The sequence below is a fragment of the Muntiacus reevesi genome, chromosome 1, assembly GCF_963930625.1.
Source record: "Muntiacus reevesi chromosome 1, mMunRee1.1, whole genome shotgun sequence".
NCBI lineage: Eukaryota > Metazoa > Chordata > Mammalia > Artiodactyla > Cervidae > Muntiacus > Muntiacus reevesi.
In genome coordinates this window covers 208,648,115-208,792,293 of record NC_089249.1, presented here as the reverse complement: position 1 = coordinate 208,792,293, position 144,179 = coordinate 208,648,115, and the positions used below count along the sequence as shown (strand labels likewise).

At 37.2% G+C, this 144,179-nt stretch overlaps 1 protein-coding gene across 3 annotated transcripts; it reads right to left on the bottom strand.

Annotated features, from left to right (window-relative positions):
• Positions 1 to 46,743: 46,743 nt before the first annotated feature.
• Positions 46,744 to 128,429, bottom strand: CEP120 (centrosomal protein 120). Of its 3 annotated transcripts, none has more exons than XM_065918208.1 (21): positions 128,323 to 128,429; positions 127,991 to 128,069; positions 120,476 to 120,632; positions 118,774 to 118,888; positions 113,732 to 113,873; positions 92,463 to 92,611; positions 86,028 to 86,225; positions 84,053 to 84,280; positions 82,868 to 83,084; positions 81,191 to 81,365; positions 78,008 to 78,157; positions 77,076 to 77,258; positions 75,233 to 75,329; positions 74,963 to 75,115; positions 74,109 to 74,198; positions 69,843 to 69,935; positions 68,427 to 68,588; positions 64,714 to 64,836; positions 60,342 to 60,440; positions 51,390 to 51,535; positions 46,744 to 48,492 (listed from the first exon to the last, which is right to left on the bottom strand). In XM_065918208.1, exons 2-21 carry the CDS (start codon positions 128,037 to 128,039, stop codon positions 48,258 to 48,260), a joined length of 2,961 nt encoding a protein of 986 aa, XP_065774280.1. In that variant the 5' UTR covers positions 128,040 to 128,069; positions 128,323 to 128,429; the 3' UTR covers positions 46,744 to 48,257. The 3 variants fall into 3 exon arrangements, with proteins under 3 accessions (XP_065774280.1, XP_065774282.1, XP_065774281.1); XM_065918210.1 differs by having other exon boundaries at positions 127,991 to 128,072; positions 128,323 to 128,366; XM_065918209.1 differs by having other exon boundaries at positions 127,991 to 128,408.
• Between the last annotated feature and the right edge of the window lie 15,750 nt (positions 128,430 to 144,179).

Sequence of the window (144,179 nt, the reverse complement as noted above, 5' to 3'; positions counted from 1 at the left end):
ATATTTCATGCAAAGATGGGCACAATAAAGGACAGAAATGGTATGGACCTAACAGAAGCAGAAGATGTTAAGAAGAGGTGGCAAGAATGCACAGAACTATACAAAAAAGATCTTCATGACCCAGATAATCACAGTGGTATGATCACTCACCTAGAGTCAGACATCCTGGAATGCAAAGTCAAGTGGGCCTTAGGAAGCATCACTACGAACAAAGCTAGTGGAGGTGATGGTATTCCAGTTGAGCTATTTCAAATCCTAAAAGATGAAGCTGTGAAATTGCTGCACTCAATATGCCAGAAAATTTGAAAAAGTCAGCAGTGGTCACAGGACTGGAAAAAGTCAATTTTCATTCTAATCTCAAGGAAAGGCAATGCCAAAGAATTCTCAAACTACCACACAATTGCATTCATCTCACAGGCTAGTAAAGTCATGCTCAAAATTCTCCAAGTCAGGCTTCAGCAGTATGTGAACCATGAACTTCCAGATGTTCAAGCTGGATTTAGAAAAGGCAGAGGAACTGGAGATCAAATTGCCAACATCTGTTGGATCATTGTAAAAGCAAGAGAGTTCCAAAAATATATATATATATATCTACTTCTGCTTTACTGACTATGCCAAAGCCTTTGACTGTGTGGATCATGACAAACTGTGGAAAATTCTTAAAGTAATGGGAATACCAGACCACCTGACCTGCCTCCTGAGAAATATGTATGCAGGTCAAGAAGCAACAGTTAGAACTGGACATGGAACAATAGACTGGTTCCAAATCAGGAAAGGAGTACGTCAAGGCTGTGTATTGTCACCCTGCTTATTTAACTTATACACAGGGTACATCATGAGAAATGCTGGGCTGGATGAAGCACAACCTGGAATCAAGATTGCTGGGAGAAATATCAATAACCTCAGATATGCAGATGACACCACCCTTATGGCAGAAAGTGAAGAACTAAAGAGCCTCTTGAAAATGAAAGAGGCGAGTGAAAAAGTTGACTTAAAACTCAACATTCAGAAAACTAACATCATGGCATCTGGTCCCATCATTTCGTGACAAATAGATGGGGAAACAGTGGCTGGCTTTATTTTTCTGGGCTCCAAATTCACCACAGATGGTGACTTCAGCCATGAAATTAAGACGCTTGCTCCTTGGAAGAAAAGTTATGACCAACCTAGAGAGCATATTAAAAAGCAGAGACATTACTTTGCCAACAAAGGTCCATCTAGTCAAGGCTATGGTTTTTCCAGTAGTCATGTACAGATGTGAAAGTTGGACTATAAAGAAAGCCAAGTGCCAAAGAATTGATGCTTTTGAACTGTGGTGTTGGAGAAGACTTTTGAGAGTCCCTTGGACTGCAAGGAGATCCAACCAGTTAGTCCTAAAGGAGGTCAGCCCTGGGTGTTCATTGGAAGGACTGATGCTGAAGCTGAAACTCCAATACTTTGGCCACCTGATGCCAAGTACTGACTAATTGGAAAAGACCCTGATGCTGGGAAAGATTGGAGGTGAGAGAAGAAGGGGATAACAGAGAATGAGATGGTTGGATAGCATCACCGACTCGATGGACATATATTTGAGTAAACTCTGGGAGTTGATGATGGACAGGGAAGCTTGGCATGCTGCATTCCATGGTGTTGCAAAGAGTCGGACACCACTGAGTGACTGAACTGACTTGGTAAATTAAGTATTCAGTATTATGTCTCTTAAGCCAAATTGGCCTGCAGTGTTGTTCAAGTCATTTATTTACCTATTGATCTTTTGTTCCAATGTTCTATTATTAAGATGGTGTATTGAAGTCTCCTACTCTTATTGTATTACTGTTATTGCGTTAACATTCTTCCCTTTGATTCTGTCAGTTTGCTTTGTGTTTTTAGGATCTCTAGGATTCCATGTATAAATATTTCTAATTGTTATATCTTCTTGAATTAATCTTTTTGTGATTCTATAAATCTTTGTCTCTCATAACAGTTCTTGACAAACTATCTTGTCTGATATTATTATAAGCATTCTTACTCTACTTTGATTACTGTTTGCATGGAGTATCTTTTTCTATTATTTCATTTTCAATCTGCATGTCCTTAGATCTAAATTGCATCTCCTGTAGACAACACATAGTTGTTCCTTTCAATTTAATTCATTTTGCTAATCTACAATGGCTCAATGGTAAAGAATCTGCCTGCAATGCAGGAGATGCAGGTTTGATCCTTGGGTCAGGAAGATTCCCAGAGGAGGAATAGCATCCTACTCCAGTATTCTTGCCTGGGAATCCCATGGACAGAGGAGTCTAGCAGGCCACAGTCCTAAGGGTCGCAAAGAGTTGGACATAACTGAGCAACTGAGCGTGCACACATGTACTGCTTACATTTAAAATAATTACTGAATTATTTGAAAGGCTTTATTATTACCATTTCTTTGTTTTCTGTTTGTCCTATAGGTCTTTTTGTTCCTTATTTCCTTCTATACTCTCATGTGTTCTGAGAGTATAAATGTTTAAAAATTTATATTACAGTATAGTTCACTTACAGTGCTGTGTTAGTTTCGGATGTGCAGAAAAATGAATCAGTTACACATATCATATATCAAGCTAAGTGAAGCAAATCAGACAGTGTTTTGTTGATTTTTGTAATGATGGATCTTGATACACTTTTCATTTCCTTTCTGTGTACATACTATAGTTTTTTTATGGTTATAATAAGGATGACAAATAACATCGTAAAGTGATAGTAATATATTTTAAACTGATAACAGCTTATGTTCAATTGCTTACAAAAACTTTCTTTCTTTATTGGTCAACTATATATCAGTAAAGCTGGAGGGGAAAAGCCTACTGCTTTACAGCTACCCTCGCCCAGCTTTATGCTGTTGATCACAAATTACACCTTTTTATGCTATTACCCAACATAGACATAAAATTTTTATTTTTTATCTTTTAAATTCTGTTTTAAAATATTGGTTTTATCTTTGTTCATACATTAGCCTTTACTGGAAAACTTTATATTTTCATTATGTCCTCAAGGTATTGTCTGGTATCCTTTCATTTCAAGGTGAAAAACTCCCTTTTATATTTCCTATAGTACAGGCCTAGTGGTAATGAACTCCCTAGCTTTGGTTTATTTCAGAATGTCATAATTTCTCCTTGACTTTTGGAAGATGTTTTTACTGTGTATAAGAGTCTAAGTAGACTGTTTTCTGTCTTTTTTTGCACTTTAAATTTATCATCCTGATGCCTTCTAGCCTGCAAGGTTTCTGTCAAGAAATCTGCTTAGGCTCTTAGAGAAGACCTCTTGTATATGATGAGTCACTTTTCTCTTGTATCTTGTTCAGAATATTTTTCTTTATTGTTGATTTTCAACAGATTGTAATAGGTTTTTTTGTCTTTTTTCCTAATTAGAGGTCTTTTATCTTCTTTTATTTGTATCTCCATGTATTTCCTCAAGTCTGAAGGTTTTCAGCTATTACTTTTTCAAATTAAATCTTTTCCCATTCTTTCTTTTATTCCACTAGACTCCTATAGTGTGCATATTGATCTGTTTGATTGTATCCCATAAGCTCCTTAGGTTCTGTTTATTTTCCTAACTTTTTTTTTCCTCCTCAGAATTGATCATTTCAAATGATGTGTCTTAAAATTTGATGATTCTTTCTTTTGCATGTTTGGGTAAATAGTTATACCTTTCTGATATATTTTTCAATTCACTTATTATATTTTTCTGGCCAGAGCTGTTTTGTTTCTTTTTAATTATTTCTCTATCTTTGTTAATATTTTTATTATATTGATTATCATTTTCTGATTTCATCTAGTCCCTGGTTCATGTTCTTCTTTACCTTCTTAAGCATATATAATTAAAGGGTTTTTACAGTTAATGTTTTCTCCTTTTCCTCAGTTTTATAGATATATAATTGACATAAAATGCTGTTTAATGTATACAGCATACATAATGGTTTGACTTACATATATTACATATGTTTAGTTATTAACCATCCTCTCACAGATACAAAAAGAAAATAAGAAAAAAGTGGGTTTTTTTGCTTGTAATCAGAACCCTTAGAATAGACTCTCTTAATGAATTTCATATATACTATACAGTGTTAGCAATGATAGTAATGTAAATTATGTCCCTGGTACTGATTTATCTTATAACTGGATGTTTGTCCCTTTTGACTACCTTACTCCAATTTCTTCTCCCCCAACACTCAACCTCTGGTAACCATAAACGTGATCTCTTTTCTATGATTTTGGTGGGTTTTTCATTTGTTTTTTAAATTCTTCATAAAGTGAGATCATACAATATTTGTTTTCCTTTTCTGACTTATTACACTAAGCATAATGCCTTCAAGGTACATTCATGTTTCCAAAAAGACAGTAATTTCTTCTTTTTATGGCTGAATAATATCCAGTGTGAATATATAGCATAATTTCTTTATGCATTCATTTAACAATTAACACTTAGACTGTTTCTGTGTCTTGGCTATTGTAAATGATACTGCTATGAAAATGGAGTACAGATATCTTTTTAATATAGTATTTTTATTTTCTTTACATATATTCTCAGAGTTGAAATTACCGAATCACATGGTAATTTTTAAAAATTTATTGAGGAACCCCCATTCTGTTCCCCATGGTGGCTGCACCATTCCACCAATAGTACATGGGGCTCCCTTGTCTTCACATCTTGATAGCATTTGTTATCTTTTGTCTTTCTGGTGATGGTCAGTCTAATAGTTATGAGGTGATTTTGTGGGTTTTGATGGGCATTTTCCTTCTTTTGTACCTGTTATTTTCTCTGGGAAAGTGTCTATTTAGGTCCTTTTCTCATTTTTAAATTGAATTATTTGTGAAGTGGTTATTTTGGAAGGGGGATATTTGTTTGTTTGCTGTTGCGTTGTATAAGTTCATTCTATAATTCAGATATTATTTAAGGGCTTCCCTGATAGCTCAGTTGGTAAAGAATCTGCCTGCCATGCAGGAGACCCCAGTTTGATTCCTGGGTCAGGAAGATCCACTGGAGAAGGGATAGGCTACCCACTCCAGTATTCTTGGGCTTCCCTTGTGGCTCAGCTGGTAAAGAATCCGCCCGCAATGCGGGAGGCCTGGGTTTGATCCCTGGGTTAGGAAGATCTCCTGGAGAAGGGAAAGGCTACCAACTCCGGTATTCTGGCCTGGAGAATTCCATAGACTGTATGGGGTTGCAAAGAGTTGGATATGACTGAACAACTTTCACTTTCACTTCACATCTTATATTTAAGTCTTTAATCCATTTCAAGTTACTAATAATTTGGGAAAGTGGTGTAAGATAGGTGTCCAGTTTCATCCTTTTAAGTGTGAATATCCTAATTTCTCCAGCACCATTTACTGAAGAGATTGTCTTTTCTCCATAGAGTATTCTTGTTGTCAAACTTTATTTGACTGTATATGCATGGGTTTGTTTCTGGACTCTTGATTCTATTCCATTGGTCTGTGTCTTTTTTTTATGTCCATTACCATACTTTTTATTAATAAAGCATTATAATATAGCTTGAAATCAGGACATGAGATGCCTACCACATTTTTCTTTTTAAGGCTTGCTTTGGCTATTTGGGGGTCTTTTGTGATTCCATATAAGTTTTAGGAGTGTTTTTCCTACTTCTGAAAAATTGCCAATGGCATCTTAGTAGAGATTGCGTTGGCTTTTGGTAATACTGACATTTTAACAATATTGATTCTTTCAATCTATGAGTGTAGAATATCTTTCCGTTTATTTGTGTCTTCTTCAATTTTTTCATCAATATCATAGTTTCCCATATAGATATCTTTGTCCTCCTTGATTAGATTTATGCCTAAGTATTTATTGTCTTTGATGCAATTGAAAATGAGATCAACTTCCTTTGTAAAAATTTATTTTACTGAAGTATAGTTGATTTACAATGTTAATTTCTGATGTACAGCAAAATGATCTAGTTATACATTAAATAGTTTGCATCTGCTATTTCCAAATTCCCAGTCTATCCCTCCCCATCCACGTCCTGCTTGGCAACCACTAGGCTGTTCTCTATGCCTGTGAATCTGTTTCTGTTTCATTGATGGGATCAATTTCTTTATTTCTACTCAGATAATTAGTTTCTAGTATACAGAAGCATTTTTATGTTAATATTGTGTCTTGAAACTTTACAGAGTTTTTGGTTAGGTCTTACAGTTTTTAATAAAATCTTGAGGATTTTCTATGTATAAAATGACTTTATCTGTAAATAGAGCAAGATTTAATTCCTGCATCCTAATTCTGATACCTTTTGTGTTTTTTTCATTGCCTAATTGCTCAGGCTATAACTTTGATACTGTGTTAAATAGGAGTGGTGAGAGTTGAGACTTTGTCTTGTTTTGATCTTAGAGGAAAAGCTTTCAACCTTTCATCACTTAATATGATACTAGCTGTAAACTTGTCATACATGGCCTTTATTATGTTGCAATACATTCCTTCTATACCTAATTTGTTAAGTTTTTTGGTCATGAATGGGTATTGAAGTTTTCAAATGCTTTTTCTGTGTCTATTGATGTGATTCTATGATTTTTTTTTCTCTTTATGTGATACATCATGTTTATTAATTTGTGTATATTTAACCATCCTATGTCCTAGGGAAAAATCCCACTTGATCATGATAAATAATCCTTTTAATGTGCTGCTGAATTCAGTTTACTAGAATTATATTGAGAATTTTTGGATCTATATTTATCAGAAATTTTGGCCTGTAGTTTTCCTTTCTTGTAATGTCCTTTTCTGGTTTTGTTATTAGGGTAATGCTGTTGTTTGTGAGTGTTCCTCTTCAATTTTTGTAAGATTTTGATGGATAGGCAGTCTGCTCTAAATATTTGGTAAAATTCACCAGTAAAGCCACTAGTCCTGGGTATTACTTTGTTGGGAGGTTTGTGATTACAGATTCAGTTTCCTTACTAGTAGTTATTCTGTTCTATCAGTCTTGGGAGTTTGCATGTTTCTAAGGGGTTGTCCCTTTCTCTTCAGTTGCCCGGTTTGTTGGCATATGTTTGTTCATAATAGCCTCTTAGGAGCCTTTGTATTTCTCTTATATCAGTTGGTTGAGTTCTCTCTTTTCCCCGTTGGTTCTAGCTAATGTAATGGTGGTTTAGTCACTTAGTCATGTCCACTTTTGCTTATATTTTCACAAAACCAGTTCTTAACTTGGTTATTAATCTTTTATATTGTATTGTTTTCTAATTTATTTATTCTGCTCCAATCTTTATTATTTCCTTCAACTAACTTTGATCTCAGTTTGTTCTTCTTATTCTCATTCCTTGAAGTGTAAAGTTGTTAGGAATTTTTTCCCTTTTTTAAAATTGTAGTTGATTTACATTGCTGTGTTTGTTTTTGGTGTACAGCAAAGTGATTTTATATATATATATATATATATATATACACACACACATATATATATAACAATAACTTTTATGTAATCTGAAAAAAAATATAATTAATGTGAATTGATATTCATATATTTTATAGCCTATTATATGTATTCACTTTCAAATTCTTTTCCATTAAAAGTTATTATAGAATGTTGAATATAGTTTCCTGTACTATAGACTAGATTCTTGTTTTAATCTATTTTATATATGGTGATATGCATATGTTAATCCAAAATTCCTAATTTATCCCTTCCCTTCTTTCCTCTTTGGTAACCATAGTTTGTTTCCTACGTCTGTGAGTCTGTTTCTTTTTTGTAAGTTCATTTATATCCTTTTTTCCATTCTGCATATAATTGATATCATATATCTGCCCTGCATTTTTAAAAATTGTGCTATAGTTAATTTACAATGCCATGTTAGTTTCAAGCGTATACCAAAAGGGTTCAGTTATGCACACACACAAATATATACTTATTTTATTCAGATTCCTCTCCATTATAGGTTATTATAAGATTTTGAGTGTAGTTGCATGTGCCATACAGTACGTCCTTGTTTCATATATAATAGTGTGTATATTTTGCTCTCAAACTCCTAATTTATTCCCCCTCCCAACTCTTCCCTTTGGTATTTGGTAGCTATAAGTTTGTTTTCTATGTCTGTAAGTAGTTCTGTTTTGTAAATAAGTTCCTGTGTATCATTTCTTAAGATTACACAGATAAGTAATATCATGATATTCCTATTTCTTAATGTACACATGTTATTATGAACTTTACTCTTAGAACTGCTTTTGCTGTATCCCATAAGTTTGGGTATGCTATACTTCCATTTTTGTTTGTCTCAGGAAACTTCAGTTCCTTTAATATCTTCTTTGATCATTTTTGGTCGTTCTCAGTTTTTTTCATGTTACTGGTTTCTAGTTTCATATCACTGTGGTCAAAGAAGATGCATGTTTGATATCCTCTTGAGTTTTCTAAGATTTGTTTTGTGGTCCAACATTTCGTCAGTCCTAGAGAGTGTTCTGTTGTGCTTAAGAAGAATGTGTATCTTGCTGGTTATCAGATCGAATGTTCTATATTGTTAGGATCATTTGGTCTGCTATTGTTTAGTCGCTAAGTCACGTCTGACTCTTTTGCAACCACATGGACTGTCAGGATCCCTGCCAGGCTCCTCTGTCCATGAGATTTCCAGGCAAGAATGCTGGAATGGGCTGCCACTTCCTTCTCCATGGGATATTCCCAACCCACGGATCAAACTCATGTCTCCTGCATTGGCAGATGGATTCTTTACTACTGAGCTCACCAGGGAAGCTCATTTGGTCTTGAGTGTTGTTCAAATCCCCTATGTCTTCATTGATTCTATCTGGATGATATATCCATTGTTGAGAATGGGATATTGAAGTTTCCAGATATTGTATTGCTATTTATTTTTCCTTTTAGCTTTGTTAGTTTTTGCTTTATATATTTAGATGCTCAATATAGTTGATCACCTAAATATAATTGTTCTAAAATTTTTGTCTGGCAAATCTGAAACCTATGTTTTTGTAAGGATGGCTTCTGGATATTTGTTTTGTTACTTTGAATGGACCGTGTTTCCTTCCTTCTTTGTATGACTTGAGATCTTTTGTTGAAAACTGAACACAGAAAGAATGAGGAACCTCTCCAAGTCTTTGCAGACTGGCTCTGAGTGGAGAAAGAATTTCACCAATTCACCCAGCCTGAAGGTTTAATTCTTTTTAGAACTTTTCTGGAGTTTTGTCTTCCCTGAGCCTGTGCATGTGCTTTCCCCATAACTCGCCTGGATACATGCTTGTTTTTAAACCTGTTAATTTTCCTGAGTTTTACCTGTGCTTTTTCTCAGGTCTTAAAGGCTTTATTGTATCCTTCAGCCCATAGTATCTTACCCATAGGTCTGCAGACCCTTGCAGTTTTTAATGTGTCATTTTGCCTGCCATTGCTTTCAGTGACCTCCAATCTGATAACCAAATTATGCCACTATTCCTGTCTGAGATTCAGGAGAAATGGAAACTGGTCCCTCAGGGGTTTTCAGATGAATCAAAATGTTGCAGGCAACTTCCACCCTTTTCCTTCTGTCCTAAGGGAAGACCCAGGGATTTGTCTGCTTTCTCCTGACTGCCTTACTATGCACTACTCCACATGAGGGATGGGGATGGGGGTACAAGTGAGCAATTTGTACCATCATTTGTACCAACAATTTCCCATCATTCTGTGGGTGATTTTTTAAAATTTCATTTTTCATTTAACTGCTGCATAACTTTGGTTTCTAGAGCTCCCCAAAAGTTACTCTTGTCAGTCTGTTGTTGTTTACTTGATGTTTCCATAGAGGAATGAGGGCCTGGAGCTTCCTGGTCTACCATCTTGCTTGTGTCACTATAACAAAATTAATATAGGTCCTGTTATTTTCTAGAGATCTTATAATTTGTATTGATTTTGATTTTTCTCTTTGATGCAAATGTTAAAAGAGTGCTTAAGTAATTTTCATAAGCTAGTTTTCTTACTAATTTTTAGTTTTAGCAAGACAGTGCTTTCTGCATTTTTAGGATGTAAAATATTTTATGGCCTAATATACACTCAGTTGTTTTGCATATTTCAAGTGAACCTGTAAAGGTTTATTTACTGTTTGCTGGGTATAAAATACATACATAAAAATTATATCTATCTTATTAATAATATTTAGGTTTTCTACATCCTTATTTTTTTCACCCCTTAGTGTAATAAAGGAAAGAAGCTTCAAGCCCAGAGAAGCAAAGTTAACAACACACAGAGAGAATCCTAATGATATTAGTCTCAGGCTGTTCCCATTTCATTACTATCACATTGTTTTGGTGATCATATCCTCTTTAGTGCCCAGGTAATTTCAAGGTGGATTTTTCTGTCACTTACAGAAAGAAAATTATGACAGTGTCATTTGTCACTAATATTTTATCTGGCATTAGTAGTTGCCGATCTGTGTTTTTCTTTCCTATCAATTCCTTCAAACATTTGTCATTTCCTTTGCATTATATTTAATTTTGAAAACCATCTGAAATTCCTCGTTAAGGGCAGCAAATGTAAACCTGTGCATAATGTCAAACAGCTTTAGAGAGTGCTTTCCCACCCCTGCTGCAGCTGTCATGGTGGTGTTCTGTGGCCTAGAGATTACTTGGTAAGGATGACTGTGATACATTACATAAAGGTTTACCTTTAAAATGGTTAGAAAAAGCACTTTTCAAAGAGATGAATACTAGGCTTCAGTTATCTGGAAAATCCACTTACATGAAAAAGTACAGTTGATTCTTGAACATTGCAGGAATTAGAGGCATGGCCATCCTCACAATGGAACTTCACAGTCAACACCCTGTATCCAATATACTGTGGCTATGGAATCAGCCAGCTGATCACTGTGAGGTACTATAGTACGTATTTATTTTTAAAAATCCACATATAAGTGGATCCATGTAGTTTAAATCCATGTTATTAAAAGTCAGCTGTCTTTGCCCTAATATGGAAAACAGATACATTATCACTGAAGTATTTAGTATGTAAAAAACTGAGTACAATTGAAAAAATAATGCCTTGGAAGCTATTTTAACATTGCTGTTTTAAAGACTTACCAACTTTATTAAGACATAATTGACATAAATAGTAAATATTGAAAGTATACAATTTTAAAAGTTTTTACATAAGTATAAACTTGTGAAATCATCACCTTAATCAAAATAATATATCCATCAACCATAGAGATTTCTTTGCATCACTTTATAATTCTTCCACACTGTTCCGTTCCTTTCCTTCAGTTCAGTTCAGTCACTCAGTCGTGTCTGACTCTTTGCCACCCCATGGACTGCAGCACACCAGGCTTCCCAGTCAATCACCAACTCCTGGAGTTTACTCAAATACATGTCCACTGAATCGGTGATGTCATCCAATCATCTCATCCTCTGTCATCCCCTTTCCTCCAACATTCAATCTTTCCTAGCATCAGGGTTTTTCCCAATGAGTCAGTACTTGGCATCAGGTGGCCAAAGTATTGGAGTTTCAGCTTCAGCATCAGTCCTTCCAATGAACATTCAGGACTGATTTCCTTTAGGATGGACTGGTTGGATGTCCTTGCAGTCCAAGGGACTCTCAAGAGTCTTCTCCAACACCACAGTGCAAAAGCATCGATTTTTAGGCACTCAGCTTTCTTTATAGTCCAACTCTCACATCCATACATGGCTACTGGAAAAGCAATAGCTTTGACTAGACAGACCTTTGTTAGCAAAGTAATGTCTCTGCTTTTTAATATGCTCTCTAGGTTGGTCATAAATTTTCTTCCAAGGAGCAAGTGTCTTTTCATTTCATGGCCGCAGTCACCATCTGTGGTGATTTTGGAGCCCCCAAAAAGGAAGTCTGTCACTGTTTCCATTGTTTCTCCATCTATTTGTCACGAAATGATGGGCCCAGATGCCATGATGTTAGTTTTCTGAATGTTGAGTTTTAAGTCAACTTTTTCACTCTCCTCTTTCACTTTCATCAAGAGGTTCTTTGGTTCTTCTTAACTTTCTGCTATAAGGGTGGTGTCATCTGCATGTCTGAGGTTATTGATATTTCTCCCAGCAATTTTGATTCCAGGTTGTGCTTCATCCAGTCCAGCATTTCTCATGATGAACTCTGCATATAAGTTAAATAAGCAGGGTGACAATATACAGCCTTGACGTACACCTTTCCTGATTTCCCAGTCTGTTGTTCCATGTCCAGTTCTAACTGTTGCTTCTTGACCTGCATACATATTTCTTTTTTTTTTTTTTTTTATTAGTTGGAGGCTAATTACTTCACAACATTTCAGTGGGTTTTGTCATACATTGATATGAATCAGCCATAGAGTTACACGTATTGCCCATCCCGATCCCCCCTCCCACCTCCCTCTCCACCGGATTCCTCTGGGTCTTCCCAGTGCACCAGGCCCGAGCACTTGTCTCAAGCATCAAACCTGGGCTGGTGATCTGTTTCACCATAGATAATATACATGCTGTTCTTTCGAAACATCCCACCCTCACCTTCTCCCACAGAGTTCAAAAGTCTGTTCTGTACTTCTGCGTCTCTTCTTCTGCCCTGCATATAGGGCCATCGTTACCATCTTTCTAAATTCCATATATATGTGTTAGTATACTGTAATGTTCTTTATCTTTCTGGCTTACTTCACTCTGTATAATGGGCTCCAGTTTCATCCATCTCATTAGAACTGATTCAAATGAATTCTTTTTAACAGCTGAGTAATATTCCATGGTGTATATGTACCACAGCTTCCTTATCCATTCATCTACTGATGGACATCTAGGTTGCTTCCATGTCCTGGCTATTATAAACAGTGCTTCGATGAACATTGGGGTGCACGTGTCTCTTTCAGATCTGGTTTCCTCAGTGTGTACGCCCAGGAGTGGGATTGCTGGGTCATATGGCAGTTCTATTTCCAGTTTTTTAAGAAATCTCCACACTGTTCTCCATAGTGGCTATACTAGTTTGCATTCCCACCAGCAGTGTAAGAGGGTTCCCTTTTCTCCACACCCTCTCCAGCATTTATTGCTTGTAGACTTTTGGATAGCAGCCATCCTGACTGGCGTGTAATGGTACCTCATTGTGGTTTTGATTTGCATTTCTCTGATAATGAGTGATGTTGAGCATCTTTTCATGTGTTTGTTAGCCATCTGTATGTCTTCTTTGGAGAAATGTCTGTTTAGTTCTTTGGCCCACTTTTTGATTGGGTCATTTATTTTTCTGGAATTGAGCTTCAGGAATTGCTTGTATATTTTTGAGATTAATCCTTTGTCTGTTGCTTCATTTGCTATTATTTTCTCCCAATCTGAAGGCTGTCTTTTCACCTTGCTTATAGTTTCCTTTGTTGTGCAAAAGCTTTTAAGTTTCATTCGGTCCCATTTGTTTAGTTTTGCTTTTATTTCCAATATTCCGGGAGATGGGTCATAGAGGATCTTGCTCTGATTTATGTCGGAGAGTGTTTTGCCTATGTTTTCCTCTAGGAGTTTTATAGTTTCTGGTCTTACATTTAGATCTTTAATCCATTTTGAGTTTATTTTTGTGTATGGTGTTAGAAAGTGTTCTAGTTTCATTCATTTACAAGTGGTTGACCAGTTTTCCCAGCACCACTTGTTGAAGAGGTTGTCTTTTTTCCATTGTATATCCTTGCCTCCTTTGTCAAAGATAAGGTGTCCATAGGTTCGTGGATTTATCTCTGGGCTTTCTATTCTGTTCCATTGATCTATATTTCTGTCTTTGTGCCAGTACAATACTGTCTTGATGACTGTGGCTTTGTAGTAGAGTCTGAAGTCAGGCAGGTTGATTCCTCCAGTTCCATTCTTCTTTCTCAAGATTACTTTGGCTATTCGAGGTTTTTTGTATTTCCGTACAAATTGTGAAATTATTTGTTCTAGTTCTGTGAAAAATACCGTTGGTAGCTTGATAGGGATTGCATTGAATCTATAGATTGCTTTGGGTAGAATAGCCATTTTGACAATATTGATTCTTCCAATCCATGAACATGGTATGTTTCTCCATCTGTTTGTGTCCTCTTTGATTTCTTTCATTGGTGTTTTATAGTTTTCTATGTATAGGTCTTTTGTTTCTTTAGGTAGATATACTCCTAAGTATTTTATTCTTTTTGTTGAAATGGTGAATGGTATTGTTTCCTTAATTTCTCTTTCTGTTTTTTCATTGTTAGTATATAGGAATGCGAGGGATTTCTGTGTGCTAATTTTATATCCTGCAACTTTACTATATTCATTGATTAGCTCTAGTAATTTTCTGGAAGAGTCTTTAGGGTTTTCTATGTAGAGGATCATGTCATCTGCAAACAGCGAGAGTTTCACTTCTTCTTTTCCTATCTGGATTCCTTTTACTTTTTCTGCTCTGATTGCTGTGGCCAAAACTTCCAACGCTATGTTGAATAGTAGTGGTGAGAGTGGACACCCTTGTCTTGTTCCTGATTTCAGGGGAAATGCTTTCAATTTTTCACCATTGAGGGTGATGCTTGCTGTGGGTTTGTCATATATAGCTTTTATCATGTTGAGGTATGTTCCTTCTATTCCTGCTTTCTGGAGAGTTAATCATAAATGAGTGTTGAATTTTGTCAAAGGCTTTCTCTGCATCTATTGAGATAATCATATGGTTTTTATCTTCCAATTTGTTAATGTGGTGTATTACATTGATTGATTTGTGTATATTAAAGAATCCTTGCATTCCTGGGATAAAGCCCACTTGGTCATGGTGTATGATTTTTTTAATATGTTGTTGGATTCTGTTTGCTAGAATTTTGTTAAGGATTTTTGCATCTATGTTCATCAGTGATATTGGCCTGTAGTTTTCTTTTTTTGTGGCATCTTTGTCTGGTTTTGGAATTAGGGTGATAGTGGCCTCATAGAATGAGTTTGGAAGTTTACCTTCTTCTGCAATTTTCTGGAAGAGTTTGAGTAAGATAGGTGTTAGCGCTTCTCTAAATTTTTGGTAGAATTCAGCTGTGAAGCCATCTGATCCTGGACTTTTGTTTGCTGGAAGATTTTTTATTACAGTTTCAATTTCCTTGCTTTTGATGGGTCTGTTAAGATCTTCTATTTCTTCCTGGTTCAGTTTTGGAAAGTTATACTTTTCTAAGAATTTGTCCATTTCATCCAAGTTGTCCATTTTATTGGCATAGAGCTGCTGGTAGTAGTCTCTTGTGATCCTTTGTATTTCAGTGTTGTCTGTTGTGATCTCTCCATTTTCATTTCTAATTTTGTTAATTTGGTTCTTTTCTCTTTGTTTCTTAATGAGTCTTGCTAATGGTTTGTCAATTTTGTTTATTTTTTCAAAAAACCAGCTTTTAGCTTTGTTGATTTTTCTTATGGTCTCTTTAGTTTCTTTTGCATTTATTTCTGCCCTAATTTTTAAGATTTCTTTCCTTCTGCTGACCCTGGGGTTCTTCATTTCTTCCTTCTCTAATCTGCATACATATTTCTTAGGATGCAGGTCAAGTGGCATGGTATTCCCATCACTTTAAGAATTTTCCACAGTTTGTTGTGATCCACACAGTCAAAGGCTTTGTCATAGTCAATAAAGCAAAAGTGATGTTTTCCTGGAACTCTCAATTTTTCTATGATCCAACAGATGTTGGTAATTTGATCTCTGGTTCCTCTGCCTTTTCTAAACTCAGCTTGAACATCTGGAAGTTCACAGTTCATATACTGTTGAAGCCTGGCTTGGAGAATTTTGTGCATTACTTTGCTAGCATGTGAGATCAGTGCAATTGTGCGGTAGTCTGAGCATTCTTTGGCATTGCCTTTCCTTGGAATTGGAATGAAAACTGACCTTTTCCAGTCCTGTGGCCACTGCTGAGTTTTTCAAATTTTCTGGCATATTGAGTGCAGCACTTTCACAGCTTCATCTTTTAGGATTTGAAATAACTCAACAGAATTCCATCACCTCCACTAGTTTTGATCGTAGTGATGCTTCCTAAGGCCCACTTGACTTTGCATTCCAGGAGGTCTGGCTCTTGGTGAGTGATCATACCATTGTGATTATCTGGGTCATGAAGATCTTTTTTGAATAGGTCTTCTGTGTATTCTTATCACCTCTTCTTAATATATTTTGCTTCTGTTAGATTCATACCATTTCTGTCCTTTATTGTGCCTATCTTTGCATGAAATGTTCCCTTGACATCTCTAATTTTCTTGAAGAGATCTCTAGTCTTTCCCATTTTATTGTTTCCCTGTATTTCTTTGCAGTGATCACTGAGGGAGGAAGGTTTTTCTTATCTCTCCTTGCTATTCTTTGGAACTCTGCATTCAAATGGGTATATCTTTCCTTTTCTCCTTTGCCTTTCACTTCTCTTCTATTCACAGCTATTCGTAAGGCCCCCTCAGACAAGCATTTTGCCTTTTTGCATTTCTTTTCCTCAGGGATGGTCTTGATCACTGCCTCCTGTACAATGTCATGGACCTCCATCCATAGTCCTTCAGGCCCTTTGTCTATCAGATCTAATTCCTTGAATCTATTTCTCACTTCCACTGTATAATCATAAGGGATTTGATTGAGGTCATATCTGAATGGTCTAGTGGTTTTCCCTACTGTCTTCAGTTTAAGTCTGAATTTGGCAATAAGGAGTTCTTGATCTGAGTCGCAGTCTTTTTTTTTAATTTGGCAATAAGGAGTTCTTGATCTGAGTCACGGTCTTGTTTTTGCTAGCTGTATAGAGCTTCTCCATCTTTGGCTGCAAAGAATATAATCAATCTGATTTCAGTATTTACCAGCTGGTGATGTCCATGTATAGAGTCCAGAACAGTTTACCAAAGGCTACTCTTTTTTCACTGAATTGACTTTGCCTTTTGGTTTAAAAAAAAAAAAGTTCTGTCTATATATGTAGCCTTTATTATGTATCTTTATAAAACTTAAATCAGGCAGTGTTCACTGTTTGAGTTTGTTTTTCTTTCTGGTAAGTTCATTTGGCTATTCTGGGTCCTTTGTATTTTAGTGTAAATTTATATCTCACCCTAATAATGGCCATTTATGACAAACTTTAATATTTTGGATATTAACCCATTGTCAGTTGCATCGTTTGCAAATATTTTCTCCCAGCCCATAGGTTGCCTTTTCATTTTATCATGGTTACCTTTGCTGTAAAAAAAAAAAAATACTCTTAACTTTAATTAGGTCCCATTTGCTTATTTTTGCCTTTGTTTCCTTTGTCTTATGACTCAGATAGAAAAAATAAACATTGCTACAATTTTTCTGATAGTGGTCTGCCTATGTTCTATTCTAGGAGTTTTATGGTTTTAGGTTTCACATTTAGGTCGTTAACCCTCTTTGAGCTAATTTCTGTGTATGATGTTAAAAATATTCTAATTTCATTCTTTTACATGTAGCTGTCCAATTTTCCCAGCATCATTCATTGAAGTGTCTTCTCTATTGTACATTCTTGACGCTTTTGCCATAAATTAATTGACCATAGAAGTGTGGACTTATTTCTGAACTCTCTGTTCTGTTTCATTGATCTGTAAGTCTTTTGTACCAGTTGCTAAGTTGTGTCCAGCTCTTTGTGACCTCATGGACTGCAGTGTGCCAGGCTCCTCTGTCCTCCACTATCCCCCAGAGTTTGCTCGAATTTATGTCCACTGAGTCAGGGATGCTATCTAACCATCTCATCCTCTGCTGCCCCCTTCTCCTTTTGCCGTTGATCTTTTCCAGCATCAGGGTCTTTTCCAATGAGTCAGCTCTTTGCATCATGTGGCCAAAGTATTGGAGCATCAGCATCATTTCTTCCAATGAATATTCAGGGTGTGCCAGTACCATACTGTTTTAGTGACTGTAGCTTTATAGTATAGTCTGAACTCAGAGTGCATTAAGCTTCCAACTTTTTTTTCTGTCTAAAGATTACTTTGGCAATTCAGGGTTCTCTATGGTTCCATGTAAATTTTAGGATTATTTGTTCTAGTTCTGAAGAAAATGTCATGGATGTTTTGATGGGGATTTCATTAAACCTGAAGATTGCTTTGGATAGTATTACCATTTTAACAATACTAATTCTGTCAACCCATGAATACAGTTTATATTTTTATTTGTACCATCTTCATTTCCTTAATTAGTGTTTTATACTTTTCAGAGTGTAGTGCTTTCACCTCTTTGGTTAAGTTTATTCCTAAGTATTCTTGATGGGATTTTAAATGAGTTTTTCTTTTTTAACATTCTCTTTCTAGTAGTTCATTTAGTGTGTAGAAAAGCAACAGATTTCTACATATTCATCTCATTTCCTAAATCTTTACTGAATTCATTTATTCTAATAGTTTTCAGATGGATATTTTAGGGTTTTCTATAAATAGTATCATGTCATCAGCAAATAATAACAGCTTAAATTCTTCTCTTTCAGTTGGATGTCTTTTCTGTTTCTTGTCTCATTTCTGGGTCTGGGACTTCAATACTATGTATGTGGTGAGAGTGGGCATCCTTGTCTTGCTCCTTTTTGAAGAAAAAGCTTTCAGCCTTTCACCACTGAGTATGATGTTAGTCGTGGGTTTGTCATAAGTGATCTTTACTTTGTTGAGATGTGATTGCTCATATTCCTGATTTGATGAGAGTTTTCATTGTGAATGATGTTGAATTTTGTCAAATGCTTTCTCTGCATCTATTGAGATGACTGTGATTTTCATCCTTTGTTTGTTAATGTGGTGTAACAGCTGATTTGTCGATGTTGGATCACCTCTGTGTCCCTGAAATAAATCCCATTTGATATACTGTTGAAGTCAGTTTGCTAATATTTTATTGAACTTTTGCATCTATATTTATCATATATTGGCTTGTAATTTTTTTGTTGTTGCATTTTTGTTTGGTTTTGGTATCAGGATAATGGTGGTGTCATAGAATGAGGTTGAAAGTGTTCAGTTCACTTCACCTCAATTTTTTTGGACTACTTTAAGAAGAATAATTATTAGCTTTCTTGTGTGTTTTTGGTAGAATTTCACTGTGAACCTTTCTGGTCCCAGACTTCCTTTCCTGAGAGTTTTTTAATTACAAACTCATTCTCACTACTGCTGGTTGGTCTGTTCAAATTGTCTGTTTCTTCCTGATTCAGTCTTTGAAGACTGTATGTTCCCAGAAGCTTATCCATTTCTTCTGTGTTACCCAATTTGTTGGCATATAACTATTTATAGTAGTCTCTTAAATTTTTTTGTATCTCTGTGATGGCACTTATAACTTTTCCTCTTCCATTTCTTATTTTGTGCATTTGGGCCCCCCCTTTTTTTTTCTTGATGATCCTAGCTAAAGGTTTACAAATTTTTTTGTTTAAAAAAGACAATCTCTTGATTTGTCTCATATTTTCTTTTTTGTTTCTTTTGAGGGGGGTCTCTGTTTTATTTATTTCCTCTCTGATCTTTATTATTTCCTTCCTTATGGTGAATTTTGGTTTTGTTTGCTCTTCCTTTTCTAATTATTTTAGAGAGTGGGTTAGGTTGTTTAATTGGTAATTTTCTTGTTTCTTGAGATAAGCATGTAACACTGTATTTTGCTCTTTGAACAGTTTTTGCTGCATCCCATAGATTTGGGAAAGTTGTGTTATTTTAATTTTTCTTGAAGTATCTTCTGATCTCATTAATTTCTTTATGGACCCACTTTTTTTAGTATATTGTTTGGTCTGTGCATGTTTGTGTTTTTCCCATTTTTCCTCTTTTCTTCTTTATCCAGTCACCTCTGTGGTCAAAAGAAGTGCTTGATATAATTTATATCTTAAATTTATTGAGACATATTTTGTGATCTAGCATGTGATATGTCCTGGAGAATGTTCCATATGTTCTTGAGAACATGTATTATGCTGTTTGGGGCTATAATATTCTATAGACATATATTAAATCTAACTGGCCCTATTGTGTCATTTAGGTCCTCTGTTGCCTTACTGATTATCTATTTGAATGATCTATTCATTTATGTCAGTGGCATGTTAATGTCCCCTACTATTGTATTATTGTCAATTTCTCCCTTTTGTCTGTTAATATTTATTTTATATTTTTAGGTGCATATATATTAACAAGTGTTACATCTTCCTCTTGTGTTGATCCTTTTATCATTATATAATATCCTTCTTTGTCTTTTTTTATTGACTTTGTTTTAAAGTCTATTTTGTCTGGTATGAATTTGCCACCCTAGCTTTCTTATCATTTCTGTTTTCATGAAATATTTATTTGCTCTTATTTTCATTCTGCATGTGTCTTTAGCTCAAAAGTGACTTTCTTGTAAGTAACATATGGATATGTTTTGTGTTTTTGTTTTTTTCCCCAAATCCAGTCATCCCCCGTATGTCATCTGATTGGAACATTTATTAGTTTATTGCATTTAAAATGATTATTGATAGGTTTGTACTTATTGCGACTTTGTTATTTGTTTTGTGGTTTTGGTAGTCCTTTTGTTATTTTCTTCTTTCAGTTTCTACTCTTGTGGTTTGATTATTTTCTTTAGTTGTATATTTATGTTTTCTAGTTTTTGTGTATTTTTGTATGTTTTTTATTTGTCCTGACAATGGGGTTCATATATGTTGACCTATAACTATATCTACTTGTTTTAAGTTAGTAATCATGTAAGTTCAAACACATTTTAAAAGACATACATTTTATATTTTTATGTCATATTTCATATTTTCATGTTTATCCCTTAACTGTTTGTTGCAGTTTTATTTGATTTTATATGTTTTATTTGATTTTATAGTTTCTTTTCTTTATACTAGCTTACTTCAGTGGTTGATCCACAGTCTTTACTATTTATTTGCCTTTACTCATGGGATTTTTCCCTTCCTAAAAAGTTTTACTTTCTATTGTAACCTTTCTTTTTCACTTAGAGAAGACCCTTCACCATTTCTTTTAGGGTCTGTTTAGTATTGATCCACTCTTAGTTTTTGCTTATCCAAGAAGTTCTTTATCTCTCCTTCAATTCTGGAGGATAATCTTGCTGGGTAGAATATCCTAGGTTCTAAGTTTTTCCCTTTCAGCACTTTAAATAGACCATGCCACTACACTCTGGCCTTCAAATTTTCTGTAGAAAAATCGGCTGATAAACTTATGAGGGTTCCCTTGTATGTGACTCTTTGTTTTGCTACTGCTCCCTTTAGAATTCTCTCTGTATTTTTTACCTTTGTCATTTTAACTGTGATATGTTTTGGTTTGGATCTTTTGGGATATCTTGTTTGAGACACTCCCTAGTTCCTGTATATCCTGAATATGTTTCTTTCTTCAGGTTTGGGAGGTTTTCAGACATAATTTCATCAAATACATTTTTGACCCCTTTTCTCTTCTCTTTCTGGGACCTCTATAATGGAAAGTTTGGTATGTTTGTTGTTTTTCCATGGGTCCCTTAAACTGTCCTAGTATTTTAAGTTATTTTCTCTTTGCTGTTCTGATGAGAAAATTTCCAGTATTCTATCTTCTTGATCACTTATGCATTCTTCTCTATCATGTAGTCTGTGTTTAATTCCTTCTAGCGTGTTTTCATTTCAGTTATTGTATACTTTAGCTCTGATCGGTTCTTTTAATTTTCTAGTTCCTTGTTAAAGTCCTCACCATTTCATCTATTCTTTTCCCTAGTTAAGTAAACATTCTTATTACTAATGTTTTGAACTGTGTTATATGGTAAATTATTTATCTGTTTCATGAGTTGTTTGTTTTCAGAGTATTTTTCCTTTCTTACTGAGTAGTGTATTTATTGTAATAATGTAATTTCCTCCTAAATGAAAACATTTTCATTATCAAAATGCAAAAACCTACACATATATGGAAGAGAAAAGTGACATTTGTTCTTTTTGTATTTCTTTTCACCATTAATGATTTGGTATGCTGTATCTTTCCCAGCCTATTTCTGTGCACTTACCAAAATATGCAATTGTGTGCATTTATATTTATATATATTGAACATATATGCACACATATATAGTATACACATTATAAATATCATATTACACATTCTGTTCCATAAGCCAATTTCCCTTTTAATATATCATGCTTGTGTGCATGCTAACTCATTTCAGTGGTATCTGACTCTTTGCAGCCCTATGGACTGTAGCCTCCCAAGCTCCTCTGTCCTTGGGATTCTCCAGGCAAGAATACTAGAGTGGGTTTCCATGCCCTCATCCAGATGATCTTCCCAGTTCAAGGACTAAACTTGCATCTCTTACATCTCTTGCATTGGCATGTGGGTTCTTTACCACTAGTACCACTTGGGAAGCCTCTTAATATATCATAGATATATATTAATGGCCAGTTGCCCTCTCATGATGTATTACCAGTTTACATTACATAATTTTATTTTATATTGGAGTATAGCTGATTTACCATGTTGTATTTGCTTCTGCTGTGCAGTTAAGTGACTTAGTTATACAGATATCAATTCTTTTTCCATATAAGTTATTACAGAGTATTGAGTAGAGTTCCCTGTGCTATACAGTTGATCTTAGTTGATTACCTATTTTATATATAGTAGTATGTATATTTTAATCTCAAACTTTTAATTTTTTAATTACTGTGTAAAAACTTTTTTGGTACTTTCATTTTATTATTTTAAATTTATTTTCTAATTGGAGGAAAATTGCTTTACAATGTTGTGTTCACAACAGCAATGTGAATCAGCCTTAATTATACATACATCCCCTTCCTCTTGAGCCTCCCTCCCCTCCCCTCATTCACCCCTGTAGGTCATAACAAAGCCCCAAGCTAAGTTCCCTGTGTTTTATAGCAACTTCCCACCAGCTTTCTATTTTAAGCATGGTAGTGTATATATGTGCTGATGCTACTTTCTCCATTCATCTCATTTCTCCTTCCCCTGGGTGTGCACAAGTCCATTCTCTACATCTGCATCTCCATTCCTTCTCTGTAAATAGGTTCATCAATACCATTTTTCTAGATTCCATACATATATGCATTAATATATGATATTTATTTTTCTCTTTCTGACTTACTTCACTCTATATAACAGGGTCTGTGCTCATCCACCTCACTAAAAGTGACTCAAATTTGTTTTTTTATGGCTGAGTAATATTCCATTGTGTATATGTACCATATATTCTTTATCCATTCATCTGTCAATAGACTTATAGGTTGCTTCCATATCTTGGATGTTGTAAATAGTGCTGCAATGAATATTGGGTTATATATGTGTTTTAGAATTGTGGTTTTCCCACTAATACACGTATACTCAAACTCCTTTTATTTCCCCCACACGTTACCCCTTTGGTAATCAGAAGTTTATTTCTAAGTTTGTGAGTTTGTTTTTGTTTTCTAAATAAGCTCATTTATATAATTTTTTAGAGTCTACTTATAAGTGATATAATTTGTTTGTCTTTCTCTGAATTACTTCACTTAGCATGAGAATCTCTAGGTTCATCCAGGGTTGCTACAAATGGCATTATTTTGTTCTTTTTTATGGCTGAGTAGTATTCCATTGTATATATATACCATATCTTCTTTATTCAATCTTGTGTTGATGGATTTTAGGTTGCTTTAGTGTCATTGCTATTGTAAATAGTGCAGCAGTGAACACTGGGTTGCATGTATCTTTTTGAAGTATATTTTTTTTTCTGGATATATGCCCAAGACTGGGATTGCTATAGCTCTATTTTTAGTTTTTAAAGAAATCTCCATACTGTTCTCCATAGTGGCTGCACCAATTTACATTCCCATCAACACTGTAGGTGGGTTCTCTTTTGTCGATAACATCTCAATAATTTATTATTTGTAGATGTTGGCTGTACTGACCAGTGTGAGGTGATACCTCATTGTAGTTCTGGTTTGCATTTCTCTAATAATTAGCAATATTGAACACCTTTTCATGTGCTTTTTGGCCATCTGTATGTTGTCTTTGGAAAAGTGTCCGTATAGATCTTCTTACTCCCCTTTTTTTATTGGTTTGTTTGTTCCTTTATATAGAATTGCATGAACTATTTGTATATTTTAGACATGAATCCCTTTTAGATCACATAATTTGCAAATATTTTCTCTCATTCTGTAAATTGTCTTTTTGTTTATGGTTTTGTTTGCCCCGTGCAAAAGCTTTAAAGTTTAGTTAGGTCTCATTTGTTTATTTTTGTTTTTATTTTCATTTCTCTAGGAGGTAGATCCAAAAAGATACTGCTGAGATTTAAATAAGTATGTTTTTTCTGTGATTTCCTCCAACAGTTTTCTAGTATCTGGTCTTATATTTATGTCTTTAATCCATTTTGAATTTATTTTTGTGTATCATATTAGAGACTGTTCTAATTTCTTTTTTCACATGTAGTTGTCCAGTTTGCCCAGCACAACTTATTGAAGAGACTATCTCTTCTCCATTGTATATTCTTGCTGCTTTTGTCATAGATTAATTGACCTTAGGTGCATAGGTTTATTTCTGGACTTTCTGTCCTGTTTCATTGGTCTGTAAGTCTGTCGTTGTGCCAATATCATACTGTTTTGATTACTGAAGTTTTTAATATAGTTTGAGATCAGGGAGCCTGATTCCTTCAGTTCCATTTTTCTTACAAAAGAGTACTTTGACTATTCAGGCCTTTTGTGTTTCCATACAAATTTTAAGTTTTTTAATTCAAGATCTGCAAAAAAAATTAAAAAGGCACTGGTAATTTGATAGGGATTGAACTGAATCTATAGATTGCCTTGGGTAATATGGTCATTTTGACAATATCGATTCTTCCATTCCAAGAACATTTTACATCTTTCCATCTGTGTTATCTCCAGTTTCTTTTATCAGCATCTTACAGTTTTTGAAATACAAGTCTTTTGCCTTCCTAGGTAGGTTTATTCCCAGGTGTTTTATTCTTTTTGATGTGATTCTAAATGAGATTGTTTCTTTCATTTCTCCTTCGGATTTTTTGTTATTAATGTATAGAAATGCAACAGATTTCTGTATTAATTTTGTGCCCTGCAACTTTACCAAACTCATTGATGAGCTCTAATAGTTTTCTGGTAGAATCTTTAAGATTTTCTACGTATAGGATCATTTCATCTGCAAATAGTGACAGTTTTACTTCTTCCTTTTGAATTTGGATTCCTTTTATTTTCTTTTCTTCTCTGATTGCCATGGCTAGGACTTCCAGAGCTATGTTGAATAAGAGGAGTGAGAATGGACATACCTGTCTTGTTCCAGATCTTAGAGGAAATGCTTTCAACATTGAATGTGATGTTAACAGTGGGTTTGTCATATATGGCCTTTATTGTACTGAGACATGTTCTCTCTATGCCCACTTTCTGGAGAGCTTTTATCATAAATAAGTGTTAAATTTTATCAAAACCTTTTTCTGCATCTACTGACATGATCATATAGATATTTTATTTTTAAAAAATTAAAGTATAGTTGATTTACATTGGTGCATTAGTTTCTGCTCTACAGCAAAGTGACTCAGTTATACAAATAAGCACATTCTTTTTCATATTCTTTTCCATTATGGTTTATCACAGGGGATTAGCTATCATTATCCATACTAGACAGTAGAACCTTGTTTATCCATTCTATATATGCTAGTTTGCATCTGCAAATCCCAAACTTCCAGTGCATCCAGTCTATTCTCTATATCCATGATTCTGTTTCTGTTTGACAGGTTCATTGTCATATTTTAGACTCCACATATAAGTGATATCACATAGTATTTATCTTTCCCTTCTGACTTACTTCAGTTAGTATGATAATCTCTAGTTACATCCATGTTGCTGCAAATGGCATTATTTCATTCTTATTTATGGCAAAGTAATATTCCATTGTATATATGTACCACATCTTCTTTATCCACTCAGCTGTTGATGAACGTTTAGATTGCATCCATGTCTTGACTACTGTAAACAGTGCTGCTATGAATGTTGATGTGCATATACTTTCAAAGTGTGGTTTTCTTCAGATATATGCCCAGGAGTGGGATTGTTGGATCATATGGTAGCTCTCTTTTTACTTTTCTGAAAAACCTCTATACTTTCTCTATGGTGGCTGTACCAATTTATTGTAACAACAGTGTAGAAGAGTTCTCTTTTTTTCATACCCTCTCCAGCATTTGTTGTTTGTAATGATGGCCATTCTGACTGTAGTGAGATGGTAACTCATTGTAGTTTTGGTTTGCATTTCTCTAATAATGAGTGATGTTGAGCATCTTTTCATGTGCCTATTGGCCATCTGCATGTCGTCTTTGGAGAAATGTCTATTTGGTCTTTTGTCCATTTTTTGATTTGGTTTTTGCTTCTTGGTTTTTGAGTCATATGAGCTGTTTGTAGATTTTGGAAATTGAGCCCTTGTTTGTCACATCTTCTGCAAATATTTTCTCCTGTCTTGTAGGTTGTCTTTTCTTTTTGTTTATTGTTTCCTTTGCTATGCAAAAGCCTTTAAGTTTGACTAGCTCCTTTTTTTTTTTTTTTTTTTTTAATTTCTATTGCCTTGTGAGACTGACCTAAGAAAACATTGGCACAATTTATACCAGAGAATGTTTGCCTGTGTTCTTTTCTAGGAATTATATGGTGTCATGTCTTGCATTTAAGTCTTCAAGCATTTTGAGTTTATTTCTGTGTATGGTGAGAGGATTTAACTTCATTGATTTGTGTGTGGCTTTTCAACTTTCCCAACACTACTTGCTGAAGGGACTCTCTTTTTTCCCTTGTATATTCTTGCCTTCTTTGTCAAAGATTAATTGATCATAGATGTGTTTATTTCTGGACTCTCTATTCTGTTCCATTGATCCATATATCCATGTGCCAATATCTTGCTGTTTTGTATTTACAGTAGGTTTTTAGTATTGTCTGAAGTCTGCAAGTGTTTTACCTCCTGCTTTGTTCTTTTTCTTCAGGGTTTCTTTGGCAATTCTGGGTCTTTTTATGGTTCTATATGAATTTTAGGATACTTTGTTTTAGTTCCATGAAAAATATCATAGGTAATTTGATAGGGATCATGTTAAATCTGTAAATTGCTTTGGGTAGCATGGTCATTTTAATAGTATTAATTATTCCAATCCAAAAGCATGGGATAGCTTTCCTTTTTTTTGAATTGTCTTCATTTTCCTTTATTAATGTTTTATAGTTCTCAGTGGCTAAGTCTTTTACCTCCTTGGTGAGGTTCATTCCTAACTATTTTATTTTTGGGGTTGTGATTTTAAAAGTTATCATATTTTTACATTCCATTTCTGTTATTTCTTTGTTGATGTAAAGAAATGCAACTGACTTCTATATGTTAATCTTGTAATCTGCTACCTTGCTGAGTTTATCATTTATAGTAGTTTTTGTGTGGAGTATTTAGATTTTTCTATATATAGTATCATCTCATCTGCTTATGACAATTTTACCTCTTTCCTTCAAATTTGGATACATTTTATTTCCTTTTTTCATGTGATTGCTGTGGCTAGGACTTCCAATACTATGTTGAATAGAAGTGGTAAGAGTGGGCATTCTTGTCCTGTTCTGGATTTAGTGGGGAAGCTTTCAGTTTTAACCATTGAGTATTATATTGACTGTGTATTTGTCATAAATAGCTTTTACTATTTTGTGATATGTTCCTTCAGTACCCACTTTGGTAAGAGTTTTTATCACGAATGGATTTTGAATTTTGTCAAATGCTTTTCTGTATCTATCGAGATGATTATGTGTTTTTTGTCTTTTCTTTTTTAGGTGTGGTGAACCACATTGGCTTACATATGTTGAACCATCCTTTTGAACTAGGATGAATCCCACTTGGTTGTGGTATATGATCTTTTTGTGTTGTTAGATTGGTTTGGTGATATTTTGTTGAGAATTTTTGCACCTATATTCAAATATATTGGCCTGTAATTTTCTTTTTTTTAGTGGTGTCTTTGTCTGGCTTTAGTATCAAAGTGAGGGTAGCTTCATAGAATGTCTTTGGGAGTGCTCCCTCCTCTTCAGTTTTTTGGAAGAGTATGAGAAAAGTTAGGATAAATTCTTTGCAAGTTCAGTAGAATTCACCTATGAAGCCATCTGGTCCTGTACTTTTGTATGTAGGGAGTTCTTAAATTACAGCTTCTATATCATTTCTAGTGATTAGTCATTTCAAATTATCTAATTTCTTCTTGATTCAGTTTTGTTGGGCTGTTTCTAGAATATTGTCCATTTCTCCTCACTAGTCAAATTTGGGGGGATACTATAAATTTGGAGGGGATACTACAAATTTGGAGCAATACTATATTGCTCATAGTATTCCCTTATGGTTTTTTGTATTTCTGCAGTATGTTATAGTATGTTGTATATATATATATATATACAACTATATATATATATATATATATGTATACACTATATATATAATATAATATACTATAAATTTGGGGGGATACTACAAATTTGGAGCAATATTATATTGCTCATAGTATTCCCTTATGGTTTTTTGTATTTCTGCAGTATCAATTGTTATGTTTCCCTTTTCATTTCTTATTTTTGTTTATTTGGATTCTTTCTCTTTTCTTCTCTGGGAGCCTGTCCAGAGGTTTGTCAATCTTGCTTATACTTTGAGAGAGCCAGCTCTTGGTTTTATTGATTTTTTTCTATTTTTAAAATCTCTATTTCCTGTCTGATTTTTATTATTTCCTTTTTTTCTTCTGACTTAAATTTTGTTTGTTTATTTGAGATTTTTCTTGTTTTTTGAGGCATACCTATATTGCTATGAATTTTCTCTAAGAATTGCTTTTGCTGTATCCCATAGATTTTGTACAGTTATATTTTCATTGTCATCTATTTTTTTTATTTCCTCTTTATCATAGACCCATTGATTTCTTTGTAGCATTTTTTTTTGTCTCCATGTAATTATTTTTCCTCATTTCTTTTTCTGTGGTTAATTTCTAGTTTCATGTCATTGTGGTTGGAAAAAATGCTTGAAGTGATTTCTATGTTTTAAATTTGTTTACATTGTATTGTGCCCTCATATGTTGTTAGGGGCCTAGAGACCAAGATGAATGTGTATTCTGGGTTGTTTTGGGAGTTTTGGGGGGATATAATATCTTGAAAATCTCAATTAAATCTAACTGTTCTATTGTATCATTCAGTATCTCTGTTGGCTTATTGAGTTCTCTGTCTGGAAGATCTTTCCATTGATGTAAGTGGGATGTTAAAGTCTTCTGTTACTGCATTGCTATCAGTTTCTCCCTTTATATCTGTTAAAAAATGTGAAACATTTGATGAATTTCCATGCCATCCTTGTGCTACCAAAGTGGTCATATGGTTTTTACTCTTCAATTTGTTCAATTTGCTAGTGTTTTGTTTTTTTTTTTAATATTTATTTACTTGACTGTGTTGGGTCTTCATTGTGGCACATGGGCTTAGTTGCCCCACAACATGTGAGATCCCAGTTTTCCAATCAGGGATTGACCCTACATCCCCTGCATTGCAAGGAGAATTCTTAATTACTGGATGACCAGGGAAGTCCTGATTTGCTAGTATTTTGTTGAGGATTTTTGCATCTATGTCTATCAGTGATGTTGGACTATCTTTGTGTGTGTGTGTGTGTGTGTGTGTGTGTGTGTGTGTGGTATCTTTGTCTGGTTTTTGGTTATCAGGATTATAGTGGCTGTGAAGAATGAGTTAAAGAGTGTTCCTTCTTCAGCAATTTTTAAAAATAGTTTCAGCAGGATGTTTTAACTCCTCACTAAATATTTTATAGAATTCACCTTGAGGACATCTGGTCCTGGATTTTTGTTTGCAAGGAGTACTTTAATCACAGTTTCAATATCAGAGCTTGTGATTGGTCTATTCATGCTTTCTATTTTATCCTGATTCAGATTTGGGAGATTGTACCTTTCAAAGAATTTGTTTCTTCTAGGTTTTTTATTGGCATATAGTTGCTTGTAGTAGTCTCATGATTCTCTGTATTTCTGTGGTGTCCATTATAACTTCTCCCTTTTCATCTCTAATTGTGTTGATTTGAACCCTCTCCCTTTGTTTTTTACTGATGAGTTTATCTAAAAGTCTAACAATTTTCTTTATCTTTTCAAACAACCAGCCTTAATTTCATTGATCTTTTCTATTGTTTTCTTAATTTCTATTTCATTTATTGCTGCTCTGAATCTTATGATTTCTTTTCTTCTACTAATTTTGGATTTTGTTTGCTTTCTTTCTCTAGTTGCTTTAGATATAAGGTTAGGTTGTTTGGTATTTTTCTTGTTTCTTGAGGTAAGATTGTATTGCCATAAACTTCCCTCTTATAACTGCTTTTGATGCATCTCATAGTTTTTGGAGTATTTTTTCAAATATATGTTTTGAAATATGTTTTCATTTTCATTTTTCTCTAAGTATTTTTTAATCTCCTGTTTGATTTCTTCTTGTGATTCTTTGGCTGTTTAGTAACATATTGTTTAGCCTCCAGTGTTTGTGGTTTTTATAGTTTTTTTTTTCCTTTTTCTTATAGTTGATCTTATAGTTCTAGCTGATTTCTAATCTCATAGCATTGTGGCCAGAAAAGATGTTTGATATGATTTCAGTTTTTTCAATGCACTGAGATTTGCCTTATGGCACAGCGTGTGTTCTGTCCTGGAGAATGTTAATGTACACTTAATAATGTGTATCCTACTGCTTTTGAATATAATGCTCTATAAATATCAGTTAAGCTTATCTTGTCCAATGTGTCATTTAAGGCTTGTGTTTCCTTATTGATTTTCTGTCTGGATAATCTTGTTTGTTGGCATAAATGGGGTACTAAAATCCCCCAGTTTCATTGTGTTACTGTCAGTTTCCCCTTTTATGGCTATTAACATTTGCCTTGCATATTGAAGTACTTCTGTGTTAGGTGCATATATATTTATAATTGTCCTTCTTTGTCTTTTGTAACAGTCTTTATGTTTAAGTCTATTTTGTCTAATATGAGTATTGCTACTCCAGCTGTCTTTTGATTTCCATTTGCATAGAATACCTTTTTCCATCCCCTCACTTTCAGTCTGTGTGTCCCTAGCTCTGAATGGGTCTCTTTTTGATAGCATATACACGGATATTGTTTTTGTATCCATTAAGCCAATTTGTGGTTTTGGTTGGAGCATTTAATCTGTTTATGTTTAAGGAAATTTCTCTTACTGCCATTTTATTAATTGTTTTGGATTTGTTTTGTAGGTCTTTTTTCTTCTTTTTCTCTTGTGTTCTATTCTTTTTTGATGACTATTTTTAGCGTTGTGTTTGGGTTGCTTTTTCTTTTTTGTGTGTGTATCTATTATGGATTTGTGGATTTATATCTATTGGTTTGTGGTTATCATGAGGTAAATTTTGATATAGTAGTCTGTGTATGTCCAAGATCATCTTAAGTTGCTAGTCTTCATTTCCAATGCATTTCCAGTATCTTGCATATGTACTCTTGCTTGTTTTGATATTGTATTTATGTTTGTTGTTACCAGGGAGCTTTCCCATTCATAATTTTCTTGTTTCTAGTTGTGGCCTTTTCTCTTCTGTCTAGAGAAGCTCCTTTAGGACTTCTTACAAAACTGGTTTGGGTAGTGCTGAATTCTCTTAGCTTTTTCTTGTCTGTAAAGCCTTTGATTTCTGTCAAATCTGTATGAGAGCCTTGCTGACTAGAAAATTCTTGTTTGTAGGTTTTTCCCTTTTATCACTTTAAATATATCATGCCGCTTTTGGCCTGAAGGGTTTCTGATGAAAAATCTGCTGATAACCTCATGGAAACTCCTTTGTATACTGTTTGTTGCTTTAATCTTGTTGCTTATAATATTTTCTCTTTGTCTTTAATTTTTGTCAGTTTGACTACTGTGTGTCTTGGTGTATTCCTCCTTGGATTTATCCTGCCTAGGATTCACTGCATTTCCTGGACTTGGGTGACTATTTCCTTTCCCATATTAGGGAAATTTTCAGCTATTATCTCTTCAAATATTTTCTCATGTCCTTTCTCTCCCTCTGCTCCTCTGGGAACCCTATAATACAAATGTTGATGTGTTTGATATTGTCCCAGAGGTCTCTGAGACTCTTCATTTCTTTTCATTCTTTTTTTTCTTTATTCTGTTCTGTGGCATTGATTTCCACCATTCTTTTTTCCCACTCATCTATTCTACTGCTTCATTTATTCTCCTATTCCTTCAGGTGTATTTTTCATTTTCATTACTCCATTGTTCAACTGATTGTATTTTATATCATCTAGCTCTTTGTTAAGAACTTCTTGTATCTTCTCAGTCTGTGTCTCCATTCTTTTTCTGAGATCTTGGGTCATCTTCACTATCATTACTCTGAATACCTGAAAAGGTCTCTGAATTCCTTTTTAGATAGATTGCTTGTCTCCATTTCACTTGTTATTCTGAGGTTTTATCTCATTCCTTCATCTGGAACATATTCCTCTGCTGTCTCATTTTGTGTAAGATACTGTGTTTGTGGTCCCACAGGCTGCAGGATTTTAGTTCCTTCTGTTTTGGGTGTCTGCCCCCAACTTGTTGTGGCTTCTTCTTTGTCTTTGGAAGTAGAATATCTCTCTTTGTAGGTTCCAGTCTTTTTTTTCTTTTCTTTTTTTTTTTTTTTTTGATGGTTGTGAAGCAAGTAGTTGTGATTTTGATGTTTCCTTGAGAGGAGGTAGACTCAGGTCCTTCTAGTCTGCCTTATTGTCCTCAGACCCTACAAAGCTTTTGTTTTTCTTTGCTCTGTCTAGTTTCACTTGTTCACAGGGTGCTTGGACAGAGTTGAGAGGCCTCTTAACCTGCTGATTCAAGCACAATTCCTGGTGAGAAACAGACGTGTCACCTCGTGATGTATGCAGAGGTTTTTTCCTTGTTCTTGCATCTGAAACAAATTCCTTTGTCTTCTCATTTTCCATGTTTCTCTCTCTCCTGAAGTTGGGTAAAGCAGTTGCCCATCCTGGTCTTGAAGGGTGTCTTTGCGTGGCTGTGTCCACCCACAGTCTGTGTGTGTACCTACTGGCTTTTGGTGGGAGACCATGAGTCATGTCTTCTCCCAGGGTATGCTGGCAGCTGTCACTGAAGTGGGGAGCCGGGATGGCAGAGCTAGAGCCAGAGCCACATGTGAGCTGGGGTTTCTTCTATGTTCAGTGTTTGACACCACCCCAGTGGGGGTGGGTTCACTTCCCAAGATGCTAGAGAAGACAGCTTGAGGTTCAGATCCAACTGGTTCTGTTCTAAGGGTGTGCTCTGTATTGCCCCCAGCATTGAGAGCTTCGCTCTAGATGGAAGCAGAGTTGGAGCAGGAGAGGCCAGATCAGGCACCTAGTTCAGGCCAGGACATGTACTGTGGTGGTCCCATATATCCAGAGTTTTGGACCGCTTCTGATCTGCTGCCTCCAAGAGTGCCAGCAAGGGCTGCCCTTGCCCCATTCAGATGTAGTACCAAGTATAAGCCAGCTCTGGCCCCGTAACAGCACATTTCCCCTGGTGGCAGCAGCCTTCATTCTAGTGGGGTGCTCCGCCACAGAGCAAGAGGGGCCAAAGTGGACCCTCATTATGGGTCAAGGTACATGGTTGGGTGGTCATGGGAAGCTGGCCAGATTCCTGGGCAGTCTCGATCTGCTTACTCAGCCTTGTTTGGGGAACAAGGAAACATGTATGTGAACTTCACGAGTGGAGTCCAAGTTTCTCATAGCGCCCCCCAACCCCACCAGTCCTATTGGTCCTCAAGCCAGCAACAGGATTCATCCTCCTGGTATGGGACCCAAAGTCTGGCATATCCAATATGTGGTTTGAACCACTTACTCCCCAGGAAGTATCTCCAGGCCTGTGTAATATCCCCCTTCTGTGTTCCTTCCCAGGGGTGCAGGTCCTGACATGATCACTTCTCTTTTATTCCTACCTGACACTCTTTGTGGATCTTCCTTTATAGCCTTTATAATTTTTCTGCCAGTCTCCAGTTTGTTTTCAGTGAGAATTTCTCCACATGTAGATATATTTTTGATGTGTTCACTGAGGGAGACAAGCTTAGCATCCTCCTACTCCATCATCTTGATCTCTCCAGTCATTATTTCTTTAAGCTTTCTGTCCCTGTCTCTCTTCACTTTTGGTACTCTCATAGTACAAATATTATTTTTCATAATGTGATCCCATAATTCACATAGGCTTTCTTTGCTTTTCATTCTTTCTTCTCCTCTGACTGGATAATATCAAATGACCTGTTCTCAAGTTCACAAATTCTTTCTTCTGCATGGTTAATTCTGTTGATGTACTTGCATTTTTTTTTTCATCCCATTCATTATAACCTTTAGCTCTAGCCTGTTTGGTTCTATATTACAATTTCTCTCTGTGTTGATCTTCTTGCTTAGCTTATGTATTTTCATAATTTTATTGTCTATATGTAGTCTCTTATAGCTCATTGATCTTCCTTAAACCAATTATTTTGAATTTTCTGTCAACTCATAGTTTTTATTCTTTGGAGTTGATTACTGGAAAATTATTGTTTCTTTGGTCATGTCATTTTACCTTGATTTTTCACCTTTTCTTGTAGTGTTTTGTTGATGTCTCTGCATTTGATGGATCAGTCACCTCTTTCAGACTTTATGGACAGATTTTAGTGGGAAGAGGTTACCAGCAGGTGGTGTAAGCACAGTGGCTGCGTGGGATGTGGTAGTCCTTGGCTCCAGTGAGTCTTTGACAGTGCTGCTCCATGCAGGTCCACCAGCTGAGGTCACTGTTCCCAAAGACTGCTGGGGTCTTCATTGGCCCAGGATTGTGGTTGTCTGAAGCAGTGATGGGGTCTTTGGTGATAAAGGCTTCTGGGGAACTCTGATCTTTTCTCTTCTGCTGGGCATGTCATGGGAGAGGGTATCCCTTATGGATCCATGTCCAGCTCATGAGTACCCTCGTATTTAAGTTGACACTGGTGTCTGATACATAGGTACCATGGAACAGCTGATAGTTGGGTTCTGGAGTGTGAATGATCACAGAGCAACAGTGGATCCAGGGTTTGGGGCACTGGCTGCCACAGTGGTGGTTGCTCTGCTCTCTGAGATGTGCATACAAGGCCAGCAGCCATGGTAGCTGGATCTGGAAAGTAGGTGCATCTGTTGAGACAGGAACTGTGCTGATCTCACAAGGAGTCATTTTTGTTCTTTATTCTCCAGTTTGGTTGCACTGTCTTACTATAGGCTTTTATTGGAATCTTGAGTCCTACCAGGGCTGTTTTCATTCATGAATAACTGCATACTTGCTATATGTTCTTGAGGCTGGGTATCTGCTACTCTATTATCTTGTTGTTTTCTGCCTTATTTCACTGGGTGTACCATACAGTGGTGTTTGGACCTTCCATACTGTATTGAACAGAGATAGTGAGAGGAGATGCTTTTTTGTTCTTGATCTTTTGGGAAAGCACTCATTCGTTTATCATTAAGTGTGTTAGCCCTGGGCTTCCCAGGCGGCTTAGCAGTAAAGAATCCACCTGCAATGCTGGAGCCACAGAAGACGCAGGTTCAACCCCTGGGTCAGGAAGATACCATGGAGGAGGGCACAGTAACCCACTCCAGTATTCTTGCCTGGAGAATCATGTGGAGAGAGGACCTTGGTGGGCTACAGTCCATAGGATCCAAAGAGCTGGACATGACTGAAGCAACTTTGCCTGCATGCATGCATGTTAGCTGTAGGGTTTTATAGATGCCCTTTATCAGGTTGAAGAAGTTCCCTTATGTTCTTAGTTTTCTAGTAGTGTTCATTAGGAATGGATGCTGGATTTTGACAAATGCTTTTTCTCACTTGACCACTACTCTCACTTGTACCCCAAAATGTCTATTGCCACATTCTATGGAAATACTTTGGACCCTAAGGATTTTAAGGCCATCTTGGATTCCAGCTGTGATTGCCTACATATTCACTCCCTTTGCAAGCGAATTTTTGGGAGCACAGGCTTATAAACATATTGCTTTATTTTTTCATTCTCCCCCTATACCTCCCTCTGAAATTTTAATGTGACTAGTAGCTACTTTGATGTAAATTGTTTCTCTGGTTCCAACAAATTTGATGCTCCTTTTAATATCAAATTTAATGTCCAAATACTCATGTGAACTTTGAGGAAAAGTCTTGTGAGATAAAATAATTAACATGCTTGAGGAGAGTTTTTTTTAATAAAGCTGAGATTGGAAACTTCTGTTCACTCTGTGGTAACAGATTCTATCATAGAAATAATAGAACAATGAGTGTGGATAAAGCTTGGGACCGCATGGACTATAGCTCACCAGGCTCCTTTGTCCCTGGGAAATCCCAGGGAAGAATACTAGAGTGGGTTGCTATTTCCTTCAGCAGAGATCTTCCCAACCCAGGGAATGACTTGCATCTTCTGCATTGGCAGGCAGATTCTTTACTGCTGAGCCACCAGAGAAGTGCAGATGAATGATGATGAGAAGGAAAATGCAGAAATGCTATTTTGGTCATTCTTTGCTGGTGATTCCATAAGGGGATTAGAGGCCCACTATCACTGATAGTTTTTACTGATCACCATGAAGAGTATAATATATGTGTTGTAACATAATAGGAAGAACAGTGTTGTTGTTCAGTTAAGTCATGTCCATTGAATCAGTGATGCTATCTAGCCATCTCATTCTTTGCCACCCCCTTCTCCTTTGCCTTCAATCTTTCCCAGAATCAGGATTGTTTCCAATGAGTCGGCCTTGGCATTAAGTGACCGAAGTATTGGAGCTTCAGCATCAGTCTTTCCAATGAATATTCAGGGTTGATCTTCTTGCTGTCCAAGAGACTCTCAGGAGTCTTCTCCAGCACCACAATTTAAAAGCATCAGTTCTTCAGAGCGCAGCCGTTTTTATGGTCCAGCTCTCTCATCTGTACATGACTATTGGAAAAACCAGCTTTGACTATGCAGACCTTTGTCGGCAAAGTAATGTCTCTGCTTTTTAACACGCAGTCTAGGTTTGTCATAGCTTTCCTTCCAAGGAGCAGGTGTCTTAATTTCAGGGCTGCAGTCACCATCTGCAGTGATTTTGGAGCCCAAGAAAATAAAAACGTGTTACTGCTTCCACTTTTTCACCATCTATTTTCCATGAAGTGATGGGACCAGATGTCATGGTCTTCATTTTTTAAATATTGAGTTTTAAGCCAACGTTTTCACTCTCCTCTTTGACCCTTATCAAGAGGCTCTTTAGTTCTTCTTCACTTTCTGTCATTAGAAAGGTATCCTCTGCATATCTGAGGTTGTTGATATTTCTTCTGGCAATCTTGATTCCAGCTTGTGATTCATCCAGCCTGGCATTTCACATGATGTACTCTGCATATAAGTTAAATAAGCAGAGGGCAAAATACCGCCTTGTCACACTCCTTCCCCAATTCTGAACCAATCAGTTGCTCGATGTAAGGTTCTAACTGTTCCTTCTTGACACACATACAGGTTTCTCAGGAGACAGATAAGGTGGGCTGGTACTCCCATCTGTTTAAGAGTTTTCCCCAGTTTGTTGTGCTCCACACAAAGGCTTTAGCATAATCAATGAAGCAGAAGTAGATGTTTGTCTGGAACTCCCCTGTTTTCTACATGATCCAAAGAATGTTGGCAATTTGATCTCTGGTTCCTCTGACTTTTCTAAACCCAGAATGTACATCTGGAAGTTCTTGGTTCACATGCTGCTGGAGCCTAGTTTGAAGGATTTTGAGCATAACCTTACTAGCATGTAAAATGAACACAATTGTATGGTTGTTTGCACATTCCTAGGCATTGCCTTTCTTTGGAATTGGAATGAAAACTGATCTTTTCCAGTCCTGTGGCCACTGCTGAGTTTTCCAAATTTGCTGACATTTTGAGTGCAGTACGTTAAATTTTTTTTTAATATTTATTTTTAATTGATTGTTTTACAATATTGGCTTCATTTCTGTCATGTATCAATTGAATTAACCATGGGTATACAAGTGCCCCCTCCCGCTTGAGACCCCATGCCACCACCTGCCCATTCCCAACCCTCTAGGTTATTACAGAGTCCCAGTTTGAGTTCCCTGAGTCATAGAGCAAATTCCCATAGGCTAGCTATTTATATATGTTGGTGTATATGCATCCATGGTGCTCTCTCCATCCATCTCACCTTCTTCCTCTTTTCCCCGACCCTTGTCCATAAGTCTGTTCTCTATGTCTGAGTCTCTACTGCTGCTCTGAAAACAGGTTCATCAGTACCATCCTTCTAGATTCCAAATATGTGTGTTAATATACAATATTTGTTTTTCTCTTTCTGACTTAATTCGCTCTGTATAATAGGCTCTAGGTTTATCCACCTCATTAAAACGGACTCAAAATGTTCCTTTTTATGGCTGAGTAGTTTCCGTTGTATATATATACCACAGCTTCTTTATCCATTCATCTGACCTCTAGGTTCCTTCCATGTCCTAGCTGTTGTAAATAGTGCTGCAGTGAACATTGGGGTATATGTGTCTTTTTCAATTTTGGTTTCCTCAGAGTATATGCCTAGAAGTGGTATTGCTGGGTCATCAACCTAGACAGCATATTAAAAAGCAGAGACATTATCTTGTCAACAAAGATCTGTCTAGTCAAGGCTATGGTTTTTCCAGTAGTCATGTATGGATGTGAGAGTTGGACTATAAAGAAAGCTGAGTGCCGAAGAATTGATGCTTTTGAACTGTGGTGTTGGAGAAGACTCTTGAGAGTCCCTTGGACTGCAAGGACATCCAACCAGTCCATCCTAAAGGAGATCAGTCCTGAATCTTCACTGGAAGGACTGATGCTGAAGCTGAAACTCCAATACTTTGGCCACCTCATGTGAAGAGTTGACTCATTTGAAAAGACCCTGATGCTGGGAAAGATTGAAGGTGGGAGGAGAAGGGGATGACAGAGGATGAGATGGTTGGATGTCATCACTGACTCAATGGACATGAGTTTGAGTAAACCCTGGGAGTTGGTGATGGACAGGTGTGCTGCAGTCCATGGGGTCGCAAAGAGTTGAACATAACTGAGCAACTGAACTGAACAGAACTGATGGTGGTTTTATTCCTAGTTTTTTAAAGTATCTCCATTCTATCTTCCATAGTGGCTGTATCAATTTACATTCCCACCAGCAGTGTAGGAGGGTTCCCTTTTCTGCATACCCTCTCCAGAATTTGTTCTTTGTGGATATTTTGATTATGGCCATTCTGTCTGGTATCTCACTGTAGTTTTGATTTTCAGTTATGTAATAGAGTGATGTTGAGCATCTCTTCATGTGTTTATTAGCCATTTATATGTCATCTTTGGAGAAATGTCTGTTTAGGTTTTTGCCCACTTTTTGATTGGGTTGTTCTTCTGGTATTGAGTTGTGTGATCATTGAGTGCAGCATTTTAACAGCATCATATTTTAGGATTTTAAATAGCTCAGCTGGAATTCCATCACCTCCACTAACATTATTTACAGAAATGCTAAGGCCCACTCGACCTCACACTCCAGGATGTGTTGCCTATCCTTGCATGAAATGTTTCCTTTATCCCTAATTTTCTTAAAGAGATCTCTAGTCTTACCCATTCTATTGTTTTCCTGTTTCTTAGCACTGTTCATTGAAGAAGGCCATCTTATTTCTCCTTCCTGTTCTCTGGAACTCTGCATTCAATTTCCCTTACTCCCTTGCCTTTTACTTCTTTCCTCAGCTATTTGTAAGGCCTCCGCAGACAACCACTTTGACTTCTTGCATTTCTTTCTTTTGGAGAGGGTTTTGGTCACTATTTCCTGTACAATGTTATGAATCACTGTCCATAGTTCTTCGGGTACTCTGTCTACCAGATTTAATCTCTTAAATTTATTTGTCACCTCCACTAAATAATTGTAAGGCATTTGATTTAGGTCATACCTGAATGGCCTAGTGGTTTTCCCTACTCTATTTAAGCCTACATTTTGCAATAAGCTCAAAATCTGAGCCACAGTCAGTTCCAGGTCTTGTTTTCACTGACTGTATAGAGCTTCTCCATCTTTGACTACAAAGAACACAATCTGATTTTGGTATTGACCATGTGGAGATGTCCATGTATATTGACCATGTGGTGATGTCCATCCAACATCTCTTGCATTGGATATGGTGTTTGCTATGACTGGTGTGTTCTCTTGATAAAACTCTGTTAGCCTTCACCCTGCTTCATTTTGTACTCCAAGACCAAGCTTGCCTGTTACTCCAGGTATCTCTTGACTTCCTGCTTTTGCATTCTAGTCCCCTGTGAGAAGAAGGACATTTCATTGTTGTTAGTTCTAGAAGTCTTGTAGGTCTTCAGGGAACTGGCCAACTCCAGCTTCTTTGGCGTCAGTGGTTGGCATACACTTGGATTCCCATGATGCTGAATGGCTCATTTTTGAGACTGTACCCAGGTTCTGCACTTCAGACTCTTCGTTGACTATGAGGGCTACTCCATTTCTTCTAAGGGATTCTTGCCCATAGTAGTAGATATAATGGTCATCTGAATTAAATTCACCAATTTCCATCCATTTTAGTTCACTGATTCCTAAAATGTCAGTTCACTCTTGCCATCTCCTGCTTGACCATGTCTAATTTACCTAGGTTCATGTACCTGACATTCCAGCTTCCTATGCAATATTGCTGTTTTATAGCAACAGACTACTTTCAGCACCAGACAGATTCATAGCTAAGTGTTGTTCCTGCTTTGGCCCAGCCACTTCCTTCTTACTGGAGATGTTAATAACTGCCCTCCATTCTTCCCCAGTAGCATACTGCACACTTTCTGATCTGGGGGCACCTATCTCTGGTGTCACGTCACACCTTTTTGCGTTTCCATTACTGTCCATGGGGTTCTTTAAGCAAGAATACTGGAGTGGGTGCCATTTCTGTTCCCAGGGGACCATGTTTTGTCAGACCTCTTCACTATGACCCGTTCATCTTGTATGGCTTGCATGGCATGGCTCATAGCTTCATTGAGTCATGCAAGAACAATGGGTATACTTCATATATAACCATAGGTTGACCATTGAACACGGACTTGAACTATATGGGTCCATGTATATAAATATGAACTGTAGAGCTATGTGATCTGTGGTTACATCTGCACATGCAGAACCACAGAGAGGAGAGCCAACTGTAAAGTTACAGGTGGAGTTTTCACTGCCAGTGTTGGCACTCCTAACACATGCATTGTTCAAGGGTCAACTGTTATGTAGAATTGTATATTACATAAAGCACTTGTATATAATATATGTATATATTAAATTATATAACTATAAATATTATATAAATTTTATATAAAATTTATCTTATATATGTATATATATTAAATTATATAATTATAAATATATAAAATTTTATATAATATATATAATCATATATATATTTTATAATTTTTTTTTATTTCAGTGGGACAGGCAGATTATTCTCTCCTTTGGTAGACGGGCATGCCACTGGCAATTGCCAAATAAGTACACACATGGAAGGGAGCATTAAAGGCTATCTCCTATATGTTCCAAATTTTAAGTTTGGATTCATGCCAGAATATACTAGATTGACAGTTGGTTCTCATACGTATGTATACTGCTGGATTCATAAATGCATTCAGATAGATCTGGAAGTAACACTGAGGTTCAAGTGATAAGGGGTAAAGAATAATCGAACCACTGAAACCACCTATTTTATAGAACTTGGATAGAAAAATAAAAGGGAGACCAAAGGAAAATTGAGGTGTGAGCTCTTCTATCCACTCTTTCCTTTTCTTCCTTCCTTTTCTTTTCCAAGGAGTTTTATAAGGAATCTTTTAGAGGCAAATTTTGGGTGTCATTTGTTTTTGATAAACACACATTTATAGGGAGAAAAGAAATAAGTGTGGACTGATAACAGGGAAAGAAGTGATAGGCCAAACATGGGCCAGCTATTTCATCTTTTATTGGTGAAAAAAATCTGTTGGCCTGAATCACTTCTGGATTATAAAACTTCCCTATTTGGTACCTTTATTTTCTTTGTGCAAATGTTACAAATTTTGGTTGGTTACCTAAATAAACTTCTACAAGAAACCAAGAAAAGACCATTACTCTCATCTGCCAACAATGAAGCTAAGTCAGAAATTGAAAATTCTTTCCTTGAGGCAACAACCAGGCCACTAAACTAGTCTGCTTTCCTGTGTAGCCCAGTTGGTAAAGCATCTGCCTGCAATGCAGGAGACCTTGGTTTAATTCCTGGGTCAGGAAGTTCCCCTGGAGAAGGAAATGGCAACCCACTCCAGTATTCTTGCCTGGAGAATTCCATGGACAGAGAAGTCTGGCAGGCTACAGTTCATGGGATTCCAAGAGTTGGACATGACTTAACGCTATCTTTTTCTTTTTTCCTATCTCATCCAATCTAAATAGAATGACTCAAGATACATGCTGAATATTAATGCCTCCAGTTCCTGATCTGACATCCCATCTTCAGGGCATCTTTGCACACAATCTGAACTGAACTCAAGGAACTCAATAATAGCCTTGCTTGAAATTCAGTATTTCTCTCCAGAAAACAGATGGAAATTTTAGTGACCGAATCTTTCTCAGTTTTTTAGACTACAGAAAGAAGTCATAGTCATGAAGCCAGTTCTTTAATGCTTGTAGCCTTGCTCCATCTATTCATTAACATGAGCGTCTGCTAAAAAACTGAGCATACCTACTAGGCACAGACCCTCTCACCATCGGGTTGGCATTCACTAAAATTTACAATAATGTCAGAGTAGGATTCTTGTGGTAATATTTTATTTGTTCTGGCCAAGTTTTAATCTGCAATATTGAGGAAAATTCAGCACTCATCCAATGTGTCTGCAGGCTTTTGACTAGTTAACATGTTAATCGAGAAAAGGGTTATGCTGTCCAACTATTAGATAAGCTATTTGGAAAAGAAAAAATATTTGTCTATGAATTTGTGGATGAAATGTTTCCAAGAAGAAATTATAAATGGGCCCTATTTTAGTTCTCTCCTATTATGAATGACAGGTTTAACATTCCTAGAAACCCTAAGAATATAATGACTACATCTTTAAAAGCCTCTCGGGATTATTGTACATTAACGTATCAGAGTCAGTAAATTATTTATCTATAAATTAATCTTTCTAAACAGATTTCCACCCCCCTTCAATTTGAAAGCTAAACTTCTGAGTCTCTATTTCAGCAACTTTATATCTGAAGAGCCTACATCTGTAAAAACATTCCTAATGAAAACATGAAGACAACCCCCAGAGAAGCAAATAAAATGAGATTTAAGTATATAGCAGCCTTTCTACAGTTACATTCCTAACAATAGTGGATTCTAACTTGATGCCAAATAGAGGTTATATAACAAAATCAGTGACCACTCTAATTCTTTTGGTTTCAGTGAAAAATGTAGGTGCTTAAACAATTCTGTCTATATTTCCACATTTACACCAGAATGGAGGAGTCGCATCCTTGTCTGCCAAGTCACACAAGCAGAGAGCCCACTGGATAGGAAGAGGCATAATGACTATGCTCTAGGGCAGGTGACAAAAGAACTGCAGGCTGAAAAGTCTGGGTTCCCAGGCCTCTGTCCCAGTTGCCAAAACCCAAATGTCGAAGATGGATTTTCATTTTAAAGTTATACCATGTTAAAAATTATCCACCCAGACTTTATTCAGCACTTACTCCCACACAAACCATTTTGTCAGTTAATAAGACAACCAACCAACAATCAAACTACCTCAAACAAAAAGATATTAAGCCCAATTTAAGAAACTAGTAATTCATTGAGAAAAATTACCACTCAAATTTATGTCCATGGTCTGGACTATCTGCTCAATTACATAACCAGTGTTGTCTTGATTTCATCATTTTTCTTTCTTAAAAGGATAATAAGACCTTAATTTTATAATACGTGAAGGCATCATAATTCCAAGTTTCAAGGATGCCCCGATTTTACCTTTAGAAGTTGGGATGAAAAAGTAGCCATTAATTTTCACAAATTTCAGATTTTGCTAACAAAGATACTATAAATATATAATGAAGTATCTGATGCATTCCTGGGAATGAGAAGATAAATGTCTTTAACAATGGCTTACTGGGAGACTCATGTGCACAAAACCTTTTAGCATTTAAACACTGGGTAGGCAGGTTTGAAGTAAACATTTTTTAATTGTAGTAAATATATTAATACATAAAATTTTTAACAGTTTTAAGTGTATAAATCAGTGGTATTGCACAGCAATAATATTCACAATGCCATGCAGTGATTTCTACAATCATCACTCTAAGCAGAAACTCTGTACCTACTCAACATGTAGCTCCCCCATTCCTGCACCCCATCCCTTAGGTAACCTCTGTTCTACCTTTTATCTGTGTAGCTGAAGCATCCTTTTAAAAAGCCCAACAATCCAACAAACAAATCCTTCAGTTTCAGCAGGGGCTGTACCTGTCATCGTTCATTTTTATGTCTATTTTGACTGGCAGACCATAAACGATTTGTTTCTTCATGTGTTTCTTCATGAATGCAGCAACTCCTGAGTGTGCCTGCATGGAGCAGGCAAATGGCAGACAGACAGACCTAACCTCTGTCTTCATGGACCTTATGTTCTAGTTAACCATACTTCTCCTTATTCACACTCTAGAAATCACGTGGGAAAGTGTGCAATTTTTCTTTTGAATTTTTTTATTGGGATATACCCAATTAACAATATTATGACAGTTTCAGACAAACAGCAAAGGGACTCAGCCATACATGCACATGTATCCATTCTCCCCCAAACACCTCTCCCACCCAGGCTGACATGTAACACTGAGCAGAGTTCCATGGACGATACAGGAGGCCCATTCTAAACACAACAGTGTACACATGACCGTCCCAAACCCCCTAAAGACCCCTTCCTCCAGCAACCATAAGCTCACTTTCTGAGTTTCTTTCTGTTTTGTAAGTAAGTTCATTTGTCATTTCTTTTTAGATTCCACGTATGTGGGGTGCCATATGGTATCTCTCCTCCTCTGACTGACTTCACTCAATAGATACTCTCTAGGTCTCCATCCATATTGCTCCAAATGGCATTTCATTCTTTAAAATGGAGGAGAAATAGTCTACTGTATATATGTACCTATGTACTACATCTTCTTCATCCACGCCACTGTCAATGGACCTAATGTTGCTTCCATGCCTTCCTTATTGTAAGAAGTGCTACAATGAACGTATGGGTGCATGTATCCTTTTGGATCATGTTTTTTTCTGGATATATGCCTAGGAGTGGGATTGAAGGGTCATATGGTAGCTCTACCTTCAGAGTTTTAAGGAACCTCCATGTTCTTCTCCACAGTGGCTGTGCTAATTTGGAAAGTGTGCAACTTCGATAGGATATCAGGGCATTTCACATGCCTTGTATTAGTAATGCATTTCCAGCACCACAGGACTGCTCAGAGGTGGCACAGCAGAACGTTCTCTACCTTTCACTATTCCTGGTGACTGCTTTACTAAGGAATGGATAATAGTATAGCTCCGCTGTGCTAACTGATAAATGTTATACCCTTATTTGGGTCTTCTGCATCTCTATTACTTAACAAATATATATATATAAAAATAATACACTGAACAGAGCAACTCTATATATACACAAAGTCCCTCTGCTGCTATATGTACATATATATATAGCATTTTATCAGATGTTAAATAAGGAGATGCAGAGGCCCAACTAAAGTTATTTATGTATGTATGTATGTATGTATAACATCACTGACTCAATGCACATGAGTTTGAGCAAACTCTGGGAGATAGTAAAGGACAGGGAAGCCTGGCGTGCTGTAGTTCATGGGGTCGCAAAGAGTTGGACATGTCTTAGTGACTGAACAACAACAAAAATGCTACATACCACAGAAATTGGGCACACAAAAAATATTTTGGGGTTCCAATTTTATTATCAAATTTAGAATTTCATTTAAATGAAATATCCAGAATAGGCAAATCCAGAGAGACAGAAAGTAGATTAGTGGCTGCCAAGGGCTGGGGGGTGATGTAAAGGGGTAATGATTACTAATGAATATGCTGCTTCTTTGGGGGAAGATGTTAGATAGTAGTGACGACTGTGCAACCAGGTGAATGTACTAAAAACCACTGAAGTGCATCAAAATGGTGAATCCTAGGGTATGTGAATTCTATCGATAAAAATGTCAGGTTAGGTATTCAGTCAAGCCAGACACAAGGGTAGTGAGAGGCCAAATTTTAAAAGCCCAAACATAGCTACCAAAGGAGAAGACTTTTTTTTACAGGCTGCAAGAACCAGGTCAGGTGGTCCATTCTGAGGTGGCTGAGGACAAGCAGTATGTACGGAGGTGATCTGAGGATTCAGGCTGAGAAGGAACTGGACAGAGCAGTATGTGGATGAGAAAGTCATCTGGTCAGACTCACCTGCTGTACTCTCAAGCTGTTCATGCAGTGCCTTTACACATCCTTAAATCCTACCCAAACCTCCTCCGCTGCTGAAAGCAACAGGATCCCAGGTCTGTATAGAAATCACTGAGTTATACCTGTAAAGGGACTCTTCCAACTTATACAGACATGGCACCACACGTACCTGGGAGATGTGATTCACTTCCCCTGCGGTATGGGCTGGCCTTAGGCATGGAAACTGGGCTTTCTTCATGAAAAGGAATCACAAACATTTTAAAGGTAAATTTTGTTTCATATGAAAGTATCTGATGAAAGGTCTGCTGTTACATATGGTACTGAGGAAACTTCTTATTCACTCACCTACTCCTTTTCTCATTCATTTATCTGTCTACTGTGGTCATACTCAAATCCCAGGCACTGATGACAAGCTAGTAGAGCAATCAGTATAAACACAGTAAACGTCACTGACAAATGAAATGTCTGTTGTTGAAGGACCACAAAAAGGTGTTAAAATTTCAGACTCTCCCCAATCAACTTTAGAACATATAAAGGTATCTGCAATGTAAACATTTAAAAACCAAAAATACAAAGTTAGTTACTTGATACAGGAAGTGACAAGCACTAGCCCAATTTATTTAACGAAAAAGTGATAGACTGCTCAGAAACTCAAAGATGTATACAATTATGATTTTTATTTGATAAAATACATAGCCAAAAGATTAGAGAAGGCAAACCACACATCCATTTTAGAACTGTCCCTTTTGTTTCTTCAAATCTAAGGCCCCCTCTAGTGTTTGAAAACATCACATGCAGCACACAAGGCAGCTGAAGGCACAGTCACGATATTTTACCCGAGCCCTTCCCAAACGAAAAGAATACTCTGTTCATGTGGCACAAAAAATCAATGAGAGAAAATGTTCAGCCATAATTAATATTTCACATTCTTCCTATAATTCTCATATTCATTATTCTCTCATTCAGTAATTTCTGTATTTACTGTTGGGTTGTTTTTGGGTTAACACTTGGTAATAAGGGAAAAAAAGAAAATATAAAGCATGGAGGGACTTTAATTTCCCAAACAAGAAATACACCTCCTTGAAAACGACAGAAAATAGCCTATTCTGCTTTTGTGGAAGTTATCAGTAAATAGTATATACTTCCTAAAGTATATACTTAAATTTATTATATTTGGGAATAAGAAATTTTAAACTACATCTATTGTAAAGCTGACCTAATCTGTGAATTTGCTAATTAAACCTTTTCAGTACCTGGTAAAAAGAAATGGAAAGTGTTGCTCTGAGGGCAAGTGTTTGCTCTGAACAATCTTACATAAAGGAATCTTTAAAAATTTATATTGACATGGCACTACATCGATACAATGACTTAGTTTCTTGTACTTTTGTAAAAGATTGATTAAAACTAGGGAAAATCAAAAATAGGTTTCCACTCTACTTTCTTAGCTGAAGCGTTTATGCGTCTGCTTTCATGTTTTATTACAGAGGGTTTACGTTAACAACTAGTATTACTATTACTGGACAATGAAATCTCTTTTCAACAAAAGAAAACAATGCAATCTTGAGCAGGAGACTGACAGAGACTTATTAAGCTATTCATATTCTTAAAAGTTTGAAAATTTAATAGCTATTGAAACAAGTTTAATCTGTATTAACTTTATTTTAAATAAATGACTAATTTGTCACTCAATAGATCACATATGACTTCTCTGCAAATGTTTCAAGCTAAAAAAAGGTAATCTAAAAAGAATTAAATAAAACTAGTTGGATTTTTAAGTGGTATCAACTTTTAAGATATCTCTTCAAATGAACAGCATTTTTAAAGTGCAACATATACTCTTTTGGCTCAACATAAAAAATTATATAACTGGAAATTAGTACAGTCATTTCTCTGAGAACAAATTTAGAGAAAAGCTGTTTTGAAAGTTAGCCATGAAATGATAAACACTGACGTCTTTAAAAAATGAGTATATAAAATGCAATTACAAATAAACCAGGGTGGGAGAGGTAGCACGCAGCAAATAAAACCAAATAAATACTATACAATAACGTACAAAATTCTGCTCATAAAAAATTGAAAATTGCATTTTAGAACAGCCATTTCCCCTTCTTTGGAGGGCTTTATAATTAAAATTTAGACCCGGAGTCTCAGGCAAAGTTTTTCAAAATGTTACTAGTTACTGGCATTGTTTTTTGCCAAAACCTCTCTGATCTGTCGGTCGAGTTCACTTATAATTCGATCCTCGTGATTATACACACCCGTCCTCATCAAAGTATCCCTTTCTTCTATTAGGCGAGTCAAATAATCATCCAAACCTTCTTCCAATGCACTGCCATGGGGGCCATCCATTTTTCCACTTGCAATCTCTCTGGAATCCGGGTACTGTTTTTGTTCTTGTTGCCTTAACCTGAGAAGTCAAGAACACAGGCCACTCGAGCAGACAACACAGACTGTTTTGGTTTTTAGTTAGTACTGCCACTTAACAACAAAATGACTCAATGGTAAAATACATTTTCAGTAATATTTTCAGGAAGAAAACAAAAACCTACTTGGCTAGCCAGAGTTAGCACACTTATAAAAGACAGTTTTAAAAACCAATACTTGCATAAAATACATGAAAATTGTAGAAATTTTCGGAGTATGCAGGAAAAAAATCATCTTAAGCAGAGATAAGCAATCTAAGTAATTTTCTATATCTCTTCTCAATTAAAAAATGCATGCATTTTAAACAGTTATCTAAAAAGCAATTGTATATATGCAATTCTGTACAATTACCAATATATTTTCACTATTATTAATATAATGAATATTTTCCTATATCATTATTGATATTTAGGTTGTTATTAAGCCCTTGTTATTGTTTCCTGAACATAATTTTCTTCTAACTTTATCCCACAAATATTTACTCATACCAAAAGGTGCTAGGTTTGGGGGATACTGTGTCAAATCAAGAAGAAGTTTCTGTTATTATGGAGCTTATATAAATATTTGTAGAAAGTGATATTCTATAGATATGAATGCTTGAATCTAGGGTGTGTACCTTTCAAGAGTTTAAAAGGATATTAAGTTATGGATAACTTCAAGTTACGTTTAATGATGATCTTATCTAAAAGATGAAGAAAGGGGAGCAGGTGCCAGCCTGGGATCTGGGTATTTCCAATGGAATATTATCAATCACATTACCTTGAAAATGGGGAGTATACCTGGCATTACTATCACTTAGTAAGAATACTAAGTTAGTTTGGACATGGAGTAGATTTTGATTTGATTTAGAATCTACAACTAAGATACAACTTTATACTTCTCTAAGTAACAAGCTACAAAAATATTTTAATTTGCAGCTATTCCTGACTTTTGTCTTTATAAAGAAGATAAAAAACAGCTGAATCTAAGTCCCTGCTTCTAGATGGCCTTCACAGTAAGCAAGCCCATGAGAACCAGTTCTGAGATTACATATAGCGTGGGGGAGAGGAAGAGCCAGGAAGAGTTCTGCCAGACCCCAGAAAGGGTGCAGGATCAGTGGTAGTGCGTGGTTTTGTTAGCTCAGGTTTCAAAGAGTCATATGAACAAACTCCTACGATCCCTCACAAAAGAATAAGAAACTGAGGTGTACAATCCAAACAGGACACCAAATACCTCCATCTGTTCTAAGAAAGGAAATAAAAAATAGGGCCCTGTGCTTTGGGACTCGGGAGGAAATCAAGTGATTAACGGGACATGGGTAAAATGGAGCAATACATGGGGATGATTAATAATAAGATTTAATTTCATATGACCTACACATATGACAGGCACATGGCTATCTTCATTTAAACCACCAAAACAGTGCTGAGCAAAGAGTAGTAGCTTAATATGTATTTGCTAAACTGCTATAAACAATAGGAAAAATTTGGAAGCAAGGGGCATGTTAAAATTAATTCATAACATCTTCCAGATCTGTGACACAGTTGACACCAAATAAGTATTTGCTGAATTAAGAGACTAACAGAGTGAACTGAGCCCTGTAGCATGTACTAAAGACCTTGACCTTTTTCCAACTGATATTTATACATTAATATTCTAAATGCATTTGTGTAATTCAGCTCCAAACCCACTGGATACAGTGACTGAGCTTCCCGAGTCTGTGTAAGGATGTATCACGGGGTCGTCTGTCAAATGCATGTCCTATGTCCTGAATTGTGCCTTCCCCACATTCACATGCTGAATGAATATGATGCAACCCCCAGTGCGATGGTGTCTGGTGATGGAGCCTTTGAAAGAGAATTAGGTTCAGATGAGATCATGAGCCAGGGGCCATCATGATGAAATCTGTGCACTTCCTACAGGAGACATGGGAGAGTTTGTGAGGACAAGTGGTCAGGCAGCTGTCTGCAAGCTAGGAAGAGAGTCCTCACCAGAAACTGTGTTGACGCTTTGATCTGGAATTTTTAGCCTCTGGAGCTGTGAGAAAATAGATTTCTGTTGTTTAAGCCCATCTATGGTATTTTGTTATGCTAGCCGAGCTAAGACAGTATGCTTCGCTGCAACAAAATACTAGTCTCCTGATAAACTTTAAAAGTCTTCCCCTACATTCTCCTCCAAAAAGACACTAGTTCTAACATTGCTTCCTAATGATTACTTTTCTAACACGAAATACTTGAGAGTAACTAAGAGTACCATGACACTACAGAGAAGGTTGGTGTTGCAGAGGAGTTACAAATACAACCTCTGGCATCAGATCTGAACTCTGGCCCCCTGACTTACTAGCTGTGTGACCTTGGAAGGGGTACTTAAATCTCTTTAATCCTCAGTTTCCTCATCTCCAAGTGGGATTAATTAGCTTCCTCAAAAAGTTGCTTTGCAGAGTTAAAAATAAACAAAAAAACAGTGGAGATAGGCATATTAGATATTTAAAATAGCTGCTGATACACAGTAAGGGCAATAATTAAGAGCTAATCTATTATTTATATAAATAATATAACAATATTTGAAATTTGTTATACTTTATATAATTAAATTCATTATCATTAATTACCTTGAAATAGTTGCAATAAATCTGAAATAGTCACACAGGAATAAAATTTAAAGTACTAATGCTATGGAAACAAAAAAGCTAAACAGAGCTACATTCATGGCAAAAAAAAATGTGAGAGTAATGGTCTTTGGCAAAGATTTTCTATTATATAACTGCTACATTTTAGAAATGATGTCCCTATTCTTAGACTTGATGTTGTACTCTCCCTGGACCAATGAATAAATAAAAAGTTGTACTATTTAAACTTGAGTTTTTGTATGGAAAAGAAAGTAATTTTTTAGTCATTATACCTGTTCAGTTCATTTCTTATATCCAGCAATTCTTGCCTCTCAGTTTTTACTGTATCTTTTTCCTCAGCGGCCAGGTAACGGAGTCTCATCTGTTCCAATTCTTCCTGCTGTTTTTTGAGACGAGCCATTTGACTTTCTTGCTCTCGCTTGAAAGAAACAAGCCCGATCTCTCATGTTAGGAACACATATACTTATATGACTGTGATTTGTGATTATAACCCTCCTTGACTATACCCGTGATATAGCTATACACAGATTCTGGGGACACATATTGTCTAGAAATGTCTGTGTTCTCTTTACAAACTTTTCCATGACTTCCCTTCCTGTTATAAGCCATAACCACTCATGTTCCAGTGATTGAGGTTAGCTGAATATAAGATAACAGAAGTTAAGGGCAAGAAAGAGTCTCCTGTCAACACAGTAAGTTGCCACAAGAGCAATGGTAAGAGTAGCATCTAAGAAATAGATTAATTATACAAAATTATATAAGAAATTACAATTATAAAGGAATGATAAAGTATACAAAGTAATTATATAAAATACAAATTATACAGAGTTACCAAGAAAAATTCAGTAACTGCTCCGGTACTAGTAATTAATTCCACTTCTATCTCAAGAAATGCCTTTCCACTCTTCAGACTCACAAAAAATCTATGCACATAAAATTTCTTTTATATAAATGTGTAACATTCCACAGAATGGATGTTCCATGATTTAGTCAACCACTCTCTCAGTAACAGACATTTTAGAATGCTGCAGTAAGACATCCTGTCATCTAACATAGTGATCTCATGAACCTTTCTACATTGTTACTATGAATGGGTACTGACTTTCTGCATTTTTGATAAGAGCATTTGATTGCTTCATTTTTTAAGGTGACAGTCAACTTCCCCTTTGTTTAATAAATAAATTTAGTTGTGCTACTTACAAGCTTTATATGTACATGAGATTGACTGATCAGTTAATATTATTATAACATCCTTGTCAGATTTTAGAATGAAGAGAATGGTGGTGTCATTGTTCTTAAGTGAGAATTAATTCTCTCTTCCTAGTTTCTGAAACAGTTTGTGCAATGTAATAGGAACAGCACTGAATCTGCAGCTTGCTTTGGGTAGTATAGTCACTTTCACAATGTTTCTTCCAATCCAAGAACATGGTACATCTTTCCATCTGTTTGTGTCATCTTTGATTTCTTTCATTCTTTTACACTGATGAAAAGTACTTATAGTTTTCAGAGTATGGGTCTTTTGCCTTCTTAACTAGGTTTATTTCTAGGTATTTTATTCTTTCTGATGCAATGGTAAATGGGACTGTTTCCTTAATTTCTTTTTCTTATCTTTCATTGTTAGTGTATAGGAATGCAACAGATTTATGTGTATTAATTTTGTAGCCTGCAACTTGACAAAATTCATTGATGAGTTCTAGTTGTTTGACTATTTTAATTAAAAAAAGAACCTCAGTAGAGTTCCCCAGTAGAAAAATGGCTATTTATAAACTAGGAAGTGGATCCTTTCCAGACAGAGAACCTGACTGTGTGTACACTTTGATCTCAGACGCCAACCTCCAAAAACGTGAGAAACAAACTTCTGATGTTTATAAGCCATCAGCCTGTGCTGTTCTGTCATAGCGGCCCAAACAGACTAAGAGTGGGGGTCTGGGGTTACCTATCCTGTGTCTCACATGTTCTGTGCTGCATTTCCTATCCTTTTTTCTCTTCCAGTTTGGATACTTTTTATTGGTTTATCTTCAGCTCACATACTCTTGGTTCTGCTATTAATTCATCTACTGAATTTACAATTCCATTGTAAAACTTTTCAATTCCAGGATGTCTATGTGACTGAAAAGGCTCCACTTCTCTAATACATTTCTCTATCATATTGCTTATTTTCTGGCAGTTATTTCTAACTTTCTGTCTGGTGATTCCAAAATCTGTTGATTTCTACTGAGCAAAAAAACAAAAAGGCATTCTACAAGCAAGTCTAATAATCAGGGAAATAAACAGGTAAACCACAGAGCGAGACCACTTTACACCCACCAAACTGGAAAAAATGTATACATCTGATAACAGCCACGTGTTCCACATGGTGTGAAGCATAACAATCACACACCCCTCTTGGGAACTGCAGGTTTGTACAACCACTTCAGAAAGTAATTTGGCAACATTTAGTGAAGAAGAAATGAACAAAGCCTACTACCCAGAAGTTCTACTTTTAGACAGAAACAGAAAGAAATGCTCACATGTAAAAAATTTTTCAGTGTTGTCTTACTATATGTTTAAGTTGTGTAAACCAGTAAAAATAAATCGCAAAAACCATTTTAAATCACACTAGGCAGTCACAGAATGATTCAGAGTACTTCCATGTATATAAAGTTTAAAGACATACAAAAGTAAATAGTGTTATTTACCGATATTTTTAGTATCTTTCTAATCTTATTAAAAAAATAGCAAAGGAATAATAAATACCAAAGTCAGCAAAGCAGTAAACTGTGGAGAGGATGCAGGTGAGAACAGGCGCATGCAACACTGATAATGCTCTTTCTTAAACTAGAAGGTGGGGATTGAGGAGCAGAAGAATCTTTGATTCCCTTTTTGGAACATGTAACGTGTTTCATTTCAAAAGTAATTATTAAGAAAATAAAGGAAAAGAAATCCAGACAAAAAACACACTGGATTGTTACATCTGGCTGAAGAGGTGATAAGGTTACTAGTGACTTTCATGTATGTTATGCTGCAGGAAATTTAGACTTTTTTCTTTTACAGTGAGCAGATATAATTGCAAACAAGGGGGGAAAGGTCAATGATTTAATTTTAGGTTCCTTTGTAAAAGTGTAACATTGTAAGACTTGAAACACTTTAATTCTAAACCATAAGAAAAGCCTTGAACGGCCCTGAGTGTTTAATCCAGCGTACAGCATTAATAATAATCACACATGCACACACACAAAAATTAGAGGTTCCAGGACGAACCCCTCTGCTGCCAGGTGCTCTGGGTTAAAGGCTCCTCAATCAAGTGAGTATAATCTTTATTTTGCCTTGGCTGCCTATAAATCCAGAGAGGAGATGTAAACATGCATACACTAGACTAAACAGCGGCTAAAACGTGGCCACTACTTACTCCCCCACTCACACATACCATGTAAGTCTGTGGGAAAAAACTTACAACTAAACTAAGGAACTCAAGTCAAGTTTTCTGAAAATAACCCAGAGCTGACAAGTCAGTAGGAGGGCCTGGATGGTTTCAAGACACAGTTTTTAACCAAGACTTGGACCTCCAACTGTTTTCTTAAACAAAGATTTACATCCCATCCTTGGCTAAATTACTTATAAATTAATCAAATTAATTACTCTGAGTGGATAAGCAGGAGGCTGGACAAGATAGTGCTGATGTCAGCCAGTGAAGTCTGTGTTGTTTTAACTAAATATATCAGCTCAGTTTTAAACAGATCTACTGTGCACAAATATGGTAAGGGGCCCATTCCTCCCCAAGTCTTAGTTCTGTTTCCTGTCCTGCGAACAAACATACCTAGTTTTAATGCATCAGACATGATGAAAATGTTAAATTGCCCAGAACAACAAATTCATATCTCTTAACGATGATTCATTTGTTTTTAAAAAGCAGTGGCTATTATTCTTCCTCCATAACTATATTCTAATGTGTCAAGAAATGTTTTCAAGTAAATATGGCACTTAGGACACAGTAAAGTAACAATCTTAACTTAGAATTGGGGGGGAAGGGAAGAAACTAAATTACCCCTTAAGTGTCTGACAACTAGAACTCTTCAAAGTCAGTGTTATACATCATACCAAAGATAGCAAATCCAGAATGTACAGGCATCATTTCCTTGTCTTCTAAGTTAGAACCCATTTCAAGTTACACTTATTTATATTTTACAGCTGTTGCCTACCCAGTTACCCAAGAACAAAAAAGTTTACAACATGAAAAAACACAGGCTTTTATACTTATGAATCAGAAGAAAAGATTTTTTTCCTAAATAACTGGAAGATTATGATTTTTTAAATTCACCAATTGACTATACGAGGTCACCTTTGAGTAATGGAAATCTCTGTTTAAACATTCTTTTGGCAATAGGCACTGAGCATTAGGTCTTATTTCCAAGCTTTACCAGCTGGGTTTTGTCATTAACATTTATTAACAATCTAAGATACGGCTTTCGCCGTCTAATCCGCACTACACAAATGTTTTGTACTGCCCTCCAGAGGATTTTGCTGTGACAAATTACTGGCAGAGATTATAGCCCCGTGGCTATTCACCAGAGGCAATGTAAAATTAACATGGTACTAATCCAATTTAAACAAGAAGTTGCACAAACAATCCTCTGAACAAAAGCAGATAGAAGATTCCAATTTTATAGTCAAACACAATGTGTTTTTAATAAAAAGTTTTAGGGAAAAAACTGAAGTAATTTTCACACATATAAATTGTGCCTATTCGATGAAGTAATTAATTTTAATCTTCCAAAAACAGCGGCAGAGCACACACAATCCACTATGGCAACCCCAAGGTCTGTCACACTTTTAGGGGGCTGCGTCCCTCAAACGTGGCCTGTGGAACACCAGCAATTCCTAGGGACCCGAAAATTAGTTGACAGAGCTGTTTCTGACGCAGAAAGTCTGCGGGACAAGGGACAGAAGTGGTCTGCAGTGAAGCTCACTGCACTCAAAGGATTTGAGACTATTTTCTGTCATGAAGCAGACGTCTGGGGTTGAATCAGTAATTTCACAAAGTTTTTTCTCCTTAATTCACTTATAGAAACTTAAAAGACGCGTCTGAACTTTTGTGATGTCTTCTGTTATTAGGTACAAATAACTAAAATTACTATGCTAATGGTTTTTAGGCACGAGGGTAGGAAAAAACATAGGAAAAAAGGGTAAATAGAAAACAAGGAATTAAAGGAAAAACCAAGAAGATGGCAAAAGTATATGAGAATGCTTATGTTAGAAGGAGAGGGTGCTTGGATGGAAGCATTTTAAATTGAACTTTTTTTAAAGAGCCAGTTTCAGTTCATGAACTGGGGGGTTTATATTCAAAACATTATTTTTTACATTTTAAAAACTACCTCAAACAATGTGAAAACAATGTCATCCATCACTATACACATATGAACATAAGTTAAAAATCAATTTACTTACTCATTGTTCTTGCATGGGTATTTCTTAGTAAGAAACGTGACAATTATAATGAAATTATGCTCTGATAATTCCTAAGTTCTCCAGAAGAAACACCCTAATCAACAGGTTTCCATCTTTTCACTACTGATTTTGGTAATGCCCTATAAGTATTCACCACTGCATTAGTCTCTCATCCTTCATAAGTTGCATAGACTTCTTCAGAGATAGGCATTGTCTTCCACTTCTTTCCTACCTGCTCTTTATTGTTAAACTTAAAGTGACTTCATATCTATACTGCTATTTTTTGTTCTTACCAATTTCTAACTATTGTTTTTAAAATGATGAGCTCTAGCAGTTTTCTGTAGCACCCTTAGGATTTTCTGTGTCAGATCATGTCAACCGCACATGGTGACAGTTTCACTTCTTCTCCAATTTAGATCCCTTTTTCTAATACTGATATTAGAAACATTGGTTTTGAACCATATTTCTCCTTTAGCTCTGAATGACAAAATAAAACGAGAACCCTACAGTCCTCTTGTTTGTCTAATACTTATTTTCTGTTAGTTTTGCTAACTTCATTTGCATTTCTTACAACCCTGCCATATTCCTGTTAAGTGTCAGCCCTCCCAGCTGCAGTTTCCTGTGGAAGAGAACTGCTATCTCTTCCAGAACAGAGCATCCTCCACTGTTCAAGGCACATAGTAGGCTCCTGATAAGTACGTGCTAAAGAATGAACACATAAAACAACTCTAAATGTTTCTCCAGACTTAACACACTCTCACCTCTTTGCACCTGCTGGCTGACACTACTGCACAATTAGCCCTTATGTAGGTTTTTCTCTCTTTTGTCAGTTTCTACAAAATATCTACCTTACAACTATCATCCAAAGTACTATTCTTACTCAAACTATCCCGAACCCCACTTCCCTACAGCTATTACATATAGCAACATCTTATTTTCTAGACTTAAAATTGTTCAAATTTTTGTTGCTGCCATTATCTTTCAGCTAATCAGTCACAAATCTTTCTAATATTTGTTCTGTTCATCAATATACGAAGCTACCATCTCACTAGGTCCTCACCCGCTGAAACCAAGAACACTACGCATTATGGCTCATGTTCTTTTAACAAGTTACCCTTTACTGAGCATAGACAAAGTACCAAACGCTAATAATGCTTTACAGACCACTCAGTAATTCTCAGACAACCTCGAGGAAAGATTTTTCATTGTACAAATAAAGGGACTAATCGGAGAAATCAAATTCCCCAGGTCGCAGAGTTATTAACAGCCAAGATTCAATTCGGCTCTCTTGACACCAAGACCATGTTCTAAACTACTATGTGTGCTGCCTCTGACAGAAGTTGTTATTCTGTTATTTTTAATAGCCACTCTCATCACATTATCCCCTTGCTCCCAGTTCCATGGGGACTCTTCCCTATGGAACTAAAGGGAACTTCAGTGTCTTGGCATCATGACTTTATATTAGCTTCTTCTCTTTCAAAGTCACTTTAATTTCTCATTTCCAAAGCTGGTCTATCTAACAGTCAATGATGGCATTTTCCTTGCTTATCATAAGTCAAATCATTACCTCTTCTGCTTCAGTCCTCAGGCAGAGATCCCTAATGTCTTCCACGGCTCACTCTGAAATACTTTATGTGGGTTCTATGGAATTAAGCCATTAACACTGGAAAGGGGAAAGAGCGTGAGTGTATGCTCAGTTATATGATTCTATCCTCACTCTTACCACTTAGTATCTGTGTGATCATGTGCAATTTAACTTCTCTGTTTCTTTCATCTATTAAATGGAAATAGTACCTGCTATATAGGGGAAGGGTCTTGTTGTTTACAGTTGTCTCCAACTCTCTTGTGACCCCATGGACTGCAGCCTGCCAGGCTCCTCTTATTCGTGGGATTTCCTACTGGAGTGGGTTGCCATTTCCTTCTCCCGGTGATCTTTCTGATCCAGGGATTGAACCCACATCTCCTTCATTGGCAGGCAGGATTCTTTACCACTGGGCCACCAGGGAAGGCCATATAGGATCTTATTTAGTGGCAAATGAAAAGATATGAAGGGCTTAGCTGAGCCTTATCAGCTTTCCTTCCTCCTCCTTAAATATAAGCATTCTAAGTTCTATCTACATCTTCAGTTATCATCTCGGCAAAGGATTCCTTCATCTATCCTTAAGCTCAAGCATCCTCCACATATCAGTCCGTATTTCTGATTACTGAATTTCTTTCTGTAAAAATTAAAATGTTCAAATCTGCATGTCCTATCTTCTTCCCATGCCTCAATCAGCTTCTTGTCTTAATAACCATAATTCCACTATTGGAAAACTCTCTTTCTGGACACTGAGGCTTGAACACTTGACATCATCTTTGACTTTCCACTCTGCATCTGATTAGGTATAGTGTCCTGTATAGCATCTACCAGAATCACATCTTTTAAAATAACCTCTTTGTCACGTTCTCACTGCTACCACTTAAGTTATGATCCCTACTTCCTGAAATGACCTTTAAAATGGGCCCTCCTCTGTTGTCCATGAAGTCTATGCTTTCTGACTTTATGCCTCTTTACTGTAATCATTCTATTCATTGTATTTACAACACTTCTCCCCCTGCCCAAGAACTTCTCTAAACCACAAGCAATTCTTCAGAGTTCCATCTCAAATTCCTCATCTTCTATGACACCTTTTCTAAGTTCTATTAGATACAAGTACTTCCTGTCTTGAGTACTCTGTACAGTTCTCTTCAGGGCTCTTACTATTAGGCAGTAAATGTCATAGTCTTCTTCCCTACTACCAAATGGCAAGCTCCCTGAGACAAAGACCTATGCTTAACTCGTATCTATAAATCTAGGGCAGTGCCTTGAACACAGGAGGCCCTGATACTATATATGCTCATCCTTAGTCTTGTGAGCATTTATAAAACATATTCACTGTGTGTAATGGTATTTTATGCTTACAATCTCAATTCATCTACAAGCTATGTTAAGGCAAACTGTGCTATTCTCAGGCAGTCTAGTAAATACTCTTCTATGACACTGGTATGCATTTAGAACAATGCCATAAAGATGTTTAATAACATTTGATGGTTTGGGAGACACATTAAAAAAAAAAACACAAATCTAAGAGACCCTATGTACCAAATTTCATTCAGAATTTAAATGGACACATTTAATAAAAGCAAAACTTAGAATAAACTAACCACTAATTTCAAAATGAAAATCTTGTTCATATTTTATTTGATCTTAATAATTTGAAGAAATTATACCCAAAATTAAAATTAATGTCTCATAAAGTTAATAGCATTTGTCACCCAGTACCAGGAAGGGGGAAAAAAAAGTAACAAAGAATTCAGGAAAGTACTATCACTTTTAAATTCTTATAAAATTATGCAGAACTACCCCGTGATTCCTTTTCTTGATGAAGAAATTACTATGTCTTCCTAGGAGGTAACATTTAAAAGTATGTTCTTAAAGTTCTCCCTCCAAAAGGCACTCCCAATAGAAGGAAATTAATACTAGGGAGAAAAGGATGGTAGTTTTATAAGTAGAAGAAATTATTCCCAGTTTTCTGTGGGCCAGAGGATAGTTGCAATTAAGGAGGAAAAAAAAAAGACCTATAAGTTTCAGTTTTTAATTAAGGAAAGGAAGATCTTATATATAATACATTAAAAAAAAAAGCCCTAATCTCAAATATAGAACTGGAGACTCAAATATGGACATCTGAACATAACAGATATTGCCACATATGCAAACTTGTAAAGAATCAAGGGAAAATGGCATATAAAGAATAATCCATCATCAGCTATAAACTACATACCTGTTTAAGTCTGGCAAGTTCTTTTAAAGCTCGTCCCCACTGCTGCTTGTAATGCAGTTTAGACTTGGTTGCGGATTCCAACTTTCTTTCAAGTTCAACCTAACAGTGATTAAAATCATATCAAGTGAAACACTATACCACTGTGTACAATCACTGAAAGATAATATATACAAGGAGTCTGGCTTAAGAAAAGAGTTTATATAGTGTAACATACGACATCATCTAAAACTGTTATATAATTTACTATAAATATTATGGCACGTGAACATTTTCTTGTTTAAAATATAGTCGTATTTTTACTGCCTAACAGCCTATACTAAAAGGAATTGAATCAGTCTTAACCTCCAGACAGTTACTATAAATGTATTTAAAACATATAACAAAGATCATAGAGTAAAAAAACACATTTTTGGGGGTTGTTTTTTTACAAAAAGCAGTTGTTAGCATTCCAATTTAGCTGTCACTCTCGACCCTGAAACCAGATTACTCCTTTTGGAGACCTATCATTATGTGGAATTTTGTCTTACAGTGAAGAGAGCTTGTAGAGATACTTTTATAACTCATTTTGGCAAAAATCACAGAATTCTGAGAACAGTGAACTGTTTTATCAGAAAGCAGTTTAGTAAGACTACAAAGTCAAAAATATTTTAAGAATGTTAAACTCAAGTAAGAAAAATAATGCTCCTAAAAACACTCATCTAACTTTTATTTTCTATTTTCCCTCAAACACATGAAGAGAAACACGAAAGAGATTCAATTTTTAAAATACAGTTATTTATACTTGCAGCAGGCAATCTGTTGTGCATGAACTGAAGCCAACTTGGCTAGCTCTTGGAATGTACTCTCTCAAAGTTTCAAACCAAGTACCAAACAAATTCATGCAGCCAACAGACAGTTTTACTATTGAAGTGATAAGGTGATAATATGGCTGAATTACAGTAACATACTGTTCATCTAAACTGCTGTAGTTTTTGAATATCGATTCTAGTTTTTCCCATACACACAACTCCTACTGTTTTGCAGAAAAATAAAATCAAAGACACTATCCAAATACTCAAACTTCAGAAAACTCAGGAGGAAATAAAATGAAAGGAGAAGTAGATTGCCAAAACCCCTTCACAAAAGACCAGAACGTTCTCTGCAGTAATATATGACCTCATGGAGTCAAGGTTTCTGCTGCTTTACAAATCCCTAGAGCTTGGATTTAAATGTGTTGACATTTCACAAGTAGACTCATACATCTTAAGCTGAATAATATTCTGAGATTATCAAATATGATCTCTTCCACTTATGCCCCCAAAGATTTATTCCTATTACTTAACTGGACATATAACAACTGTCCAGTATAATTATATAACAATTGGTACTTTAACAACTGGACATATGTCAGAGGAAAAGCAAAAATCTGTTCATAACTGTAAGATGCAAGAATAGTACTCAGTTATAGAAGTGATCATATCCCTCCATCTCGGAGAAGGTACAGTGTCCTGGACAAGCCCCAGGATGAGGGTTAGGATAGCTAGAAAGATCGTTTATACCCACTAAACTGACTCCATCAGAAAAAACTGGGTAGGTTACATCTGCTTTGCCATGATTATCAAAATAATTCACATTTGAATTGTTATTCACATTAATTTAAAACACATATATAATCAAAACATATAATTTCTTTATTCTTAACAAACAACAAAAAAGTGATAGCTAACAAAACTGAGATGTAAACATCATTTTTCTAATTCATCCCAAACTATCAAATCAGTGATTCCTAACTTTTTTTAATGATACAAATGCCTCTGTGATTCTAATGTAATATACACACCCAATTCCCAGAAAAATGTACACAACCAAAGTTTTGACACAATTTCAGGACATTCAAAGACCTCGAGTTAAGGGTCCTTTTTGTGGGTAGTAGATATGAGACTTGAGGAAACCTTTTTTGCACTTAAATTATAAGCCAAGTTACAGACTGAAAATAAAATTTGGCTCAGTACCTAGCATCAATTCAGGGCCTAGTGAAGACCAAGCAGACTTCCACTGATTTTAATGTCCCTATTTCTATCCTTGATATATCCACAACTCCTAATTCTCTACTGTTGGCATGGCATTGTCTTTGCCTCTAATCTTCTATTCTCCAGTTCCAATCTGTCATAAGAAACTACAGATTTCTCCCTTGAAATATTTTCCAGTTTTATTCTTTTGTATTCTTACTACCATTTCCTAAGTTCAGGCTCATCTTCTCTTGTCTCCTCAGCCTTAAATATATTCTATCTACAAATCCTGCAAGCCACTATTACATCAATTTACTCTCTACTAAAGCATCTACAATAGCTACTAAATACTTGCCTACTGGCAAGTATTGAACCCAAACTCCTCTGCCTAGGTGTTAAAGCACCAAAACACAATTTCCATCCTACTTGTTCAACTTTCTTGGTGCTCAAAATGAAATACCAACCACCAGTTTTGTCCCCCTCCATCTCCTAGTCCAAGTTAATTCCTGAACCTGTCAATGTTTTTGCTTCATTGCTTGCTTAAAATTTAAGGTTCAGCTCAAATCCTACCTCTACATGGAGATGCCTTAAAACTACTATATTCTGAACATCAAATGATTTCTTCTTTCTGAGTTGCAAAGAGTTTCTATCACATTCCCTGGTATTTAATTATATACAATCATTTAAGCCTCTCTGGGTTATCTCCCCAATTAGGTTACAAACTCTTTAAAAGTGAGGTCCCTTTCAAAAGGATAACATATTTTTCCTCTTATTCTTTTCTTTTCTCTCATTTTCCCCTCTTTCTTAAGTCAGGGGTGGGCACACAATAGGAACTCACCAAATGCTCTTAAATACACCAATTTTAGCTTCTGTAGAACTTATGTCTTCTTTATGCCCTACTAAATTATAATGCTTTCCCTATCTTATTTTTTAAAAGTCCAAATTATTTTTAAGCCATATAAAGTCATTTCCTAGCTTAAAGCAAATCAAACTATTTTTTACTTCTTATAAAGGGAATCAAGAAGTGAATTTAGTAAAACTGTTAATGTTAACTTAAATCTTAATGTTAACATATCTGTAGACCATTTCAGTGAAGAATGGGAATATTTGTGTTACACTGAAGAGATGAGTAAATAGAAAAGAAAAAGCTCTCAATCAGACATAATTAGAAGTTGCAGACTAAATCAGGGACTTCTTCACTTAAGCCTTCCTTTTTGTGCTTTTATGACTTTACTACTTAAGAAATAAGATTCTGCCCTCTTCTGGCTCCAAAAGCACTTACAAAGAATTTTCAAAAGAGCTGAGAAGTGTTGTTTTACTAGGTGTTTAAAAACATTAGATGAATTCATTAGGTCTGATATAAAGGCACTTCAATTACACTTTTTTTTCCCTTAATAAGTTCATGGTACTATTTATACTTGTACTATGTTTTGTGATTTCTATTCTATTGGTAGAAATGCAGTTGGAAGAAGGAATTTTAAAAATCATTTACCATTTATTTCTGTGGTGGATATTACCTAATTTATATTCAGAAAAGATTAATAAGATAAATATTTCTGTTCCAATTTTGAGATATTTGGTCCTGAATTTCCCCAAGGTAAAAATGCAAATATTTTTGATACCTACTTAATAGAGCTTGTGAGAATTTATGAGATATTGTCTGAATGCTTCAAAGACCTCTGGTAGGCCACAGAATTCATAATACAAAAACAGAAGTACTTTAAATACTTGGATTAATCAAAAAGGGTGGGAAATGTCCAGCCTGATTCAAATTCAAGGTCACTGGTAAAGAAATGAGGAGAAGGCTGAGAGTGTCTAGATATGTAAGAAGCAGAACTTTGCAATTAAATAGATATGAGGTAAGAAGAGGAACCAAAGATAGCATGGCATTTGACAAGCTCCAGAAACATTTAATGAATTCAGAAATGCTAGAAGAAATCAGTTAATATCCTTTTTCAACTCCATTTTTTAAACCACATTCTTATTCTTCTCTCCAAATTTTCTATCTATACCCTTTTTGCCTCTTGAATAGTTATATCAAGGACTACATTTTATTTCTATGGTCCAACCATCCTCTCCTTTTTTAAAGCTTCAGTTTCTCCTGGCTGTTATAGCTTTCCTGACAGGTTTGTGAATTCCTTTAGTCCAAGAGTTACTCAGTTCTGCAGTTTTCAACCAATGATTCCAGTATAGGCTATAATTGTTAAAAATAAAGTGATGAAATTCAAGTGACAGCGTCATGTGCATCAAATTCTTTGAGATGTATTATTTGATATCAGAATACTACAGTTAAATGTTATTACATTGAATATGCAAGTATCATTTACTGATTTTATAAAATGATCATCAGGGCTAGTTAAGATGCCATAAACCAACACAGGTACCTTTTCCAAAGTGAGAAGATTTATTTCAGACTGTAGTCGAATTTCTGGTTTGCTGCTTTGCTGATCTTTGAACTGATGGAACTCTTTTTCTAAAGTCTTATACTTATTTTCAGCATCGTTCAGCTGTATTAAAAAAAGATTATAGCCGTTTTAAAACAGAGGTATGCAAAGTGTAGTATTACAGAATTCAACAGTGTCATTTTATCTTTAAGGCATGTTCATATTTAGAAAATTTAGAAAATACATAAACTGTAAGGAGGAAAATTAACTGCTCTAGTAATCTTAAAAAATTCAGTAAGTCAACTGATTAACAATATACAAAAACTTTTTAAGAGTATCAAATTTCTTATTAAACCAGTATCTTGAGAACATTGTTGTTAAATTTTAGGTGACAGAAAAGTAATATTATAAAAATACTGGAAATAATTTTTTAAAATGTGTCATGAATGATTGAACACTATAGGTATACCTGATTATTGATGAAAGTAAGTTTAATTTTAATGCAGTGTTTATTGTTCTTATAATTTGATACTCTATGAATTTCATAATTCCAATATGATTACAACTTAAAGATTTGGCTCAGTCCCTTCATATTTGTAGGTAACAAAACTGAGGGTCAGAGAACTGGATTACTGAGGCAGTGCCATAGAGCCAGTAAGTGGCAGACATGCGAACAGAACTCAGATATTTTCAGCTCCTAGAATGATCCTCTAATGAAAGCAGGCAATACTTCCTTAAATTAAAAAAAAAAGACTGTCTTGACTGAACACTGTAATTTCCCTTAAAACAGTTTCAAAACTATCAAGACAAAAAGATAATAAAAGTGTTGCTTCAAAATCTGGGATTTTTTCTTTAATCAAATGGAAGTAAGCACAGGGATTCCCTGGTGGCCCAGATGGTAGAGAATCCACCTGCAGTGCAGGAGACCCGGGTTCGATCCCTGGGTCAGGAAGATCCCCTGGAGAAGGACATGGCAACCCACTCCAGTATTCTTGTCTGGGAAATCTGACGGACAGAGGAGCCTGGTGGGCTACAGGCCCTGGGGTCACAGAGTCGGACACGACTGAGTGACTAACACTTTCCCTCCACTTTCAAGTGCTATAAAAGAAGCTTTCCCAAAACATACCAATGTGACTAACCATTGTTAGAGAAACCAGTTATTTATTTCTCTAAGACTAAGACTTAACTAAATGTGAAATACTGAGAAAACTGGTAGCAAAAATGGAACTTAAATTACCAATAAATTCTTATTTTATGCTAGTAATTATCAATAATTCTAACCAGGATTTATCTAGCATCTTAAGGTAATGAGTATTCCATACGTGGAAGTTTTCCATATAACTCAAGTTTACCTCTTTGAACACGCAAACTTTTAAAATTGAATAGAAACTTCTCTAAAGAATCTATCACATTTTTATTTAAAACAAAAGCTAATAAACTTAGTGTTTGGCATTTTTTGACAGGCATATTATCAATCTACTATTAGGCATACTGGGTTCTTTTTCCTTTGCTAAGTGGATCACAATTTACATTGGCTTTTTTCACTTCTAAGAACTGCTTTTACGTACTTGAATGCATATACTTCATCACTGTGCACTGATGGTGTATCTGTCCCTTCTACCTGTCTTGTTAGAATTGTGTGTACGTACACGTAACCTGGTTCAGAGTAAGGGCCTGCAAAGTTCTCTAATACAGAAGAGGGGAAATGTTTACAGTCATGGACTTAGTAACTGGGCATCCCCAAAACTTCTGCTTTCTACCACAGTTTTTCCCATAGGTTTTAGCTTATATTTTAGGAGTGCTCTGGGGAATTTTTCCAAAATACTAATTCTTCCCACAAAGATGTAAGCTAATTATACCTCAGGTAGGGTAGGGACAGGGTAGCAATGCCCATGTTTTGGTTTTTTTTTTTCCCCCAAGAGCTCCCCTAGGGATTCTAACATATCTTAGAAGCATTTTTTCTAGATGGCTCAATCTTCCTGATAAATCGTAGAAGAGAAGCAATCCTGGAGAATCCCAGCACAATTGCCCACTTTTACAACTTTATCTTTCATAAATCTACATGAGACTGCCATAATAACAATCGAATTTATCTTTATAACCACCTAAATAATATGGTCTTACCTGACCCTGAACTGCTAGGGAAACTATCCTTCATGCCAGAATTTACTAAAGACTTCAGAGGCATTCATCATATATATCTAATCTACACTGAAATTTTTCAAGATAGATAAGCTTCATTTTTAACAGCTTGAGCCTTTTTTTTTTTTTTCTTTCCAGCAAATATTTTTTAAGCCCATATTATGTGCTGAAGACTGGCCGGGCTCCAGGAATACAGATAGAAACCAAAATAGTTTTATTGACCTAACAATCTGACACTGATCAAATTATCACACTAATGAAAATAAAAACAAACTGCTATAACATATCATAAAGAAAGAGAATAAGAGAAGAATACACCAAGAAAACATATAACAAAAACTTGACCTAGACTTGGACAGCAGGGGTCAGAGAAGATTTCTCTGGGAAAGCGATGCCTCAGCTGCAAACAGAGATTAGTACAGTTCACTGGGCCAAGAAAAAGCAGCGTACAAAGATTCTAAAGGGTGAAGCATGCATGGTGTGCCCGAGGACCTGAAGAGGACCATACAGCAACAGCGAGAGATGAGGTGAGGTAGGTAGGCTGGATGCAAACTATGCAAAGGTTGGTAGGGCAAGACAGTAATTCTGATCTTTATTCTATGAGCATTAAGACAACCCTAAATGGTTTTAGAAGAGAGTGTCATGATTCCCAAACTTCAAAAATATCAGTTAGGCTGCAACAGAAGAACAGGTTACAGGGGTTGCTAACTGAAGTAAAGAACACTTGGAGCAAGGTCAAGTATGGATAGGAGGCTCATGCTGAGTTTTAAATGCCCAAAGACACCCAAGGAGAGATGTCTAAAAGACAATGAGATAAGTGGGTCCAGGGTGCAAAGGTAAGGTCTGGGATACAAATGTGCAAGTCCCAGAGATATAGGCTGTCTCTGAAACTATAGACATGAGTAAGACTGCTTAGCACAGTCTAAGTCTGGGGCTGGGAGGTAGTTCAACATTTAATGGCTAGATAAAGGAAAATAAGCTTTCAGAGAGCCTGAGGCATGGCCAGAAAGTAGAGAAAAACAAGGAGAGTGGCACTGAGAGAAGAGAATATACAAAAGCAAAAACAACAGTGTTGATGCTGGTGATAAGTGTGATTTAGATGAGAAATGAAAAATGCCCATGGAACTTAACGGCTGAGCCACTGGTCGTTTCTCTGACAACTGCCTGGGGCAATGGGGATAGAAACCTGAGGAGAAGCGGTTGAGAGGTGAAAAGTGAGAAGGAGCACAGACAATTCTCTCATGAAATTTGGTTCTTAACTGAACTTGGTCCAGTCATATATGAAAAGTATGCTTGCTAAGAGGAGATTTATCTGAAAAAAAATTCTAGTTTGAGATTTAACTCAAATATAGCACAGACTCAAGCAAATAATTATAAGAGATTATTCCAATATAGTCCTTAGCTTTGACTCAGGAAAAGAAGATTCAACTTACATTTGAATCTCAGTGCAATAAATACGATTAATAGTCCAAATTACTGCGAATTTTTATAACTCTTTAGTGAACCATTTCTATTATCTCTAGAATGCAAATAAACTCTCAGTTTAGAGGTAACACATATTTTAACCCTACTTGCTGCTGAAGTCGGTGTTTATCCTCTTGTAGTTGCTTCATCTTCAACCTTTCCAGTTCTACTTGGTGAACACAATCTTCCTTGGCCCTCCGGATAGAATCCTGAAGTTCTTGCAGGTTCCGTTCACGTTCTGATTTCAGTTCTCTTCTTTCTCTTTGAAGCTTAAAACGGGTACATCTTTAAGAGGGTGATTCACTACTAGTTGCATTATATTGCTCAATATTATCCTTATATATATGGTCAAGTGTTCAGAATACTTTACAAACTGATTTTCATATTTTCAGGTATTAGAGAGTTAATGCTTAGGTATATTAAAATTAAAATTTTTAATCATTTACTGCTAAAATACAAAGTATATCCCCAAATCCATATATGATGCATAAATTCAACTGAAAAAGCCTTAACTATTTAAGACTAAATAACTAAATAACTGATCTAAATAACCCATTTTATTATATAAGCAAATATGCCCAAGTTTCTTTTCTTCTTTAGAAACTTATTTTTTTACCTAATCACATAGAAGATAACAGAGCCTTACTATTAGAAACAAATACATATTATATTATATTTAGGTTTAACTATGTAAATCAATTTAGAAATCCCAGAAAATGTATAAAGATAAGGTTAGAGTTTTTTTTTTTTCCCCATTTATTTTTATTAGTTGGAGGCTAATTACTTTACAATATTGTAGTGGTTTTTGCCATACATTGACATGAATCAGCCATGGATATACATAAGGTTTGAGTTATATACCAAAAAAATTTTAAGAAATATTTGGGCAAGGAATGGGCATATAAATTTCATGTGGAAGAAATTCTAATAATTTGAAGTGACCTTTATAGTAATGCTAAAAAGTATATCAAGTAAAATTCAATAAAACCTAACAAAAATGCTAACTAGGCACAGTATTAGGTTGGTTAAAAAGTTTATTCAAGTTTTCTGCAAGATGTTACAGGAAAACCCAAACAAACTTTTTGGCCAACCAATACTAACTTGTTTATCCTTTCTTGGGATATAATCTTTAATGGGCAAGAAAAAGGGATATTCCCTTCTTACTGAAATCAAAAGTATAATTCTAGGCCCCTGATGCTTTTCTGTAGGTAGTGCAACTATCCATTCCTTCCACATCACTGCAAAGGTAACCAAAAGTCTCCACTATTGCAGAAGTCAGCCAAAGCTGACTGAATAATAATTAACCATTTTAAACAACAGTTTTCTACCTTTTCTTCACCTTCTAACATATAAAAATATGCTTTACCCAGTTGAATAGCCGTTTCCCCCATAATGCCTAAAAGACAATTTCCATGAAATATATTTTATACAAAGACAAAACAAATGAATAGTATGAATTCATGAGTATCTATTTAATAAATGGATTCTGTGAAATAAACACATATGACAGATGAATACAGTACCTCTGATTCTGCAATGGCAAGCTGCTGCTCTCGCTTCTCCAAGTCAATTAGAGTTTTTTGAAGTTTTCCTTCGAGAATAGTATATTCAGCCACCTAAAATATAATAAAAATTACTTTTAACTTTTCCCCAAATTCAAAACACAAATTCAAAAGTGCATATATTATTATTTTACTGAAACAAAGGATCTGAGAATAGGAAAATCATGAATTATATTCACCAATTCAAAGCAGAAATTCATTCTACTACACTCTAAGGAAAGAAGCTGACCTAGTCTCTGCTTGGGTATCTGCGGTAATTTTCAGTCTCCAGAGGAAGCCCTTCACCCATGCGGTGCTAAGGTAGACTGCCAATAAAATTTTGTTTAGTTAAAAAAAAAACAAAAAAAAAACTAGCTCCTTAAAAATCTACCTTGTTCAACAGCCCAGTTTTCTTTTGAAACCTTCTTATTCATTTATTTATTTAGCTCTCTCCCTGCAACTAATATTGTTGATAGACCAGCTAATCAGTTTCAAGTCAGTCCTCCTATTGTTCAGACCTAGTCCTTTATTACAGTTCAAATAACTGAGTTCTTAGTCATTTCTAAAGTTAGAGTTCCTGCATGGGCCCATACCTGGTATGCCAAATTCTACCCCAATGCCTAAAGTCCTGCTCTGCTCTGTCTTTAAAGATATGAGTCCATAATGGATGCTTGGTTTCCACAGGACCCTTCTCTCATGGTTCAGTTCAGACTGATCATATTTACCAGGACTTTGTGAACCAATTTTCTGTCCTCCTTACCAGGTCCCAGGCTCCAACCTGGTTTTCTCTTTACTACTGCCAGTAAAGCTCTGGTTTGATGCTCCTCAGAGCCCCCCCTTTAATCATGTTTCTCTCCCTTGGGAAGAAGAAAAAAAGTACCTTCACATATTTGACTCTAGCAATAGCCATCATATATCCTCCTAGTCTTTTTTCTTCTCCATGATAAACACAAGCTTCAACTATTGTCCACATGTTATTATTTCCACATCCTCTAGTATGCTGGACTTAATCTGGAGTCTCTATTCTAAACTAAGTCCTTTCACAAATATGGCACCCAGATGTATCTCACTCTTTCAGAAACTAAAGAACGTGCACTGCCAGAGACCAGGTCAACACATGTCTATGAAGTTCATCTAAAACTGCATTTGCTATCTGAGGATTCTAATCACACCATTTGTTATGTCAAAGAAAATCCCCAAGGTTTGTATTTATAAACCTGAAATAACTATATCCACAGTCCAAGTTAATGTTTTACTCCTATGACAGAATTTGACATCTGTCCTTGTTAAAATATATTTTATTTAGCCCAACATACTAATCAACCAAGATCATTTATTTATTCTGTTAACTCTACCACTGACTTTTGGTTTACTTTAATCTTAATTAATTTAATCTTAATAAATTAATAAACCTTAATTTGCCTAAATCTTAGGCAAATGACTAATACAAATGTGTCAAATTCTATGTGCCACTTTGCCAAAGCAAAAATAGAGACACAGACCTAGAGAACAAATATATGGATACCAAGGGGGAAAAGGGGATAGGAAGAGGTAGGAGATTGGGATTGACACATATATACTATTGATACTAAATATAAAATAGATAACTAGGCAGAACATACCGTCTGGCACAGAGAACTCTATAATGCCCTGTGGTGACCGGGATGGGGAAGAAGTCCAAAAGGGCGGGGATGTATGTAATTGCTGATTCACTGTGCTGTAGAGCAGAAACTAATTTAAAACTAAATTTAAAAAATTATGAGTGCCACATGTAAAAATGCCTCATAGGAAGGCAGGTGAGAGTATTCAAACCACATGTGCTTCCTCTGACAACCCAAATATCTGTGTTTCCAGAATTCTGCCTCAGAATGTCTTCTCCTCTACAAACTATGTGACTTCCTGGGGTGACCTTATCTACATACCATCAGATATACAAAGAAATCCCAAGTTTGCATTGCAAAGTCAAACCTCACTCCACAGTTATAGACCTGTAAATCCAAATACCTGGTGAACATGCCAACATTCCCCATAAATCTCAAACTCAAAACTATGTAAAACCCGAAATCATTATCCTTTTAAACAAATGTTAACTGTAAACCTTGCAGACAACAGGCAAAAGAAAGTCATGTGGAACCTATATACTCGGAGGGAAAACAAACTATAATCAGAGAAGTGAATCTTTAATGTAATAGTAGGGAAATGCCATGAAGGAAACAAACCAGAACGAGGGGATGGTTAGTGCCTGGCCGCAGGTGAAGAGGACACTATTCTGGATATAGTGATTCAGAGAAGGCCTCCCTCAGACTACTCCGAGCAGAAACCAGAAAGTGTCTCTAAAGAAAAGCAGCCTGTAGATCCTGAGGTGAGAAGTGGCTCAGCATGTCTGACGAAATACAGAGAGGTCAACGTGGTTAGAACAGACTCTGTGAACTGAAGGCTGGCAGATGAGGTCACAGAGGAAGCGAGGGGATGGGTCACATAAGGCCTTGTAGGTCTGGTAAGAGCTCTCGAGTTTTATTCTAAATGTGATCAGTTGGATGGGTTTTAAGCAGAGGAGTACATAATCTGACTTCCTCTATTCTTGGCTGATACGAGTATTAAAAAACTACAGGGGCCAGGAAAAGAGGACAGGGTACCAAGTTAAGAAGTAACTAGTAATCTAGAAAACGCAGTAATCTAGAAACGCAGTAATCTAGAAAAGAGATGATTGCTTAAACTAGCAAAGTAGAATGAGAACTTTACAACAGTGTATGTCCATATCCTCACTTCTACACCTTGTATTATCATCAACTATTTTGCTTCTACATATGTTACAAACATCAACAATGAAAAACCCATCAATCACATTAGAAAAATGGCTCAAAGATTAAATTGTGTTAAAAACTAAATGTGCTATATCATCTGAAGATAAACTGTGATAAATAAAGATGCATGGGCTTTCCCGGTGGCTCAAAGAATACGCCTGCCAAGACAGGAGATGTGGGTTTGATCCCTGGGCTGGGAAGATCCCCTAGAGAAGGAAACAGCAACCCCCTCCAGTATTCTTGCCTGGGAACTCCCATGGACAGAGGAGCCTGGCAGGCTACACCCCATGGGGTCACAAAAGAATCGGACATGACGGAGCAACTAAACAACAACAAAGATACATACTATAAGCCCTAGAGCCATCACTAAAAAAATACAACAAAAGATGTTACTAATAAAGCAACTGTAAAAAATAAAATGGAATCATTAAAAAAAAAAAAATCCAACGAATTGCAAAAGAAAACAGGAGAAGAGCAAAAAAGGAACAAGAAATGTGTGTGACAAATTGAAAACTGAGAGCAAGACAGTAGAATTAAACCCAAGCATATCAATAACTACATTAAATGTAAATGACTGAAAGTCAGAGAAGAGACCTGAAACAACTTTAAAGAATTTTCTAGTCCACACACTGGGCTGTGTCTTGGTCTAGTGTAGCAAACTCCCCTGCCATAGTTTGTCTTCTCCCATTTATAGACATCTCATGAATCACTAATATAAGAGTATTTTTAGAGACTTAAATTTGGAATATCTGAGACAGATCTAATTTTCAAGGTTTGTTTTACTCAGTAACTTGACTATGAATAGATAAATATTAAATTTTGGCTTTCTGGAATAAGATCAGATGGTCTTATGTTATCATTTTTAAAGATGTGATTTATTTCATGATTCAGTCTTTTAAAACAGCTTAAAAGTTTGGCATACTTTTCATTAACTAATAGATGATAATGTAATATTTATATATACACTTATATGTTTAATTTTCTTTTTAAATACAGAGATAGGCTGTTTCTCTAGAGTGTTCACTTTTTTTGGTTTTGTATATGTTTGCTTTATTAATTTTTATTGATATATGGTTGTTTCACAATATTTGTGCTCTACAGCAAAGTGAATCAGCTATACATACACATATCTCCCCTCTCTTTTGGATTTCCTTCCCATTTAGGTCACCACAGGGCACTATAGAGTTCTCTGTGCAGTACAGTAGGTTTTTTATATTCATTCACTTTTTGAACTGGTAACATATTTGCAGGGTTCAAAATCTAAGAAGTATAAAACACTTTATAGTGAAAACTCTTCTTTCTACCCTTGACCCATTCATTCACTTTGTCCAGGCCAATATATAACCACTGTGCTTAGTCATTCATTCCAGAGATTTTTGTGTCTATAAAAGATACTGTCATTGATACTCTATCTTTCCTCCTTCCATTTTTATACAGTCATTACCTTTTTGTTTACTAGTGACTCTCTCTCTCGGTCTCTTTTCTTCCATTCCTCAGCAAGAGCTTGCATATGAGCCAGTTCTTTCTGCTTTAGCTGACAAAGGAAGAAAAAAGAGAGAAAAATAAAGTTTAAAAAAACATTTCAAACAAGTAAATATTTCAAATAACAGTTGTTTTCAGTTACATAATACTAACCACTGATATTTCTTTCAGACATTCTATTTAAAACACAACAGAGGATGCCTGATGTGAGTTATACCAATCTGAGGGTATTTCAGGACAGTATAAAGCTAACAGTAAGTTGTTTTGTACCTCTCTTATTTAACAACTGATGATTCCAGCTTCCAGGAGGGTATGCTAAGTGAGATCCTGCAATTAAAAGAAACCTTCAAGTCCTTAAATTCCGACTTGGAGAAAGTTTAGAAGACTCCTTCTGGATGGCTTCTACAAAGTCATTAAAGTATTTTGACATTTTGAGTATTTTTTGATAGTTCACCTTTTAAAATATTTATACTTATTTATTTGGCTCTGCTGGGTCTTAGTTGCAGCACATGGGATCTTTGTAGTTGAGGCATGTGAACTCTTAAACTGTGGCATGTGGGAATCTAGCTCCCTGACCAGGGACTGAACCTGGGCCCTCTGCACTGGGAGCGGGAGGTCTTAGCCACCTGACCACCAAGGAAGTCCCCTGCATATTTTTTAATTCTTAGTTTTCTTTCTTTTAAAGAGTAAGGCAATTCTTGAATTCAAAGGGACTAGATAAGGTACCCATGGAAAAGAAAGAAAAGTCTACGTTGCAGGAGGAAAGATACTTAAAAAGTATTTTCGTCCAGTTTAGTGTAACATTTAAAAGGTAACCTGATTTTCAAAAATGTCTTCTTGCATCTCTTTCCACATTTCTAGCTCAAGTGCTGCTTTGTATTCTAAGGTTTCACGAGGCTCTGTCTGGATTTCTGAAGGACAGGGTGCTGGAGGAACAGAAGATGGCTTTTGTTGTACAGCAGATAAACCCTACAATGTGAATTTAAAAAAAAAAGCATATTGAAACAAACACACACACATACATACATACATACATACATAAGGTCCACTTAAAAGAATAATTTCATAACATTCAGTGACACATACCTGAGATGAATCAGACACAAAAATCTCACGCATCTTCACTAGTCCATAATCCTCTAAAGTCACTGTGTAAGAAAGATCTACTATCCTGTTATTTGACCTACAAATGAAATCAGAAATATTTAAAACATCATGGAAACATTTCTATATTTCCTTTTACTTCCCCAAGGCTAGAGCATTGAGTAGGCAACAAGCCTTGCTCCTGACACTTGGTGCTCAAAGTGCAGCAGCTTCTATAGAATTCAAGACCTTCTATATATGTCATTTTATTTGGTCACAAACACAGTATTAAGTACATACCTACATTCACTACAAAATTACCTATGACAGTAGTAGGTTATTTGAAAAACTTCAAAAGTATAAAAGAAAAATTTTAAATCTCACTGCCCACAAATAGTGGTAAAATTTCATTTTCTTCTTTTTTAGATTATGTAGATATGCATGTACTCATGCATATTAAAATTCATACAGTTTTGTCCATTTTTCCATTTATACAGGAACATTTTCTCCAGTGTAATGACAAACACTAATTCAAAAATGTAACTTTTAAAGCCTGTAAAACATACTAATGAATTTACTTGGTAAAATTTTAAACACATAACAATTCCCCTACTCAATTATATATAGATTATTCTGAACTCTTTTTTTGTGCTTTACTTGGACTATAACATTCTCGTTCATAAATCTTTTGCTGAATATGAGCATTGCTTCAGGATTAAATCCTGGAAGCAGGATAATGACATGTTTATTGTAATGAATACCTCTCTATATCACAGAACTGGATTGGGCATTAAATAAAAAGCAAAATGTTAAAGGAAAATAAAATTTTGGCAACAAAAATACGTGGCTTTGTTTAAATCAAAACTTTAAGGATTGGATTCACACAATTAGAACTCTTAATTAATCAACTTTTACATTTGCTTCTTCTCATCTCAGATTTTAGAAGAAATGAGTAAAGTAAAATGAAGCAGAATCATCTCTGAAGTTTTCGCTTAAGTAAATCTCTTAAAACTTGTCTACACAGCAGGTCAGTAAGTTAATATTCAAAGCAATCATCATTAGAATAACTTCCAACAAGTAATGATTGTTTTCATTATATTCTACTTGACCTAACAGAAAAGAATGCTAAGTTTTAAAAGAATTTTCAATTATCCAGAATAACCTATTTTCTAAAAAAATTGTTCCCAGATCTCCAAGTAAATAAGAAAGTTTACTAAACCCTTCAGTCTCTGGAAGTGGCATGGAGAAGAAAGAGTGAGGGAAGAAATTCCAATAATACTTAAGACATCTCAGCTTTTCACTGGGCCTGCTTTTCTTCCACATTCTTATTGCACTTTAAACATAAAGTGCACTTTAAACATAAAGGTGATATATAAAGAGATAATTGTTGAATGATTTCATTTAAAATATACGAACTCCAGTTTTTCACTGTGGCAGTGAATTTCAGGGCAAAAACTCATTTTTTAGAGTCAAACATCTGTAACATTCGCCAACTATATTTAAGGCAAAAGTTTACATATTTTTCAAGTAGAAAAATTCAAAATAATGTAAAAATACATTATAAATTTGACTTGAATTACTAAATTAAAAAAAAAGCCTGATCCTGAACTTAAAATTATGAGTCTAAAGAGAGGGGAGAGAAATACTCACTCAACACTCTTAAGTATTATGGTACCACAGATTCACTCTGTGAGGGTATACTAGGTATCAGAAAGCTAACGAGCAAACTGAGATATAGCCCCCATGGGTCAAAGAAAAAAGATATGGAAAAAATGACATTAAAGGGTAAGGCTATAGCCAGCTAAACAGAATAAAAAGCAAAGGCTAAGTATAAGAAATGCATTACCCTTGTGTTGCAACAACAGGCACACTTTCACTGTAAGTTTGTCGCCAACACTGTTCACCATTAGAACCTAAAAAGCGAGTTTTTTCTGAAGACAAGACGTTAGAAAGTTGGATTCTGGCGATTCCCAGGAGTAAATCTTTACTCATTTTATCCTTGTGCCATAATTCAACCAGCAATGGAATCCTAAGGAAAAGAGAAACACGTGTTCATACTTATCAACTGTGAACTAAGGCTTTTCTGGACTAAAAATTTTGAATTCCTTTAATGCAGTCAAGCATGTTTTTGTTACCTGGAATGTAAAGGCTCAATTCTACAAATAACAGATAGAAAATATTATTACCTTTTTTTAACACCTCTTCCTATGCAATAAAGAAAACCCTTCAAACACTATTCCCACAAATGGTTACATAATGTTTATTTTTTTCTCTTTTAAAATTCTTTTTGAATTGTGATACTCTAAGAAAGCAAAAAGATATTTCAAAGATCTCATTTTGATTCACAAATCCATTTCAGATAGCTGGAACAACATCTCTATTTTATACAGATTTAAAAAAAACAGAAAAAGCAAATAATGCATTATAGTCATTAAATGAGTCATCAAGAATTAAACAGCCTGTATTTATCTTCGCATATTGTATAGGAAAAAGCAAGATTACTTTTCAAAGAGCCTTCATTACTCCTATATTGTTTTAATAAAGTTCTAATATCCCAACTCAGGCAAACAAGATATGAAAATATGAAAAAAGCCTTCATGAACACATACTGATAAAACCTTATAGTGGAAGCACAAGTGTCACAGATGTTAAGTTTGTTTCTAGATTCTCAAATGCATAAGCTGCTGTGGATTTAGACATGTAAAGGAATTCCTCTTGTCAATAAGATACAAATTTTCGACAGCTGATTTGAAAAAAATACTATCATGTACACATTACCTTAGGAAGGTATCCTGGAGTTGATGAGGCAAAGTTGCAAAATCGAATGCACAGTAAGACTGGGGAAGAAAAACCTCCATGTTTTTCCGAACTTCTACAGGAGGATTAGTCATAATAGGAGCTGCACTTCCGAAGAAAGGATATGAGTACCTAGAATTTAAGGAAAACAAAAACCTTAAAGCAGTGTACAGATGAGATTTATAATCTGTGAAAAAGAGTACAATATGAATATTATGAGCAAATAAATTTTAATAGATAAATGGTACAAATACCTTATGGTTTTTTACTATCACCAACTTTAAAATTATATAAATATTTTCAGTATTAACAGAAAAAAATCACAGAGATTACAGAAAAAAAATGCATTATTTGCCCAGCACTGACTTCCAAAGTTGCTTTACAAGTCATCTTCAAATGATGCTCTGGGGAAGAAGGAGAATACTGTAATTTGAAGGCAATATACTAATTAAGGAAGAGAGTCACTTTGATAAATTCCCAATAAGACAAAGATTTAGAAGTGAAAATGACTCCCTTAAACGAAGACAGTGCTGGTACCCTTGAGGTGTATAAATGTAGCAAATTAACCTGCTGTACACATTAAATTCACCCAATGTTATACTTCAAAAATATTCTTATGAAGAACTAATAAAACTAAAATGTGGAGAAAAAAGAATTCCTGAGGGCACAGTTCTTATCATTTCCATCTTTGCACTCCAAGGAACAGCTTTTATGATACAGTATACTGCCAAGAAATGCTTGCTAAGTTCAATTTATAAACTTATTTTCCTTTATATAATAATGTCCTGATTTTTTTATGAGCTAAAAAAACCCTTAGTCAACTCCTAAGGGATGCAGTCATAGTGTTTTGTCTTTGAACTGAGAATATACTACAAAAGAATCAAAGATTGACATAACATTATTTCTTTCAACATAAGTCACACCAGATTAAACAGAAGAATGCCTGGCCTATTGCTGAACTTATTTTGTATTTAAAGTCAAATATAAAGATACTGTAATGCTCACTTAAATTTCATCTGATACTTTGTTGTTTATTGAAAAAACTAGGATTTAAGCTCTACTAGTGAAAACTACTTTTTCTATTAATACAAGAAGAATCCTGTGCATACATTCAACTCCTAAACAATTACATAAACTGAATTTTGGTCATCTCACAGAGTTCATCCCCTAGAAATTTAACAGATGTAGTGATTTTAAAAAAAGGAAACGCATTAAACTTTTTTTCTAATAAGTGTTATCTCACAAATTCCATTAGGTAATAGGACACAACAATTTCATACCAATGCAGAGCATGATAACATAAAATCTATCAAACATAAAATGCCCAACTTTTTAAAAGCCTTAAAATTAATCAAAGAGAAGCAGTAGTCCCTATGAGCAAATAATTTCTACAGAGTATTAAGTGGATTCTAACTGTTTCCTTGGGGCAGAATATTCTTTCCACTTTTCTTTGTCAAGTGTACTATAATACTGGCCTTCCTCATTTATTAACATATTTCTGAATCTGTCTTCTTCACTAGGTTGAGCTCTTTGTCTATATGCCCCCTGCCCTGATACTGGGCAAACTGCTGGCTTACTGTAATCACTTGATGATTAAACAAATGGGCCTGTGGCAATCAGGAAACACAAAAACTAATATGTGCTTTCTAAGTGGGCTTGTTCAAGACTTTCCCTCAAAACATCTATTCTATTTATTTTATTTTCTGGCTGTACCACAAGCATGTGGGATCTCAGCACCCTAACCAGGGATTGAACCATGCCCCTGCAGTGGAAGTGTGTAGTCTTAACCACTGGACCACCAGGGAAATCCTTCATCCAATTTTAGATCATCCCTGTGCTTCTGGCCAACATCATCTCTAAAACCAGTTTCTCCACTAGGAGCAAAACAGAAAAAGCAATAGTTCTATATTATATAAACCCTGTGAGAAAAGCTATGTCTATAAGAGGAAACCCTTTCTGGGCTTTCAAGTTTTAAATAAAAACAGTCTTTCAGCCATGATTCTCAGCCTTTAACATGAAGTAAAAGGCAGAACTTAAGCTGTGAGGATAGATTTCCATTCTATGACGTCACTGTCACATTCAGTGTTGGGTCCCTTTGATTCTGTCCTTTATTCACACCAAAGCTCAGAGGACTTTGGAAACAATTTGATAAACAATCAAAAGAACTGTAAAATTAGATACAATAGGAGTGGACTTAAGGCTTTCTGGGTGACTCAGTGGTAAAGAATCCACCTGCCAATGATGGAGACCCGGGCTTGATCTCTGGATAGGAAAGATCTCCTGAAGAAGGAAATGACAACCAGAATCCCATGGACAGAGGAGCCTGGCAGGATACAGTCCACAGGATCACAAAGAGTCAGACAGAAATGAGCATACACACACACAAGGAGTTCACTTGGGCATCTGAAAGGCAGATGTGCCTCAAACAACAGCAGGAAGCAACAAAAAGTTGATGAAGTTCTTGGGAATGGTAATCCAAGATGACAGAAAAATTTTCTAATTTTTTGGGTGTTAGTCACATAAAGACCAAAAATGTTATTACAAATGCTATTGCTTGCTCCAAAGTAATTTATAAGAACCTAAAGACTCCAAACTAAAACACACAATCATATTACATTTAATATATTTATCAGCTGAAAAGTTTATGAAAATGTAATATTAAAAACAAGCCACTGCATAAAGTCATTTAACAGACTAAATTTCAATTCTCTAAACAGTGTGGACACATTCCACTTCCAGTTCATTAGGTATGGTTTTTAGATTCACACATACAAAAGGTAGATATCAGGAATATAACCTTCCGTTATAATGCAATTTTATAGAAAAATCAGATACCATACATCCAAGTATTTTGAACTGTGGCAACTTTTCCAGAAACAAGACATTTTAAGTTCAAGAGTCAGTGTATTTAGAAACAGAACATTAACAAGTATTGTGAAATACCTATGATTACTATGTCAGAATAGGCAAGATTAACTACCCTTCATTCCATCAATGCCGCCCTCCACTATCTTCAAAGTCACAGGACACAACCACTTTAACCCTTCTGGTCCACTGATTTAACAAATGGAATAATTTCTTTGGTGACATTGTCTGCAATACCCCGAATACAGAAAAGGCATTTCTTCTCAGAAAATAACACTCTGAAACAAAATCAAATCATACCTTAGTATACAGTTGATTGGAAAGCCAACCTCCAAATCATGGATACTCCTCAAGTCTATTGAAAAGCAAAAATGATGTGATGTTGCAGGAACAGCAATCTTCTGTCCTGAGGCTGCTTCTGAAGCAACAGATGTTGTCACTGGCTGGGCCAGTATTGCAGGTACAGAACTGATAGCTAAGGTGAACATAAAAATTAAAACAAAAAAAAATTTTCATTTGCAAACAATTTCTCTTAAGTTACTCAGATAATTTAAAGATATAATCTCAAAGACTCAACTAAATAACTCAACTAAATAAACATATGAATTGAAGCATAAACTTCCAAGTGATTTGTCCAAAATTATGTAGGCTTTAATTCCCATCATAGAACTGTGGGGAAAAAAGACCTTATTCTCATTCTCAAGATGTTTAATTCCCATTATAGAACTGTGGGGGGAAAAAAAAAACACCCTTACTCTCATTCTCAAGATGTACTGCAGAACTTGAAAAGCATATAGTACTGAGGCAGCAATGTCTGACAGCAGCCTGGCACTAACTTATTTCTAAGAAGCAGGTGAATATAACTTAGTATTGCAAAGTATTGTGTTTGAGACTTACTGAACATATACATCAGTATTTTACAGTAATTATGTAAATAATTATATCCTTTTTTTTTTTTTTAAGTAGCTTGGTTATTTTAGACACATATGACATAGTCTAACAAAATAAAACTTGACAAAGACAAGTATCAATGATAATACTTATATGTGGAATCTACAAAGAGTGGTACAAATGGTCTTATTTACATAACAGAAAATACAGTCACAGATGTAAAAAACACACTTATGGTCACCAGGGGGTAAAGCGGGGGGAGAGATAAATTGGGATATGGGACTAACATATACACACTACTATATATAAAACAGGTGACTAATAAGGACCTACTATCTAGCACAGGGAACTTAATACTCTGTAATGGCCTTGGGAAAAGAATCTCAAAAAGGGTAGATATATGTACAGCTGATTCACTGGGTTGTACCCCTGAAACTAACACAACACCGTAAATCAATTACAGTGCAATAAAAACTTTTAAAACTGAAAAGACAGAGATATCTATTCCAATCCTATTATATATCACAGATGTTTAGTGAATGGCTCAAGTCCTATAGCTACTTATGAAACACCTGTAACTTGCACCCAAACTTCTAATTCCTAATCCACCACTGCTCTTACAATTTATACTACTAAATTTAACTACAGATTCTTATGTAACAGGTAGAAAAACTATAAGACAGATAAATATGTATTCTCAAACTGTCTCAACTTTAAGATCAAAAGTGATTATTTTAAGTTTACTGTAAGATGCAGTATCTCTTTTCTCTAAAATTCCAATGAATTTGAGATTGCTAAAAATCTACTTCAAAGAACTATATTCTTTAAATTCCTTTGAATAAGATACTATTTCTAGTATGAAAGTCAATGAAAAATTTTCTGTTAACAAATTCTATTATGAAGTTATATAAGTTGCAATTACTTTAAACTGATTTTTTTTTTAAAAAAAAAAAACATCACCACACATTACTGGCTCTTTAAAAAAAAACTTACAGTTTTTACTTAGCACCCATGAAAACCCTCACAGTCATTTATCAGATGGCCGGAAAATCTAAACCTAAAAGATCTGTGAAAAGAACATCTTACCCTTTGGATTGAGTTTTGTGTCCTTATCGTACAATAAGCTTTCCACTTCACTTTCTGTCGCGTCGTCTTTGGTTGGAGGTGACTGGTTGTGAGGTGGAGCAGGGGACCCGCTGGGTGACTGCGGCCCAGTATGTGCCTTCTCCTTTATGGGGGTTAAAACTCTCTTCTTTGAATGGTGTGGCTCATGTTCATTCTGGGTCTTTAATTCAATTAAAGACTAAAAACAATTTTTAAATAAAGTATAATTTGCAAAGAACTTTCCTTCATAATTAAGCAAAAAACGTGATGTTGTTTGTTTTTGTTTTTTTTTTAAAAAAGCTTCCTTTCCCAGTTTGGATATTCCTAGTCTATTTTTCTTCATAATTTGCATATTTTCTTATAGCATCTAGGACCAGAAAAAGGGAGATGAACAGGAAGGAAATATGATATCCAGAGCTCAGTATCAAAACGCATCCTAAGAAGGGATGTTCAATAAAGGAAGTCAGGCATAGGTGTCCCCAAGAATGGTTATTCCTACCAAAGCAATACAAAGGAGGTCCACATTACTAGAAAACAAACAAAAACCAAAAACCCAGAAGTCTAGTATGATTTTCTTCCTTTGGTTCACTATCCTCCAAAAATACATGCGTATGTGTCCTTTTAAATTCTTACTTTAGTTCAGAGTCTACATAAAAATCAGTTCTTTAAAAGAACAGGATGCTAAAGTTGACTTGAGGGCTATACATAATCAAAAAACATCTCATCTACATTCAAATAAATGTTTCTATTGCCTGGAGACAGTATGAGGACTGTGAAGCACTAAGGAACTGAGAACCTTAGCTAAGGCTGAGTCAACTAAAAAAGATCTATTAATGCAGATCCCCAGAAACCAGGTCTAAAAACAGTCTCTTCCACCAGAGTCCCGTGGTCACTGCCGGTGAGTTGGAGTGTGGGAGATGGTTTCCACTACGTGAGAAAACTGGACTCAAAGACTCTGGGCAGAGTCACTTATGAACCATGGCAGAAGCCACAGCACTGTTCAGAAGGGTCTTTTTAGAGAAGGGGTTATCGTATAATGAAGACCACGAATTAAGAGTGATAAATACTCTCTTATGTGAGATGATGCATCTGAAATTCGACTTTTGTAACTAATCGTGACCGACGTATCGGAGAAGCTGGAGGAGGGGAAGGCGGGTTGCTACTTGCCTGGGCATCCACGCCTTCTCTCTGCAGAGCCACAGACACTCCCACCGTCGGGGCCAGCTCCGCAGGAATAGGCGCAAGCTTTTGTTTGGCTCGGTTTGGAGGATCAAGGGTAAAAGCACCCTCAACTGTGACTGGGCGATGGTTGATTTCTGTACTACCCTTTTTCAGTAGTCCGGTTAAGGGTATTTCTGTACTTCCAAGTGACTGATCTCCACAGCAGAGATGGATCTAATATGAAAGGGGAAGTCAAAACCAGAATTTACACTTTCTCCTTTATCCTAAACACACAAACTTAACAAAGTTATAAAATGATTCAGAGAAGGAAAGCAGAATGCAGGTTTATCTTACTGACTGCTAGTGACTAAGATTCTCACACCTGATTGCTAAAACTGTTGATAAAGCACAAACTTACCCAGAACTCAATAATAAAGTTATTAATTCTTTTCACTTTTCCTTTCAGTATTGTTTACTCCTATGTGTTACTTTTTAAAAAATTTATTTTTTAATTGAAGGATAATTGCTTTACAGAATTTCGTTGTTTTCAGTCAAACCTCAACATGAATCATCATCCATAGACATTACATGTTACTTCTTGTTCTCTTTTCTGTCTCCTTGGTGAGCTATGGTTACTTTAATATTTTACTTTACTATCTTATTGTACATATGCAAACTGTATCATGAATACATGAATTTAAACAGAGAAATACATTCACCATTCTTTTCTCTTTTCATTGTAACATTAATTTAAGCACAGTTCTTAAAAACTAAGTGAGTAGATCCAGCCCTATTTGAACTAAAGAACTTCAAATAATTGTTTTATTCACCCATAAAACACTATGAATCTTTCTTTTTTCTTGCTTTTCAAACTCTCTATAAAAAACAGTGCTTAACAGTAAAAGATAAAAGAGAATACCACTGAGATGGAATGTACTGTGAATCACTGCTAATCAAAACTTGGATATTACCACCTTTGGAAACTACCAAAAAAGAAAAAAACAAAAAATAAAAAACGGCTGTTCCAGGTATGAGTTACATAACTATTCTTTTCCCTTATTACACTGAAGCCTCAGCAAACCTACTATTCACATGAACAATATGCAATCACTACATAAAAATATTTTTAATTCTAACGTCAGTCTTAATGTTATTAAATGTGATATTTTTAACAGGCTGGAAAGAAAGGATTTTTATGACTTACAAGTCCATAAGAATCAAATTGATATGTAAGTCAACAGTTTGGTGAGGAATATGTTAGATATAAGATCAAACTACTTTTTTCCTTCGTCGTTTTATATAATCGTCAACATTCTAAATACCTTGGATTTAGCAACCACCTCTAAAATTTAGTTCCACTAAAATTTCTTTATGCTTTTTGTACTATCCACCCAAAGTACAAGCAAAGTCTACTGAATCACTTTAGTATAAAAAAAGGACTACCCTACCCTACACTTCACCACCCATTTCAGTCTGATTAAAGCTAATCATAATGAACAGAGAAGTAATTTCAGATTAGAGAAACTTTTCTAAAAAATAAAGTCCTATTTAAAATTGGTTTACAAAATTACTTAATTCAAGGACAGGTTTTAAAAAGTTGTTTTATTATCTCTTTGCTTTAATAGCAAAAAGGTCTATAAATTCTGAACTCTAGAGTGTGATCTGTATGGTAACAGCTAATCTTCAGTAACAGTAATGAAACCTCCCTGATGCTCACAGGTTTGAGTTCCAGGTACAATTTGTTACTGAATATGATAGTGATTCATAACAGACCTACCTCTTTTCAAAATAACTAAAATGTTACATCTCCTAACATTCTGAAATAACTATCATCTTATGACTTACAAGTCAGGATAATTCCTAAAAAAATAAGATGTGGTAGAAAGATGGTATGTACTTCAGAAACAAGAGAGTTCAGGCACCTCTTTAATGCTTACAAAAAAATAAGCTCTAATTGGAAACAATTTTCTGCTGTACTTACCTGTAGTTTAGAATGAAGAGTCAGGTAAACACGAAGAATTTCTACACTGCTCCGGATACGAACAGATGCTCTCTCTGGCTCAAAGTTTGGGTTGATCAAATCATTGAAGGGTTCATTTGTAACATCATTTCCCAGTAAAGAATAATAAAAGAAAAACTCAGGCTGTCTTTCTGGAAGTTTCATGGTACATGGAATTAACTAAACATTTAAGGGGGGGGAGAAAAAAGATTATTACTTTATAAACCACTAAACATGCTTATAGATGTCTGATAAACTCCAAAAACATTTGCTAAAATGATTTTTAATTCAGGCCTTAAATTAGTAACTCAAAATTTCTAAATCTCTGCCAAATTGCTACTAAGTTACTAGTTTTAATTTTTAAAGGTTTACTTAGACAAGCAAAATGAAACTAAAATATTTTTATACATTTATGTCGTATAACATAACACTTATGTTGTTTTAGAGTTCACATTTCATTTAACTAGTCCATGAAAAGTCCATAAATATTATTTTAGGAGAAAGTAGTGAAATATTTGACACTGAACTTTTCCTTATAAATTCTCAGTCAGGGCTTTTGATGAAAGAAAAAAAAAATGGTTTATTTAGTTATTCCTACAAAACTTGGAGACCTGTAAATTAACAGCTACAAAAGGCTATCTTCCACCCACTATAAAGAGCTATTGCAGGGGGGAAATGGAGCCCTTCACCAATGAAATGTTTTGAGGGTGGAACAAGATGGTGGAGTAGAGGGATGTGAACTCACCTCTTCTCAAAAAACCACCAAATTCACAACTGCTAAACAACCACTGGGGGGAAAAAGGAAGAAAAACCACTGGAACATACCAAAAAAGATATCCTATATCCAAAGACAAAGAAGGAGGCACAACAAGGGTGTAGGAGAGGGACAACCACGATAAAATCAAATTCCATACCCCTGGGTGGGCAATCCACAAACTGGAAAATAATTATATCACAAAAGTTCTCCCACAGGAGTGAAGGTTCTGAGCCCCACATGAGGCTCCCCAATGTGGAGGACTGGTCTTGGGAGAAGCCCCAGAGCACCTGGCTTTGAAGGCCGGCAAAGTCTGCTCACAGGAAATCCACAGACCAGGGAAAAGAGAAACTCCGCTCTTGGAGGATGCACACAAGGTCTCGGGCACACCAGGAACACGGGAAAAAGCAGTGACCTCGTGAGACCCTGGGCCAGACCTGACTGCTGATGTTGCAGGGTGTCCTGTGAAGGTGTGACAGGTGGGGCGGATGCAGCTCACAGCAGGGATAAAGACGCCAGCGGTGGTATTTCTGGGGAGTACCCATTGGCGTGAGCCCTCCTGGTGGCCACCATTTTTTACCAAGACCTGGCCCCACCCAACACCCAGGCTCCAGTGCTGGGATGCAACAAGTCAAGCGATGAACAGGGCGAGACACAGCCCCAGCAATTAGCAGATAGGCTGCATAAAGGCTTTCTGAGCCCACAGCTGCCCACTAAACACAGCCTTTAATATGGCCCTGCCCACCAAAGGATGACTCCCAGCTCCACCAGCCAATAGGCAGGGATCAGTCCTTCCTACCAGGAGGCCTACACAAGCCCCTTGGGCTGGCCTCATCCACCACAGGCAGAAAGAAGCAGCAAAAAAGAACTACAATTCTACAGCCTGTGGAAGAGAAACTGAAATCACAGGAAGACAAAATGATATACCAGGAGAATTTGTCCCAGACAAAGGAACAAGATAAGACCCCAGAACAGTAACTAAGCGAAGTGAAGATAGGCAATCTATGTGAAAAAGAATTCAGAGTAATGATACTAAAGATGTCCAAGATCTTGGAAAAAGAATGGAGGTATAGATTGAAAATCTGGAAGATACTAAGGGAACATTTCATTTAAAGATGGGCACAGTGAAGGACAGAAACAGCAAGGACCTAACAGAAGTAAAAGAGATTAAGAAGAGGTGGCAAGAATTAACAGAAGACAAAAATGGTCTTAATGGCCCATATAACCATGACTGTGTGCTCACTCACCTACAGCCAAACATCCTGGGGTGTGAAGTCAAGCGGACCTTAGGAAGCATTACTACAAACCAAGCAAGTGGAGGTGATGGAAATCCAGTTGAGCTATTTAAAATCCTCAAGGATGATGCTGTGAAAGTGCTGTACTCAACATGCCAGCCAATTTGGAAACTCAGCAGTGGCCACAGGACTGGAAAAGGTCAGTTTTCATTCCAGTCCCAAAGAAGGGCAATGCTAAGGAATGTTCAAACTACCGTACAACTGCGTTCATTTCACATAAAGCAAGGTAGTGCTCAAAATTCTCCAAGCTAGGCTTCAACAGTACGTGACCCGAGAACTACCAGATGTACAAGCTGGATTTAGAAAAGGTAAAGGAACCAGAGATCAAATTGCCAATATCCGTTGGATCACAGAGAAAGCAAGGGAATTCTAGAAGAACATCTACTTCTGCTACTTCTGGGTCGTGAAGATCTTTTTTGCATAGCTCTGTGTATTCTTGCCACCTCTTCTTAATATCTTCTGCTTCTGTTAGGTTCATACTATTTCTGTCCTTTATTGTGCCCATCTTTGCATGAAAAGTTCCCCTGGTATCTCTAATTTTCTTGAAGAGATCTCTAGTCTTTCCCATTCTATCGTTTTCCTCTATTTCTTTGCCCTGATCACTGAGGAAGGCTTTCTTGTCTCTCATTGCTATTCTTTGGAACTCTGCATTTAAATGGGTGTATCTTTCCTTTTCTTCTTTGCCTTTCACTTCTCTTCTTTTCATAGCTATTTGTAAGTCCTCCTCAGACAACCATTTTGCCTTTTTGCATTTCTTTTTCTTGGAGATGGTCTTGATCACTGACTCTTGTACAATGTCACGAACCTCTGTATTATTATATATGTTATTACTTTAATCCTATACTTTAAAATGTGTTTAATTGATTAGATTTTAATCATTAATCAAATCTAAAATCATAATAAAAAACTACCAATATTGTAGTTATTAAGAACAAATTCTGCAGTACTCTCCAGTCCTCAACCTTGTTTCCACCAATGGCTTGCCTTGAGACTAGACAAGTACTTAATCACTGCAGCTCCACGTCTCCTATGGTTATGTGAAGGGTTAAAAGAAATAATACATGCTCACTTCTGCAATTCTACTTAGCACACACTCAACTGTTACATGAATGGGAAAATGTCTGAGGAAAAAACATTCTGCCCTTATGGGTGATTATTTCCGAGTTTACTTAAAAGAGAGTTTCACTTTCTTTTACTTTCTTCCATAATCAGGAAGCAACAAAAATTTTAAGAAATAAAGATAGCCCTTTTATATTTCATAGTACACTTACTTCTAAGTAATTCCCATTAAGAGAAGAGATGCTTTTAAAAATCCTTTATCACCCTTGGATTTAGAAACAGTTTTGTTTTGTTTACCCTTAATTTCACTATTTAAGGAGGAGGTAAGATTATTATCATCCAGTATTTTTATTCTAATCTCACTCCTCCATTCTACTACTTTATAGTATCAGTATTCTAAGTCCCTTATCTGCATCTGAAAAATATGTTTCTTTACTACTAAATGTTCTCTCACAGGGCCTTTGACTAGCTTGAGAAGAAGAAAGCTAAAATGCTATTTTTAAAAATCCTTGGGCTGCTCCCCCCCCCAAAAAAAAGCAAACAAGTAATACTAAGCAATATCAGGGTATGAATAAATTACTGGGCTTATTTTTTGTGTTTTAAAAAATTATTGTAAAATACATATAGCAGAAAAGTTAACATTTTAACCATTAAATACTGTGCATTTCAGTAACATTAGGTGCATTCACAATACTGTGCACCATCACCACACCTTGTCCCAGAACTTTTCCGTCACCCCCAAGCAGAAACACCAGAACCAGTAAGCAGCCACTCCCATTCCACGCCCCTGCAACGTTTCCCACCCCCGGAAATCACAAATCTGCTTTTTGTCTGAGTTTGCCCTGTTCTGGATACTTTTTTATAAATGGAATCATACAGCATGTGGCCTTTCATATATGGCTTGTTTTTGCTCAGCATGCTTGCAACATTCATCCTTGTTGTAGCATGGATCAGTACCTCATTTGTTTTACAGTTGAATAATATTCCGCTAATATTCCACTCTGTGTGTGTGTAATTAATCCATTCATCCATGGATGGTCACTGTGTTATTTCTGTGATACTGTTGGATTGTGAATAATGCTGCTATGAATTTTACATATAAGTTTTTATTTGTTTGTTTATTTGTTTTCAATTCTTTTGATATATACCCAGTAGTGAAATTGTTGCATTCTATGGTAATTTTCTGTTTAATCTTAGGAGTTACATATTTGGCTTAATTTTTATCAGAGATTTCAAATAGCTTGCCAGACAAGCTTGTTTTATATCTTTAACTAAGCTGAGTGATTTGTCCTAATCAGTTCCTTTGTATTACCAAGAACTGAGTTAGTTTTAGTGGTGGATTCAAATAGGTCGATTAGCTTTCACCATGCATGTATGTATAGCTTCACACATACAAACTACATATTAAGCACATTAGTTTTATTTCATTCCTCACACACACCCACAAAGCTGGTAGTACCAATACCACACAACCAGAAAATTCAAGCCTGAGAAAGGTTAAGTAAGTTCCCAAATTAAAGAAGCTAGTAAGTATGAGAATGAGACTCCAGCTCAAATTGATCTTACTCCAAAATTCCTTCAGAGGGAGCAAAATACGGCAACAATAGAATGTGGAAAGTGACCATGTGGCTGGAAATTCCTAAGTATATTTACTAGTTACAGAACTTTCTCAAGAGTTGGTTTCCTTATATCAAAAGTAAAACTAATAATCTCCTAAAGTTGTGGTACGTTTAAACCCAACATTAGCAATGTATTTCACAAAACATAACAAAAGTGAGTGATTGATAAATATTAACAACTATGTCTTCCCAGGGAAGCTGAAAAAATATTTTTAAAAATAAAGTAGTTATTTTAAATACCTTGCAGGTATTTAATAACATAATAAAAATACAATAGGATCATTATCTAATGTGTGTTCTGATGTGATTAATGAACAGACAATAGGTAGCTAGCTTTCCCCCCAACCAGTGAGGCATATTAAGCAGGGCAATCAACAAGCAGTTTTATGAAGAGAAGAAAAATATAAGGAAACTGATGGAGAAAGACAAAAGCACATACAGAGTGTTAATGAGAAAATGACAGGACCAAATTGGGAGAGAAAGAGTATTACTCTTTCTCAAAGTAATGCTCAAAGAAAATGCATATATAAAAGTACTTTGTGCAGTGGGCATGCATTCAGTGTGACAAAGCTAAATATTATTTCCTAAGAAAAATCTTTACCTGATAAACCTTACAAAGATTTAGTGTGGTCACTAGCTCATATTTCACTTATGTATGTGGATTATCTGGAAAATGTACACCTCTAAGAAAGTGAATAGTATGATAAAAATGTAAAGTCGTAAGTTATAGTCTCTATTTTTTAAAAACATTAATTTATTTCACACAATATAGATCAACATAATGTCAAAAAAACTGCACTTGATCCCGAAAAGGGCAGGAAAAAACAGCTACTGTTGTGCTGAGCCATTGATGGGAAGAGATAATGGGCCTTAAGCATCTCCACACATTCTGGGATTAGATATTACCTTGTTTACAAACTAACAAATAAGCCTGAATGCTGCCGGAATTCATCCTAGTTGGTACATTCTTACTGTGTACCAAGACTGTCAGGCCCTCATTACTGTCCAACTCATAACCTTGTAACATGTCTTCCCAGACAAAGACTAGTACTGCTTATGCTAAAAGTGGTACATTGCCTAAATTCTGTATTCCTAAACTGGGACATACCCAGTGAGTGTGGAGAAACCACCTAGGCCCCTCTATGTCACCGCCACGGTACTTGGGGTAGAAGAAACTGAAAGAAATACACTGATAGTCATATTGTTTGCTGGGCTGAGAGTAATACACTCCTTTATCCCTGGTCTAAGAATCTACTATCTTCTGGCAGCATTTGGGATAATTTATTAGTCTGTAAATAGGGTAAAATCGAATCCCAGACCTGATAGCTATTAAGGTATGACTGAGACAATGTTCCCAACATTATACATTTCTCCAAAAAGTAAATAATTTAATACTTGGGGATGGGGGTGAGGGAGGGGAATCATTTCAAACCAGTCCTAACAATGTCACACAATACAATGTAAAACAATGTTTACTCATGGTCTTCTAAATTCTAAGAGATCTAATTTATTCTCTTACTACCAAGATCATCCCTATTTATTTTTTTCCTGAAACAAAAATGTTTTCTGACGTGAAAGAAAACACTATTCTAAATTAATTTTTAAGTCTACTTACAAGTCTTTTCAATACCTAAAAGACAGATTTTAAAAATAAAATGTTTTCAGATTCTTCGTGAATCACCAATCTCACCTGCTCCAACTGGGTGGCGAATGCTATGGTCACTGACATGATGAAGAAGTCGGTACAGGACCCTGCTGGTCCGATCTGATGGTAGCCCCCCTCCTCATTCAGCACTGCCACGATGGCCTTTGGGTCAAGTCCAGACAGGCTGGCAGGTACTGTATGGAAAAAAACACAATTAACTACATTGTAGTTTGCCATAAACTAGTATAAGAGTTTGAAAGCTGCTTATACTTTTTCATTTACTTGGCCATTTTCACAGATATAGTCAATACCTCAGTAAGGTTTCCTTTGACTTCAGTTTAATAAACCACATAGAAAAGGCATCACAGGTTGCCTGAAGGAAATGAATCTAAACTGTGAACTGAAAAATAAGCAAAACCTGGCTGAAAAGAGCAAAGTGACTGGATAGAGGGAAAGGTATTCTAGGGAAAGGAACAATACATACAAAACCTCAGAGGCAAGACAAAGGATGTGGTTAGAGAACTGAAACAGGTGTGGCATGCTGGACCACAGTGCAAAGACTCAGGTACAGAAAGAGGAGAGAGGCCCTATCATAAAGAGTCTTCCTGAAGACCATGCTGAAACATTTGGACAGAGTTCTGAGAATAACAGAGAACAATAAACAATTTTGAGAAGAACAGATATAAACAAACAGACTTTGTTATGAAGAGATGGCAGAGGGACAGGGGTTTTTGCAACTGATTAAGTTGAAAAATGAAACTACACAAAACTAAAGTAACAGATAATATTCAGTGTTAGGGAGGCTGCCAGCAAGTCAGCACTGTCCATGTTGGTAGGCACAGACTAGTTCAACCTTTTGAAGGGTAGTATGTCAGGGCTTACCAAAACTTTATACATGCATACGGTATACCACAGCTAACCCTGACTCCTTCAGGAGTTAATCCTGAAGAATTATGCTTACGGCAGCACTGGCTAAAAGTAGCTTAATGATTAAGAGCACAAACACCACAGTCACACAGACCAAGGTTCCAACCCGAGTTCTGCTATTCAGTGGGTTGTATGGGGAACTTATACCACCTCCTTTAGTCTCCAGGTTTTCTTCTGAAAATCTTTTACACTGCTGTTGAGAAGATCAAATTAGATAAGTAAAATAAAGTACTTAGCACAGTACCTGACAAGTACTTTAATAAAGTACTTAAATAAAAGTCAAAATACTAACTATGATGGGTCTCATTACTCATGCTCAGAAAGGGCAAACACTAGGATAAATCTTGTGGTGAAGGATTAAAAGGACTGAACATTTCAAGGTGAGTATATGTTGTTAGGTATAAATATGGACAAATAAATATACAAAAGGATATATGTACATGCGAGTATATACATCCATGTGTATACATACATGGGAACGGCAACAGCCCAACAGCAACTGGTACACCTACCAGCTGAACCCTGACTTCTAAATATCATTCTTTCCTAAGAAGAAGCAGAGATCCTTATAGAAATAGCTGAATCCAGGACTGAGATAGGGAAAGTATAAGATGAACTTAGACTATCTTCTTATAGCAAAAAAAAAAAAAAAAAAACCTCAAAGAATTACTGATGTACTAAAAAATAGATGATTAAAAGAGTTCTTAATGCTCATATCTGTGACAAATAATGATGGTTAAAGATTATAATCCACTAAACTGAGAGAAAACTATAAGTCCATATTTAGATAATATAAATAAATGAATAAATTGAAGGTATAAGGAAGAATAAATATTTTTCTAAATTTCTAATTCTTCCCCACAAAATATTTATTAATTACAAAGGAAAACATAGACACACACCATCTTAATCAAATAATCAAGTGAACATCATTAGTAATGAAACTAAATCAAAATAGTGCACCAAACAATACAATGCAATGAGAACAGAGCATCCTGATACTTCTGCCAAAGATGCCTAACCAAAATCTAGTGTCAAGCAAGCTCAAAATGTACAGGGGACACATCTTCACCAAAAGACCAAAACTGATCTTCTGAACAGAATGCTCTCCTCCCCCTTACCACTCACTGCATTAGTAGTATATCAGGTCCATCTTTCAATAAAAAATTTTAAGGCATACTAAAAGACACACACAAAAAAATCCATAACCTAAACTTTCATCTTAAGAAAACAGGAGCAAGTAAAATTAAAAGTAAGCAGAAGAGAAATAATAAAAACTAGAACCAAAATCAATGAAATTGAAACCAAGAAGTCAATGGAAAAAAAATTAACAAAATCAAAAGCTGGCTCTTTGAAAAAGATTAGTAAGAATGTAGCCAGCCAAGGGGGGGGGGGGGGCGGGGGGAGAGACACAAATTACTATCCTCAAAAATGAAAGAGGGGATATCACTATAGATTTCATGTACATTAGAAGTTTAATGAAAGAATACTATAAACAACTCTATGTTCACAAATTTGATAACCTCGATGAAACAGAAAATTCTTTTTAAAAATAGGCCTATATGACGAAACTGAATCAGTAACTTCAGAAAACAGAAAGTACTGGATCCAGATGGGTTCACTGGTGAATTCTACCTAACATTCACCATAATTTCTGGAAGAAATTATACCAATCCTCTGCAATTTTTTTTCACAAGTCAGAAGCAGAGAGAATATTGCCTAACTCATTATATGGGGCTGCTGCTGCTAAGTCACTTCAGTCGTGTCCAACTCTGTGTGACCCCATAGACGGCAGCCCACCAGGCTCCCCCATCCCAGGGATTCTCCAGGCAAGAACACTGGAGTAGGGTGCCATTTCCTTCTCCAATGCATGAAAGTGAAAAGTGAAAGTGAAGTCACTCACTAGCATTGTCCTAATATGAAATCTAGGCAAAGACATTACAAGAAAACAACAGACCTACATCTCTCATGATCATAGATGTAAAAATCCTCAACCAAGTATTAGACAATCAAAGTGAATACATGAAAAGAACTATACACCACAATGAAATAAGATTTATTCAAGGTACACAAAGCTAGTTCAACATTCAAAAAGCCATGAATATAACCCACTATGTCAACAGACTAAAGATGAAAACTCATGGGATCTTATCGATACATGCAGAAAAAGCATCTGACAAAATCCAACACTTACTCATGATAAAACACTGTCTATAAGCTAGAAATAGGGAGTAACCTCCTTACCTTGATAAAGAGCATCTATAAAAATCTACAGCTAACATCATACTTATTGGTGAGAGGCTTTCCCACTAAGATTAAGAACAAGGCAAGGATGTCTCCTTTCACTCTGCTTTTCAATAGTACACTGGAAATCCTAGCTGTGGCTGTAAAACAAGAAAGGAAAAAAGTCTTGCAGATTGGGAAGAAAGACACTAAACTGCCTCTGTTTGCAGGTAAGTGAAGAATGTCTATCTATGGAAAACCAAAACCAAAAACAGAAGGATAAAACCCTAATCCTGGAACTAATAAACAACTATAGTGCAGCAGACAAGGTTAACATGCAAAAGCCAACTGCTTTCCCACAGACCAAAAATAAAGTAGAATTTGAAATTTAAAACACCATTTACAGAGAGTTAACCAGCATGGATACAAGACGGTGGAGTAATATTGTACATGAGCTCACTTCTCAAAAAAAAATCAAAATTGCAACTAAATGATGAACAATCATCAACCAAAAAATGAGCAAAACAAACAAACAAAAAACAAGAAGACTGGGACCTATCAAGAAAGATATCCCACATCCAAAGACAAAGAAGCAGCCACAAGAGGGCAGGAGAGGCACAAATGCAACAAAATCAAAATGCCAGTCCCACTAGATGGGCAACTCACAAACTGGAAAATAATTATATTCCTGAGGTTCTCCCACAGGAGTGAAAGTTCTGAGCCCCACGTCAGGCTCCCCAGCCTGGAGGTCTGGTATCAGGAAGAGCCCTCAGAACAAACTGGCTTTCAACTCAGCAAGCAGGGTTTGATTACAGGAAATTCACAGTATTGGAGGGAACAAAAACTCCACTCTCGGAGAATGCATGCAAGGTCTCCTGTACACCACGACCAGGGTAAAAAACAAGCAAACAAACGGTGATCTCATAAAAGACTGGGCCAGACCTATCTGCTGGAATCAGAGTGCTCTGGCAGAAGCAGGGCTTGGGTATGGCTCACTGCAAGGACAGAAACACTGGTGGCAGTAATTCTGGGGAGTACTCACTGGCGTGAGCCTCTTGGAGGGTGCTATTTTCTCCCCAAGATATGGGCCCCAACCAACAGCCTGTAGACTCCAGCGCTGGGATACCTGAAGTCAAACCAGCAGAGCAGGAACACAGCCCCACCAATCAGCACACAGGCTGCCTAACGTTTTTCTGAGCCCACAGCTGCCCACTTAACACACCCCTTGACACGGCCCTGCCCCCCAGATGGTCAAGAACCAGGTCCACCCATAAGTGGGCAGGAACCAGTCTCTCTCACAAGGAAGTCTGTACAAGCCTCTTAGGCCTCATCCACCAGGGGTCAGAAAGCAGAAGCAAGAAGACTAATCGATGATGACTGCTTCACTTTCACTTTCACAACCCTGCAGTCTGTGGAACGAAAACCACAATCACAGAAAGTAGACAAAATGAGACATCAGAGGAGTAACTCCCAGATCAAGTAAAAATATAAAACCCCAGAAGAACAACAGAGTGGAGATATACAATCTACACAAAAAAGAATTCAGAGTAATGATAGTAAAGATGGTCCAAGACCTTAAAAACAGAATGAAGGCAGAGAATGAGAAGATACAACAAATGTTTAATAAAAAGCCAGAAGACCTAAAGAACAGAGATCAACATTACAAGAACTGAAAAGAAAAATATACTACGGGAATCAATGGCAAGTTAAATGAGGCAGGAGAACAGGTAACTGAGCTGGAAGACATATGGTGGATATGCTGCTGCAGAGCAGAATAAAGGGGAAAAAAGGAAAACAAATGAGAACAGTCAAAGAGACTCATGGTACATTAAAGGCAACGTTCACATTTATTTCCCTGATAGCTCAGTTGGTAAAGAATCCGCCTGCAATGCAGCAGACTCTGGTTCAATTCCTGGGTCGGGAAGATCTGGTGGAGAAGGGATAGGTTACCCACTGCAGTATTCTTGGGCTTCCCTTTTGTCTCAGCTGGTAAAGAATCTGCCTGCAATGTGGGAGACCTGTGTTCGATCCCTAGCTTGGGAAGATCCTCTGGAGAAGGGAAAGGCTACCCACAGCAGTATTCTGGCCTGGAGAATCCCATGGACTGTAGAATCCACGGGGTCGCAAAGAGATGGACACGACTGAGCGACTTTCATTCACATTATAGGGTTCTCAGAGGAGAAGAGAGAGAAAGGGCCCAAGAAAATATGTGAAGAGATTATACGTGAAAACTTCCCTAACATGAGAAAGAAAACACTCGCTCAAGGCCAGGAAGCTCAGAGAGTCCCAGGCAGGATAAACCCAAGGAAGAATACAGGCAAATATCACTGATGAACAGAGATACAAAAAACAAATTACTAGCAAACTGAATCCAACAATATATTAAAAGGATCACACAGCTCAATCGAGTGGAATTTATTGCAGGGATGCAAGGATTCTTCAGTACTGGAGATCAATCAGTACGATTCATCACATCAACAAACTGAAGAATAAAAACCATATGCTCAGGGCCTTCCCTAGTAGTGCAGTGGATAATAAGCCCCCTGCCAATGCAGGAGACACAGGTTTGATCCCTCATCTGGGAAGACTCCACATGCCATGGAGCAACAAAGCCCATGCAACTACTGAGACTGCACTCTGGACCCCTTGAACTGCAACTACTGAATCAGCCTGTGGCCCTAGAGCCTGGACTCTGCAACAAGAAAAGCCACCGCAATAAGAAGCCTGAGCACTGCCTCAGAGAGCAGCCCCTGCTCACCACAGCTAGAGAAAGCCCATGCAGCAATGAAGACACAGCACAGCCCCAAAGAAGAATAAATAAATATTAAAAAATCATATGCTTATATTAGGGGATACAAAAAAACCTTTTCACAAAATTCAATACCCATTAATGACTGAAAACTCTCCAGAAAGTGGGCCAAGAGGGAACTTACTTCAACATAATAAAGGCTATATATGACAAACCCACAGCTAACATCATTCATAAAAGTGAAAAGCTGAAAGCATTCCCTCTAAGATCAGAAACAAGACAAGAACATCCACTATCACCACTTTTATTCAACATAGTTTTGGAAGTCCTAGCCATGGTAGTCAGAGAAGATAAAGGAACAAAAGGAATCCAGATAGGAAAAGAAGTAAAACTATCACTGTTAGAAGATGACATGACACTATATATAGAAAATCCTAAAGATGCAAGCAGAAAACTACAACAATGGATTCAGTAAAGTTGCAGGATACAAAATTAATGCACAGGAACCTCTTGTATTTTAATACATTAACAATGAAAGATCAGAAAGAGAAATTGATAATTCCACTTATCATGACATCAAAAGTAATAAAAAAAAATACCTAGAATAAACCCACTTAAGGAGGCAGAAGACCTGTACTCAGAAAACCATAAAATACTTATGAAAGAAGTTAAACATAACACAAAACAGATATCAAATTCTTGGATTGGAAGAATCAATATTCTCAAAATGACTATACCACTCAAGGCAATCTACAGATTCAATGCAATTCCCATCAAATTACCAAAGGCATTTTTTGCAGATGTAGAACAAAAAACTTTTAAATTTGTATGGAAACACAAAAGACCCTGAAGAGCCAAAACAATTGCGAGAAAGAAAAACACAGCTGGAGGAATCAAGCGCTCCAACTTCAGACCATACTACAAAGCTATAGCAATCAAAACAGTATGGCACTGGCAGAGAAACAGAAATGCTGATCAATGGAACAGGATAGAACACCCAGAAATAAACCCACGCACCTACAGTCAATTAATCTATGACAAAAGAGACAAGAATATACAACAGAGAGAAGTCTTCAATAAGTGGTGTTGGGAAAACTGGATAGCTACCAGTAAAAGAATGAAATAAGAACATTCTCTAACACTAACACAAAAATAAATTCAAAATGGCTTAAAGACCTAAACATAAGACCAGATACTATAAAACCATTAAGAGGAAATCGTAGGAAAAACACTCTTTAATAGAAATTTCAGAAGTATCTTTTTCAATATGTCTCTTAGAGTAACGGAAATAAAAACACAAATAAACCAATGGACTAAAAAAGAGCTACCATATGATCCAGCAATCCTATTCCTGGTCAAATGTCCAGAAAAAAAGCATAATTTGAAAAGACACATGCATCCCAAAGTTCACTGCAGCACTATTTACAATAGCCAGCACATGGAAGCAACCTAAATGTTCATCAAAAAAGGAATGGTTTTTTAAAAATGTGGTACATATATGCAATGGAATATTGCTCATTCATAAAAAGATCCAAATAATGCCATTTGTGGCAACATGGATGGACCCAAAGATTGTAATACTAAGTGAAGTAGTCAGAGAAAGACAAATATGATATTGCTTATATGTGGAATTTTAAAACATGGTACAAATGCATCCATTTACAGAACAAAAATGGTGTCACAGATATAGAAAACAAATTTATAGTTATCAAGGGGGAAGCGGGGAAGGATAAACTAGGAGATTGTGATTGATATATACACACTATGATATATAACTAAATAACTAATAAGGTCCTACTACATAGCACAGAGCACTCTACTCAATATTGTGTAATGACCTATATGGGAATAGCACCTAAAAAAAAGATGATCTACATATGTGTATAACTGATTCATTCTGCCATACAGCAGAAATTAACACCTTATATGGACCATACTCCAATAAAAACTAATTTAAAAAAATAAACAAAAAAGGGACCTAATTCAACACAGAAGCTTTTGCACAGCAAAAGAAACCATGAACAAAACATAAAGACAACCTGCAAAATGACAGAAAATATTTGCAAACGATGTGACCAAAATGGGATTAGTCCCCAAAATTTACAAACAGCTTATGCAGCTCAATATCAAGACAATGAACAACCCCACCAAAACAACGGTCAGCAGGGGCTTTCCTGGTGGTCTAGTGGTTAAGACTCCACCTGCCAACACAGGGGACACAGGTTCGATCCCTGGCCCAGGAAGATCCCACAGGCCATGGGACAAATAAGCCCATGTAACACAACTTCTGAGCCCACATCCCACAAATACCGAAGTCCACAAGCTTAGAGCCTGTGCTCCGGAACAAGAGAAGCAACTGCAATGAGAAGCTCATGCACGGCAACAAAGAGTAGTCTCTGCTTGCCACAACTAGAGAAAGCCCACACACAGCAGACGACCCAGTGTAGCCAAAACTGAATAAATAAATCCTTTTTTAAAAATGGGCCTACATAGGCATTATATAGAGCACCTATATAGACATTTCTCCAAAGTAGACATACAGATGGCCAAGAGGCACATGAAAAGGTGCTCGGCATCGCAAATTGTTAAAGAAATGCAAGTCAAAACTACAACGCAGTAACACCTCACAGCAGTCAGAGTGGCTATCATTAAAAAGTCTATAAAGGAAAGAACAAGATGGTGGAGGAGCAGGTGGACGTGGAGTACATCTCTCTCCACGGATACATCAGGAATATACCTTCAGACACAGAAGTGCATGCAGAACACGAGCTGAGAGCGGGCAGGAGTACCTGACCAGAGGAAAAGAATATATACAACCACGCAAAACTCGGTAGGAGGAAGGAACTGGGGGAAAAACAGGAGTGTCAGTAGGACTGGACCTGCCCTCGGCAGGTGGGGGAACCAAAGCAGAAGTCCAATCCCCATTCGGGACAACTGCCTGAGTCAGAGGAGGAACATTTTAGGCTGACACTGAAGCAGCTGATTGTGGCAGGCTAAATGGAATGAGAATCAGACAGTCCTTGCTGCAGCCATATATACCCCGGACAGGGACGCAAGTCCCCTGGAAAGCACAGTGGCTGGGAACTAGAGTTTAGGGATTGTGGAGCAATCCGAGGGTGAGGACTGCTGTTGACTGCGGAGAGACAGATCAAGGGGATGTCAGGGAGGAGACTGGTGGGAAATGCCTGTAGAGGAAAGCTGCCATAGATGCATAGAAGCATAAAAGCCATAGAAGCAAGGCAATAAGGAAATGGCAACCCACTCTAGTACTCTTGCCTGAAAAATTCCATGGACTGAGAAGCCTGGTAGGCTACAGTCCATGGGGTGGCAAAGAGTGGGACACAACTGAGCGACTTCACTTCACTGCTGAGTCACAAGTAATGGGTGGAGCCATCACCACAGCCTCTCTCTCCCTACACACCAGCATCTGCAGCTGAACAACAGAGAGGCTGGCCCATCAAACGCCTGACGAACTGCGCTACAGAGTAGGACCCCAGCCAGGGGGGGTCCTCTAAGTGCCTGAGGCGCCGAACAACAGAGACGGACCCCAGGCAAGGGAGCCCTCTAAGTACCCAAACAGGCGGAGCTGTGGAGAAAGACCGGTGAAAAAGGCCTTCTGATCACCAGCTAAAAGAGGCTCGAAAATAGACTCTGATAGGGCCACAACTCCTGCGGCAGAGGCAGTCCGTGTCCCTGCACACTTGATGCCGCCAGGATCCCCACAGGCCAAGCAGCTGCACCACCTTCCTGCGCAACTCACACTGGGGCAGAGCTGCCACAGGCAAAAGAAGTCTTGCATCTAGGTTTGCAGGGTCACTTTGGCAGCATCCCACTCTTTGAGACCTTGCAGACCATGGCCTGCCAGGCTTCTCTGTCAGGGAGGCAGGTTTTCCAGGCAACAGTACTAGAGCATACGAGCCAATACTGGTTGCCATACCCCTCTAGAGCACTATATTTCCTGCTGCCCTAGCTGCCAACTCCCCTGAGAACCTGGTGCTGCCAGAGCCCCTGAAGCCCAAGCAGCTGCACCACCTCCACACCTGGCCCTCACAGAGGCAAACCCAAGTCCTCCAGGGCAGCCTCAGGAGCAAACCCCAGTGGACGACCCCATGCAGAGATGGAAATAAAACCACAACTTAAACCCAGGGGCAGTGTGACTAAGGAAGAAGACCCGAAACCCTCCCACCAGCTGTACAAGCTGCAGATTAAATCCACACAATCAACTAGGCAGACTCTGTGTCTCTGGAATATATAAAGGTCATTGAGAGCTCCCGCAAAAGAAAACGCACTAGTTCTGATAGCTGTGGACACTGGAGGCAAGAACACAGAGAAGTCAGACCAGATTAGGATCTGAGCTGCCCCCACTGCAGGTCCAGAGACCAGCACAGTGTTGGAGGGCATCCCAGGGAGGTGGGGTGGACTGTGACTCCCAGCGAGCGAAAGGACTCTGACAGCAGCGACTCAAGAAACACACTTATTATTATGTTTTGACTTTGGGATTTTTTTCTATTCCCCCCCCCCAACCCCGCTGCAATTGTTGATTTTATTGACACTATGAAATCTAATCAAGCTTTTGAGCTTTTTTTTTTTTCTCTCTCAGTCACATTTTCTATGGTTGTTATAAACCTCTGCCTCTACATTGGGCTTGTGCAGTTCTATGGAGTTTTCCTTTTTTCTTCCTGCTTCCGTTTTTTTTTTTTTTTTTTCTTCTTCTATTCTTTTTTATAATTTTAGTTTAAAATTTTTTTAAACCTATTATATTTTTTCTACATTTATTCCTTTGTTTGCCTTCCCTACCATTCTTTTCCCCTTGCAGTTAAACTTTAATGTATATAAATCTTCTTCATCTACCTCTATTTAACTTTGTATATCTATTCTTTCCTTCCCTTCCTCTCGACATATTTGTTAGTTTTGTTTTCACTGCTTTATTACCCACTTGGCACCTAGCTTTAGTTTTGTTTTCTAGTTTGTGCTTTAGTTAGTTTTGTTTTTAACTGGTAAATAGATTTCTGATTTTCTTTGTTCACCTGGTCAATCTACTATACTTTATTTTTGTTGGACTGTTTTGACTTTGCTTATGGGTGTTTATGTATATGTGTACATTCCAATATTTTAATTATTATTTGCCTGATTTTGTAACTGTCATTTGTCTGGGGTTCATCTTTGGTTTCTCATTTTTGGATATTTGTTTTAATCTCACTTAATGTCATAACAAACAACTGGTGGAATCTTCGTTCCTGACCAGAAAGATCAAGCCCTGGGCCTTTGGAGTGGGAGCACTGACTCCAAGACCCGAGACTACCAGATAACTAACCTCAGAGAGTACCAGATAGTGAGAACAAATGCAAAGGAATCCACTAGAATACAAGACCCAACCCAGCATCACCCAACCACCGGTAGAACCCTGTGCAGGACGCCTCATCTAAACAACAAAAAAACCGAAAACACAAACCCAATCATCGGCAGACAGGAGACCACCTCACTCAGCCTTGACCATCAGAGGAAAAACAAACAAACAAAAATCACACCCTACCCAAAGCTTACGAAAACCACTGGACCAACCTAGAAAGGATAGAAGCCAAAAGGAAGATTCAACCCTGAAGCCTGGGGAAAGGAGACCTCAAACTCTATAAATTAAAAAAAAAAAAAAAAAAAAAAAAAAAAATGAAAAGGCAGAGAAATACTACACAAATAAAGAAACATACTAGAAACAAGTAAATTCAAATAAATTTAGAGGCAACAGGCAAACTACCTGAAAAAGAATTCAGAATAATGATAGTAAAGATGATTAAAAACCTTGAAAACAATATGGAGAAAATGCAAGAATCAATTAACAAAGACCTAGAAGAATTAAAGAATAAACATGCAGAGAGAAACAATACAATTACTGAAATTAAAAATACCCTAGAAGGAATCAATAGCAGAATCTCTGAAGCAGAAGAACGAATCAGTGAGCTGGACGATAAAATGGTGGAAATAACTTCTGAAGAGCAGAAGAAAGTAAAAAGAATGAAAAGAGCTGAGGATAGTCTCAGAGACCTCTAGGACAATATCAAACGCACCAATATTTGAATTATAGGGGTCCCAGAAGAAGAAGAGAAAAAGAAAGGGTATGAGAAAATTTTTGAAGAGATTATAGTTGGAAATTTCCCAAACATGGAAAAAGAAATTGTCAATCAAGTCCAAGAGGCACAAAGAGTCCTACACAGGATAAACCCAAGGAGAAACACACCAAGACGCATACTAATCAACCTAACAAAGTCTAAGCACAAAGAAGGAATATTAAAAGCAAGGGAGAAGCAGCAATAACACACAAGGGAAACCCCTTACGTTTAACAGCTGATCTTTCAGCAGAAACTGCAGGCCAGAAGGGAATGGCAGGATATATTTAAAGTACTGAAAGGGAAAAATCTACAACCAAGATTACTGTACCCAGCAAGGATCTCATTCAAAATTGATGGAAAAATAAAAAGCTTTTCAGACAAGCAAAAGTTAAAGAGAATTCAGTACCACCAAACCAGCTTTACCACAAATGTTAACAGGACTTATACAGTCAAGAAATACAAGAAAAGAAAAAAATCTACAAAGTAAACCCCAAACAATTAAGAAAATGGCAATAGGAACATATATATCAATAATTACTTTAAATGTAAATGGATTAAATGCTCCAACCAAAAGACACAGACTGGCTGAATGGATACAAAAATAAGACACATATATATGCTGTCTTCAAGAAACCCACTTCAGACCTAAAGACACATATAGACTGAAAGTGAGACGATGGAAAAATATATTCCATGCAAATAGGAAACAAAAGAAAGCTGGCATAGCAATCCTCACATCAGACAAAATAGATCTTAAAGAATATTACAAGAGATAAGGAAGGACACTACATAATAATTGAGGTATCAATCCAAGAAGAAGACTTAACAATTGTACATATGTATGCACCCAGCATAGGAGCACCTCAATACATAAGAAAAACACTAACAGACATAAAAGGAGAAATTGACAGTAACACGATAATACTAGGAGACTTTAATATCCCACTCACACCAATGGACACATCATCAAAATAGAAAATTAATAAGGATACACTAGATATAGATCTCATTGATTGTATCTTCAGGACATTCCATCAAAACGCAGAAGGATACACCTTCTTCTCAAGTGCATATGGAACATTCTCCAGGAAAGATCACATCTTGGGTCACAAATCAAACCTCAGTAAATTTAAGAAAACTGAAATCATATCAAGCACTTCTGACCACAACACTATGAGACTGGGTATCAATTACAGGAAAAAAACTGTAAGAAACACAAACACATGGAGATTAAACAACACATTTCTAAATAACCAACAGGTCACTGAAGAAATCAAAAAGGAAAGTTAAAAATTTCTAGAAACAAATGACAATGAAAACATGACAACTCAAAACCCATGGGATGCAGAAAAAGCAGTTCTAAGAGGGAAGTTTATAGCAATACAATCCTACTTCAAGAAACAAGAATAACATCAAATAGACAACCTAACTTTATACCTAAAACAACTGGAAAGAGAAGAACAAAAAAAAACCCAAAATTAGTAGAAGGAAAGAAATCATAAAGATCCAAGCAGAAATAAATGAAAAAGAAATAAAAGAAACAATAGTAAAGATTAATAAAACTAAAAGCTGGTTCTTTGAGATGATAAACAAAATTGAGACACCTTTAGCCAGACACATCAAGAGCAAAAGAGAGAAGAATCAAATCAACAAAATTAGAAATGAAAAAGAATAGGTTACAATAGACAATGAAGAAACACAAAGGATTTTAAGAGAGGATTATGAACAACTATATGGCAACACAATGGACGACCTGGAAGAAATGGACAGATTCTTAGAAAAGATCAATCTTCCAAGACTGAACCAACATGAAATAGGGATTATGAGCAACTCAATTATAGGCACTGAAACTGAAGCTGTGATCAAAAATATCCCAAAAAACAAAAGCCCAGGACCAGATATTTTCACAGGAGAATTCTAGCAAACATTTAGAGAAGAGCTAATGCCTATCCTTCTAAAACTCTTTGACAATACTGCAGAGGAAAGAACATTTCCACAGTCATTCTATGAGGCCACCATCACCCTGATACCAAAACCAGACAAAGACAACACAAAAAAAGAAAACCACAGGCCAGTATCATTGATGAACATAAATGCAAAAAACCTCAGCAAAATTTTAGTAAACAGAATGCAGCAACACATCAAATTGCTCATACACCATGATCAAGTTGGGTTTATTCCAGGCATGCAAGGATTCTTCAATATACGCAAATCAATCCATGTGATACACCATATTAACAAATTGAAAGATAAAAACCATATGATCCTCTCAATAGATGCATAAAAAGCCTTTGACAAAATTCAGCACCCATTTATGATGAAAACTCTTCAAAAACTGGGCATAGAAGGAACCTACCTCAATATATTAAAGGCTGTATATGATAAAGTGAAAGTGAAAGTGAAGTAGCTCAGTCGTGTCCAACTCTTGGCAACCCCGTGGACTGTAGCCTACCAGGCTCCTTCCTCCATGGGATTCACCAGGCAAGAACACTGGAGTGGGTTGCCATTTCCTTCTCCAGGGGATCTTCCCGACCCAGGGACTGAACCTGGGTCTCCTGCATTGCAGGTAGATGCTTTAACCTCTGAGCCACCAGGGAAGCCCTAACAGCAAACACTATTCTCAATGGTGAAAAACTGAAAGCATCCCCCTTAACATCAGGAACAAGACAAGGGTATTCACTTTCACCACTATTATTCAACATAATTCTGGAAGTCCTAGCTACAGCAATCAGAGAAGAAAAAGAAATAAAAGGAATCCAGATCAGAAAAGAAGTAAAGCTCTCACTGTTTGCAGATGATATGATACTATACATAGAAAACCCTAAAAATAGTATCAGAAAATTACTAGAGCTAATCAGTGAATTTATCAAAGATGCAGGATACAAAATCAGTACACAGAAATCACTTGCATTTCTATATACTAACAATGAAAAATCAGAAAGAAATTAAGGAATCAATTCTATTTACCACTGCAACAAAAAGAGTTAAATATCTAGGAATAAAGTTACCTAGGGAGACAAAAGAACTATACACAGAAAATTGTAAGACATTAATAAAAGAAATCAAAGACAACATAAACAAATTCCATGTTCCTGGGTAGGAAGAATCAATATTGTGGAAATGACTATACTATCAAATGCAATCTACAGATTCAATGAGTTCCCAGCAAATTACCAATGGCATTTTTTAACAAAACTAGAACAAAAAATTTCACAATTCATATGGAAACACAAAAGACTCCAAATGGCCAAAGCAGTCTTGAGAAAGAAGAATGGAGCTGAAGGAATCAACCTTCCTGACTTCAGATAATACTACAAAGCTACAGTCATCAAGAATGTATGGTACTAGCACAAAAACAAATATAAACCAATGAAACAAGATGGAAAGCCCAGAAATAAACCCATGCACCTATGGGGAACTTATTTTTGACAAACAAGATATACAATGGGGCAAAGATAGCCTGTTCAATAAATGGTGCTGGGAAAACTGGACAGCTACATGTAAAAGAATGAAATTAGAACACTTCCTAACACCATACACAAAGTTAAACTCAAAATGGATTAAAGACCTAAATGTAAGACCAGAAACTATAAAACTCTTAGAGGAAAACATAGGCAGATCACTTGACATAAATCAAAGTAAGATCCTCTATGACCCACCTCCTAGTGTAATGGAAATAAAAACAAAAGTAAACAAGTGGGACCTGATTAAACTTAAAAGCTTTCACACAGCAAAGGAAACTATAAGCAAGATGAAAAGACAACCCTCAGGATGGGAGATAAAAATAGCAAATGAAACAACTGACAAAGAATTAATTTCCAAAATATATAAGCAGCTTACACAACTCCATGCAGGAAAACAAACAACCCAATCAAAAAGTGGGACAATATGATAAAACATGTCTAAATTAAAAAAAAAAAAAAAAAAAAAGTGGGACAAAGACTTAAACAGACATTTCTCCAAAGAAGATATACAGATGACTAACAAACACATGAAAAGATGCTCAACATCACTCATTATTAGAGAAATGCAAATCAAAACCACAATGAGATATCACCTCACACTGGTCAGAATGGCCACCATCAACAAGTCTACAAACAATAATGCTGGAGAGGGTGTGGCAAAAAGTGAATGCTCTTGCACTGTTGGTGGGAATGTAAATCGATACAGCCGCTATGGAAGATGGTATGAAGATTCCTTAAAACACTAAGAATAAAACCACCATATGACCCAGCAATCCCACTCCTAGGCATGTATCTTGAAGAAATCAAAACTGAAAAGGATACATGTATCCCATTGTTCATTGCAGCACTATTTACCATAGCTAGAACATAGAAGCAATGTAGATGTCCACGGACAGATGAAAGGATAAAGAAGTTGTGGTACATATACATAATGGAATATTACACAGCCATAAAAAGGAATGCATTTGAGTCAGTTCTGATGAGATGGATGAACCTAGAACCTATTATTCAGAGTGAAGTGAGTCAAAAAATAGAAAGATAAATATCGTATTCTAGTGCATATATAACACTTAGAACTGGACATGGAAAAACAGACTGGTTCCAAATAGGCAAAGGAGTACCTCAAGGCTGTATACTGTCACCCTGCTTATTTAACTTATATGCAGAGTACATCATGAGAAACGCTGGGCTAGGTAAAGCATAACCTGGAATCAAGACTGCCAGGAGAAATATCAATAACCTCAGATATGCAGATGACACCACCCTCAAGGCAGAAAGCGAAGAACTAAACAGCCTCTCAATGAAAGTAAAAGAGGAACGTGAAAAAGTTGGCTTAAAACTCAACATTCAGAAAACTAAGATCACGGCATCTGGTCCCATCACTGCATGGCAAAAAGATGGGGAAACAGTGGAAACAGTGACAGACTTTATTTTTGGGGGCTACAAAATCACCGCATGTGGGGACTGCAGCCATGAAATTAATAGACACCTGCTGCTTGAAAGAAAAGTTATGAGCAACCTAGACAGCATATTAAAAAACAGAGACATTACTTTGCCAACAAAGGTCCATCTAGTCACAGCTATGGTTTTTCCAGTAGTCATGTATGCATGTGAGAATTGGACTATAAAGAAAGCTGAGTGCTGAAGAACTGATGCTTTTAAAACTGTGGTGTTGGAGAAGACTCTTGAGCATCCCTTGGACTGCAAGGAGATCCAACCAGTCCATCCTAAAGGAAATCAGTCCTGAATACTCATTGGAAGGACTGATGCTGAAGTTGAAACTCCAATACTTTGGCCACCTGATGTGAAGAACTGACTTATTGGAAAAGACCCTGATGCTGGGAAAGATTGAAGGCGGAAGAAGAAGGGGATGACAGAGGATGAGATGTTAGGATGGCATCACCAACCCAATGGACATGAGTTTGAGTAAATCTGGGAATTGGTGATAGACAGGGAAGCCTGGCATGCTGCAGTCCATAGGGTCACAGAGACACAACTGAGTGACTGAACTGAACTTAACGCATATATACAGAATCTAGAAGAATGGTACTGAAGGACTTATTTTCAGGGAAGCAGTGGAGAAACAGACATAGAGAATAGATTTGTGCACCGGGGGAGAGGGGAGGAGAGGGTGAGATGTATGGAAAGAGTAACAGGGAAACTTACATTACCATCTGTAAATAGATAGCCAATGGGAATTTGCTGTATGGCTCACGAAACTCAAACAAGGGCTCTGTATCAGCCCAGAGGGGTGGGATAGGGAGGGAGATGGGAGAGAGGTTCAAAAGGGAGGGGATATATATACCCATTGCTGATTCATGTTGAGGTTTGACAGAGAACAACAAAATTCTGTAAAGAAATTATCCTTCAATAAAAAAAATAAATTTTAAAAAAGTCTATAAGCAATAAACGCTGGAGAGGGTGTAGAGAAAAGGGAACCCTTCTACAGTGTTTTCATAGGAATGCTAAATAATACAGCCACTATGGAGAACAGTATGGAGACTCCTTAAAAGACTAAGACAGAGCTACCATATGATGCGGCACCCCCACTCCTGGGCATAGGTGTGAACCTATGTGCATGTTAAGGTGCTTCAGTCATGTCCATCTCTCTGCAACCCCATGGACTGCAGCCTCCAGCCTCCTCTGCCCATGGGATCCTCCAGGCAAGAATACTGGAGTGGGTTGCCATGCCCTCCTCAGGGGACCCTTCCAACCCAGAGATCAAACCCCTGTCTCTTGTGTCTCTTAAATAGGCAGGCGTGTTCTTTACCACTAGTGCCACCCGGGAAGCCACTGCTGGGCATACATCCAGAGAAAACCATAATTTGAAAAGATCCATGCACCCCATGTTCACTGCAGCACTATTTACAACAGCCAAGACATGGAAGCAACCCAGTGTCCACTGACAGACGAATGGATAAAGAAGAGAGAGTATGTACACGCAATGGAATGTTACTCAGCCATTTAAAAGAATGAAATAATGCTATTTGTAGAGATCTACATAGAGATTACCATACTAAGTGAAGTCAGACAAAGAAAGACTAATACAACACCCCTTATTGAAGAAACTGAAAAAAATGATACAATTGAACTTATTTACAAACAAAAACACTCACAAACATAGAAAAATAGACTCATGCTTTCCAGGGGAAAGGTGGGAGGGAGAGGTAAACTGGGAATTTGGGATAAGGTAGAGTTATTTAAAATCCCAAATTTTAAATAAACACACTATATTTAAAACAGATGATCAACAAGGAACTACTGTATAGCATAGGGAACTCTACTCAATATTCTGTAATAACCTAAATGGGAAAATAATTTGAAAAAGAACAGATATATGCATATGTATAACTGAACCACTTTGCTCTAACACCTGAAAGTTACACAAACTTTTACATCAACTATCTACTCCAACATCAAATAAAATGTTTCAGTGTACCATCAAAATAAGATACCATTTACATCAGCACCCGAAACAATTATATACTTAGAAATAAGTCTAACAAAACATGCAGAAGATCTATACAAGGTGAACTATAAAGCTGTGATAAATAACATCAAAGGACTAAATAAATAAAGCCAATTCTATGCGTATGAGTAGAGCAATTCAATATTATCAAGACGTCAGTCCTTCCAACTTGATCTACACAATCAGTGCAATCCCAATCAAAATTCCAACAAGCTATTTTGTGGGCATAAGGACAAAATGATTCCAAAGTTTCAACAGAGAAGCAAAGGACCCAGAATAGGCACCTCAATATTGAAGAACAAAGTTGCTAGACTGATACTACTCAACCTACACACTTACTACAAAGCTACAGTAATTAAGACAGTGTGGCACTCGTGAAACACACAAAGATCAATGAAACAGAGAGCCCAGAAACAGACGGACATAAACACTATCAACTGATGTTTGACAAAGTAGCAAAGACAATACAATGGAGCAGACAGTCTTTCAACAAGTGGTGCTAGAACAACGGGACAGTCACATGTAAAAATATGAACATAAACTTATTTTAAGGTCTGTATGACTTTAAAATCTTCACAAAAGTTAACTCAAAATGGTTCACAGATCTAAGTGTAAAGTACAAACCTTTATTAAATCCTAAAAGACCAAAGTACAAACCCTACTAAATCCTAGGAAAAACCTGGGTGACTGTAGTTGTGGAATGATTTTTTAGATACAACACTGTAGGTACAATCCATGAAAGAATTGATGAGCAGGATTTCATTAAAATTTTAAAACTTCTGCTCTGCTAAAGACAATGTCAAACAAATAAGAAGACAAGCCACAGAATGGAAAAAATATTTGCAAAAGACATTTGATAAAGACCTATTTTCCAAAATATACAAAGAACACTTAAAATGCAAAAAAAAAAAAAAAAAAAAAATTAAAAACTGGGCAAACAACCTAAACAGACATCTCACTTAAGAAGATATACAGAGGGCAAATAAGCACAGGAAAAGATGTTGACATCATCTATCACTAGAGAATTGCAAACAAAAACAATGAGATACCACTATGTACCTATTAAAATGAACAAAATTCAAAACCAGACAACAGTAAATGCTGTCACGGATGTGGAGCAACAGAAACTCCCATTCACTGCTGGTGGAAATGGAAAATGGCACACCCACTTTAGAAGACAAGTTTGTTGGTTTCTTACAAAATTAAACATTCTTACCATACACTCTTACCGTTTGGCAGTTTCTTATATTAATAAAACTTGGCATGCTTTTACTATACGATCCAATAATCATGCTCTCTGGTATTTGCCCAAATGAACTGAAAACTCAGGTCCATTCAAAAGCCTACACAAGGATGTCTGTAATAGCTCTATTCCTAAGAGCCCCAACTTGGAAGCAACTAAGATATTCTTCAATAGTTTGAGTGGATAAATAAATACTGGTACATCCAAACAATGGCATATTATTCAGCTCTAAAAAGAAATGACCTATCAAGCCACAAAATGACACGGAAGAAACCTAAATGCATATTATTACTGAGTGAAAAAAGCCAATCTGAAAAAGCCACATGCTACATGATCCCAACAATACAACATTCTAGAAAAAGCAAAACTATGGAGACAGTAAAAAGATCGGTAGTGGCCAAGGGTTAGAGGGGGAGGAGGGATGAACAAACAGAACACAGGAGATCTCTATGGCAGTGAAACTTTTCTGCAGGATCCTCCAAGCATCGATGGGTGTCATTACACATGTGTCAAAACCTATAGCATGTACAATACCAAGGACAAACCCTAATGTAAATTATGGACATTGAGTGACAATGATGTGTCAGTGTGGGTTCATCAACTGTCTAAATGTACCACTCTGGTGGGAAATGCTGACAGTGGTGAGGAGGACTGTTGGGGGGGGTAGTATTTGGGAACACTCACAACTTCCCACTTGATTTTGCTGTGAACCTAAAAAAAGCTCTAAAAAAACAGAAGTTTATTAAATGAAAAATAAAGAAAAAAGTGAAGGTTTTCTTAAACTACAACTGAGTTAACAGAGACCAATAAAGACATTTTTGGTTTCCCTGCACTCATCCAAGAAGAAAATTTTCCTAAGAAGCAATTTTTATAAACAATACAAAATTCTGCTTTATTCTGCTGTATATCAAACAATGAAAACACAATCTTTCCTTACTGCTAATTTTTGAAGACAACAGCAGAGAGGATGAAGTGTTCATGGGTAACTATGTCACAGCATTTGTCTGATGCTCTGGAGTAAAATCAGTTCACACCCCTGCATTTATCTCCCTATAATACCTCCACCCCTCCCTTCCTGAAATGCTAGTCCACAGGTGTACATCGCAGAGAATAACCTTAGAGATGAGGCACAAACCTTTTCCATCACGAGGAGGGGCTCCCTTTGCTTTAAAACTGTCCACTGGTGCCTTTGTGTCTGTTTCCAAAGCAATGCTTATCTGTATCTCAGACTTGAACTTGGTGTATTTATTACTCAGCAACTGGTACCATTTTGGTGCCTAGGGAGTAACAAAAAAAGCAAAGCTCCTTAATAGTAAACAGGAAATAAACAGTAGTGGGAAATGTTCTATAAGGTTGTAAATACGTTTCCTGTAATTTCTCAGAACTTCCTCCACTTTTAAAGTATTTTTCCTCCACATTTTCCTCAAAAGAAGTGAATCCTGCTTAGGAAACTAACCGAGTTTCCTGTTGAAAAAAAAAAAAAAGCAAAAGTTTAGATTGCCTTGCTTGTTTTTATTCCTATGCTTCAACAGGTATGTGTATTTCTTTCTATCTTCACTCTTATATCGTCTGTCTCACTTCATCCCTTATAACAACAACAAAGACTGTCGGTTTTCCAATTTCTAACCGCTAATTTTTCACTTTTTCTGTTATACCTTTTCTGCTTGCCACATTTCTGCTTTGTTCTGTTTCTATCAAACCAGAAAAAGAAAAGCTTAGTGTTAATAAAAACACAAAATACTAAAGTAAGATCTAATGGTAGCGTTCTGGGTTATGAGCCATGTATTTGACTGATACCGAAATATAAAAGCTTTCTCACAGAATGAGGAATCCTAAAATACCTGCATAGCCACCCTCTCTCCTCAAACCCAAGAGTAACCTCAAGAATTCTAATACCCAAATCAGCCTGCAGAATCTCATGGTCCATGATCACATGTACCATTAGTGCAGGGGCACCATTTCAATACCTATAAACAGCATTCTTACTCTGAACATTGTAATAGAAAGGAGAAGGAACTGGTGATCAAAACCAAAAACTGCAGCTTTATATTCAAACTATGTTTATAGGAAAAACAGGATGAAATAAATCATAGGTATTTTTTAAAATCCATAACCAAGTTTTTTTAAGGCAAAAACTCATAGTTTGTTGCTGTATTTATGACAGATATTTTCTAACTTTAAGTATTAGCCTAAAAAAAAAGAAAGACTTTTAGTTGCTCGCAGAATTTACAATATATTTTATTTTTCTGGTGTTAACTCAGAAAAACAAATTTGGTTTCTTCTGTTTGTATTTATTTACAGAGAATCAATTTACCCTGAAATTAAAATAGTCTACTATCCAACTTCAAATATTTCTGCTGGCAAACAGAAAACATTAAGCAAGACAATATTTAGTTTTCCCAAAACTAACATACTTTTGAAACATTCCTTCTTAACTCTGTTCACCAATATGAAGGTTAACTGCCCTAAAGGACTAACCAGGTAAAAGCAATGCCAACAGCATTTAGAGATAAGAGCTTGTCTTGAACATCCTCCTTCTCAGAGGCATTACCTTCTCTTTAACCAAAGAAACTACGCAAGTATTCCGGGTCTAAGCCTAGAAGGAAAACCCTTCTCAGGACTTGGGGGGAAGAGAGGTGACCCAAGGATGGAGGAGAAACAAGTCCTCTTTTAAAGCATTTCAGTTTCTTTTGAATAGCCCCAAATTTGGGCCAGACTGAGTGGCTTATTTGCAATTACACACATACTCTTGGAGATATTGCAGGGTGGGTCCCAGATGAACACAATAAACTGCCTATTGCAATAAAGTTCTTGGGCCTCCCAATGCACACAGAAGTTCTGTTTACACTATACTGTAGTTTAACTGTGCAGTAGCATTATGCCTAAAAAAAGTACATACCTTATTTAAAAAATACTTTATTGCTAAAAAATGCTAACCATCAGCTAAGCCTCCAGTGAGTCATAATCTCCTTACAATAGTAACATCAGAGATCACTGATCACAGATCATTGTAATAAATATAATGATGAAAATGTTTGAAATATTCCAGTTACCAAAATGTGAGCAAATGCTGCTGGAAAGCGGCTCCAAGAGATCTCCTTGACAACCAGTTGTCACAATTGGCTTTTTTTTTTTTTTTTTTAAAGCATATCTGTGAAGTACAATAAACTGAAGTGCAATAAAAATGAGGTATGCCTTTATCTTTCTACCAGGAGCAGAAATGTCAGTAACAGATAAATGAGGATTCTGTGAAGAAAAATTTAAGATCCAAATCCATCAAGGACTTTAAAATAAAAGAGATTATTTTTTTACTTTATTTTCTGAAGAAAGTAGGACCAAAAAATATCATTAAGAAAAACTGAAACTAAGAACTTCTAAAGTCAGTAACATACAAAAAAAGTTGTAAGATAGTTTAAAAGACCTAAGAAGCATTTTCAATAACAAAAGCATAATCAAGACCCTGAGTTGTTTTACCACCTCGCCAAGGGGATACTATTTACATAACAAGTGTGTTACAAGAAGTTCCCTTACTCTTAAATAATACAAAAGGCATGCAAGGAGCAGGAAGCGGGGACACCAATTAGAAGGCTACTATGAAAGCCGGCAAAATTCAGATTTAAACTGAAAGAAGTAGGGAAAACCACTAGGCCATTCAGGTATGACCCAGTTCAAATCCCTTACGATCATACAGTGGAGGCGATGAATAGATTCAAGGCATTAGATCCGACAGAGTGCCTGAAGGACTATGGACAGAGGTTCGTAACATTGTACAGGAGTAAGTGACCAAAATTATCCCAAATAAAAAGAAATGCAAGAAGGCAAACTGGCTGTCTGAGGAGGCTTTACACATAGCTGAGGAAAGAAGAGAAGCAAAAAGCAAGAAAGAGAAAGATATACGCAACTGAATGCAGAGTTCCCAGAGAATAGCAAGGAGAGAGAAGAAGGGCTTCTTAAATGAACCATGCAAAAAGTAGAGGAAAACAACAGAATGGGAAAGACCAGGGATCTCTTCAAGAAAATTAGAGATACCAAGGGAACATTTCATGCAAGGATGGGCACGATAAATGACAAAACAGAAAGGCCCTAACAAGCAGAAGAGATTTAAAAGAAGTGACAAGAATGCACAGAAGAAAAATACAAAAAATTCTTAGTGACCCAGATAACCACGATGGTGTGGTCACTCACCTAGAGCCTGACATGCGGGAGTCTGAAGTCAAGTGGGCCTTAGGAAGCAACACTACAAACAAGGCTAGTTGGAGGTGATGGAATTCCAGCTGAGCTATTTCAAATCCTAAAAGATGATGCTGTTCTCAATATGTCAGCAAATTTGGAAAACTCAGCAGTGGCCACAGGACCAAGCAAGGTCAGTTTTCATTATAACCCCAAAGAAAGGCAGTGCCAAAGAATGTACAAACTAGGGTATAATTGCATTAATTTCACATGCTAGTAAGTTTATGTTCAAAATCCTTCAAGCAAGGTTTCTGCAGTATGTGAACCAAGAACTTCCAGACATACAAGCTGGGTTTAGAAAAGGCAGAGGAACCAGAGATTAAATTGCCAACATCTGCTGAACATAGAAAAAGCAAGGGAATTTCAGAAAAAAATCTACCTCTGCTTCATTAACCAGGCTAAAGTCTTTGACTGTGTGGATCATAACAAACTTTGGAAAATTCTTAGAGATGGAAATACCAGACCACCTTACCTGTCTCCTGAGAAACCTGTATGTGGGTTCAGAAGCAACAGTCAGAATCTTACAGGGAACAACTGACTGGTTCAAAACTAGGAAAGGAGTACAATAAGGCTGTAAATTGTCATCCTGTTTATTTAACTTATATGCAGAGTGCATTATGTGAAATGCCAGACTGGATGAATCACAAGCTGGAATCAAGACTGACATGAGAAATATCAACAACCTCAGACATGCAGATGATACCACTCTAATGGCAGAAAGAGAAGAACTAAAGAGCCTCTTGATGAGGGTGAAAGGGAAGAGTGAAAAAGTTGGCTTAACTCTCAACATTCAAAAAGCAAAAATCATGGTATTCATGGCAAATAGAAGGGGAAAAAATGGAAGCAGTGACAGACTTTATTTTCTTGGGCTACAAAATCACTGAGGAAGGTGACTGTAGCTGTGAAATTAAAAGATGCTTGCTCCTTGGAAGGAAAGGAATGACAAACCTTGACAGTGTATTAAAAAGTAGAGACATCACTTTGACAATAAAGGTCCATATACCCAAAGCTATGAGGTTGTTGATATTTCTCATGTCAGTCTTGATTCTAGCTTGTGATTCATCCAGTCCAGCATTTCACATAATGTACTCTGCATATAAGTTAAATAAATAGAGAGTCCTATTGCAGTTGGACTCTTGCAGTTGGACTGCAGAGAGATCAAACCAGTCAATCCTAAAGGAAATAAACCCTGAATATTCACTGGAAGGACTGCGCTAAAACTGAAGCTCCAATACTGTGGCCACATGATGTGAAGAGATGACTCACTGGAAAAGACCCTGATGCTGGGAACAGTTGAAGGCAAAAAGAGAAGAGAGCAGCAGAGGATGAAATGGTTAGAGAGCATCACCAACTCAGTGGACATGAATCTGAGCAAACTCTGGTAGATAATGAAGGACAGGGAAGCCTGGTGTGCTGCAGTCCATGGGCTCGCAAAGAGTTGGACACGACTTAGTGCCTGAACAACATGACAGCCTGGGTAAGTGGCTTCAGTTTGAGATGGCAGCATGAAATGCGGGACATTAGATGGACCAGGAGGGAAAACCAACTGGAAAAGGTTGGCTCTGGAGGCCAGGAAAGGGGAGGGTCAAGGAAGACGTCTGGAAAGAGAGCAGTGACCATCACTGAAGCAAGGAACTCTAAAAGAGGAGCACTTTGAAGGTTCAGCAGGAGCTGAACATGTTAAACGTAAAGGTAAAAGCAACTTGAACACAGATTTGAACTCAGAAGTTTCTTTGAGAGATAGATCTAGGTTAAAGGAAGGATCAAAAGGTCAGGATTTTCTAAACCAAATTCACTTTAGGAACTAAGAACTAACATACCATATACCATGGTACAAGCCATGATCTATTAGGTCTAATAGTCCATGTCCTTTCCATCAATCGCTTATCTACTGAAAATAACCAACTGTTTGACAGAGTCAGTAACAAAACATCAAAAGGTCAGTACCTGCTTTGTTTCTTGAGCAGTTCTTAAGTCGAGAACAACGTAACCAATAGTTTCTCTGGCTGAAGTTAAAGGATCCAAGGCAAAACACTGCAGTTTGATAGGAGTACGCTGTAGCCTGTAACATAACAATTCATGTGATAAATAAAATCACTTTTGCTTAATACTGAACTTTCTATTAGCTTTGAAAAAGCTACTTACTACTATTCAAGACAACTATTATTTTGTTGAATAACCTATAGCTTTTCTGTACTTTCTAAAAAACTCAACTGGCATGAACTATTAATTATGTCTACTTATCTATATACCAATGAATACACAAAACATGTCAAAAAAAAAACAACTTTAAGTCTCTCTCATCCAAGAAGCTAACATCTAGGTCAATATTTCTCAAGCTTCTGTGATATACAGAATGCTTTCAAAGTCAAAAATTACCATTAATCCTCAAGACTGATTTTAAATTGTTTTTCTTAGACTTACACACATAAAGTTTCGAATACACATATATATGCTTTTTTAATATAGATTTTTTAATGTAGACGAAAGAAATCTTTATTGAATCTGTTACAACACTGCTTCTGTTTAATGTTTTAGTTTCATGGCCCTGAGGCATGTGGCATCTTAGCTCCCAGACCAGGGATGGAACCTGCACCATTCACTGGAAGGCGGTCTTAACTGTACAGCCAGGGAGTCCCTATTTATATGCTTGTAACTCTTTTTGTTGCTTAAAAAAAAAAAAAAGAATGAAATAAGCTGAAGAATTAAATGCCATAACATTGTAAATTATTAAAATTAAGTTAAAAACAATTCAGTGTAATACATGATAGGGTCACGTAAGCAGGAGCTTGACTTGTGCAACATGGCTTCTTTTGCGTCTGGAACCCCTACACATACAGTAAGCTGACTGGGGTTTGCCATAACTGCCATTATCTAACGGAATGACTGAGAACCCTGCACTGGGCACAAAAGTCATCATGTATGTATTTATCTGTGTTATTGTCTCAGTCCACGATATACAGAGTGGCGCCACTTTATACTAACAGAATCATATACATAAACATTAATGCAGGCACTAATATCTCAATATGAAGACACTGTCTGAGCAGATATTCCACAAGTCACTGAGATGAAATGCAAAATTCTCTAGGAATTTAATGCCATTTCAAAGAAATTCATGGACTAAGCCAGGGGATCTTCCCAATCAAACCCAGGTTTCCTGCACTGCAGGCGGACTCTTTACCACCTGAGCTACCAGGGAAGCCTACCGAGACATATGTGTGTATACGTGTATATATATACACACAGTAGCTCAGCTGGCAAAGAACCCACCTGCAATGCAGGAGACCCCAGTTCAATTCCTGGGTCAGGAAGTTCCCTTGGAGAAGGGATAGGCTACCCACTCCAGTATTCTTGGGCTTCCCTCGTGGTTCACATGGTAAAGAACCCACCTGCAATGCAGGAGACTCCAGTTTGATTCCTGGGTTGGGAAGATCCCCTGGAGGGCATGGCAACCCACTCCAGTATTCTTGCCTGGAGAATCCCCATGGCAGAGGAGCCTGGTGGGCTACAGTCCATGGGGTCACAAAGAGCTGGACACGACTGAGCGACTAAACACAGCACAGTACCTTCGAGCGTGCACACATGTCCGTGCACACACACCTCACAAACTGAAACAAGAGCTGAACAGATTGGAAGTAACAGTCACCTGTGCTGGTGAAGTGCTTTCCTGTCAATCTCCCAGGCTAACTCAGTAGCAAATTCCGGCTGGTCTGTATGGTCCACAGGATCAGTAGCCAACTGCTCTCCATCAAACTTTGCTTCTACTATAAGCATGTGTTTTGGACGTTTGGGGAAATGGCGACCTAGGAAAAAAAAAGACTGTACAGGTAAACTGGAAGTGTACAAAAATCAAATATGGTCACCTGGCACCTAAGTTTTAAAAACTGACATGTTAACAGTGGTTAACTTATCATGTATTTCATAAACTAACTTACTAGCACATACTCCAGAGAAGGCAATGGCACCCCACTCCAGTATTCTTGCCTGAAAAATCCCATGGATGGAGGAACCTGGTGGGCTGCAGTCCATGGGGTCGCTAAGAGTCGGACAGGACTGAGCGACTTAGCAGCAGCAGCAGCACATACTCACATATATACTCAAATTCATGAATCATAAACACATTAGTCAAATTGAAATCTGTGATTAATAAATTAGTGCTTCTCTAACATTAATGTGCAATGAATCACCCAAGGTCCTGTTAAAATGTAGATTCTGGTTCAACTGGTCTGGGATGGGCCCAGGATTCTGCATTTCTAACAAGCTCCCAGGAGATGTCAATGGTGTTGTTCTTGGTTCACACTTTGAGCATCAATGATCTCAATAACATTCAGAATTAAAGTGTTAAAAATGTGATTATACCAATTTTAGATGTTACTAAAGTCACTGTGGACTGTGACTGCAACCACTGCAGCCACAAAATTAAAAGATGCTTGTTCCTTGGAAGAAAACCGATGACAAACTTAGACAGCATATTAAAAAGCAGAAACATCACTTTGCCAACAAAGGTCCATATAGTCAAAGCTATAGTTTATCCAGTAGTCAAGTATGGATGTGAGAGTTGGAGAGAAGTCTGAGCCCCAAAGAACTGATGCTTTCCAACTGAGGTGCTGGAGAAGACTCTTGAGAGTCCTTTGGACAGCAAGAAGATCAAAGCAGTCAATCCTAGAGGAAATCAACCCTAAATATTCATTAGAAGGATTGATGCTGAAGCTGAAGCTACAGTACCTTCGCCATCTGAAACGAAGAGGTGACTCCCTGATGCTGGGAAAGATTGAGGGCAGGAGAAGTAGGGGGCAACAGAGGACAAGATTGTTGGATTGCGTCATTGACTCAATGGTAATGAGTTTGAGCAAATTCTGGGACATAGTGAAGAACACGGAAGCTTGTCATGCTGCACGCCATGGGGTCACAAAGAATCAGACAGGACAGAGCAACTGAACAACAACAAATACCAGTATTTAATATAGAACAAGTTGTCTAGAGAGTTAAAAAATAATCAAATTAGCAAAAACAAATTTACCTGCATCTTAATTTTCCTGTTAACACAGTAACAGGATCAATCTGATCACATGGACCACAGCCTTGTCTAACTCAATGAAACGAAGAACCATGCTGTGTAAGGCCACCCAAGACAAACAGGTCACGGTGGAGAGTTCTGACAGAATGTGGTCCACTGGAGAAGGGAATGGCAAACCACTTCAGTATTCTTGCTTTGAGAACCCCATGAACAGTATGAAAAGGCAAAAAGATAGGACTCTGAAAGATGAACTACCCAGGTCAGTAGGTGCCCAATATGTTACTGGAGATCAGTGGAGAAATAACTCCACAAAGAATGAAAGGATGGAGCCAAAGCAAAAACAACACCCAGCTGTGGATGTGACAGGTGATGGAAGTAAAGTCCGAAGCTATAAAGAGCAATATTGCATAGGAGCCTGGAATGTTAGGTCCATGAATCAAGGCAAATTGGAGGTGGTCAAACAGGAGATGGCAAGAGTGAACATCCACATTTTAGGAATCAGAGAATTAAAATGGACTGGAATGGGTGAATTTAACTCAGACGACAAATACATCTACTACTGTGGGCAAGAATCCCTTAGAAGAAATGGAGTAACCATCATCGTCAACAAGAGTCCAAAATGCAGTGCTTGGATGCAATCTCAAAAACGACAGAATGATCTCTGTTTGTTTCCAAAGCAAACCATTCAATACCACAGTAATCCAAGTGTATGACCCGACCAGTAATGCTAAACAAGCTGAAGTTGAATGGTTCTTTGAAGACCTACAAGACCTTCTAGAACTAACACCCAAAAAAGATGTCTTTTTCATTATAGGGGACTGGAATGCAAAAGTAGGAAGTCAAGAAATACCTGGAGTAACAGGCAAATTTGGCCTTGGAGTACAGAATGAAGCAGGACAAAGGCTAACAGAGTTTTGCCAAGAGAATGCACTGGTCATAGCAGACACCCTCTTCCAACAACACAAGAGAAGACTCTACACATGGACATCACCAGATGGTCAATACCAAGATCAGATTGATTATATGCTCTGCAGCCAAAGATGGAGAAGTTCCATACAGTCAGCAAAAACAAGACTGTGGCACAGACCATGGACTCCTTATTGCCAAATTCAGACTTAAATTGAAGAAAGTAGGGAAAACCACTAGACCATTCAGGTATGACCTAAATCAAATCCCTTACGATTATACAGTGGAAGTGACAAATAGATTCAAGGGATTAGATCTGATAGAGTTCCTGAACAACTATGGGTGGTGGTTCATTACATTATAGAGGAGGCAGGAATCAAGACCATCCCCAAGGAAAAGAAATACAAAACAGCAAAATGGTTGTCTGAGGAAGTCTTACAAATAGCTGTGAAAAGAAGAGAAGCGAAAAGCAAAGTAGAAAAGGAAAGATATACCCATATGAATGCAGAGTTCCAAAGAATAGCAAGGAGAGATAAGAAAGCCTTCCTCAGCGAGCAATGCAAAGAAACAGAGGAAAACAATAGAATGGGAACGTCTAGAGATCTCTTCAAGAAAATTAGAGATGGTATGGACCTAACAGAAGCAGAAGCTATTGAGAAAAGGTGGCAAGAATACACAGAACTATACAAAAAGGATCTTCATCACCCAGATAATCACAGTGGTATGATCACTCACCTAGAGCCAGACATCCTGGAATGCGAAGTCAAGCGGGCCTTAGGAAGCATCACTACAAACAAAGTTAGTGGAGGTGATAGAATTCCAGTTGAGTTATTTCAAATCCTAAAAGATGAAGTTGTGAAAGTACTGCACTCAATATGCCAGCAAATTTGAAAAACTCAGCAGTGTCTACAGGACTGGAGAAGGTCACCTTTCATTCCAATCCCAAAGAAAGGCAATGCCAGAGAATGCTCAAACTACTGTACAATTGCACTCATCTCATACGCTAGCAAAGTAATGCTCAAAATTCTCCAAGCCAGGCTTCAACAGTACATGAACCATGAACTTCCAGATGTTCTAGCTGGATTTAGAAAAGGCAAAGGAACCAGAGATCAAATTGCAAACATCCATTGGGTCATCAAAAAGCAAGAGAGTTCCAGAAAAACATCTATTTCTGCTTTACTGACTATGCCAAAGCCTTTGACTGTGTGGACCACAAAAAACAGTAGAAAATTCTTCAAGGGATGGAAATACCAGACCACCTGACCTGCCTCGTGAGAAACCTGTATGCAGGTCAGGAAGCCACAGTTAGAACTGGACATGGAACAACAGACTGGTTCCAAACAGGGAAAGGAATACTTCAAGGCTGTATATTGTCACCATGCTTATTTAACTTATATGCAGAGTACATCATGAGAAACGCTGGCCTGGATGAAGCACAAGGTGGAATCAAGATTGTCGGGAGAAATATCAATAACCTCAGATATGCAGATGTTGCTGCTCCTAAGTAGCTTCAGTTGTGTCCAACTCTGTGCGACCCCATGGACTGCAGCCTACCAGGCTCCTCCATCCATGGGATTTTCCAGGCAAGAATACTGGAGTGGGTTGCCATTGCCTTCTCCAGATATGCAGATGACACCAGCCTTACGGCAGAAAGCAAAGAAGAACTAAAGTGCCTCTTGATGAAAGTTGAAAGAGGAAAGTGAAAAAGTTGGCTTAAAACTCAACATTCAGAAAACTAAGATCATAGCATCTGGTCCCATCACTTCACAGCAAATAGATGGGGAAACAATGGAAACAGTGACAGACTTTATTTTTTGGGCTCCAAAATCACTGCAGACAGTGACTGCAGTTATAAATTAAAAGACACTTACTCCTTGGAAGAAAAGTTATAAAGCAGAGACATTACTTTGCCAACAAAGGTCCATCTAGTCAAATCTGTGGTTTTTCCAGTAGCCATGTATGAATGTGAGAGTTGGACTATAAAGAAAGCTGAGCAGCGAAGAATTGATGCTTTTTAACTGTGGTGTTGGAGGAGACTCTTGAGAGTCTCTGCAAGGAGATCCAAACAGTCCATCCTAAAGGAAATCAGTCCTGACTGTTCATTGGAAGGACTGATGCTGAAGCTGAAACTCCAATACTTTGGCCACCTCATGTGAAGAACTGACTCATTTGAAAAGACCCTGATGCTAGGAAAGATTGAAGGCGGAAGGAGAAAGGGAAAACAGAGGATGAGATGGTTGGATGGCATCCTGGACTCAATGGACATGAGTTTGAGTCAACTCTGGGAGTTGGCAATGGACAGGGAGGCCTGGTGTGCTGCAGTCCATGGGGTCGCAAAGAGTCGGACATGACTGAGCAACTGAACTGAACTAACACAACACAGTAAAGGATACTTTACAAATTAGTCCAAGGAAAATAAACACGTTCATTCATTCATGTTATTTTCAATGACAACGCTATACATTATCAAGAAACATTAAAATATTCTCTCTACATTACTGTTTATTTGTACTGACAGACTTCATTCCTTCAGTTTGCTGAAGACATATTCAGAGTTAGGTTTATGCCAGAAAATGGAATGCAAAAAGAAGAAAACAGTATGTGCTCTTGAAGAGTAGAGGGTCCAGTGGAAACAGACTTAATACAGTGAAAACAGAACACTAAAAATAAAGAAGCACTAAGCATCTTACAGCCAATATTTCTGCAGCTCTGGTGAGGGGGTTTCAGTGAGCGGAGTTTAACCATTGTTAAATAAGCGCATCCCTCCTGCTACTCACCCTGGTTCAAGCTGCTTAAAAGGAATTAAGCTGGTCATAAAGACCTTGATTGCAAACCTGTCAGTGTCAACCTAAAGTTCTCATTTGAAACTCCCTATGTAGAGTCTTGCCACGCTGGGCATGGCTCTCCCCATTAGAACTCAGGGGCTTCTCACAGGACATCACTGTTGGCTGCTCTAACCGATCACTAAGTTTCACAAATGAGTTTCATATGTGTCCAAAACCACCCCTATATTTAAAGGCTATCCTAACTACAACTTCCAATTAGCTCGAATACAGAGGTAGGTAAAGAACAACAGGTGGGTGCCTTGTCCCAAAGACAAAGACGACCTTGAAATCAGAAACCCTTGTCATTCTCATCCCTGGAATCTAGTACTTAGGCCAAAGTTTGCTCATGGTAGAGGCCCAGTGATCTTCTTTTGAATAAAGAGCACTTCTAGAAGCATAGCCAAGAAATTGCAAGCAGTTCAAATAGCTGAAGGACCAGGAACATATGAAAACACACAGCAGGAGAGAGAAGGCTGAAAAGGTAGGTCACAAGTCTACCCTAAAGGGCCGTGTATGCCACTCTAAGCAGGACCTTATCCCTGAGCACATCAAAGGACTTTAAGAAACTTAGCTTGGCATTTCAGAAGTTACCCCTGCCAGTAAGGGGGACAGTGTTTTCTGAAAAGATATATCAAACAGACTACTCAGAAGATTACTACAGTAGGTTAGGGGGATAATGACAGCGCCACAGCAAGGCACCCACAATGGAAACTCGTTCATTTAAAAGCTCACATTTTAAAAAAAGTTATATAAAGCACCTACTACTATTTTTAAAATAAAATCAACACTTGGTGACCATCTGGATGTTGGGGATGGAGAGGGAACCCAGGAAGACGATGACTCCTAGGGTCTTGGCTTGAAGCAACAGCATGGTTACAATGAATGGAAATACAAACACAAAAGGAGGAATGACTTGGAGGACTGCATATGTTTATAGCAACACCTAACTGACCTTCCCAATTCCAGGTTCTCTGGAAACCACCATACTCAATCCCACAGTGGTCTGAGTTGTCTAATCGCCTGGAATGACTCTTCTATCCTTGATTACCTACCAACCAAGGCACTTCAGCCATTAACCTCATCCACCTCCCAAACCTGTGTTTACAGCTGTATCATTTATTTTTATTTACATTACATCCCAACATATTAAGTCCTGCACATTAATTTGACCTCCCTAAGGAGACAGAACCCTACAACCTTAAAGGGAAAGAGAGTGCCTTCCATCTCTGTTACCTCATAGCATGGGCCACAGTCCAAAAGCTTTTGTTCACCAAATTACAAGAGGATTTCAGTCCTATGTCTTTAAACAGTCAGTAACCTAACAGCTAAATCTTCCCCAACACTATGGATTCCGTCCCATCCTCTCCTCCAAAATTCAAAACTTAGTTTTATCTTTTCTTCCCTCTCACCTCGCAAAGAGTGCCGGGCCTCCATGAGACACCTCCCCTGAAGGGCAGGGGTCCCAGCCATTCCTCTCACCCTTCAAGATGACTCCTTCTTGTCCTATTATTCAAAACCTAACCTCAATTTACCCATCAACTCCTATATCCTCCACTTTTCTGTTCTGCAACCACACTGAATTCAAGCAATCAAAGATGTCTGGCTTGACTATCCCTTAAACACCACTGGCGCTTCCCTTTGCCTGGAATGCCCTTCCTTCCTTTTTTCTCCCTCGACAAACTTTTAATCATTCTTTAGGACTAAAATAAAGGTCATCTCCTTTGGGAAAACGTTCCCAGCTTCCCCAGACAGAGGTGGTCATTCCTTCTTCCACACCTTGATAAGAATTTATTGTTCTCCGGGCTACACCAATAGCTTTTGGAACCAGGTCTGTTGTGTTTTTATTCCCAGCACAGTGCCTGACACTCAGCTAGTCTCCAAACAAACCCAACTTCCGGGCATGTGCAATAGACCCTCTTGACAACTGTAGTCCTCTAAGCACCCAGTAGAGACCTGTAAACGGAAGGGCCCCCGCAAAGACATCTGAAGATGCAAGAACACATAAACACTTCTGAACAATGCAAGAAATATGTATTTGAGTCAAAGCAAAGTTCTCAACACTGATACCAGGAGGACGCTGGGCAGAACCTGCTTTCCAGGCACTATTTCAGCTCATATTGTAAGCAGCATCGATATGCTGCTTCTGATGGAAACCTTCTCCAACATTCTCTGGGTCTACGGCTAATCACGCTAAATATCACCTTCCCTTAATACCTCCCATATTCCCATTCCCTTGGGGAACTTGTAAATCAACTGCCCAACAGACCTTACAGCATACAACTTCAAACAAGTCTCTGAGGACCGCACCGGCGAAGATGACAGGGTTCTTCAGGTTAACAAAGCCTCGGTCCCACATTACTCCGTTAACATTTAGAAAGCAGCAACTGCAAACGCCAAGTTCCCGGTCGCTCACCTTCTAGGATGGACACGACGATGAGCAGTTGGTCGGACTTGGAGACCATGGTCGCGGTCGGCGGCCGGTAGGCGGGGGTCTGCTGGGAGGAAGAGGGGCCCAGGTGAGTGGCGGGCAGCCTGCGACCCCAGGCAGAACCCCCGGCGAGGCTCCTGCCGCCCGCCCACAGCCCCGGACACCCGGATCCCGCTCGGCGGTCGGCCTGCAGCGCGCCCGGTTCCGGGCCCGGGGCCGCCAGTCCAACCGCAACCCGGTCCCGACTCAAGGCAAAAGCCGGTGGGCCACCCGGCCCGGCCTGTCCACAGGGAGACGCGAGCCCGCCGCCAGAGGACCTTTTGCCGCCGGCGTAAAAGCTTTTCAAACACCCCGGCTGCAGCCGCCACGGCCGCCACAATTCCCCGCTTCCGCCTAGCAACCAGGCCCGCAGGCCCAGCGCCCCAGGGAGGCTGGAGGACAAAGGGTGATAGAGATCAGGGCAGTCGAGGATAGAACGCCCTTCAGCCCGCCTCACCTCTTACCCTTTTACGCTACGTTCCAGAGCCCTGAAGAAAAGACTGGCCGTTACCTCACAGCGCCCCCTGCTAGCCGGACCAGGGAAAGCGGGCGATTTGGTGGAGACCAACCGCGCAGGCGCACTACTGCAGTAAACCCTTCCCGAACTTCCCCAGTAAGGAAAGTGAATGTAATGTATTCTCTGGTTTTCGTCCTAGACAAAACCTGGGAAATACATCAACATAAATTTAGAAAACAAAAAAGCTAGCTCTGTTCAGGCCACCAGCGTCAATACTGCTTAAAAGTTAAATCCTGGAAAAATAGTGATTTAAGTCTGAACTCTAAAATCAACTAAGATTGTCCTGACGGCAGCTCAGGTTTCACGCACGCTTTGTAAACTAAAGTAGCGTCATTACGGTAACTGCTGTAACTGCTGGCAGTGACGTAAGCTCGCTGAGAATTTCCTGTACAGTAAAAACTACCCTAAAACAAAAACATTGTCACGTGGGCAGGAAAATTAAAGGTATAGGTTCTTCTACTCCCTAGCGACAAAGTAATTAGCGAAATCAAGACCAGAAATAAAAAAGCATCTAAAAGCTTCATTTTAGATGACATTTCCTCCTTTCCATGCCTTCTCCCCCACACACTTCAGGCTTTATTTTAGGAAAGATTAGAAGTCTTTTGGAAAGCACCTAGTTTGAAACTGGTTCTTGGGCGGGATCGGTGGGAGGAGGAGGAAGAGAGAACAATTTCTACTCCTTCACTCCACCGCACCACCCCATCTCCGCTTTGTGCCCCAAAGAAAAGGAGGATGTGGAGATCGGACTAGACCACTTCTAAAACATTTTCAGGTCCTTTTAGAGGACTCCCTGAAATAAGGCATTATGCAAAAATAAAACCAAAGTAATGATCTACTTTTGGTTCAATACATTCTTCTGCGGAAAATGTCAGACTCAAAAGTGGACCGATCATACAAGAACCCCCAGGTACCCAGAATGCAGCTTGGGAAATTATCAGCTGAAGACCAGTCCTCTTCATCCGTTGCAGAGGAACAGGTATTTGAAGGAAATGCCTGATAACTCAGTTGGTCAAGAATTCACCTGCAATGAAGGAGACCCAGGTTCAATTCCTGGGTCGTGAAGATCCCCTGGAGAAGAAATAGGCTACTCACTTTAGTGTTCTTGGGCTTACCCTGTGGCCCAGCTGGTAAAGAATCCACTCGCAATGTGAGAGATTGGGGTTTGATCCCTGGGTTGAGAAGATCCCCTGGAGAAGGGAAAGGCTACCCACACTCCAGTGTTCTGGCCTGGAGAATTCTATGGACTATACAGTCCATGGTCGCAAAGAGTCAGAGGGGACTTTCACTTTCACTTTCCTAATGTCATATCAATTCACCTCTTTCAATAAGTACCTCTAAAAGATAAAGTTTTTTTTTATCTTAAATATTAGATTTCATTAGAAGGACTGATGCTGAAGCTCCAATACTTTGGCCACCTGATGCGAAAAGACAACTCATTGGAAAAGACCCTGATGCTGGGAAAGATTGAGGGCAGGAGGAGGGGACTACAGATGACAAAATGGTTGGATGGCATCACTGACTCAATGGACATGAGTTTGAGCAAGCTCTGGGAGATGGTGAAGGACAGAGGAGCCTGGTATACTGCAGTCCATGGAGTTGCAAAGAGTCAGACATGACTGAGCAACTCAACAACAATGAAATATTAGATACTTAACCACAATTGTACTGTTACACCTTAAATTTAACAATAATTCATTAATAAAATTAAATATACACTGTTCAAATTCCCTGGTTGTCTAATATTTTTTTCAGCTGGTCTGTTCAAATTAGGACCCAAAACACAATGTATTTGGTTCATATGTCTCTTGCCTTTTTTAATCTATAGGTACTCACTTCCACTTCTTTTTTTTTCTTCCTTGAAACTCTTTGTTGAAGAAACTGGTCACATAATTTTACAGATTTTACCACAATCTAAATTTTTTGATACAATACCAGTGTTGTTATTTAACATATCCTCTGTTGAGCAGTCTAACCAATATGTCCACACCGACAATACTCAAAGAATATTAGCAAAACAGATCAACAACAACAAATACAAGGTTATCAGAGTGTAAAACACTACTTAGCATTAAACTCTCGGAAAAGAGAAGTCAAAGCACGGAAACAGGGTCTCCAGTGGAAAGAATACCCAGGAGATAAGAGTCTGGGTACCTACCTCTGCCATTTGCATGCTGGTGACCTTAAACACATCATTTTTACTGCTTTTAGCCTCTGTTTCAGCTGTACAATGGTAGCACAAATGATTCCTTAGTTCAAGACTTAAATGTAGTAAATGCCATTTAGTTATTACCTTTTTATATGAACAATCTCAGACCTTACCTGATAGCTGTAAAAGAATCAGGAGCTGCCATCAATATACCTCATTGTTTTGCTTTAGTATATCTACCAGGGCCGAAAACCTAGACTGTAAACCATCACTGAATGCCAAAGAATAATCTCAGGTCAGAAAAAAATCTGGCAAGTCATTGAAATTAAGTAAGACACTTTTTCACATAGTAAAATTTTCACATAGTTCTCTTTCTCTAAATTTTTATCCCAAACGACACTGCTGCTGCTGTTAAGTCACTTCAGTTGTGTCCGACTCTGTGCGACCCCATAGACAGCAGCCCACAAGTCTCCACCGTCGCTGGGATTCTCCAGGCAAGAACACTGGAGTGGGTTGCCATTTCCTTCTCCAATGCATGAAAGTGAAAAGGGAAAGTGAGGTCGTTCAGTCGAGTCCGACTCCTAGCGACACCATGGACTACAGCCTACCAGGCTCCTCCATCCATAGGATTTTCCAGGCAAGAGTACTGGAGTGAGGTGCCATTGCCTTCTCTGCCAAACGACACTGTTACTTCTAAAATCACCTCATCATAGCTACTGAAAAGTCATCAATTTAGTTGGCATGGTTTTTTTTTGTTTGTTTGCTTTTTATAACTACAAAACTAATAACATAAAATTTCCCATTTATCCCACCTAGAAATGGAATAATAATTCTATCAGCACCTAGAGCCTCCTCCTTATCTGTTATTCTACAATCTAATTTCCTCTCATATGTGATATTTAGCAGTAATAACTTCAGTTCTTGCATAAAGCATATTTCAACTTAAATTCATGAGAAAAAAAAATTTGTTATAAGTTTATAAAGTGTCAATTACTGTTTCAAAATACATCAGTAAATGCTAATAAAATGTAAAATTTGTGTCCATTACATAATGTGAGATCCATTACACTCTAAACATGCAAATTCAAACTAACCAGTGTGATTAAATGCTTGATTCTGAAATCATGTTTGTCAACCTAAAAGTTTATGTTAGGTAGCTTTCTATTTCTAGGGATTTCCCAGAACCAAACAAAGCATTTTGACTCATTTCAAACCTTTCAGTTTCTGTAGCTATTTTACATTTTGACAAACATCTTTCCTAGTAGTATATCTCTATATCTTTTCTTAAATCTTTTCAACATTTTTGTGGCCACCAGAGGGGGCATCATGAGTTGTGTTCCCCTTCACCAGCCCCTTGCCTCTTCTGGTCCCCTCCCCACATACACATGCCCACTTAGTAAAATTTAAAGCAAGCTCCAAGGACTAATAAAATTAACATATCTATTGATGACTGCTATTAGCAAAAGCATGGTGCCACTCTGATCTTCAAGTGGTGCTTAGAAATAGCCTTCTTCTAGAAGAGGAAGTGGGAGTAGACTTAGTAACAAGTACTCAGTGTCAAGATGACTTCCAATCTAGGATCTGACCTCATTAAACTTGGCAACTAATTTCCGTTCCTTTAATCCCTTAAAGAAGGACCACTAACGTCTATAGGAGGGGAGACAATATAGCCCCACAGTAAAGAGACATACATGGCTTCATTTCAAGTTTCTCAACTTAGCAGCTTTGTGGCTTAGTCAAATCACTTTGCCCTGAAACTCGGTTTTCCCATCAGTAAACCAGGGTTAAGTAGTCCTCAGCTCACATGATTTTTGAGAGGATTAAATGGCATTGCCTCTTTTAAGGCCCTGGGATGTAATAAAATCTCTGAATATGATAGCCATTTTTATTATGAATGTGGAGGGATAATTTATTCTGCTATTAATTTGTGGGTTGTTCCCCTTCTGGTTTTTTAAAGATAACCAGATTCTCTATATGCCCTCACTTATGCCTATATTTATGTTCTAGCCCTTCTGCTTGGCTTTTGTGAAAGATCACAGCAGAACATTTCAAAGTCAGATACTCCCCAGGTCAGGCAGCTGCCGTTAACTAGTGCAATGGGCTGGGCTTGGCCTGAGCAGAAGGGAGAACCCTTCTCTCCCCGCACTGGTTACTGTCATGCAATAAAAGCCAGATTTTCCAAATTTCCATAAGCACCTAACATTTATGTGAATTCATTCAATTTTTAAATCCTAGGCACAGTGGTAAAGAATCTGCCTGCCGATGCAAGAGATGCAAGTTCGATCCCTGGGTTGGGAAGATTCATTGGAGGAGGAAATGGCAACCCACTCCAGTATTCTTGCCTGGAAAATTCCATGGTCAGAAGAGCCTGGTGGGATACAGTCCATGGGGTCTTAAAAGAGTCGGACACAACTGAGCAAAGCACACACAACACCCACCTCCCACTCCCACACTTACTCCCTCTCCCTGTCCTAAATGAATTAAAGTGGTTATCATAGCTGCCCCTGAAGGGCAGAGGAAAGAAAGCAGTAAGGGAAGGAGAGGAGATTGCCTTCAACTGGGAAGGAGAAGATGATAGGGAGTGTGGTAGGGACCCACATTCCATTTCATGACAGAACCTTCAGGAGGGAAGAGAAATGGGGAGGTAACTGAAGACTTAGCTCTCAATTTATCGCACTTGCCATAGGTTCTCATGCCCCTAATTTGACACAGAATCAGCAAACTCACTAGAATTCAAGGAACTGTGGAGGCTGGGCTGATAGACAGCTGAACAGAAACCAACAAGGGCAAAAACTTCCAAGGCCCATCTTTGTTCGGTGTTAGAACGCTAGAACCTTTGCACAACACTCTGTGAGTGGATGCGGGGAGCTACAATGATAACTGAGACTGAATTTCTGCCTGTTGGAAGGGACTTCGAACTGAAGTTAAGAGTCTACAGAAAAGCAATATTTCTGGCCTGTGTACGTGCTTGCTAAGTTGCTCCCATCATGTCCAATTCTGTGACCCCATGGACCATAGCCCGCCAGGTTCCTTTCTCCATGGGATTCTCCAGGCAAGAATACTAGAGTGGGTTACCATGCCCTCATCCAGGGGATCTTTCTGACCCCAGGGATGGAACTCTTATCTCTTGCATCTCCTGCATTGGCAGGTGGGTTCTTAACCACTAGCCCCACCTGGGAATATTTCTGGCACTCTCTCCTATGTGGAGTAAGTTTCCTGGGGTTACTTTAGGCTGGGATGAGCTTTGAGCCACTGAGTCACGGTATGTCGTCACGGTGGTTCTCTGTGGAGCAAAGTATAAAGGGTGGGAAATGTCCCCCTACTCCAGAGAGACCAGAAGAGTTGGAGACACTGCTGGAGCTCTGGGGAAGGGCTGCAGACCAACAAAAATGCCGCTGTCTTGCTTTGGAAAGACTACGCTTTCTGTAGAGTGCCCATGTACTGGGGCAGCAGACTTTAAGGGGTCCCTTTTAACACCGGAGCATAGAACAGATGGTAGACGCGGGGACAAAAGACCTGCCACGGGAACACTGTGACATCAAGAAACAGTATGCGACATTTTGGGACTTTGCTTCACCTATTATGTAACGTCTGATGTGTGTTGATATTTTTTCCTTCTAAAAATCTCCCGTTTGAACCACTGAAACCAATATTGGAGGAGGAGCTTGGGCCAGCCTACTCAGCTATCTGGTGACAAAATTCCCCAGGCTTCTGGGTGACTGGCCCATAGAAGTCTGATTCCACTAAATAGTAACACAGAGTCTTCTGTGCTACAAGAAATTCCTGGCACAAGAGTCCTATTTTTTTGCTGCTATTACAAATATACCTGAAGAGGATAAAACTATTCTCTACCTCACTATGTTATATTTAACCAATAACAAATTACATACCAATAATTACAGCCCCCCACCCTGAATTAAGAGAAAGTTTCTAAACACACAGCCTGGATTCAAAGAAAACAGAAGCCTCTTTCTCACATGCATCCCTAAGCCATAACGCAAGCAGCTTCCCTAGCCAGCAGCTAGCAAACTTTGTCATACCACGAATGGTACAACAAAACTGTTATCCCATGTGATTCCGCATAAATCACAGTACTGTCCCTCCTGAATTTTTGCCTGTGTTCCTGCTGCCAATGTAATACTCTGTATGTGCATAAATGAGTACTTTTCCCAAGCAGTAACGAGCATAACAAGGTAACAGGATGCTGCGTGGGGATTTCACTTGTTGCCATGGAGTTGACACCTATGAACCAAAGGATGGCAAAGAGGTGTCATGCATCCCTCTTTCTGAAGAGCACCTTGGACAACTCAGGTCCACATCCTTCTCTCAGGTTTTGTAAGAGGTGACTACAACAGCTTTGCTACCCACTACTGTCAGTCCAGCTCCTAGCTAACACTATATTCATATGGTGGGCTGAGGAGGAATGAGTGATAAGCCTGACATCCATCCCATTGTAGAGAGTGAAAATACCCCCACACACACCCCTGCCCACCTCATCCCAAGCCAAGTTAAAGGTGGTGAATCCAAAGGAACTTCTCAGAGACATGGACAAACTTGCTGGTCAAAGCTCATTGTGGATACTTGAGCTGGAAGGAGAGAGACTGTGTGTGTGTATATGAGAGAGAGAGAGAGAAAGGAAAGAGAGAGACAGATTCAGATTTTGTTGCAGAAGCAATGTAGAGGGAGATTCCCACGGTTGAGATGAATACGGTGGTAGGTTACTTTGATGGAACTATTTGGTGTCCATGAAAAGAGGCCATAAAGTGAAGAGACTGCAGCCACCAAGGCTGTGGGGTCTAGAATCTGAGGTGGGAACAGATCTGGTTTCAGAAGCGTTTGAGCAGGAGGAGTCAAAAGTGACCAAGTCAGGCTGATCTCCCAGAAGAAAATATAGTGCACTGGAAAGCCCCCGACACCACTCCCACCAACATCGCCCCTGGAAAACTCACATACGTGTCCCAGGAGAGACTCAGCATTTAGCTGGGAGCTACTCAGCAGGCCTCAGAGATAGATGGATCTTGAACTGAGAAAGAACGATAGGTAAGGGAGGACTGACGTCTGATACTTGCAGTCTTTCTCCATCTTTGATCCCAATTCCTTGGAGGAGAAGGGGTCCCAAAGGAAAGAGAGGTGAGGGAGTAAGACAACTGATCCCATTCCTTTCCCAGTCTAAATTACTTAAATGCAAGCTTCACTAGAATGGGGAGGTTGGGAGCCAATGAGATTTCAAACATATGTGTAAAGTGAAATTATAAACTGCAATAAGTTGAACTAAACTGATATTTTAATAACTGAATGATCAGAAAGCTGTAGGATCTGACTAAGCTGTCTTGAAGGGATGGGAGAAGGAAACTCAATGTTGCATAGTTGAAAGCAATAACTGGAGAAAAATGGAATGATTTCATATTTCTACACTGACCTAAGCACTGATTGTTGAAGAAACCAGTTATTTAATACTAATAATAGTAATATTCTATTGACTCTTCTGATCTTTCCAACAACACCATGGAGAGTAAAGTCGAGGTTTTTACCACTTTTTAACAGCTGAGAAAATCTGAGGTTGGATAACTTGAACAATTTGATAACAGTCAGATGTCAGGATGTCTGAGAGCTTCTGTTAAGCCAGTGATATTCAGATGCCCTGAAAAGTGAAAAGTGAAAGTGATAGTCACTCAGTCATGTCCGACTCTTTGTGATCCCATGGACTATAAACTACCCAGCTCCTCCGTCCATGGAATTCTCCAGGCAAGAATACTGGAGTGGATTGCCATGCCCTCCCCCTCCAGGGGATCTTCCCATCCCAGAGATCGAACCTGGGTCTCCCGTATTGCAGGCAGATTCTTTACCATAGGAGTCACGAGGGGAGCCCCCCACCAGGGTACACATATGACCTGAGAACATGGATCATTGCTGGGACCCTGGGGTAGGAATTTCTTTACAACACTATGGATGGGGCAACAATGTTAATAAGTGGTAAGAAATGAAAACACTGCTTTTATATTAAAATGAGCACGAAACTGTATGGATACAAGAAATATTGTGCATGATTTTCAAAGACAGAGCATAACACTTCAAAGAAATTTGCTTTGGAGGACACCTTCAGCCTCCAGGGACTTCCCTGGTAGCTCAGTGATAAAGAATCTGCCTGCAATTTGGGAGACAGGTTCAACATATGGGTTGGGAAGATTCCCTGGAGAAGGAAATGGCAACCCAATCCAGTGTTCTTGCCTGGAGAATTCCATGGACAGAGGAGCCTTCTGGGCTACGGTCCAGGGGGTCACAGTCAGACACAACTGAGCGACTAACACACTTCCAGCCTCTCACACCCCCGTCCCAGCCCACCAACTCCGTTCATATCAGCCCTCCTCTCCAGTTGGTTATTTACCAGACCCTTAGAAAAGGCCCTCACTTATATTCTTGAGCTAGATTCATATCTTAAAAGCTATTTGCAATAGTGAAAGGAGGAAATAGAAAATGTCTTTTTGTTGTTGTTCAGTTGCTAAATTGTGTCCAACTCTTTGCAACCCATGGACTGCAGCGTGCCAGACTTCCCTGTCCTTCATTAATTTCTGGAGCTTGCTCAACTCATATCCATTGAGTCTGTGATGCTATCCAACCACCGCTTTCTGCCATGAGAGTTGTTTTATCTGCATCTGTGAGGTTGAATATTATGTCTAAATGGAAGTAATATCATACTGCCACATAGCACTCTATGAGGTTGAAATGTGGAAGTGAAAGCCGCTCAGTCGTGTCCAACTCTTTGTGACCCCATGGACTATACAGTCCATAGTATTCTCCAGGCCAGAATACTGGAGTAGGTAGCCTTTCCCTTTTTCAGATCTTCCCAACCCAGGGATCGAACCCAGGTCTCCCGCATCACAGGTGGATTCTATACCAGCTCAGCCACAAGGTTAGACCAAGAATACTGAAGTGGGTAGCCTATCCCTTCTCCAGCGGAAGTTAGAGAAAATTAAAGACTAATTATATATTGAAATCATTATTATTTCAATGTAGTAAATGAAATTCTGAGGATAGTTGACTTTACTATTCTAGTCATGCTAGATTTAAATGGTTGGACATTTAGCTGAGAGGTACTCTTAGGACTGCTGAGTGTGATAACATAATGTTAGTGAACTCTGCAACTTTTTACAATTGTGAATTGGTTTTTAATCATAAAAATGACCAATGTCCCAGACAAGAGTTGAATACAAGGTAAAAATCAGTGGTTTTCTTGTTTTTGTTTTTTTTTTTTAGTTTGTGGCTAAAACTGCAATGTCAACATTGACTGACTTATCCTAACATTAACCAGAAATATATAATCTTCCAAATATCAGTGAATGTAAATCCCAGTAAGTTAGAAAGCATGTCTCTTTTGTTCATTATCCTATTGCTAGTGCTTGTAAGAGTGTCAAGTCAATTTGTAATAGAAGCTCAATAGATTCTTGCTAAATAAATAAAGCCAAATTTATAGCAATCATAGAATTATATCTACACCAGTGATAGAGAGTAATGGAGATGTAATTCATCCAAGTGTAAAGTACTAAAGTGAATACAGAATTTGGTACAGCTCAAGAAATGGAGCCTTGAAATTTTCCTGATCAGATTGCAACAGCCATTCTCCAATACATTAAAAACACTTCGTAATCTACTTGGTCTCAGGAACTTTTAACAATATGAAAAGAAATAATTTATTGAACTGTGTGTGTGTGTGTCTGTGCGCACACACACGCCCACTCAGTCATATCAGACTCTTCAACCCCATGGACTATAGCTCACCGGGCTCCTCTGTCCATGGAATTTTCCAGGCAAGAATACTGGAGTGGGTTGCCATTTCCTTCTTCCAGGGGATCTTCCCAACCCAAGGGTCAAACCCACATCTCTTGTGTCTCCTGCATTGGTAGGCGAATCCTTTACCCCAAGGCCACCTGGGAAGCACTTACTGTAGTACTTTGGGAAAGTCTCAAAGGTTAAGATGACAATAATGAAATGATTTTGCAAGGATGTCAGAGATGAGAGTGAGTGAATTACCCTTGAAAAGGATAATTATTCTACATGTGTTAAAAGGAGAAAAAAAGAAAAATTGAAGAAAAGGAAAAGGAGATATTAAACTAATGTGTTTCATTAGTGTCCTCACTGGCAATGCCGTAAGAAGTCCGAGAAGGAAAAAGGAATACTCCATCAGGGAGTGAGAAGGATAGTTAAGATAAGAAAAAAGAAATATTTTTAAATCTAGAATTCTGAGAATTCTTCTTTATAGTTTTGTCCACCATCCAGCAGTATTTATTAACAAACTGGTTTCCATCATCTCTATTAACCAATATGAACACACCAAAATGATATCTATTCAGCAGGGTGAAGTTAAAAGGACATTTTATAACTCATTTGTTACTGTTTTCTTATTGGAAATGCTAACAGCTTTGATACAGTTCATTCCAAATCTTTAAGTTAACAAGTCATTATATTAGTTGAACAAGTGCCAGTAAAAGACAATCTATAAATTAAGTTCCATGGGACAGAATCTTATTTGTTTTACTTTCTATCTCCAGGGTCTAGAATAGTGTTTGGCACACAATAGGCATTTAATAAATATTTGTTGAATGACCTGACAAAACTGAATGGATTTTAGCCAGCAGATGAACTCTAAACCTAACATGATATGACATGTTTGACTAATATCCTCCATTATAAAGTAAACTTATCAAAATATTAAACATTTTCTTGGGATATTTACTTCTTCAAAATAAAATGCTATAATACTATTTTGTTATACTTGGCTAGTAGCTAACTTTTGTCAAACTTTTACACTTCATTTTTTTTTTAATGTAGAAATTAAGTTTTCAAGGACTTTCTCTTATTTCTTAGGTGGACCAAATTAGAACCATAAGATTCCCAGGAGTTTCTTCAGATTTCAAATACCCAACTTCACACTGCTATCTAGCCTGGAAAATTTACCTCTGAACTTAATCAGGGCAATTATATAAATTTATCATATATCTCTGTTCCATCAAGTTCACTGTTTCTTTTTTAAATTAATGTAAGCTTCTAAGTTTTAGGAAAACTGAGCAGACATTCCAGAGCTTGAATTGGTTTCCATTTAAAAAGTATTAAGTGGTATAACAAATGCATTGCAATGGAACCCAACTATCAGTCCATCCAAATAGTTAATTTACCACTTCTCAGAATAGAGCTGAGGGAGCGCTCATTTTACACACGGGGCCAGGTTTCTTTTCTTCTTGTCCTTTCCCCTGAAGGATTTCTGCCTAGATCAATTAACTTTCTCCCCACCTAGCCTGGTTCTCATGAGTATGGGTGCCTAATGTTATCATTTTGATAAGAAAAGGTGGAACTTCATAGCAGTTCCCTGTATTCATTAACTTTACATCCATTTAAATCAAACAATTTAATCTGATATCCAATAATGAGGCAATTATTCCATGCATTTTTTTCCCCTCTCCTCCCTAAATCAACCATGGTTATTAAAAGATAGTAACATATCCAGATACGTTATTTATGTTAGTTGAAACTTCACTCATTGGGATATTTTGTTTATAAATCTTCCCCCAAAACAAAGTCTCATTGGATTAAAATTTTGGAAACAGAACCTATAAATCAGCTTACATTAGTTATTTGGACTTTATCAGCTACTGTTTTCTCTTTAAAAAATCTCGTATGTGAATCAAATACACAAAAAATAGAGTTAATTTAATACATTTCCCTTAATTAAAGAACTTTCTCAGTGAAGCTCTTTCTTTTTCCTACTTTCTTATGTCAGCAAAATAGAAATCAGTTTAAATCTAGATGATCAATATTCAGCCAGCTTGTATACTTTATTTCTTCTGTGGCTACATGCTATTATAATATGTAGGAATTATGAATCTAGCAGATTAAATGCAAGTAATAATGAAGGATGGATGCCAAAGTACTTATGGATCTGTAGTCTGCAGAATAATTACTGCTGAGTTTAATGGAAAATGGAAACGCCCAAAATAAGCATCTTTGAAGGACAGAAGATTTTCTGTCAAAATATAACACTTTTCCTCAATTATTTTGGCATCTAAGTAATTTTCAAAACATATACTTTTAGTGCAGTTACCTTTCTGCTAGAAAATAATCATATGGATCACTTTGCACTTTTTTTTTTTAATCACCTCCTCCCCTTCTCATGCCCCTAAAAGGTACTGATTTCTTAGACATACAAGTTATGGAACAAAATATGAAATTTCACCAAAGAAAGAAAAAGTTGAGTTCCCATTTTTTTTAATTACCTGCTTCTATTTTTTTGTTCTTAATGTTATTTTTAAACATTTCAATAAATTTAAAGGAATGAATGATTTGAAAAAGGACCACTAAAAAAATGTAAGGATTATTTTTATAAATAGTTATTGAATGCTCTCCGTGTAATTCTTCAACTTGATGATGTGATACATAAATTATTCAGGAAGAAATGTATCTTAATCACTATCAGCACTCATATTTTAAGATTAGATCTCAAGGACATTACAGGTAAAACATAGTTTAAGCACAAATCCTATTATTGAGATTTGCTTTAAGATCTTTGGCATTTTGTGATTGCTAAAAGACTCTTATAACCAACCATATTTTATGCTGTATTTAATGGAAACTTTTAGAATGAATATTTAAGATGCTGTTTAAAGTGATTAACTTAAGTCAATAATTACAGAGAGTCAAGCAGCTTCTCTTTCCCTAATATTCCAGCCTGGGAAGTGAAACTCACTTCACACTAAAATTATAAAACTATATTTTGAGGAATTCTTCAATATTACATGTATTGTATCAGTATGCTTTCAGCTTCAAGAGGTGGAAAACTTGACCCCAACTGGCTTACAGCTTAAGATAATGTTTGTACCTGGTACTTTGGAGGCAGGGAGAGCTTCAGGGATCATGCAGTCCCTTCTGGTCTGTCATTTGTGCCTTTTGTTCTGAGTTATTTCATTCTTAGTCAGGATCACTCAGTGGGAAAAGACTGTAATAACCCAGAATGATTTCCAGAGAAACAGCATCTGTCAGAGGGGCTTTCTCCTAACACTGAGGACCTTCCTTTTTAAGCAACTGAAGTCCCATTGGCTCACACTCTCCCTCAGGCTCATTTCTGAACAATCCTATGGCCAGGGGAATGTCACAGCTGACTTGCCTAAACCAGACACTGTTGCAAGAGTTTCAGATTCACTTTAAACCAGCCAGGCCTAACCCTGAGGCTGGAGATGAAGTCACATTTCCCTGAAGCACATGATCTGTGCAGAAAGGACAGCAAGATAGGATACAGTTAGGAAAGGAGAAGGGAGAATGGACTAGCATTAACAAAGTTCGTGGGCTTCGCTGGTAGCTTAGTGGTAAAGGATCTGCCTGCCAATGCAGGAGATGTGGCTTGATCCCTCAGTAGGAAAGATCTCCTGGAGAAAGAAATGACAGCCCATTCCGGTATTCTTGCCTGGGAAATCCCATGCACAGAGGAGCCATGTGGGCTATGGTCCATGGGGTCATAAAAATGTTTGATTTAGTAACTAAACAACAATAAAACCAACAAAGTTTAGCAGAATAAAGCTTTTTGTTTTGAAACAGGTAGTTACATGTGATGTTGAACTAAATATTCAATAAAAGATAACAAAATAACATAAAGCAGTAATTACCCAAGTGAGGGATATCAGAAGCATCGAAAAATATTTTTTTTATCAAAGTTACCTTCCCCTCCCTATTCTGATCTATACCTGTATGAGGCTCTTTTACTTGTCACATTGAAAATTAGTTACTGTTGGGACCCCTGTTGGATCTGAAGGATGAACACATCAAAATTACTGAGAAACATGGCTGTGGAAAAAGCTTTTTAATGTGAGGGGCCAAAAATAAATGTTTGTAAAGGAATAAAATAATGTAGTTGGTTATTCATATTTCATTCTGACGTCAGCCTCTTTCCATTTGCTGTTTTGGTTTCACAAGTCCACAAGTCCTGTGATAAAGACTGCTATTTTTGTTGTTGTTTTTTAAAAACAGATTTCACCTAGCCTAGTGATAATGAGGAAAGCAGCCTAACTTGTATTGTTTCATTGACCCTGTATCTCATCTAAGACCATGTCTCTTTGGAAGAGGTTCAAGACAAAGCATTGCCATCCTTTTCTCATTTTCTCAAAAAAAAAAAAAAAAAAAAAAATGCAGACATGATTTCTTAAAAAATCCTGGCCAGCAGTAGTCACCTTTTTACATGATATAGACTTCACCTTTGAAACATTTGATTAAAAGAATTTTTTTTACATAAGCTAATTTAATGGTTTCTTCTTCAAATTTTAAACAAAATAAAAATTCAGTGCAGAAAATTAAGATACCTTCATACACTTGGAGGGAATGGAAATTGGTATAGCAATTGTGTAAAACATTACGGAGGTTTCTCAAAAAACTAAAAACAGAACTATCATATAATCCAACAATCCTACTTCTGGGTATATATCTGAAAAAAATGAAAACACTAACTTGAAAAGATACAGGTATCCCAATGTTTATAGCAGCATTATTTACAATTGCCAAGTGTCCATCAACAGATGGATGGATCAATACATACTGATATAGATATATACACACACACAATGGACTACTACTCAGTCATAAAAAAGAATAAAATTTTACTATTTGCTACAACAAGGATGGACTTGGAGTGTATTAAGCTAAGTGAAATAAGTCAGACAGAGAAAGACAAATACTGATAGGATCACTTACTTGTGGAATCCAAAAAATAAAAACAGTGATTATAACAAAAAAAGAAACAGACTCATAGATTCAGAGAACAAACTGGAGGTTACCAGTAGGGAGAGGAAAGAAGGGAGGGGCAAGATAGGAGCAGCGGATTAAGAGTCCAAACTACTATGTGCAAAATAAATAAGCTACAAGGATAGCTTGTATAACATGGGGAACATAGCTGATATTTTATAAAAAGTATAAATGGAGTATAACCTTTAAAAACTGTGGATCACTATTACACACCTAAAACTTGCATAACTTTATCAACTCTTCCTCAATTTTTAAAACTGCAAATAAAAGGTATAGTCCAAAAAAAAAAAAAAAAGACCATATAGAAAAGTAAAAAGAGCAAATTTAAAATCCTTATACTCCTTCTAGATAAAGAGCCATTAATAACATTACAGCATACTCTTTCAATTACATATTAATAAACTGTAATATATACATATGTATGTGTGAATATATATGTATATATAATGCTTTTCAAAGTAGTGCTTTACCAAAAATCCTGTTTTGTAACCTGTTTTCTTTATGATACCATAAGCACTTCTTCCATGTATTAATAACTCTTTTGAAACTTTCAGAGACTTACATAATAGATTATTAAGCCAATCTCTAGTGAGCAGATAGCTTATTCTTGCAAATAAAACATTTAACAAGTGTTTACAAAGCTCAGATGTCCAACACAAACATAAGCCTAGCCTCCTCTTTGAACTACCTGACTC

Bases quoted from the DNA above. Each gene is read 5' to 3' on its own strand.
- CEP120 (XM_065918208.1), bottom strand. From the start codon at position 128,039: ATGGTCTCCAAGTCCGACCAACTGCTCATCGTCGTGTCCATCCTAGAA. The intron at 92,612-113,731 runs GTTTGTGCCTCA...TTTTCCATACAG, and splicing joins CCCTCCTCGTGATGGAAAAG to TACCTGCCAGCCTGTCTGGA. The intron at 68,589-69,842 runs GTACTGTATTCA...ACCCGTTTTAAG, and splicing joins TTGCCATTGCAGAATCAGAG to CTTCAAAGAGAAAGAAGAGA.